The following is a 144,179-nucleotide window of genomic DNA, read 5'->3' on the forward strand; positions in this document are numbered from 1 at the left end:
AGACTCGATTATTTACAGACCGCCGCCATAGCTGGAAAATTGCTGAGTGCGGCGTTAAACAAACAAAAATCAAAATAAACAGCGGCATGGTATCTCAGTGGACGAGCGCTGTAAAATATTGTTCGGACAAAAAGCTACACAGACCTGCATGCGCGTGGGTAGAAAGTTCAATAATCTTGGAAGCAGTTCAACGCCATTTTATTCACCAGCATGAAAGAGAACAACAGTTCTTCGTACAAATAATGAACATAATTCCACCGACATCCGTGACGTTGATGCTGATTGTGCTCTGTTGTATAATGGTAACGTATTATTTCGGTTCGATTAACGGCCTTTTATTCTCAACTATATTTTCCTATATCAGAATACTTCTTATCAAAACGTAGTAATTGTTTTATGAGCGTGATAGATCAAAATGTCAACTACAACCCGTACTTACAACTCCATATTTAAAAGCTGAACCGAAGAGTAGGTTTCTTCAATAATAAATGCTGCCTTAGGAAGACGGCTTTAATTATGAGCCGTTTTGAGTAGATTCTACGACACGGTACAAGCTTTCTGTAAATTATTTAACTCAAAGTATGCATCATCAGTGTGGGATGGCATAAAGATCACACGCAACTTTAATATAGAGTTTGGTCACATTCCGGTTTCATTTTCAAACATATCCGTCTTGGTTTCATGAACAATAGACGTAACTTCTGATTGAGCCAAACTGGCACGATACTCCAAAATGCCAACTGAAAGAGAGTCGTTTCAAGACGCAAAAATACAATATAAACACCACAAACAAAAGCAAACTCAACACGTTCGGGTTTTTATTAATTCTTTCAGAATAAACATATTGTACCTTTATGTTGAATATTGTCAAGGGATCTATTTTGCCACACGTTTTTCAAATTCTGTCTTTCAAAATACGAATTGGGTTTCACAGCAGCCTTGGCTTTTGACACGGTGCACATCGCACGTGTGTGGCGGAAAAACAGGATATGGTCTGGTCGTATAAAGGTATTGAACCCAGCCTTTATATTCTCACTCTCCGTTGCGCGGACCTGTCGTGTGCCAGCGTTGGCTGTCGTGTGCTTTACCAGAGCGGAACGCTCTCTCCTTTAAACACACGGGCCGCCAGTGTTGTGATTCTATGTAAATGTGCCTCCTCACTACCCTGGCTCGAGAACGGGAAAATATAGTCCCTCCATGTCACTGCAGTTAAACGACCTGGAGACAGTGGTATAAGCTAAAATCACAGTTATCAATTCACCAGACAGATTGTGCGTTCTTGCAACAAGGAATTCTGTTACTGATCCAGGTTTTGATCGAAGGTGTTCGCTCCAGGTATCCCCGCGCCGGGCGTAGTAATATGTAAGACGCTCGCCGCAAGCGGCTTGGCACGAGTAAAGTTTTATTGAAAGGAATAGGGAGAAGTAAAGTTGGATTACTAGTGAGAGGGACCAATACAAACGGATTTACACTCCTCGGACGCTATGCGGATTTATTCTATATGGAATTAGGATATGTGCAATTCGTGAGGAATTGGATTACAAATTCTGTGCGCAATGTTACGGACAGCGAAGGGGATAGTCGCGGCGCTGTTTTTAGTGTTAGCGGTGATAAGTGGACCCCTTGTAAAAGGTGAGATGCATTCCTTTAGAAAAATGGGCCATCGTGATTTCGGCTAGCGGACTTTTAATTGGGGTGTCTGGGTTGCCTATTTTGTCATTTTTAATTTTTGTACGGCCTGAGATTGAATCTTGTTCATCTTTAGTAACTTTTAACATGAATTTGACGTATTTACAGGCTTTTCCCACGGTCAGAATAACTTCTGATGGGGGACTGTCTTTGTTTAAACCGTCCATTTTGAAACACTAAAGGGTACTGATATCGCAGAGGGTCGAATTAAGTATAATTTTTGATAGATGCTCTTTGTTTTCTTTCATTTAAATTAAGAGGTCATGTGAAAGTTACAATGTTTGGCAAGTAATAGAACTAAGAATTCATGAGTCATATTGGAGCTCGCATGTTTACCTTTCAAAAATAGACTCGTGCACTTGTTACGCGCAGTCGGTAACACTGCACGTGTTTTTCATGATATTTATGCGTTCTCGGATGTTTTATCGAGCAGTGATAAAAATAGACACGCAGACGTCTTATGTAATAAGGGTTTTTACAACGGTTTGTGCTCAATTGAAAATAAATGCCCAGAGCAGACGATGCAATATACTTTTTATCACCTGTCAGAAATAAACATTGTTTAACACTGTTAGCCAACATCTTGTGGTTAAGGTTTTGAAGATATCGAAACAATGTTGAACTGAATATTCTTTCCCCTTACAACACGTGTATAACGTCTCATTGATGATTTGTAGAAGGTATGAGTGAGTTTATTGGCTTTAACCACTGCACTTGTTATTAGTATTTTAGTTGGGATTATTACGCTTGAGTAACACCGAATTGTGCTTGTTTTGTAAATGTTTGCATAATTACATATTCACCCTTTTTGAGATGAGAAGCAGCTTAAATTGTTGTTTCTGTGTCAATGGATGGTAGTGATTGATTGTTCAGTATACTCTGTGAATTGTGATAGTTGATCAAACTGCTGACTGGTACCATTAGTAATTAATTGCAAATTGCAACCAAATAAGCTTAACTGGCTATCGATGTCATTTGTTATCATTGGTTACAACACTCTTTGCCACTATATAACTAAGCACATTTTGAATTCATTCTTCTTATATTAAACATTTTATCTTTAAGTCTTAGGCATGGTATGAATATATTACATTGTTTTGTTGTAATGTAATAATAAAAGTAATAGCCTCTCTCTACTTGAGATTGAACTATCTCACTTCTTCTGATGCTTGTTTTATATCCCTCCCCAGCTCTTTGGATTGATAAAAAGCAATTAAGCCCTCAAGATCGATGAAGCACTAAAATATGTTAAACATCAAGTAGAATAGAAATGCTGCTAAAGGTAAATGAACAGGTTGGGATCGTGGTTGATGGTTCATAATGACAGATAAGCCCCATATTTTAGTACAGTTTGTGAAACAATGTCTTCATTTATCTACAAGGCAAATACTAATGGAATATAAGTGTAGCAGTGTTAAACTCCATACTCACTATTTGTAGATACAACTGCTGTGAGTGGGTGAAACTAGGCTTCCAAAACGGGAGTATTAATGTTTATTATGATAAAACCTATTACAAATCCAACTTCAATTTAAATGCACACATAAGGTCACTTTGCCCAAAAGGTGTGTAAGTTAGCCTAATGGCCCTCATTTTGTGAGTATTGTAATAGTTTGTCTTTATATGTTAGTGTGTTACAGCTTTACAAATATTTAACATATTCATATGAATGAGTGCGTGAGGGAGTTTGGTTTTACCCCACTTGTGGAACTGTATTCCATTTAATATGAGAGGAAACCCACATGGATGCTGGCCTTGGACATGACCACATCTTTTGAGGAAGTACCAGCTCATGCTGTCAGTCAGTGGTATACCTCCCACAGATAACAGAATTTCCAGGATGTTGAGAGAAACCTGGAATGTTGGCTTCCTACGTAAACCAATGTCACTCACATAAGCTTAAAAATGTGTATTTTTAAGACCAGTCCAAGGGATGAGCGTAAAGCCAATTTCACTAGACCCGAGAATTTACAACTTGTCCTGGTTGAATGAAACAAAAACGTTTGTTGCGTTTATATATCAGCTTTATTCAGTTTCCTTTTATATCAAAATGAAGCATTGATAACTGGCTGTAGTTATAACATTCAAATGCAATGGTCAACATGGACTACGAATATTGGACTGGCCCCTAGGACATGTTGATAGTTATGGACTGGCGCGAATTAGGAAGGCTGCTGGTTCCCTCAGTGAGGCTGAGACTTATGAGTATACATGCACTTGAGTGCTACATTGAGGCATCAGTGTTGTGGGATCATGGATGTCTGGAGGTTTTACACTGATGACCCCTTCAAACCAGTGTTAGAAATGAAGGGGTCCTTGAGGTTGTCTGGTAATAGTGGTATTCTGCCATCGAAATTCTATTTATTTGTACTACATAAGTAGGAATCCAATGATAGGTCCTCTTTAAATGGTAGCATATGAGGGCTGTAATTATCAATGCTTTAGTTTTTGTTAAAACTGATGAAAATGTATACATAGTGCCACTTGAATCAATGTAATAAATCTATGTAGGCATAAACTTAGGGTTTTAATCTTGCCAACTCATTAAAGGAGATCAAATTTCAAGCTTTAAAAATGATTTCAGTATTTTATGGTGATGCCGCTTCATGGGTTATCATTAATGAATGAATGAATTGTTCTAATACTTAGCACAGCTTGGAATGTTATGCTGTAGAATAATGTCTTCATCTGTTGATTAAGGGTGAATTCCATTGAACAACTGGGGTATGATTTTAATGGGGGTTATTTAGCACAGGAATTTCTAGCAAAATGTTTCACTGTTAAAGATGATGTATGTCAATTTTTACATCTTTCACCAAGAACTTTCGCCTCAAAATGATGCTACAACATGTGTGATAACATCGCATATCACCCTGAGATACACATCAGTCGCTATATATATTTGTTACCGAATTCCACATCCAGGCCATTTTGTCTAAAAATACATCTCATGCAAGAGATCTGTGAGCTTCCCTCCCAGTATGGTGGATCCTGGAGGCAGAACAGGCACTCTGGCTTATCTACATGTTCAGTCAACTAAAACTAGAATCGATTGCCAGGATAATGGCCTCTGCTTTTAGTCGGTACCAAACAATACCTACATTTAGACATTATGGCCATCATCCTCCAGTATGTAATACCTGGCAGATCAATAGTGCTGTTAAGTTCACTTCATTGATTTGGCGTTGTCCCTACAGAAACCAGGCATCGGGACATGGCTTTCAAAAGGGGAATTCCTAGCTCTTCAGTGCTGTTGCTTTGTGTTCTTTCGGGTTAAAAAGTCCTCATTGTGGCTTAAACAATATATCTGAACCATGTTTTGATATCATATTCTAGGCTTAATTGTGACAAAAGGTTCTTTCCTTAATCATTATTTTAAAATTCCTTATTTTGCTTAAAAGTCACATGCAACGTAAAACACAACTTTGCAGATTCTGATACCTTTCGGTATGGACTTACCGAAACAAATCATAAAAATGCAAATTCAACTTATAAAGTTGAAAAATAACGCAATGAAAAAAACCCGCGCGAAATCGGAGTTCAAACGATTCACTAATTTTCCCCAGCACTTGGGGGAAAAAGTGGTTTCAAAAGCTTGGCTGCGCTCATAGCACATGTGCAGTGAAATAGGTTCGTGCAGCTTGGAAGCGGGTTGTCCGGTGAATACTCTGTGAAGGCTTTGGTGTGAGCTATTTTTCTAATGTTTTGTTGATATTTCACAGGCCCGAGCATTTTATATGTTATGACAGTAGATTACCGATTTAACTGTTTATATAATTTCATTTGTCTATTTCACCACACGTTCTTCTTACCGAGTCACTTTCTCAGTTCGATACTTAAAAGCAATGTCATTATTTAGCGTTGACAGAATTTCTAACTGTACGTGTGATATAGATATGTCGTTGTCACAGACAAAACTCAATGTCTGTTTTCTTGACATCTATGTGTCTGCTAATGACAATATTCAATACACAACTTCGATGACTGACCACATCTACTTAACACCTATCAAGCTATACACCATAAACAAAACGCATTGATTTATGGCCCAAGTTCGGTCTCTGTCACATTATGTAATTACACAGACAGGCAGGTGTGATACTTGTACACATGCCATGTTATGATGTCTATTGATTGCAAAATGTTATACACAAAAACCCAACATCTCTATATATATCACATCTGGGCATCGGCAAATGAACCAGCCGTTACACTTGAGTGCACACCCACCCGCTCTGACTGGGTTCGGTATCCCGGCTGCTTCGTTTCTTGGGAAGTAAACCCAAGTACAAAATATTGCACTTTTGATTTGCGATTGTACGCTTATAATTTTTTTTTATGTTTTTCTATAATCAGCAATGTATATTATATGTCATGAATAAGTGATAATTGTGTTTTAATTATGTTTGATTTTTTGGTTGCATGTGACCTTTAAAGGCAGAGGTATTTTAGCATGGTGTTGTATTCAGTTATATAAGACTTAGTATTAAAGCCCTCAATTTCTTTGTTATTCCTATTAGCACAGACAGCAGTGAAACCCAATCACTTATGTACAGGTAAATGATGTAGGTATGATTATAGTTATAATACCTGGATTAATTCTTGAATTCAATTAATATACAGAAAAACTTGAAAATCAAATATTCAAAAAATCCATAAAATCAAGGTCTGTTGTCAGTGGTTGTGTACCAGTGGTTCTCGTCCTTGGGGGCAAAAAACCCATTGGTTTCTGAAATGTAATTATGTTTTGGCCCTGAAATGACACTTTCAGACAGGTGCAGCAAAGTAAAAGCAAAAAGATATGTCGGTAGCCTAGTTGTTAAAGTGCTTGCTCCATGTGCCAAATACCCATGTTTAATTCCCCACATGGTTTCAATGTGTGACCCCTATTTCTGGTGCCATGTTGTTATTGGAATGCTTCTGAGATTGGCTGAAAAGCATGTCCCATTGCGCACTTTCTATTGAAACAAAAATAAAAGACTATTTTTGTTTTAGTACATAAAAATAATAATGGACCAATTTGCTGGATATATGAAATATCAAAACAGTAATGGACAGCTATAAATATATATGAAAATTACTGATTAATGTACTGTCATTTTGACAATATTTATTTCATTGTTGTTGCAGGACTAAATAATAGTTATTTTCAAATGTTGATGTGGCATTAGAAATCTTCATTTGCCTTTTATGATGTTTTTGACCTGCTCCGGCTACCTTGGGAAGTAGCTCTGTCAAATATTTTCCTCCCAAATTCTTTTCACAAAATGGCCATTTTACATTTTGTGGGTCAAATTGGGGACTAAGAGTAATTAGTCTGAGCATCTGAAAATCTCAATTTGGCAGCTGCTGAGATTTCATCTTGTAGGATCTTAAATCTTAGCCCAAGTCACATAGTCTCGTGGAATGGTATTTAATTTTTTTAAATCAGACAATTAGTTTTTGATAATTAACCTATCCTCTACAAGATGTTGCAAATCTTAGTTAACAAAGTCAATGGTAAACTAATTATAAATCCTCAAATAAATTAGACCCATTATTAATTCACCAGTCTTGACTCCCCGGAGCCAGTCGTGCATGAACTGTTTTCAGGAACTATTTTTTTCCACTTCACCATCCTTCTTGGAGCAGCAGATGGCTTGTCACCACCAGGGGTCCTCAGTAGTTCACAGCTGTCTCAGGTTCCCACGCTTTAGCGGGGACTTGTTGCCCCCCATTGAACCCCCCTCACCTGCACATCCCCCCTCCAATCTTTATCATTAGAAGCATCGGTATTCAGGGTGTCTGGATGGGTAAACAGTATTATTAAGCATCCCTGTGTATTGAAGTCGCGCTGTAACTTTTCAACTAAGATAAAGCACATTGTGCTTTATACAGTACATCTGTTTGATAGCGAGTTAATCTTGCGTATTTGTTATCATTTATGGAATTTTCGTGACTAATTCAAATGAAATGCCATGGATGAGGACTTCCTGTAATGATGAAAAGAAAAGTTCAGAATTTTATTGGAGGTAATTTTCTAAAGAGAAACGTCTCACTGGTAATTTTTTTTAAAAACTGTAATTATATACAAGACATGGGATGTCATTTTGATTTAAGTTTGAACTCGTGACACAAAGGGTGTAGTCTTTACATTGTGTGGGATACATATGAAAGATGAGGAACGAATGGTTGTCAACATAATAACATACCGCATACTGAAGTAGTCACATTTATGTTAAAAGCATTTCTTCCATGTTTGGTAGCTGTCTTTCCACTTTGTTGCATCCTTCTTAACCACCATGGTAATTATGTTGAAGATGAGTCACAGAGCTGTGCTATAAGGTTTACTCGCTGAAGTGATTACCGAGTAATTGATTAGGAATGTATGTTCAGAGATTGCTTTATGACAAAGAGATAGTGTTTATGGCCAAATGTTCCCATGTTGTGTACTTGTTATCGGTTAGCACATGTTCTCTATATTTATGCTCATGGTGGCGTGGTCTAGTTAAAATTTCAAAGTATACAAGGTGAGTTTAATCACATGTACATACCCAGAACTTGGAGGGGGTGGTTGGGTAGTCTAGCGGTTAAGGCGTATGATTGTCATGTATGTATAATGCGTTTAAACACATGTAAAATGTGTACAGGTAATCGTTGGTGCCCCCAGCTATTATGTTGCTGAAATGTTGCTGAAGCCTCACTCACTCACTCACAGAAACTAAAAATAAAAAATCCTTTGCTAGTCCGTAATAGTACTGCTATTATGTACAATTATAATTTTATAGCAAGTCTAGATTTGAATAAATTCTTTCGGTCCTCTCTTTGTTACATATCAGACAATTAAAAGAATTAAAATCTCAACAAATTAAAGTACTAATATAAGTTTAAAATAAGGTTTCTGAATGAAGATTTGTGCTGCTGAAGCTCAAATGGGCTGAATGCAAGGCCAAATGTAGACACTATTGAAAGACAAGGTCCTAACATACTGGTGAGTATTTGAAAACAATGCAGTAGTTCCCATAATTTAACCCTGTTGTTTTGACAAGTATGGACTTAAATAACCCATGTTGTCGTAAAATGTTTACACACCTGCATCAATACAATCCAGTTAGTCACACCAATCAGTGGGGCACTGTTGCTATGCTGCTGCAATAAATGGCCAACAAAGTATTGTAAATTGGGTATGATTTAGGTGGCATCCTTTGGTACCCATCCTTTACAGTTATACTCAGGTATTAATGGAGTGCCATAACCGTCCATGTTATGTAACTGTCATTGGATGTACAGTTGGTTCACACCTTGCTTGACTACCCCATGGTCCAGTGGATAGAGTGTCTGCCAAGAGTGTGGAAGGTCTGTGGTTCGAGCCCTATTGTCATAGCAGAAGATCATACAAGATAGTACTTTATAGAACAAACTTTATGGATAACAACTTATTTTTATTCGTAAGTGCGACGTTTTGATACAGATTCTTGTACCATTGTCAGGATAACAACTTCTTTTTATTCGTGAGTGCGACGTTTCGATACAGATTCTTGTACCGTTGTCAAATGCTTGACAACGGTACGAAATCTGTATCAAACGTCGCAGACTCACGAATAAAAAGAAGTTGTTATCCATAAAGTTTGTTCTATATTGTACTTCCCAACTTCTAAAATGCCACTCAAAGAAGATAATACTTGTTGTTACTGTGTCTCACACTCAGCATGGAAGGAATTAAGTGTCGACTGGTAAGCTCTATGGCAATCCACTTCAATAATCTGGAAAATGATGTGATACCTTATTTCACCAAACTCAAACTTTTCTTTATTGTTCTTTTTGTAGATTTTATGATTTATTGAACAGAATCATAATCACTATCTCTAAATAAGATATAAAAAGGATATTTTTGGCCTAAAACTTAATGGAGGTGGCAGAACATTTAATTTTCAAACTTCTGTTTCTAAATGCTATTACTCCACAAAATGAATTTTCCACAAAACCAGAAATATAATGTGTTGGTTCACTTCCAGACCACTGTCGACTGTTCTGGGATCTGTATGCTCTCATTGTTTAGGGCTGACATACCACTCAAGCTTATCATAAGTCCTAGCAATCAAAATACATCAATAATTGCTAAATCAATACATGAAATATTTACTCTAGTGCTCATATTTGTAATATTCATAAATGCAATGCTGTATTATCTGTACTTGGCCAATATTTTCCAGTCAGTTGTATATATTATTGTTCCATGCAGGCATTGTGTGTTAGGTAAATATACAACTCAAATGAAGACAACACCTGATATTTTCATGGGACTATAATCAGTCCTGACAGATCACCTTTTGTCATGTACAAAACTCGGGTGTTCCTAACTGCTTGTGAGTATATATGATTGGTGTAGAAAATGATTGTGTACAGGTAATGATTCATTCTACGTGCCATTGTGGGTGTTTCTGAACAATAAAATAGGCTTGACTCTTGAAACAGTAGGGTGGAATAAATTTGACACATAATCGTCCAACTGTTAATGATGTGTCATCTAAAACATTGTATGTTGGTGTTACGTATTTTTCGAGATGATGTAGTGTGTAAGAATCCTTTTTATAACCCACAGGAAATGGCAAATCTTATATCACATTTTTGTGAGGTATATTATGATAAGTTTTTATCATTTCACCATATTGTTTTGTGACAAGACAGTAGGTGTTAAAATTGTGTGAAACGGTCTTCTTTGACTCGACATTAATGTGAGCGAGTATGTTCCATTAGTTTGTTGTGTCCTTATATACATCTTCAAAGGATGTCAGGTTTCAGTCAAAATCTTTGATCTGCATCCATGAATGAAAGCCTTATTGTAATAGCTTGAATTATTATAGGTAGAATAAAATAAAGAAGTGATATAGAAGTATTGTGCATTTCTAAATACACATCTCTTTTGTGCCTAAAGTGGTACTTAGTATAATCCAACATTTTGAATGCAGGTGTTTGCATTTAATAAAGCTAATTACATGATGACTATTCTGAAAAATATTGTTAATGCATTATTTTGAAAATGAAGAGAGCTGTCTGTCAATAGTTTGAACACAGATACTTATATATTTTTTCTTTCAAATTTGAGCTCATAGTAGGCAATTAATTAATATTTCACTTAAGGCAAGGAACACTTGCAAGCACTGCATCTAAAGCAGCCGAGTACAAGACATGACAGAATGACTGACGGCCAACTCTGTTAATATTTACTGCTTATACTTGTTTCATTCAAAACAATTAGACAACAAAATGTCAAGAATGACAAAATAAAGTGAATGTTTCAAACTTGGAGCAAGTTCGTGGCCTTTCGCGCTTGGGGTCATGTGACTTTTCAGAGATTTGTGTGGGATGGCCAGGTATTATCATTTGTTATGCTAGGCGTGCCCAGTACAAGGGAATGCTATTTCTAGCAGTAACTTGCTAAATATGTTTTCAAACCTCATTGCGAAAAGACTTTGTGAAGTTTTTTGCTATTTCTCTTCAGGCATATGTCATGTAATTTATATCGATAGGTGCACTTTCTGGTGCAAGACAAGTGAATGAATCATTCTGATGCAAGGCTAGTGCATTGAATTTGAATAAATTGGTTTATTTTGTGTTGAGAATAAAATGTTTTATAGAATCTTTTGTTGATTTTAAGGCTAACCCAAAACTGTTTGCTGTCAGTAGAGAATGGGAAGTTTGCATTTTTGCGTGTAACACGTCCATATCCAATGTTAACTCGGATATATTTGTTTGCAGTAGAAAATGTGATTTTTGCTTTAACTGGTATGACAGATTTAAATGTCATTTTCAAGGCTGACACTAATACATTAACTCTCCCTTGGCCAGTCCATGGAGAATGTGTACACCAATGTGTACATTTCTTTTTAAATAGTTCTGTTTGAAATGTCACATAAACTCTCAACAATGGTACAGACTTGATTATTGACAGACCGCTGGAATATATAGCTGGAATGTTGCTGAGTGCGGTGTAAAACTAAACTCACTCTCTCACTCACTCACTCACTCACTCACTCATTCACTCTCAACAATGGTATGTAATTCTAATTACCCATAACCAAGACCTAGATGAAATTTTATGAATTATTCACTGCAGTGGAGTTGATGAATGTGTGATGCTGTTCGTGATCAGTCAGTACAGATCTGTAAGAAAATGCATGTCTGCAAATTGAAAAGGATATCTTGAGTAATTTGAATACCCAATTCTTCCGGACCTTAGAGAATAAAATGAAATTGAGTTCAATTCAAGTCTAGATTGCTTCAAACTATTAAGCATAGTTCTGAGCTCCATTATGTTGTGATATTTATGTTGTAGATATATATTTTTGAATGACTATGTTTTGGGGACTAAGGATTCTAGTAATACGCAGTTTTGTTATCCATCTACTATTTCAAAACTGGTGTTTCTTGGGGCCATAACAGGGTTAGTTTGAATACAATTACTACATGTTGAGTGAATTTGGGGGCATGGGGTAGCCACGTGGTTACAGCACTTGCTGGTCATGCTTCGGTTCGACTCCCTATGTGAGTACAGTAAAAGAAGGCAGTTGGTGGTTTCCATCACTGATATTGCAGGGGTGGAAATGACCCATTGCCCGACGTCCGAGTCCAGTGTTTTTTTCTGTTGGGCAAGCAAATTTGTATCTCACACTGTACCAGTGTCCAGTTGACTTTCCAACGCAATTATGTTTATTTAAAAAATCAACAAGAAAACGGCCGGTATAGTGGAAAAATTATCAGGGCAAGTGATTTTACATGTGCCACTGTACCGGAGTACACTAGCAAGTTTAAAGTTATTTCCATCCCTGTATTGCCTGAATGATGTTAAATGCATTGTTCAACCACACTCACTAACTCATAGATTTCAAACTCCTTCAGTCAAATGTGAATCTGTCAGCTGTTGTCATGATGGTTATCACCAATCACATTTAATGTTCAAGCTTGAAAGAAATCTTACTCCACTTTTTCTTTGGACAAGTGACATTCTGCTGGTTTGATCTCTTTCTTATCCAGAAACAATCCCATTAAGTAGTATATTGGCATCACATTGTTACAGTCCCCGCAAACAAGTGACAGTGATCACCAGCCTTGGAGATACACGGTTATGTTGTCGGTGAACACATCTGGCTGTGTGTCATCTAACAAGGCAGGTATTTCCGGGGACTGGTCAGCGGTAATGTATTGTCTGTAAAACAACAGACAGGCGATCACCCAGCTAATACTGCAGCCGGAGGAAGATCTTTACTCACGACTCTATTTGCAACTATGCTTGTCGTAAGAGGCGACTAACGGGATCGGGTGGTCAGGCTCGCCGACTTGGTTGACACGTCATTGGTTCCCAATTGCGTAGATCGATGCTCAATCTTTTGATCACTGGATTGTCTGGTCCAGACTTGATTATTTACAGACTGCCGCCATATAGCTGGAATATTACTGAGTGCGTGTAGAACTCACTCACTCACTCACTCACGACTCTATTTACTGTCTGTATTTTTGAGTTTCTAGTTGTGTTAGCAGCGGCGGTGGGGTAGCCTAGCGGTTAAAGCATTTGGTCGTCACACTGAAGGCCCGGGTTTGATTCCCCATATGTGTACAATGTGTGAAGCCCATTTCTGGTGTCCCTTGTAGTGATATTGCATAAAAGAGGCATAAAACTAAACTCTCTTTCTCTCACTCATGCTTGATTCTCTCAGGGCAGTGGGGTAGTCTGGTAATTAAAGCGTTTGCTCCTCTCGCTGAAGACCTGGGTTTGATTTCCCACATGGGTACAATCTGTGAAGCCCATATCTGGTGTTCCCTGCCATGATATAGCGGGAATATTGCTAAAAGCGGCGTAAAATTAAACTCACTCACTCACTTGATTCTCTCATATGACCATAGTCGCGGTCAGATTATGACAGCTGAACAATGTTCATGTTCTTTAACATCTTTTGAGTGGTTTAGATTGTGTTATGACATCAAGAAAATATTTCCAAAATTGCATTGATATAAACAAACTGCGACTTTCTTTCCTGCTACATGTCAGAATGGAGGAATGTCAATAGTAACTGTGTTTGATTTCTCTGTAGCAACATCTTATCCAAGCACATATTGGTGTTTGTGATATTGATCTTACCACTGATAATGTAGCTAGATTTCATTGTGTTGTAAGCACTTGCTAATATGCAATCAATATGACTACACACGTTATATACACCCGTCAATCAGTGATCAATTGCATCATTAGGCCTCGTTATTGGGTGCAAATAATCATGCCTTCTAGTCTATGTACATAGATCCCAGCAGGTTGTTATGCCAAGGCATGTCATACAAACCTCTCCGCTACAGAAACATCATCACATTTGTACAATGCAATCATAAGAATTTTTTGGTAACCTGAGACAAGACATGATATTCTTTATTAATTTGAGTTAATGTCTTGAATTTGTTTCTTTAAATGCACTTGTTATGCCAACTACTTGAGTTGGGATGTAAAGATCTATTGAAATTGTTTAATTGGTCTGTTTTGATAAGAATGTATAGAATCGCAAATGGTATTTTTCAAGGTATGCATAATGATCTATTGTCTCATTGGTTGCAATTAGTTATTAATAAATGTATTAGAAAACTAGGCTTTTAAGGTCAAATTCTAACCTGATGCGAATTGATTAGCAACGATTATGACTGCAGCATGAACTAATCATAAACTACAATTAGTAGTCCCTTGAGTTTGTTATAATCACAGTTTACTGTATATACTTGTCCGGTGACTGGACATATATACCTGTGCAGGTGTTGTGGGTAGTAATTATTTATGAAGAAATTCCATTCCATGAATTAAATTTCTTTTCAATTTCAAATCATGTTGTTTTATGTAGGTTTTCAGCGGATGCATTATATGTGCCAAGAGTCAATATTTTGTCCAAGGTCTGCAGCAAGTGACAATGGAAATTGAAAATTGAAAAATTAATTGTGATTTCTATGAATGCATGAAATCAAGAACATTAAAACAAATAAATTTTTTTTAACAATATCATGATTCCTTTTCCCAATGTGCTTAGTTGAAATGCCTGTTTTATATATGTGATTAATTTAAATGCATTTACTTCATTCACATTTACTGTTATGTATCGTATGTAGAATCCAACAGGTTTCCTTGGCTCATTGCTTGTGTTGGAGGTGACTAAAGTAAAGACGGAATGGTCAGGGGCCCATTGTATAAAGTGATCGTAGCGCTATGACTGTCATGAGTCTGTGTGGGAGTTATGATCACCTTAGCGCTACAATTGCTTTGTGAAATGGGGAACGGGCTCTTTGACTGTGGATCTGACATCTATGTTTTTCAGTTGGCCCATGTATAAACCAGGTGTCACAAAAAGTCTGCCCATAGCATGTTTGTATTTTTGTGAATGGTTTTGTGTTAACTCTTATTGCTCGTTTCAGGCTTCCCATCCTGCCACCCCAATCCATGCAAGAACCATGCACAGTGCCTCGGGGGATATCTTCTGACCACAGCGTGTGCAAGTGAGTAGCCTCCCCTTTTCATGGTAGATAATACAGTTCAGGCTGTTGAGATAAAGAAGGCTGCAACAAATAACACGAGTGGATATAACAGCAATATCTTCCTGATGTTGCAATGAATTTTGGTGAAAGCATTCACTAGTGATTAAAGTGACTCGTCATGCTGAAGGCGGGGGTTTGATTCACCACATGGGTACCATGTTTGATGCCTATATCTGGTGTCCCTTGTTGTGATGTTTCTGGAATATTGCTAGAAGCAGCATAAAACCCAACTTAGTAACTGTAATGAGTTTGTCACAGGTCTGTTTGAAATAGGCACAGACTGCTCCATTGTGTGATGAATGATATCCCCTTTACACACTAATACCCATTTCTGGTGTCCCCTGCCGTGATATTGCTGGAATATTGCTAAAAGCGGCGTAAAACCAAACTCAGTCAGTCAGTTTACACACTAATAGGTGTCAGAACTTTGTAACTTCAGTGTATTTACTGTATAGAATAGGGTTCGGGGGGGAGGGGAGGGGGTCTAGGACGTGTGTGTACATGGATAGTCCAGTTGTCTAAGGCATAGTCTGTTTCACAGTCCCTGAACGACATTATTATCCCAACTGTCTTGCCCTCCCTACAATGCTAAAGCCCAAACTGAAGCAAGTCCAGATTTCCTCAGGTTCAGTGTATATCTCCCTGGGGCTCCTTTTCAATTTAAATGGGTTTATTTGTTACTATCAAGATTACATATATTCAGAGGCTAAGCGTTAGTCTATATGAGGCACTGCAATTAGTAATGCACTGTAGCATGTTTTGGCCAGGCCACAAACCTGTGATCATGGGTTTCTATGGGTGCTATGTGTGAAGCTCATTTCTGGTGTCACCTGCCATGATATTGCTGTAATATTATGACATAAAACCTACTCACTTACTCTGATTACCTCTGCAAATGGCTTGCATCTTGTTTCATCTGTGTATTACAGATTGATGGTGTCTTGATTTACTTACGTTATCTTCATTGTTGAAACAAATTGGGTTTGGGTATATCGTCTATAGTACAAGTGAAACAAGTGTTAGCATAGCTTCTTTGTGTACCTGTCCAGCATTTAGACAATCAGCAAACAGTGTTCGTTATTAATGAGTACAGTTACAGTCAGTAAGTGAGTCCAATCAAGAATTTATGACTAGGTTCTATCCCAATGTCATTCAGGTACTTATCTTGACTTCTGCTGGAGGTATCGATTTCTCTCATTGAAATCTTCAACAAGTTCATCATTACAGGTCTATATTAACAGGGTTTCATGTTTCTGGGAGAGGGAGTTTGAAGAATAGTTAATTCTACCCAACAGTAGTTACATTTTCATAATTGATGTTAACATTTTTGTGGTGAGATCAAGTGTCTCTGCATCTCTTTGTGTACAGATTGTGTTGTGTAAGTTTTGATGTAATTGAGCTCTGTATTGCTATTAGCTGTCCTCTGACTGTCCTCAGACTGTTAGCCCCCACCCTCAACTCTATTCTAAACTCCACCCTCAACCCATCATTCCCACTTCCCTACCCTCAACTCCATCCTTTTCACTACTTCCCATTCTCAATTGCACTCTCAACTCCACCCTCTTCCTGCTCTCCCAACCTCAACTCCACCCTCAACTCCATCATTTTTTCACCTTCCCATTCTCAATTCCACCCTCAACTCCACCCTCAACTCCACCCTCAACTCCACCTTCAACTCCACCCTCTTCCCACCTTCCCACTCTCCCACCCTCAACTCCACCCTCCTCCCACTCTCCCACCCTCAAATCCACCCTCTTCCCACCTTCCCACTCTCCCACCTTCAACTCCACCCTCCTCCCACTTTCCCACCCTCAACTCCATCCTCTCCCCACCAGAAATAAGAAACAGGTTCCAGTTTTCTGCCAAGTTGTTTCAAGAATAAAGCTCAAACAGAGACAGTTTAGCTGAGCATGTGACCATATTCCCTGGTGGAGTCAGAAAAACCGTTAGATATAACAACTGTACATGAAATACATCACAGAGATTTACAGTATTACAATATCACAAAATGGACATTTTGTATTCCAGTATATCACGATACAGTCACAGTATAATTATGGTTTATCATGATACAGACACAATATATCACTATGCAGCCACATTGTATAACAGTATATCACAACACAGCCTCAGCATATTACAATATGTTACAATACAGTCACAGTATATCACAATATATCACTACAGCAACAGTATATTACAATATATCAGAATACAACCACAGTATATCACAATATATCACAATACAGTCACAGTATATTACAGTATATCACAATACAGTCACAGTATATTAAGTATATCACAATACAGTCACAGTATATCACAATACAGCAACAGTATATTACACTATATCACAATACGGCCACAGTATATTACAATATATCACAATACAGCAACAGTATATTACAGTATATCACAATACAGCCATCGTTAGGATGAGAAAGCCACAATAACTCGGTGTGCCTAGTGGCTGCAAGAGTTGTATACTCCCCAGGGAGTTGAGATTGATAATGCGATGTGCTGTTCAGATTGACATCCAATGATCGAGGGAAAAATACCAGCGCCTTGAGCATGCACCAGTGCGTGGATATGTGCGCTATATAAATATCCTGTAATAATATAATAATAATAAATAATAATACAGTCACAGTATATCACAATATAACACAATACAGCAACAGTATATTACAGTATATCACAATACAGCCACAGTATATTACAATATATCAGAATACAGCCACAGTATTGTACAGTATATCACAATACAGTCACAATGTATTACATTTAAAGTTTAAATAAAAACACTGTTTACTTTGTGATACCTTGAAGCTGTTTGTGCTTGTTCATCCTGCACTATAAGACAGTGAACTAAATGACAGGTCACTTTTTATCATTCCTGACAGAACAGCTGAATTAGTTACCTTGCAGTGTTAATTAACTCTAGTTTTCTGTGTAGTTAGCAATACCTATACAGGTTAAGCATGCCCAGAATCTGCCTCACGGAACACTACATCAGCTGTCTGTCTTTGTGCGGCTGGATCAATAGCATGGTTGCACTCTCAAGGGGTTTTGCTCGATGACAACAAAAGAAATGTTTCAGAGTCTGATCAACAAAACCACATTAATATTTCACTAGCTTTCTTTTTTCCTGCAATTCCGAACCATATTTTCTCAAAGATTCGCTGGTTAATTATTTAATCCCAATCAGAAATGGTTTGCTTCGACAGTTTGGGAAGGTAAAGAAGGTGGACTAGCTCAGTTGGCCACACGACATTGCGTTAAGCGTGTTTATAATGTTAATTACACTCTGAACCATTGATTGGTTGATTTCATGTGTCATGATCTATGAAAGACGCATTGATCCTCATTTCGTGCAATGTCTACTTTCACACCTCCCATTAGATTAAAGGAAAGTAGTTGAGTACCTTATGTTAAGTTCTTTTTTGATGAATAGCGCATGCTCATTAATCTGAAAATGGCATAAAAAGAGAGTCTGATAGGATGGTTTAACTGGGCTGTTTTAACTGAAATAAAATATTTGAAATCGAAAATGTTAGAGCAATATGAGTCAGAATTTTCAAAACCAGTTATAGTGGACAATAGTTATAATCAAACAATATTTTGAATATTTACTTTTTGTTTTGTTTAACACAACTCACAATTTTATTTCAGATCTGTAAATAATCAGGTCTAGACCAGACAATCTAGTGACTGACATCATGAGCATTGATATGTGCAGTTGGGATAAGTGATTATATTTTAGGGGGCTTTCAGCAATATTACAGAAATATCTCAGTGGAGAAATGTACCATGTTGGGAATTGAAGCCAGGCCTTTGGGGAGCTGAGCTGAGCTGAGCTGAGGCTTTATAACCTCCAGGCTATTCCATCGTCCGAAATGTCTTGCTGACTTTGTTGAATGTGTGTTGTGTATCTATTGACAACAGCATATATTGTTGGGCACAAGTTTCTGTTCCAAATCAATATTGCTTGTTTGTATGACATAATGCAAACATTGGCTGTATGTCATAAGAAAAGAGGACATGTTTCTACTTAACAAAGGAAAATCCAGGTATCATTGGATCAAACAGTGATTTTGTTTAAATTTAGTTTAATATAGACAAACTTTATGGATAACAACTTCTTTATTTCATGAGTGCGATGCTTCAATATAGATTCTTGTACTGTGTTGTCCTTGATTGACAACAGTACAAGAATCTGTATCGAAATGTTTCACTCATGAAATAAAGAAGTTGTTATCCATTAGTTTTGCCCACAATGTACTTTCCAATTTCAATTTTTTTTTGAAAAACCAAAAATTACCAACCCCTCCCTTCAAATAAAGTTGCTGGTGCAGGAATGTGTCTGTTTTTTCATATGCAGAATCGCCAACCATTTCCATCCAATCAACAGGTGGAAGTGTTATATTCTTGCAGTGCTAATACTAGTGGACAAGGTTTCAGGTTCTCCCAATGGACAGATGCATCATACAGGCTTGACTTGCATGGTCAATACTAACATGACAGTGATCCAGCAGGGCTTGTGGCACCTATGAAGCAGGTGTCCCTTGGGGGCCCTAGATTAGACTGGATCCAAGGACCCTATTGCTGGCAAACAAGACTGGATGTTGTGGTCCGGCTCTGTGACTTGGTTGGTGGTGTGTCGTTGTGTCCTCCCTCATAGGGTGGCTCAGTGCTCATGTTTCTTGTCAGTGGTGGGCCTGGTTCGGGCTTCATTATTTATGGGTTGCTGGTGTTAATATTCTTGTTTGTGGTGTTAAGCAACATTTACTTATTGTGTGTTGAGAGTATTTAACTGTTGCAGTTAGTCACTGTTTGTTACAGAATCCTGCTGTAGAATCTAGTCTTACAGTTAATGAATGCTGTCTTTGTTGAAGTATCTTGACCATTATAAGGTGAAAACATGTTGATATGACAGATACTGGTAGATATGATCATTTTGATGGTTCTTGTAAACAATGTGTATGAAAGCCATATGGAGACTTGGAGGTGTTTCCTCACTAACTTGTTTTGTCTTTTGAGCTGAAGTGAAAATGTTCACTCATGAAAATGGTTAAAATATTAATACATGTTCTTGGGGTGTTTCTTTTAGTGGAGATCCCTAACTTGTCTGTTCATTATGGTCATAATTGGCTTGTTAAAAGGTGAAGTCTGGGAATGGGGTTGTATGCAACATCAGTTGAAACTCCAAGATGAAGGATCGATGGGGTAGAAGTGTTTGACTGTCACTCTGAGTGCCCAGTTTGGATGCTCTTCATGGCTACAATGTTTGATGCTCATTTCTGGTGTCCCCATCACAATACTGATAGAATGTTGCTTAATGGTGTAAAATCAGGCTTACTCTGAGGTGCATGGGGCAGTCTTGACTCCAAGATTCAGGGTTGAATCCAATATGGTTATCTATAAAGCCCAACATTAATGGCCCCTACTATCATACTGCTGAAATAATGCTGAAAGTGACATGATACTCACAACAACGTATGGTATGGATTTACAACTTCTTTGTTATTTACAACATGACGTTTCTGTTCTACTTATTGCCCCTTCATCATTTCATCTGTTGTAAATAATAAAGAAGTTAGAAGTAAATCCATACCATACGTTGTTGTATTACCATCCAACTTCTGAATGCCCATCAACCATCTGACATGATACTCATTGGTGAATGGACAACAACATATCAGTTGAACACATGGATATATTCTTTGGTGAATTTGCAAGGTGTGTTTACTTTGCAGAATTGATGGTTTGTGTGAGTGACTCACTCACACTGAATAGATCATACTTGCAAAAGGTCAGAACACGGACCAGTTTCCTCTAATAGAAGGAGGCAAATGAATGTGATGATTGTTTTTGTTACAAAGCTCTGTCAGTTTTGAATTTTTATGGTGAAAAACAATGGTTTTTCATTTCATTAGAAATTCAGTGTTCATGCTTGGCATGACACAGCTGTTCTTTTTGTGATTCGGCCAAGGTGTCAAAGATGAAAGTTGTATTGGTTATTTTAGGTGTCATAAAATTGATAAGGAAATTTATTGTTCTGGACAAAGGCCAAAGCTTGTTCACAGCAAGAAAGAAACATAATCTTTGAGAAAGCTGGAGTTGGGTGGCATTGTCTTGCAAACAATTGCAGGAGCGTGGTAGCATTGTGACATAAACAATGACTGTTGGTATGCATTATTAAATGAATTTGTGTTCTGGTGCACCTGTACAGTGTTATGGGCAATTGCGGAGAGATCTGACTGATACCTGTTGATAGCATCTCACAGGAAGGCAATAGAGATTCCTTTGTAGAAAATGATGGGAGTCTGGCATGAAAGTTCAGTTCTGGATAGGGTTATAGTTTGATATTGGATCCTATTTTGCTTTTGGCTTTGTTGTGCTTCGGAGTGTGTGAGTGAGTGAGTGGATATTTGTTCAGTTTTCGCTTTGTCATACTGCTGTTGCTTGTGAGTGAGTGAGGGGATATTTTTCATCTTTGGTATTATTGTGCTGCTGTTCTTGGAGATTTTGTGATTTTTTTGCCTGCTTTTAATTATACTCATGCTGTATCATAGATGAGTCAAACCACTTTGTTTGATGTGATGAGAAAATGCTTTAACCCACTGTGAACTTATGGGGGGTGTTCTTTTTGTGATTTGGCCATGGTGTCAAAAGTAAAAGTCATATTGGTAAACTGAGGTGTCATAAGATTGATAAGGGAAATTATTGTTCCTGGACAAAGGCCAAAGCTTGTTCACAACAAATCAGAAAGAAACACAATCTTTGAGAAAGTTGGAATTGGATGGCATTCTCAAACCTAGGTCTTTGATGTGATGAACAAATGCTTTAACGCACTGGCCACCCATCTCACCCCCTACTCGCCTACCCCTAACACTGTGACTCTGTTGGACTGGTAACATTATGTAACAAATCTCTGTTACATGTGTTAGTCCAAGCAATAGTGAGTGAGTTTAGTGTTATGCTACTTTTAGCAATATTCCAGCAATATCACGGCAGGGGACACCTGAAATGGGCTTTCACACATTTTACCCATGTGGAGAATGGAACCTGGGTCCTTAGCATAATGAGAGTGAAGGCTTTAACAACGAACCTACCCCACCACCTCCAAGCAATAGTCATGTAACAAGTCTTCGTTACACATGTGAGTTCCTCTAGTAGTCATGTGAAGCAAGTATTTGCAGAGCAGTGTTTTCGTATGTGGTGTGTTTAATAGCTAAGTATCTTTAAACTGTTTAAAAGTGTTTACATTTTTAACATTATCACAAAAGAAGTTAGAAACTTTCTGGAGCTGTTCTATAAAATATCCCGTTAGTACCTACTTCAGTTCCTGGCAACATTGTGCCATATGTTATTTCTACTGTGGGAGTCATCATCAGCCTTGGGTAAACACTCAGCCCAACACTGAGCACATCACAAAGGATGGTTTCCTAGTGTTAGAAGGCACTTATCTGGGTTTGTTAGGGCTTAAACAAATGCAGCTGAACATGCGTGACCATTGTCTGTCTGCTGAAATAAACTGGAACCATTCAGATTCCACACTGTTGACAACTTCTTACTTGCTTGATGATTGTATCAAATTCAGGGGAAAAAAGAGGGTTTCAAGTTGCTTGTAAAGAAACTCTGTCTTATGATGATTATGAAACGGAGCATGCTACATTTATATAAGAAAATGCATTCTGTCAAGGAATTGGTAAGAAACGTCTTGAGATGATCTTTGATGGTATTGTGATCTGTTTGTTGAACACGGAGTAACTGTTGAGCTGAAGGATCTAATGTTTTGTCAGTATCGGGCACATTTAAGAATAGGTTCTCAAATACACTAAAAGCCTTTATAACGAGTGTCATACTAAGGGCTTACATCCGCAGGGTTATGGATTTCCTGAAAACCGCACGTGCGGTTAGTCTGCGATTAACAATAGCTGGGAAAGATAAGGGTTTTGGTATTGATTAAAAGAGAGCTTTTAATATTGATAAAGAGTTTCTTCAGAGATGATGGACCATAGATAGTTTTGGTCGCATCCGACACCTTATCTTGGACTTCAGGATGGACAACTCAGCCAATCAAACACACCTTACATGATAGCGGTATGTCAACACTGAAGTCACAAAAATACATGGAATTTGAATGCCTGAAAGATACGCGATTGATACGATGATTGTTTTCATGACGGCCTTGCCCTTTGTCTGGCTCTCCTTTCGTAAGCCCAGAGCTTCTGATGTCCATGTTCAAATTAAAAATAATACTTGCAATTGATTCGGCACGCGAGCGACAGGATATGACGTAAATAGCTAGCGTTAAAACATTGACACTCTCAAAGAAGGAAGTTTTCAGGCAGGAACAGAAAACCATTTGAAAAAATGTCTTTGAAAACCATTTGACATGTTAACGGAGATTTGAGTGGAGATGACTTGTTGCAGAATAACACTGTCGACACTTTGGGGTTGAAAAGCGCTTTTCCACAACCTTGACCTCTTTGTACTTGAATTAGCTTCATTTGGGCTGAAGGGACATCTTTCCATTCTGACACAGTGTGAGACCATGACACATTCAAATCAACTTCACGTTATTGATTTTTTGGCTATTGAAACTTTTGGGTGAAAAAGAGAAGAAAAAAAACTATCGCCAGTATAAAACTCAGAATGAGGATGCTTCCAGAAGTCAGGATCGGAATGAATTTTCTCAGCATGCTTTCATGATGTGATGGCAGCCTTGGAACTTGTTATTTTTCGTAACAGATCTCATCTGTGTTATCCAATAGACATGGTCAGCTTTTATCCAGCTCCTCGGTGGTCAGTGTCATCAGTGGTATAACATGTTATATTCAAGGTAGAACAACAAAGGCATTTGTCCCAGGAAAGACATATCATTACCCAGAAGCAGATAAATTCTATTAACCAGGTTGTCATTAAAATTTCATATCTAAGACATTATGTGAATGTCAACTATTTCAATATTTTAATGAAATCAGGAATGACCCACCAAATTATAAGTAATCTTATAAATCAAGATGTGTTTTAAGAGTGATACCATTAGTTGAATATAACTGGTATCCAACATGTGGTTTCAGAGTGAGTGAGTTGGCTTTTACGCCGCTTTTAGCAGTATTCCAGCAATATCACGGCAGAGGACACCAGAAATGGGCTTCACACAATGTACCCATGTGGTGAATCGAACCCGGACCTTCGGCTTGAGGAGCGAACGCTTTAACTGCTAGGCTACCCCACTGCCCCTGTGGTTTCAGAAAAGTAACTCAAGTTTTGTGGAAAACAAGTCATTCTTCCTTTGCCACATCTTCAAGCTCAGGAGCCCAGCTTTTATACCTGTTTTGTCTGTGTGACACTGTTAACAATTGAGTATAAATACAATTGAGAGGTTGGGATTTTTTCAAATTATTTTATCAAAAACAGATTAAAAAACTGATGTAGTACAGAAACAGTTGGGAGGTTGGGAGTTTTTCATATTTTTGGATTAAAAAAAAAATTAGATTATTAAAAGTATGTAATTGTCACACTAAAGGACCACCACCACAGCAAGACACAGAAACTCCTCCCTCCTATTACAGCTTTTCTATAAGTTCTCCAACACCCTAGTGGCTGAGCTCCCCCTCAAATACCCCTGTGTCTGAGCTCCCCTATATTGTAAATTACAAGGAACAGATACATTGTAGAGTTGCTGGAATGCAATCGCGATTTGTTTCCATCTTAGTACAAGTTACTCGGCAATTAAGGAATTTGGGCAATAAAACCTTTTTTTACTATTTTATTTTAATGCATATTTCCTTTGTGTTGAAATATATTCCCTGTTCCATGATTAATCAGCTTGTCTTGGTAAACAGGTCGTAGCCCAGAACAGCTTTGTTATTGGTGCTGTGATCATATGAGTGTGCTTTTAACTTAGGCAACTATCATCTGAGGCTTTGCATTTGATTCTGGCTTTTAAGAGATTGACCTGCCTTTGTGGTCTAGTGGGTAGTGCACCTGCCTTGAAAGCAGAAGGTTGGGGGTTAGTTCCCTGGCTGTGTCACCCCAAAGAGGTTAAACAATTTTACTTCTTGTTTCTCTCAGCATTTTGGTTATAAAACAAAGACTGGTCTGCTCAGAGCAGGTATACTTTGCCTGAGTGGGGTATCCATTTTAAGTGAGGGAGTGAGTTTAGCTTTAAGCCCTTATCAGCAATATTCCAGAAATATCACAGTAGGGGACCTGACAAATGGGCTTCACACTTGTACCCATGTGGGGAATCAATCAGTCTTTATTTGCACTAAGGAGGCCACAGGCCTATAGTACATGTATACAGACACCATTATTAATAAGCAGTAGAGAGTACATTTTTTTCTCTGTAGAAAGGCATGATACAGAAACATTGACAATTGTTCTAGATGTTTCTTGCTAGAATAGGTTAATAGAGATATAAATGTGTTAATATTATGATGTACAAAGTAATATTTCTAAATATACTAATTTTTCAAATGGGGATGTGTGCAATTGAACCCGGACCTTCAGCGTGATGAGCGAACGCTTTAAGCACTAGGCTACCCCACCACCTATATCCATTTTGAACTGTAGCATGGTATCTCAGTACACAAGCACTGGAACGCTTTCAGTTGAGTTGTACACACATATGCATGTATGTTGTTAAGTACAGGCAGTAATCTGTAACACAATTTAGTTCCCACTTCAGCTCACTATAACCAATTGCAGTGGGTGTGGTACTGTATAAACTGCTTCATGCTTCATTGTATGTTGACTATGTCAAGCTGAGATACTTTTCAACGTGGTCCCATTACTCAAGATGAGAGTGATTTCTGTTAAGATTTATTTAAATATATTTGTTGAAAGTTATTAAATATTCATATGTTTCTCAAAGAGTTAAATTTAGCAAAGTTTTATTGTTTTTTACTTGATTGATGAATAATTTAGGGATAATTTGGTGAAAGAGTGAGTGGTTTAACTTTGATTTTGACATGAGGAATGGATCCCTGATTTGGAGATATTATGTGTGCAAAAAATACCCAAGTGAACTGACCAAGGTTACATTTAATAAGTAAGGTGTCTGAAAAAAATTGTTGTGTGCTCTCTTTACACATAGACAGACAGACACATACACCAATAATCTCTCTCTTGCACGTACACACGCTCGCCATGCTCTCACTCACTCACTCACTCGCACTCACAGAGCAGAGCACCCCTCCCCTCTGGGTCTGCCAGTGGATCTCTGTTCATTTAGATCATGGTGTAATCTATTAAGAGAACTTTCTTCGTGCTATAATTTGATATACAATACAGATGATGACCATAGCATGTCTGTTCTTTAGTGAATGATGCCAGAACCTTTGAAGTGAACAGCAAGAATTTATTATATTCAGCAGCACAAGTAATCCAGAAAACTTGATTATACAGTTACGACAGAAGCCTCCTGTCACAGACAGATAATCCGAAATTGCTTTTCAAAAATTCCATGTGTAATGAATTCACAGTCATACTAATGTCAACACATTACACTGTCTGAAACCAGATGGTCTCCGGCTTGTAGCAAGGGCGGACTAAATCGACTGAGTCTGTGCCCAGAATTACACCCGACCGGATCATTCATCTATCTTCTAGAGTCACTGGCCTCAGCAGACACTTGAAGGTTAATGTGTTGTCATTGAATCACAGGCTGGCCTTCATACCCTAGTGATGAGTTTAGACTCCAATTGTAGGACTTCCATTCACTGATGTCGATATTTTGGTCTGTTGCGTCCATTACCAAAGCATCTGATTTATAAGTCCATCTTGCCTATTGATAGGCTTGAATTTAAGGAGAGTAGATTGACCACTTCATATTTCTATAATCATCTGTCATTGATGGGGAAATAGTTTTTCAAGTTTATGGCAATTCAAAGAACACTACATTGGTCAGGAATCAGAACAGTGGAGTATGTGTGTGAGGGAATATTAGACCACCATGATGCATATGAAATCTTTTACACAATAAATGTTTTTCTTAAAACAGATTTAGGAATTTAATGCAGAATATGCTTTTTGACTGGCTGTCTTGCCAGTTACGATGACACTGGAGAAGGTAGTGTTTAGGGAATTATAGTTTTTTATCTCCCTGCTTCATGTGGTACCTTTATCTCAATATAAGGGTTGACTTTCAAGGTCATTTCCTGGAATGAAGCAGCATTTAATCACTCTCATTCACAGCGGCGGTGGTGGTAGTAACCTCGTGGTTAAAGCAGTATGATTTCCTGCATGGGTACTGTGTATGTGTTTCTGGTGTCCACAGTCACAATACTGGAAGAGTGGTCTAAAACCTCACTCACTCACTGACGTTCACAGATTTGCCCTAATGATCACTGTTACCATGTTTGTGGATGAATGTCTGTAACCTGTGTCACTACGAACACAGTCGCCTTTTCTTCTACTATGATCAGCTCCGGAGTCCTCTCAAGGTCAACCAAAATTGTTTCTCAATTATCGCGTCAATGAGAAAGATGACATCATTATGACTTAAACTCACAGCATGGCATTTCATTGCAAAAAATCTTCTGATTATAACTTCGAAATTAATGTAACATTTTGAAGCTGCAAGGCCTTCATATCCTTATCACCCGGTCCAGACACTTGACGAGGTTGAGGTATGATGCTGGAGAGTTGTTGAGAGTATTTCCACATGTGTTTTTTCATATCAGCTTCCTTTATGCATTATCGGAAGAGATCAAGCAAAGGGTCAGATGTCATCTTTGCTATCTTCATCCATGGATTTAATTCATACTGAAAGGGTCATGCTGGAATCTTTTAATAAGCTGCTTGTAGAAGAGTGAATGAGTGAGGGAGAGAGGGACAGCTGATGGTGGATGTGATTTAGCTACATTGCCCTGATAGGGCTGCTTGTTAGTTTGTATCACAGTCCAGGAACCACATTATTTTCAACAACTGCAAAGCCCTAAAGGAAGCAAGTGTAGATTTCCTCTGAATTTCCCATCACACTGGGTCACCTTTTCAATTTTAATTGGATTATTTGTAAATATATAAATTATATGTATTGAAAGTCATGGCTGTAGAATGACACAGTAGTACAAGTTTCACAAATATTGAAGGGCAGATAATAAATATAAGCAACAAGACTCCTGTCATCAGGAAATCTTCTCTGAGAATTGGTGTCCATTGTAAGAATCTGATAGCCTCTTAGCACACATAGTGTATACTGCATTGATTTTCTAACCAGTCGTCCCGTATAATTACATTCCAGGTAGGTTGAGAGGATAAACAATGGGTTTTTAAAAAAACTATCTCACAGAAAGTAACACAGTGAGAGGCATGTATAAGGTTCATGTATTGAAATGTTGAAAGAATTTATGTAAAATAGATTAAAAGATTTTTAACATTGCAACGTTCCCTATCAAATTGCTATTTATCTGTCACAGTGAACAGTTTGAAAGATAGGGATGTAATGGCATGTGTTGGTAGCTATGCAGGGTTGGTATGAGGCCTAAGACCACACCAAATCTCCATCACCTGGTACCCAGCACAGAATACCTGGCTGGGCATTGACAGGGTCCTCATGCCTGTTGTGATTGGATTGTCTGGATGGGTGTGTGGTTAGGAGGGTGGGTAGAGGTCCATCACCAGGTTCCTATCACAGACTCCATGGCTGGATATTGACAGGGTCCTCATTCCAGTTGTGATTAAATTGTTTGTTGTGGGAAGGGTGGGTAGAGCTCCATCACCAGGAGCCTAGCACAGACTACCTGGCTGAACACTGGACTGGTCTTTTCTGATAGGATGATATTACAGATGAAATATATTGATATCCTGTAAAGGCTTACAAATACATTTCCACTGGTAACTGTTATAATGTGAACATACAATGGCAGAGTGGTAAATATGGATGAAAAAATGTTTCTGGCAAGTGACTGAATTTTGTCCTTGATGCTTGACTGTATCATGATGGAACACAGATGGAGACTCCCTTCCATTGATAACAGAGTGAATGAGCTCACTTTTTGTACAAGTTTGGAGGCTTGGAACATTGGTACTGGATTTATTTAAAGAAGGCCACAGTTTCATTTTGATTGGCTGGTTTGCAGTTGAATCTTTTTGGTAAATGTGAAATAAAAAAAATATTTCCCATTTAAACTGAATTAAGATGTTTCCAGGGATCTGGAGTTGGGATCTGGATGAATTTCTCCATGTTTTCAAGATTGATGGCAACCTTGGAACATATTCTTCTGGGAGTTACTACTGATATGATTTATTGGATATGGCCGACTTATAACCTGCCTGTGGAAGGGACGTTTTATTCCCTCAGTCATTCCTTTATCAATGGTATAACATGTGTAGGACAACAGTTTCCTTTATCAATGGTATAACATGTGTAGGACAACAGTTTCCTTTATCAATGGTATAACACGTGTAGGACAACAGTTTCCTTTATCAATGGTATAACATGTGTAGGACAACAGTTTCCTTTATCAATGGTATAACACGTGTAGGACAACAGTTTCCTTTATCAATGGTATAACATCAATGGTATAACATGTGTAGGACAACAGTTTCCTTTATCAATGGTATAACACGTGTAGGACAACAGTTTCCTTTATCAATGGTATAACACGTAGGACAACAGTTTCCTTTATCAATGGTATAACATGTGTAGGACAACAGTTTCCTTTATCAATGGTATAACACGTGTAGGACAACAGTTTCCTTTATCAATGGTATAACATGTGTAGGACAACAGTTTCCTTTATCAATGGTATAACACGTGTAGGACAACAGTTTTATCAATTTATCAATGGTATAACACGTGTAGGACAACAGTTTCCTTTATCAATGGTATAACACGTGTAGGACAACAGTTTCCTTTATCAATGGTATAACACGCAACAGTTTCCTTTATCAATGGTATAACAGTTTCCTTTATCAATGGTATAACACGTGTAGGACAACAGTTTCCTTTATCAATGGTATAACATGTGTAGGACAACAGTTTCCTTTATCAATGGTATAACACGTGTAGGACAACAGTTTCCTTTATCAATGGTATAACATTTCCTTTATCAATGGTATAACACGTGTAGGACAACAGTTTCCTTTATCAATGGTATAACATGTGGACAACAGTTTCCTTTATCAATGGTATAACAGTTTTCCTTTATCAATGGTATAACATGTAGGACAACAGTTTCCTTTATCAATGGTATAACACGTGTAGGACAACAGTTTCCTTTATCAATGGTATAACTGCGTTGTAGGACAACAGTTTCCTTTATCAATGGTATAACATGTGTAGGACAACAGTTTCCTTTATCAATGGTATAACATGTGTAGGACAACAGTTTCCTTTATCAATGGTATAACACGTGTAGGACAACAGTTTCCTTTATCAATGGTATAACACGTGTAGGACAACAGTATTTAAATGGTATAACATGTGTAGGACAACAGTTTCCTTTATCAATGGTATAACACGTGTAGGACAACAGTTTCCTTTATCAATGGTATAACACGTGTAGGACAACAGTTTCCTTTATCAATGGTATAACATGTGTAGGACAACAGTTTCCTTTATCAATGGTATAACATGTAGGACAACAGTTTCCTTTATCAATGGTATAACATGTGTAGGACAACAGTTTCCTTTATCAATGGTATAACACGTGTAGGACAACAGTTTCCTTTATCAATGGTATAACATGTGTAGGACAACAGTTTCCTTTATCAATGGTATAACAACACATCAATGGTATAACATGTATCAATGGTATAACATGTGTGGGACAACAGTTTCCTTTATCAATGGTATAACATGTGTAGGACAACAGTTTCTTTATCAATGGTATAACATGTAGACAACAGTTTCCTTTATCAATGGTATAACATGTGTAGGACAACAGTTTCCTTTATCAATGGTATAACATGTGTAGGACAACAGTTTCCTTTATCAATGGTATAACATGTGTAGGACAACAGTTTCCTTTATCAATGGTATAACACGTGTAGGACAACAGTTTCCTTTATCAATGGTATAACACGTGTAGGACAACAGTTTCCTTTATCAATGGTATAACAAGTGTAGGACAACAGTTTCCTTTATCAATGGTATAACACGTGTAGGACAACAGTTTCCTTTATCAATGGTATAACATGTGTAGGACAACAGTTTCCTTTATCAATGGTATAACACGTGTAGGACAACAGTTTCCTTTATCAATGGTATAACACGTGGAGGACAACAGTTTCCTTTATCAATGGTATAACACGTGTAGGACAACAGTTTCCTTTATCAATGGTTTTACAACAGTATCAATGGTATAACACGTGTAGGACAACAGTGTACGTATATAATTTTATATGAAAACATCGTAAACAGTCTGAATTATAAGTTGGCACAGGAACAGGATTTGGTTTCCCTGATAATTTGAACTCATCATAACAATTTGCAATTTGAGAAGTTGAATTAAAGTGTGAGCTAAACTGACAACTTGTCTGTGTGGTTAGCCTTGTGGTTAAGGTGTTTGCTTTTTGTGCCAGGTTTGATCCCCTAGTTTGGCAAATTGTGTTTGACTAAAACAGGACAGTTTCAGGAAGCCAACATACAAGCTAACTGGTCTCCATTTACGGGTGCAAATCACTGGCAGTGCCAACAGGTATCATAATCAGCTCCATCAAACACAAGGCATGCCAGACCAAATTTCAAAGAATAATCCTATTCAAGCTCTGGTCCTTGGTTTCTGCTTCATCAGATCCTCAGCCTAGCCACCTGAAGTTTTCTATCTGCGAGTGTTGTGTTATCTGCCCTGTGAGACCATTGTTTATATAGCTATGATACCAGCTATCTGGGCGTCTTAGTGGTATTGTTGACTGATAAATATCAAACACTAGTAAACTTGACCTGCTTACTGTGTCAGATATGCCCATGAAGATCCGCTCTTTGGGAGGAGTGGAGGAAACAAAGATTGCAACAGGATGAGTTGTTTGATCACAGTATTAGTTCTGTATAGGAATTACCAGGGAATAGAAATTGGGCTTGCTTACAAGAGCAAGCGAAAGGGGTTTTATACCATTGTTGAGCAATGTAATACATGATCTGGAACTTCATTTCTGTGGGATACAGGACAGGCTTCTTGTAACTGTGCTTACTGTCAGAGGAATCTTATGTGTGTTTACTTTTACACTGCACTCAGCAATATTCCAGCTCTATGGCGGCAGTCTGCAAAATAATCAAGTCTGGACCAGACAATCCAGTGATCAATAGCATGAGCATCGATCTAATCAATGTGGGATACGATGACATGTGAAGCAAGTCAGCGAGCCAGACCACCCAATCCCATTTGTCTCATGACAAGCATGGGTTACTGAAGATCAATTCTAACCCCGGATCTTCACGGGTAAGGAATCAAATGAGGATTGTGTGGTCACTATTATGTGATTAGATAGCGCTCATGCCGCCAACCACCTGTCTGACTGACCAAAATATGACTTGACTGTTGGTGTCCTCAGATCGATGCTTATGCTGTTGATCACTGGATTGTCTGGTCCAGACTTGATTATTTACAGACCACCGCCATATAGCTGGAATATTGCTGAGTGCGGCATAAAACTAAACTCACTCACTCACTCCAAGTTGACTTCATGTCCCGATGGTTAAGTGGTTAATCGTTTGTGTAACAGTAAAGATTTACTGCTATTCCTTACACAATACGACAGTCTGTATGAATGATCTTGGATGTTGTGGGCTTTGACTGAAACGTAATGTTACTATTAATGCAGGTTGATGAGTCACACAAGGAACATGTCCGGCTGAAAATACTTGGCTACAGATACGATCACATTATGGTATTAGATGTAAAAACAGTAACATGCTTTGTGCTGGGGGTCACATTTTGACAGGGATGAATCAACCTTGCATGTGTAGTGCTGTAGGGATTACCCACCTATCACACGTGACTGGATTCTGATAACTAGATAAGGGAACTTTTGTTTTGTAGTGATATCATTATGTCTGCTGGAATGAAATCAATGAGGAATATATTGATAGATACCGTATATGATAAGATCAGTTTCTTCAGCTTGAATGCACACCGTTTACCGTATAATATATATTTAAGTTGATGTGGTTTAAGAAACTGAAGGGGACTTACTTTAGCAAAGCAGTTTCAAACCTGACGAATGAGGACAATGAAATTAGAATCTATGTTGAAACATTGCCTATACAGAATAAAGAAATTATATATCCATAAAATTTGTCTCATTCTTCATCTCCTCAACTTCTAGAATGCTAACCAAAGAACTTCTTCGAGAGGCATTTTGAGAGGCATTTTAGAAGTTGTATAGATGAAGGAAAACCAAATTCTATGGATGGTCAACTTCTTTATTGCAATGAGTGCGACGTTTCGGTGTAGGTACTGACACCGTTATCAAGCAAGTGAATGTAGGTACTAACACCGTTATCAAGCAAGCGCAATAAAGAAGTTGACTATCCATAGAACTTGGCTTTCCTTCAGCTAATCAAAGAAGTTTCAAAACTGTCAAACAAATTGAAGAAGTGTATAGTTTTTAGACACTTTAGACAATCATTCTTGTTATTCAACATTGAAGTCACAGTAAGCTGATGCGGTCATTGTTGTCTTTCTTGACAATGTTTCCAGAGGGTGATGGGGAAGCCTCATGGCTAATGTGGTGTCTTGTCTCATCAATGACTCAGGTTCTATTCCTTAAATGGGTACAAATGAGCCCTTACTCATCCACTTCTATGGATCCAGGTAATTTTGATAACACTAACAAGCTCCAACAGTCACAGATCTGCCCCTGGACAGTAGTGGTGGTCCGATTAATTGAAAGAATCGAAGATTGGTCGCAGTCACTAAACGACCAAGCAATCGATCATGTTTTCTCATAATCGAACACAAACTATTCTGGAACACTTGTTTTCATTAACAATATTTTTCACAAGGTTGGTTTTGTCTGTTACATTTCATAAGCACTACAAGCTCGTTTCAAGTCATGATTGAATTTATCTTAAAGACTCCAGGAAATTTATGTTCCTAACATACTAGTCATCCTTTAAAGATGTGAAATTTTGCCCTAAAAACCCCCAAAGAACTACATGGTTTTTCCTTATTTTTATGTGCATTAACAAATTTCATGAATGACACTAACCAATTTTTTTCAATGATTGATCGTTTGTAATGAACCAATCATCAATTATGAGATTTTAACCAATTCCCAGCACTACTGGACAGTTTTCACAGTAAACACTAAATTCATTATTAAACTGACATGTAGAGTCAAAGTTTGATGGTTCGCTGAGTAGCAGCAGTTGTATTTTAGGGTTATTGATTAGCCATCAGAGGGTTGCTAATTATGTCAATTATGGTATGATTAATCATGTTGGATCATCAATGTACTAGGTGATGTTTGCTGGCGTGCTGTCGCCAATCAGAAGGGTGTAGCAAAGTTTATGCCAGTTCATCCATTATTGAAGTTATTGTCATGACTTCAGATATGATAGACATACATGATTGGTCTTTGGAAGGCAGATATGCAATAATCAATGATGTTGCGATTTTCTTTGTGGTGTACATTTGACCTTGGCATTTATACCATGTGACATCTTTTGTGAGTAGATTACAGGGCGTCTTTAAAGTCATGCATATGTCAGCTATAGCCCTGAGATGACTGACAGAAGTTTATATCTCAAATTTCAATTGGGAATGTTAACTTATCATGCACAGTTCGTAAAGGTGAAGAATATTTTTTTCCAATATTTTCGTATGATGCTGGCAAAAAATATTCATTACTTACGCATTTCTCTGGTCCCTGGGAAGTCTATTTTTGTCTGCAATTGCTATATATATTTCTGAATTATTGATACCTTTATATGTGATATTCATATAAAAGTCATCCGTTGTTCTACTTGGTTGATTTACTCATTGAATTGGGAGATGATAAGTAAGAAAGTGTCTCTTGATAAGTGAAATAAAGAAGTTTAGGTTCTACATGTTTTAAATGTGATAATCAACCAGCTAATGATCACTGAAGTAGCTTCTTTACGAACCAGGGTAGGTATTGATTATCATGATATGAGGTCGGGCTGGCTATTGATATAGATCATAGAAATCGATCAGCGTTGAATGAATATCGATCGATTATCGGTAAATATCGGAGAAGTGGCTTTGAGCAAAAATGACTAAAAATATGAAAGAAATCAACGTATTTCACATCATTGGTGAGTGATGACATATTTAGACTTGGATTCATCCTGAACATACTATAAGAGCTGCCCATGATAAAGACCTAACTTTGAGTAAATGTTAAAATTAGTTCATCACAATAGTTCATATACGACATTATTGATTACACAATTTTCGTATTGATAATCATTAATAATGAATCCCATTGACAGTATTTCTGATTATCAATCTTTTTAGCCATCCCTAGATGTGGGTGAAATTATTTTGGAAAGATAAACATCTCTACATAGTTGCTAGCTGAGAGTAATTGTGTGTATATTTAGAAAGGTACTTGACTAGGATTGTTGAAACTCAAATGGTTACAGTGCAGTCATTTGAATTTTTGTAACCAAATACATTGAGATGAATGATAACAATTTGAGAGCACTCTCCCTTGACATTAAACCTGTTGGCTATGCCACACCTTATGGTTGAACAAGGTGGCACTGTTCCTCGAGATATTGCTAGTTTGTGACAGGTGAAAAACTTCTGTCAAAATTCCTAACCTCAAAAGAGTGTTGTGAATATTCACGTTGTTTGAGTCTGCCGGTCTTTCTGCAGTGTGATAGCTTTTCAATGGGGGTATCTTAAAGCTGGTTTATATCATTGTGTATGGTGTACAAGGGAGAAGATAGTCGTAAAATTCTGCCCCAGGTCACTACTTTATCAACACAGAATGGGACAAGGGGCTGGAGCACCTGCCGGTTTTAATGGGTTATGGAGGGCTGTGATTGGTTGAAATGACAGGGAACGAGCTGGGCCTGTGGCCAAATTGTTGGCTTGCTACCAGCCACGAGGCTTTGACATGCTGCCGCATTTACCAGTGCTTGATTGATAGTGTTCTGCTTTTATTGAAGCTTGATACTATAACTCTCTTTCATGACAAGTGTCTAGTGACTGCTTTCCATCTGCAGGATAGCAGTGGCCACAGTAATTGAATATTTTTGCTTATCAGTCTATAGATGGTTTCAAAATATGTCTTTCAATCTTAGGATTTTGTTTGAAATTTGTTATATATCTATGTGTTTGCAGCAAACTTTTATATCAATATTTTGTATTATCAGTTAAAGTAGAAGCTGTATTTTGAATGTCAAAAGGAAATTAATTTTGTCAGGTTTGTAGAGAATTGAAAAGAAGTTGCAAGGTAGCCTGGTGGTTAAAGGTTTACTTGAAATGTGTATGAACCTGGACACAGCCCATTCTTACTGCCTTCCCCTCTACTTATGTGGTGGAATTGTGTTATGAGTGTCAAATACTATACACCGATACTGAAATTCTTTACATTATATGTATGGAAATGATGTATTATGAAGAGGGTTAAACATTTAAGTATTGATTTTAAAAATGAAGAAAAAGTTTGTTTTGAAGATGTTATACTTTTTCAAGAATGCTATCAAAGATGATTGGTTTAAAAAAATGTACCCGAATTAATGACTGACGTTTGACTCTTACTTTCTTTCTCCCTGATCCTCATTCTTGTTCTGTGAGTTGATCAGGAAGCAGATATGGCAGTCAAAGCTTTTATTCAATACTTCTGAAGAAGCGAATTTAATGCTTGTTTAAGGTTTGCTAACAGGCAGGCGTTTATTTCAATTGATTGCAAACAGACTGTACCCAGAGCACCATGTCAATGGACAAAGCCTTCTGCAACGGCTACAATAACACACGTGTAGCCAGACAATATTGTCGCTTATTGCATGTTAATTTCACCATTGATCTAGCAAAGACCAGGCCGTTATCTCTCGTATCACTATGAATAGCAGGTTACTATCCTGAATTGATTAAGACGAAAATTTCTGTCTTTTCATCATTTCTGTCTGGGAAAATGTGCTGGAAACCGTCCTCTTGGGAATGTTGCCATATGCTAGCTCTTGCTCTTCAGACCACAGTTTTTGAGTTGAAATTGCAAGGCGAGGCCAATTAAGGTGAACAGTGTGTTATTGTCCGTAGAAGTGTGTTAATGGCAGGATAAGTTGTGAGCCAGAGGGCTCAACTTGTGCACTGATCTATCAGGATGACCTTCCTTGCAGCTTTTTAATCTTGTTGCATGTTTGCTGTTGGAAATATGCATTGAAATTTTAACTTACATGTGTGCTTGAACCACATTATTTTCAGAGTCTTCTGAAATATTCTCTGTTTAGCGACTCCCACATGTAAGTCACTTGATATATGAGTGAGTGAGGTTAGTTTTATGCTGATTGTAGCAATAATCGGCGGGGTACACCAGAAATAGGCTTCACATGTTGTACCCATGTGGGGAATTGAACCCAGGTCTTCAGCGTGACAAGCGATTGCTTTAACCACAAGGCTACCCCACTGCCCCACTTGATATATGACCCCTGAGTTTTGAATGTGTGATGAGAGTGGAAGTTCAGTGATTCGATCCGGGCCTCTTCATATACAGTTATGCGATGGAACTTGTTGTCTGCCTGACCTGCAACCTTTGTTTCTAAAGCAGATTTCTGTGGGGTTAAATGTCTTGGTTTCAGAGACAGAGAGAACATGTTAATCTTACTCCCTGATCCTCATTCTGGTCATTTTACATAGAAAATGAAGTCAATCAAGTAGAAATATGACTGGATGTGCACGAAAGATTATGCTTGGATAAATCTTTAAGGCATAAGTACTCTGTGTAACTAGAACAGTTCTCTGTTAATCGTACCAGGCTTTAAGGCAGTATTCAAAATTAAGCATGAAGGTTCTGCCATAACCCAAGTGTTGAATGGTGAATGTTTTAAGCATTCCAATTCAAATACTATATCAGTAAAGGACCTTAAGAGCATTCTTGATTTTAAACAAAGCCATGCTACTCTGGGTCAGGAGTGGGGCTGGGATTTAGACCAGATACTTATTCAATGTATTTTATAAAATTGAAACCTGAAGCCTAAATGCATTCTGTGAAAAATACTTGCAACAGTACATTTTTTGTGGCAGACAATTTTTTTCTTTCCAATTGCGGACACATTACTGTTTTTTTCCAGCAATTTTGGGACTTCATTCTATTTTTCAATAATATTCCAGTTTATGATCAGAAGAGCTCAAGGATCCAATGAACTCTCTGTATTGCAAACACTACTGACATCCATAGAAACCTGCAGCATATCTGTCTGTGTCTATGTATTGTCCGACCGGATCTCCAACCTCTCTCTAATAAGATCATGATAGTGATTCTCCATCTACTGTTAAAAAGACAGCAGCTGAGATTTACCAGTGCTTTGGCTTCTGCGCCAGGTTACCACTTGAGATGGTTGCTTGGCATGGTGTTTGACCATGTCCCTCACCTACTGTAGCACATGGGCCTCTGTTTACATTTGTCATATTTATAATAAACGGAGAGCCTCCCTTATCTGCCAACCAGGTGGGCAGTAGAGGACTGGTCCAAGTGGTTGCTGGGTGAAAGGAGTGAGTGAGTATTGTTGTATGCTGCTTTTAGCAATATTCCAGCAATATCACAGCAGGGGACACCAGAAATGGGCTTCACACATAGTACCCACGTGGGGAATTGAACCTGGGTCTTTGGCATGATGAACAGACACTTTAACCACTAGGTTACCCCTGGTTGAATGGAAGTGGGAAGGGATGGAATCAAGGACTGTCGTGTGACATCAATACAATCAGTTGGGTTATTGGTAATTATTTTATCTAAAGGGGGAGGAAGGGTAGAGAGCTGTTTGTGTTGTTTCTGTTGTTTCCATCTTCATGTGAGTTCTGGTAAGATTTCGGGTAAAGAATTCTTGTAATTGCAATGTGATGAAAGGCAGGGGAGGTGGGCATCTATGGAGTAAAACACTTCTCGGTGCCATTCAGAGATTTAAATTGAAATGTGCATCATATGTTTGTTTTATTTCTTTGTCGTTTAACGTCACAGTTGGCAGTTTTTGAGCTATGTGGTTGTGAAGTAGTCAAGTTTGGAACTGACAGTCATGTGATTGTCATCACAAGCATCCAGCTTAGGAATAGGGATGTGACAGTCAGATGTGACGGTCTGATGTGACAAGCATCCAGCTTAGGAATAGAGATGTGACGGTCTGATGTGACAAGCATCCAGCTTAGGAATAGAGATGTGACGGTCCGATGTGACAAGCATCCAGCTTAGGAATAGAGATGTGACGTTCCGATGTGACTTTCTGATGTGACTAGCATCCAGCTTAGGAATAGAGATGTGACGGTCCGATGTGACAAGCATCAGCCAAGACAAGCTTGACCACTGATATTGTTAGTTGTCTATCACAAACGTGACTTTCAATGATCCATTCATATGATTTTGACCACTTGTTTCCGCTTGGCCAATCAGAATCACAATCGGCAGATACTCAAGGGAGTGATTAGTGTTTCCCCAAGACATTTTAGCAGGGTGCAGCACCCGGCCCTTTTGATTTTGCTCCCTGCCCTTTTTCTAAGGTACCCTGCCCTTCTAACAAAGTTCTGGCAAAATTCCTGTCCAGGAAGAACATAAGAATATGAGGATGAGCTCTTTTAGTGTGTTCTGCAAAACATTTCTGTACAAAGAATAAAATAATTGATATCAACACTTGTTTGTTTTTAGTGTTTATTTTCTGTTGAAGTTGAGTGAAATAACTGTGCTCTTTGTGCCTTAAAGAATCATACACATTGATAACCTGATACTTGGAAATCTGTCATTGCATGCCCATTTTGAAATTCCATTGCCCTGCCTCTTTTGTTTCCTGGGAGAAGCACCAGTGACTTTGTATTATGTTATATGTTTCTGTCCACTATGCAGAGCTTATGATAACCCTAGTATGTCAACAACTAAGTCAACTAAAATTGATGAGAAAAGTAACGAGTGTTGACTTTAATGGACAAACTGGAATAGGGGACATCCCAAACAAAAGTTATGGATGATGTTAATACCATTATTCCAGAAGAAAAAAATTATACTGTGTAATGCTACAGACAATGAAGAAGTTGTCCGTAAAAAGTTGCATGTCTTCATGTTCTGTTCACTTCTTAATGTCTCAGCTTTGTTGCTAAATCAGAGGCTTGATTATTCTAGTAGTTTGTTAAGCATCAATGCCATTGCTGCGACCAGACCATTATGTAATATTCCCATGCTTCCAGTGCTGAAAGGTTTAATATCATGAAGTTACATATGAAAATTGGCATGGTTCAACCTTGGGCTTTGTGAATAATTGAATGGTTTTATTTTTAGTACTCCTTGCTATAGGCTGAGATGCCCATACTTCTGTGATAAGTGACTCACAGGTTAATAATGCTGCCGCTGCTTCTGGCTGTCAAGGTTCCCGAGTGTGGGAAATTTGGGGGGAATGCTGTGAGAGATAAGAGTTTTCACAGTACAGAATCTACCTGAGCTTTATGGTCATGTAATAGTTCTGGAAACCAGGGCACATGTGATCTTTGTGTTTTGAGGATCGTAAATGTATGTTCAAGAATGGAAATTGGGATTGTCTGAGGACTCAAGTTAAGGTGCAGAATAGGGAACATCAGGACCCCGAGTTAGGGCACTGTAGTCTCTTAGCAAAGTTGTAGTACCCTTGTGGGTATGTTTGGGAGGCCACTTCTTCATGTTCTCCATTTTGCCTGTAGTTCTGGGCGCAGGTTGCCCAGTTGTCTATTGCACCACAATTTTCTCTACAGAGTTGCTTCTCTTAGCCGTGCCTGAAATCCACAACTGTTTAAGTCCCAGTAGCAGGTTAGGTTTCTGGGTTTGTCAACAAAAAACCCATGCTTGTGGATTTCAGTTTTATGATAAATGTGTAATACCTTCATATCTTTAGTCTTCCCACATCAAGCTTTCATAACACATCATGCAATTAATCAGTTTTCCAGAAAATTAGATGAACATTATGAAGTTTTTACTCTGGTGGGGCAGTGGGGTAGCCTAGTGGTTAAAGCTTTCGCTCATCATGCTGACGACCGGGTTCGATTCCCCACATAGGTACTCTGTGTGAAGCCAACTTGTGGTGTCCCCTGCCATGATATTGCTGGAATATTGCTAAAAGCGGCGTACAACTAAACTCACTCACTCACTCTTACTCTGGTATTGACTTTACAGATTTGGTGAAATATTGTCTCACTGAATATATATTTCTGTTTATAGTTTAGTGTAATTAAGTGCAGAATACATGTTTGAGAGCTTTATTTGACACACTCATGTATGATAGAATCACATTGTAATGATTGTCACTATTTGTTGAGGGTAAATCTGAAGTGTTAAGTCATGAAAGTCACAGTTTGGTTTTATCACAGCATATTTATCTGTGGTTTAGATAGGAACTGTAAATTAAAATCATGGTAGAGATGCTGCAGAGGAATGTAAGATGGCTTGCTTGATGGTGGCACATGTGGCTTGCAGAGACATGTGGACAAAGGAAGTTTGCCATTCAGGGTTCAGGACGTGGTGTAAGATATCAGATTTCACCTTTCCAAACATATTTAAGACCAGACTAGGACTAAAAGTTTCTGTCCTCGATTTTTCTTGGTTTCCATGGCAGCGGTTCTGTCTCTGATTAATTCGAGCTGTGCTAACGCCAGTGGGTGTTTCCAATCCAGATTGAAAAAATAATGTCTGTGTTAATCTGCTTATGGTCAGAAACACTCCTCACTCTTTGTGTTCTGTGGCAAATTGGACAGTCTGAATCTCGATTGTCGTTTACTCAAATCAATTTACAGGGAATTATGTGAATGTTAAGCTACACCCACTCTTTCTTTATCATTGGAGACATACCAAAGGGCATGTTGTGTGTCAGGGGATGTCTTATATAGGAACCACTTGTACAAAGTCAGACATGCTCTGGGCATTTTGTGTTGGGCATTGGGAGGTTGTGTGTGTTTGTAGGGCAGGGTGTAGGAGAGGGTATGTGTGTTTTGGATGGACGGGGTATGTGTGTATGTTTGTAGGGCAGGGTGTAGGAGAGGGTATGTGTGTTTTGGATGGACGGGGTATGTGTGTATGTTTGTATGGCCGGGTGTAGGAGAGGGTATGTGTGTTTAGGATGGACAGGGTATGTGTGTATGTTTGTAGGGCAGGGTGTAGGAGAGGGTATGTGTGTTTTGGATGGACAGGGTATGTGTGTATGTTTGTAGGGAAGGGTGTAGGAGAGGTTATGTCTGTGTGTTGGATGGACAAGGTTCACACATGCGTGCTCAGAAGGGGAAGCCGGAAGGCTATGCATGTGGGTGCCTGATGGGAGTGGGGTAGATGTCATGGACAGAATTCGCTGGTACAGAGACACATTTAGTGTATGTGCTTTTTAATATATATCACAGAATATACAGGTACGAAGTCTTACATATGTTATATAGGTGTCTTGCACAATTTCCAAAGGTACAAAAGACATTTCAAACTGTTCTTTGTTGATTTTTCTTGAGTGCCATTCAGATCCCACAATGCAATATATTTTGTACCATGGTAACTCCTCAAAACTTGTAGTGAATTTTGATACTGATCAGTTGTTACCAACTTTGTGTAAGCACAAACTGAGAAACATTTTACCCAAGTGGACTTATGTTTGAATAGAACCTTACAAAGCTTTCTGTTTATTGCATTTCTTATGAGGCTGTGAGATAATGTCAATTGTCAGGCTTGGTGAATTGGCTGATTGCATGTCCCAGACAGTGTTGGGCAACAGACTGAATGTCCTCAGTATGGTCATGGGTTACCTCCCCTTGATCAATCTCTCTGAATGTAGTATTAAAATTTGCAGCTGTTTGCAAATTCATGAACTTCTAAAGCATATTTCAAAGTATTTTTTGAGTGGCAGCAATATTCTCCTGTCACTTTAGATTTAGTTTCTGGAGGGAATGCAACAAAATGAAACAGGGATTAATTGTGTGGTCATTTATTATACATTCACATTCATATTTGGGGAGTTATTTCAGTTTTTTCATGTGAATATTACAGTTTTTCATGTCACATTTGCCAGTCTTCCTTATTCACACACTCAATCAACATTTATGTTTTAGTGTAATAATGTAATATTTTTAATTCTCCTTTTGGAAATCATGCCCCTCATCTAGGAATGTTTTCCTGTTCCTCTTGCACACATGTAATATTTATTTGTTACACACACTGAATCCACATTTATCTTAAACATATGCAAGAAAGTATTACAGACCTTATTTCTTGTGTTTAAAAATCATGCCCCACCTGATCATTATACATTTTCTCCCCCACCCTCTTCTTTTGCTACGCATTTGTTCACTCCCCCCAATCCCAGCCCCAACCCTCCTATAATAAATAACCAGTTCCTTATGTAACAGTTAATTGGGTGATAAGAGGTTACAAAGTACAACTCTTTGTTTGAAAAGGGGTGGTGGGGTAGCCTATTGGTTAAAGCATTTGTTTGTCATGCAGAAGACCCAGGTTTGTTTCTCACATGGATACAATGTGTGAAGCCCATTTGTGGTGTCCACCGTGATATTGCTGGAATATTACCCTCCACACACACACACACTCACTCACACACTCTGAAAAATGTCTGAAAGTGATCAGCAGATCTGTAAACTGAACAATTAAGTTGCTTGGCCTTATAAGCCCTCACATAACTCCTATGCAATAGCGCCATGTATTCAAAGAATTCGAGGGAACATGTAATGTCGTATTAAACTGAGTCGGCGCCTTGTGTGGTCGGACTGAAATAATCTATATTGAGCTGGAGGTGGTGAACTAGTCTCGTGTCCCTTGTTAGAGGGATTACGAGAAGATCATTGTGAACCTGTATCATGACTTTGGGTCATGTCAGTGGAAATTGCTCTATCATTCTCTTGAAGAATATCATGAATATTCTCAATAACATTTCTCTCTTTGGGTTTCCCCATCATGAATTAATTGGTGTTGCACTGGAGATTGCACGAATATTACAGGTTTGGCAAAGGTAGTCTTTCAGAATTTAGGGGGCGGTGGTGTAGCCCAGTGGTTAAAGCGTTTGCTCATCATGCCAAATGCCTGGGTTCGATTCCCCACATGATAACAATGTGGTAAGCCCATTTTTGGTGTCTGCGGACGTTGTTGAAATATTGCTAAAAGCGTTGTAAAAACCAAACTCACTCACTTTCAAGATTTCTTATTGCCTATTATCGAAAGTTAATATGTCAGTGTATAAATATATTTATGTTGCTGTGATCATCTCAGGAGTCCAATATTTTTGGTGCCTATCTGGACTGTTAAGCATGACACTATTTCTTTCCCTAGTCAAAAAGTAATGAATGATTTTCAAAAATAATGTTTGTTTAATGCTGCACTCAGCAGTAATATAACTATGTGATGATCTGTAAATAATAATATCTGCACCAGACAATCCAGTGACTGACATCATGAGCATCATTATACGCAGTAGGGGTATGATGACATGAAACTAAGTCAGCGAGCCTGACCAAACTATCATGTTAGTTCAATGCTGTTGGCATAGATTGCTGAAGACACAAGACACATTCTAATCTGAATGGATCTTCATGGTTATAAGAAGGGATCTGTGAGTTAATGATATTATTTTAGTATATTCTCAAGCATGATCCTTTTGTCTGATACTGATATATAACACCACATTTTGATCATGGGTTAGCACAATGGATAAGGATAAGGGATTGCCTGCCATGCCCAAAGTCTAGGTTTGAATCTACACAAGTCTGAAGCCTATTCTTCTATGATCAGGAAAGTGCTAACAAAATGTACCCACAAATTTGTAAATCTTTTGGGATTCTGGAGTAAAAAATGCGTTTCATCAAATCCAAGTTGCTCACAAAATATTTCTTAAATCATAAACTCACACAACAATGGTGACATCACAGTGTGTTTCAAGGTTGATATTGATCTGTATAAAGTCACCATCATATTTGACAAATATCCAGGTTTTTGTGTCTACTTATGTGTGGTATTTGGTTAAGCTTGGCATCATATGGAGAGTTTGGATACATGCCAGTTGTCTAATATGTAGCATTTTGATACTGCACAGATTCAGGTGTACAAAATGAGGGTCATTATTGACTTAATATTTTGCTTGTGTAAGAGAAATATTTGAGATGTGTATGGCATTAGGAGAATGTGTTAATTGACTGTGAGAAAGGTATTGTTCCTTAGAACATTAGGACTAAAATACAGAATGAAGGTCAATCAGTGCTTAGTCTTGCATCATAATCAAGTTCAGTGAGGATGTTACATAGCAGGGTTTTACCTCAACTCACAAACCTGCATGTCCCAGGGACCCCCAGTTATTAGTTTTAAGGGTCCTTGCAGGCAATATGAGGGTTCTGTGAAGTAACAGTTTAGAGAACTGTATGTTTTGATAATTTCTTTGGAGCCAGGAATGAATCATTGATCATGTGGACTGATGGATGAAATGATGCATGTAACTGCTCTGAAAGAAACAACCAAACACTTAGCAAAGTCATAGATGTGTTGTGGGTACATGGAATAATATTGTGCGTCCCTCTGGATGCAGTGAATTTTTTTTCAGCGTCCATTCTCTACATTTGTGAGTACTGGATGCACATTTGTGTGTTGCGTAAAACCTGGTCAGTATTTTGAAAAAAAGGGGCTGCACATTTCAAGATAATATCTTTTCTTGAGATAACCTTGTGTAACAGGCACAAGGAGGACATTTTATGTTTGTATTTACATCTGACAAACTTCAGCTAAAAGCATTATATTGATCCAGCAATACTTAAAAAACGTATTTCCTTTTTTTTAAGTAAAATGATACTCACACCACTTTTTACTAACAGCATCTTTACATAAAACTGCTTTACAGATTTTACCATGTTGACAATGGTTATGGCTCTTAATCTTCAGCTGTCTGATATAAGCATGATATAGCAACCATGTTGATTGACAGGCCATGTGTACCAGCTACAGTGATAGATGTGTATCGCTTGTTATCTCTCGGTGTTGTGTGCTTGCCTGATGATTGGCTAATTATGAGCAACTTACTGAATTATCCTTTCAGTTTGTCTCAAACTTGACATCTTTATTATTTTTGTTATCTTTGACAAATGTGAGAATTTTGATTTTGTTGTAATTTCTTTAGATAATGGGACTTATTTTGTGATAAGGAGTTCCATGATGTTTTATTGATTCTGAAGTTGGTTGATGATGTGGGAAATGAAATTGAAAACTTTCGGCAGAGTTAAAAATTATGTCATAGTTCCAAATGTCAAACTCATCTTTTTTCATTTTCTATTGATCAGAATGACAGGCTTATTAATTTTGGGTTTTTAGGATAAAGTATTAATTGCAATATCTCAGTTCCCAAGTTAATTTTTAAGTGAATAAGGACCATAGCTAAGAAATACCCAAAGCCAAACACTTAACTCAAATCAACCCCTATATGTTCCTGTTTAATGTAGAGACTAGCTTGAACAACCCATGCTTGTTTGAGGCAATTGACTTAGTCGGAAACTCATATTCTGATATTTGTGGATGAATTTATATTCCAATTTGGTACTTTCATGATGTCAATCACTGGATTGTCTGATTTAGATATTTACATGCTGCCGTCTTTGTGACATTAATATTGCTGTGTGCAGTTGTTAGCACCACTCAACTAACAATGAGTATTTCAAGCATACACATTTTTCGAGCGACCTTGACCTTGTTTTTTATGTATTTGTCATTCCTCAAAAATGAAGATAAACTGGACAATCACAAAATCAATGTGTGTTTTTGCCCAACATTATTTCTTTGATCTATCGGCATATGAACGGAATGTGATCTGATACAAGATGTGACACATAATGCTCAGGGGCTCCTTCACGAAGCAACCTTTGCTAAGGTTAACCTTAACTCCCATTCTTTAACTTTGCACTAAGGTTATCTTAGTGACTTATGATCACCTTGGTGCTTTATGAAAGAAGGCCCTGGTCTGGACAAATGAGAGAAAAAAATGGGTGTTTGTTTACTCATAAACCAACTTTACAACACAATACATAAGCATGTCTGTTGGTGCTCTCAATAGTGGAGGCTGAAAACCTCAATATCCACAACAGAGATACAAAGTTGGAAGATTACTAACCAAGCATATAGACACCTGCTAGTATTTGTAGTGCCTGCTACTAATGTTGTCAAGCTCTTGAATGAAAAACTATTACCATTTTGGTATTAATCCAACAAATTCCCTGGCACAAAAAATGCGTTCGTTCTCACAAATGTTCATTTGTCGGTGTATGTCTTTTCAGATGTCCGGATGATTATGTTGGCGAGTTCTGCCAAGACTTGAACCCCTGCAGACAAAAGCTCTGCAAGCACAACAGCACATGTACAGTCATGCAGCAAGCAGACGAGGCACCCAGAGGGTTCTGCAACTGTACAATAGGTAAGACTTTCCGAACATTACATAAAGTGAATTTAACTGTTCCGTTTCACGGAAGTCATACAGAATTTTGTCTTTGATGGATGAGATGATTTCTGGCAGGAGACAAGTATTCCTTCTGTCAGCACTTTTGGCAGAGCTACTAAGAAGTCTACTTTTGGCAAAGGTTCTAAGGAACTGATCATTTGATGATCTTAGGGGGCCAGGGATATTGTATTTAGACTAGATGCTTTTTCATCTAAAGCTGCAAAACCAGATACTTTTTTAATCCAAATTGTAAAATTACTAAAAATTTATGACAGAAAATGTTTTATATCATTGTTATTTTTGTGGATTTTCAGGAACAATTTATATTTTCTTAAACATTCGCCTGTTAAAGAATCTCTCATTATTCAGTGAGCAAATGAATAATTTAAAGCTCCAGTCAGCCATATTACACCAAGTCTTGCCTGTCTCTTTTTTGGCAGATTTTGTTCTTTTGTTGTCATAGGGGAGGTGGGGTAGCCTAATGGTTAAAGCGTTGGCTCGTCACGCCGAAGACCCGGGTTCGAATCCCCACATGGGTACAATGTGTGAAGCCCATTTCTGGTGTCCCCAGCCGTGATATTGCTGGAATATTGCTAAAAGCGGCTTAAAACCAAACTCAATCAGTCAGTCAGTTGTTGTCATAGTGGTAAAAGGTTCATTATGTTCTGACCAAAATCATCAGTGATCTCATATTGAACTGTATATATATGAGACTTGAATCAATCAGACATGTGGGGATTACAAGATAGAACAGGCGCCAAATACCCAACACTTTTATCACTTGATGATTCCGGACAGAATAGACCCATGAAGATCTGCGTTGGAATTGATCTTCAGTAACCCATGCTTGTCCTAAGAGGCGACTAACAGGATCGGATGGTCAGGCTCACTGACTTGGTTGACACATGTCATCATATCCCAATTGCATAGATGGATGCCCATGCTGTTGATCACTGTATTGTCTGGTCCAGACTCAATTATTTATAGATCGCTGCCGTATAGCTGAAATATTGCTGAGTGCTGCATAAAACAACAAACCAACCATATTGAACTGTGTATGAGACTTTAATCAATCAGATGTGTGGGGATTACAGTATATGACAGATCCCAAGTGCCAAACACTTTTATCATTTGGTGATTCCAGGACAGAATAAGTCCCCAGTAGCTGATACCTGTACCCATTGGGGATCCCAGAAATCAGAGCTGTCACCCATTCATATTCAAGGACAGAACAGGTCCTTAGGGCCCAAGACAGAATAGGGCCCCAGATCTCAAAGCTTATATCTTTTAAGATTCCAGAGCAGAATTGGTCCCAAGCACCAAATGCTTGTACACCTTGGGAAATATGATGGGAGAATATTGTCCCAGTACCCAGTGGTGATTTAGGAAGAATGTGTAGATTGAATGTGTAGACTCATATTATCAATAGTTGATTTCTTGGCTTAACTATGATTATTTACATGCTAATATTATGTAGGTAATCATTGCTGATTGCATGGTAATGCAACACAGTCCCTTCAAATAGAGGAGCCTCAGCTTAAAAATTGGTCATTTGTAATAGATATTGTCACTAGAGATACCTGTGGCCGAGGAATTTGTTTCTTACACAGAGAATTGAAATGACTTGCTGTAAAAAGACACTGAAAAAGAGAAAGGTTTATATTCTTAAATCAAACAGCAGATTCATTTGTCAGCTGTCCCTGAAACATGATTCTTCCATTGAAGTGGTTGTCAAAGAGGGAAGAGTTACCTCCCTTTGTTTAGTGCAGGAGTTTTACCAGACTGTTTGAAACAGCTGTTTCCCATTAGCACTGATAAGTCATTAGTACCTTATTGTTTTCAATACGTATACAAGCTTTCAGTATCAACAGAAGTATTACATTTTTGTGTTTTTGAAAAGAAACTCCTCCGTTTGCTTGTAACTCAAAGTCATTGAAGTGTTTATTAACATAAAATGTCTACATTGAGTCAAGGGGAAGTCAGTTGTGTCTGAAACAAACTATTGGGAATTAGACAATGTTGTTTACTTCATAGTCAACACTATCACAGTTGTATTCAGGACTAAGAGAGACAATGTTAACTCTGTTGTTGTTTTACCATTTTCAGAAGGTTTTTCAGAAGAATGAGTTGATATTGCCCTGTTAAAAGTTATAGTCATCAGGTGTGATTAAAATTTAACATCACATCCTTTTGCCCTGCCATATTGAGTTATTGTCTTTAAATGAACACTTTCTCCACTGGTGTGAACAATAATCCCTTTCATCCACATAGGAGTTTTACGCCAGTTTTATGTTGGTCTTATGCAGTCAATAAGATCATATTCAATGGCCAATTTGACCTATCACGAATTCAACAGCCATTGAAGCCAAAGGACAATATTACACTCAAATTCTTATAGTTGTTTATTGGATGCTGTGTGTGTAAATGTATGGAAGAAAACAAATGTTTTCATATGTTTCAGGCTACCAGGGGACAAATTGTGACATGCTTGACAGCAACAGTGCCTGTGTCAGCTACCCCTGTCAGAATGGAGGGTCCTGTTCCAACATCCACAGCCTCTCGGACTTCACCTGCCACTGTATGCCAGGATATAGGGGTATGTGTGGCACCAGGCCATGGTGGCTCTATTCCAGGTAGCACCCGTGGAGATCAGTGTTAGAATTGGTCTTCAGCAACCCATCCTTGTCCTTAGGGGCGACTGACGGGATCGGGTGGTCAGGCTCGCTGACTTAATTGAGACGTCATTGTATCTCAATCGCGTAGATCAATGCTCATGCTCTTGATCACTGGACTGTCTGGTCGAGACTCAATTATTTATGGGCCACTGCCATATAGCTGGAATATTGCTGAGTGTGACATTAAACAACAATTGTTGCTCATTTGTGCCCTAACAGCGGCAATTGAGTTAAATCAACTTCCTGAAACCGAGCCGTGTTTTGTGTAATGTGTACTGTGTATGTGTTATTTCATATTTCAGGCCGATATTGTGAGTTAGATGATCATTGTGCATCTATGCCGTGTCGGAATGACGGAAGATGTACGTCCTCAAGCTATGGATTTACCTGTGAATGTACGCGAGGATTCCGTGGAAAGACTTGTATGGATGATGTTGACGAGTGCAACGAGAATTCAAACCTATGCTTAAATGGCGGCTGGTGTCAGAATACCTATGGAGATTTCGAGTATGTATTGGGTCTCAAGCATATAGTACATATTCTTTATTCCAAAATTATTTTATCACCTGATGATTAACTTATCTTTTTTGTTAACACCTGGCATCTTCACTGATTGTCAGGGATTCATACAAATAATCTGCTTTGCTGTCTTGCCTGGTCCAGATTTACATAACGGGAATAGCTAGAAATTTGCTGACTTGCATAAAGTAAAGTGTCAAGGAACCTGTTAAATTAACTAAGTGAAGTTGTCAAATAGCATTTTGGTTTGTTCAGTTCCAAGTCAGTAAGGTCACAATATGGCATACCATATTGTCCTAGTTACCGCATGAAGCCAGGAAGTCACATGCTATAATAACGACCCTTTACCAATCAAATCTGTAAGATAACCGCCATGACACATTGTTTGGACAAAAGCAAGAAAACCAGGGGTCAGTGTCATTACCCTGATCTGAACAATTGATGAATCCAGAAGTCAAATGCTACTGCTTCTGCCTTGATGACCGTCAAATATCAATACAACAGACTTGTCCCATAAACTATACATCTTTGATGGGATAAATATGTAAATTAGATCAATGTATGCAGTTGAATACAGTGTTTAAAGTTGCTTCTCAATGACATATTGACTGACATTACCAAAATGTTTTGGTTCGGCTTTTCCAAAGACTTATTCTTTCGACAAACATGTCAGCAAATTATCTGGCACTCTATGATAAATGAGCTGGTTCACTCGTACATTGGGTACACAATTCATACACAATTAATTATCCAAATGACATCTCAAAGTAAAAGCTTGGTCCTTTCTTATTGTTGTTTTAGTCATCATTTTGCATTTTTGTCTAAAGGTTTTTGAGTATGTCCCAACTTTGACACAGCACTGTTTACTGTGGATGAAGTTGTGTTGATTAATTAAGAATGATGTAATATGGTAAAGAGATGATTACTCCTATGTGTTTCTCTATTGTGATTAGGGCTGGCGGGGTAGCCTTATGGTTAAAGCATTCGTTCGTCACACCGAAGACCCAGGTTCAATTCCCTACATTGTGTGAAGCCTTTATCTGGTGTCCCACCGCCGTGATATTGCTAGAATATTCCTAAAACTGGCATAAAACTAAACTCACTCACTCACCCTATTGTGATTGTCTTATGTTTTTATGAACAATTTACACCGAATAATGATGCTAATTTGTGGCATGAAGGTGTGAGTGCCCAGAGCGGTATACTGGACGCCACTGTGCGGAGAGGTACATCCCATGTAACCCAAGTCCCTGCCAGCATGGAGGCAGCTGTACCAGGACCGATGAGCTGCAGTACCAGTGTACCTGCCTTGCTGGTAAGTCCTTTGAAGCCCTTCTTTTAGAAATATTACACATCCCATGGTGATTTTTGTACATAATGTTGGTTGAAGCCCTCCATTTAGAGGTATTACATACCTCATGGTGTTTTTCATATGTCATGTCACTTAGAGCCAGCCATTTAGAGAGATTGCATTACCCATGTAGTCTTTGGTACATCATGTTGTTTAAAACCCTCCTTTTTGAGGGATTACATGTTGTATTTCATGTGTTCTCCACCTTTAACTCTTCGAATTGAAATGTGACCCTGCACACTTTGTTCAGCAGAGGTGAGAGTTGTCAGCACTTTGATGGTACATGAGTGACTGAATGAACACATTGCAGGACCATTATCACATTTTAATCCAGTTTTATTTTGCCATCCTGTTGACCATGTGCTGTGTGACAATTATGACCAGTACATGTGAAATAATTGCGACAATAATGAATGACTAGATCATAGCGCAGTTAATATTTAATCCTGCATTGTGGCCCCAGTGTCACGATCTTCCTGCTGCCCTGTGGATCTGCCTTGACCAATGGTGGTAATGGCCGTGCTATAATTGCGAAGGTGATATATTGGGGCTGTCAGATATGACAGCCTGTCACATCAGGGTGTTTGTGACCAACATAGATTGACTGGTTCAGAGGGAAGATGACATTTAACTGACTCTAACATCCCTGGCCCGCAGTGACCACTGGCTTGTGTCAACAAAGGTTTACATTAGTATGGGACTGATGTTTTTGTGATTTGGCTCACAAAATAATCAAATGTCATCAAAGGCTGTGAATGTAGATCAGAAGTGTTCCCATACGCAAAAATAGCACACAGACCTCATGCCTGACTAGTCTTCTTGTGCGCATTTTGGCCTTGAAAAGATGTAAACATATGTTGTACTGATCACAATGTGGAGATTCCTGGCAGAATAGTCCCCATGTACCTCATGTTGGTCTTCCTGTAGGGACTAGGTAGAATGTATCTGTGGTATCTCCTGCTGATCTTCCTGTATGGACTCCAGGCTGAATAGGCCCCATGTACCTCATGTTGGTCTTCCTGTAGGGACTAGGTAGAATATATCTGTGTTATCTCCTGCTGATCTTCCTGTATGGACTCCAGGCTGAATAGGCCCCATGTACCTCATGTTGGTCTTCCTGTAGGGACTAGGTAGAATATATCTGTGTTATCTCCTGCTGATGTTCCTGTATGGACTCCAGGCATAATAGCTCTGTACTGTCTCCTGCTGATGTTCCTGTAGGGATTCTAGGCATAATAGCTCTGTACTATCTCCTGCTGATCTTCCTGTATGGACTCCAGGCATAATAGCTCTGTACTGTCTCCTGCTGATGTTCCTGTAGGGATTCTAGGCATAATAGCTCTGTACTATCTCCTACTGATGTTCCTGTGGTGATTCTTTGCAGAAAAGGCCCCTTGTATTTCATGTTGGTCTCCCTATAGGGACTGGGTAGAATATCTCTGTGGTATCTCCTGCTGATGTTCCTGTGGGGATTCTGGGCAGCTTGTACCTCCTGCATGGATCCCAATGAAATTCTGGGACAGAACAGTTCCCTGTTATATCTTGCTGGAGGGACTCTAGGCAGAATATATCCCAGGTTCTTCACGCTTGTCTAATTGAAAGGATTTGGGACAGCACGTCATGGTTTTCTACCAATGAAATTGTTGGTGACAGTGTAAAACTTAGCATGTCATTGTTCCATCCACTGCTGAGTTTCAATATGTCAGTCCTTGTAATATGTACTTCTACAAATAAATTATTGTTTGCCATATATAAAGATTAAAGATATTTCGTCCATACAAAGAATTATAAATATTACAGTCAATGTACAAAGGATGATAGATACAGATTTTACCATACACGAGACTGTGTAAAATCTGCAAACATGATATACATTACAATACTTACACACACACACAGGCTGTGATGATTCACTTGTGTATTTGGCAAATCGAACCATATTCCTTCATGAATTCAATTCAGTATCTGTGATTGCTAAAATTGAATATTAATGAATTTTTATGTAAAGAGTGTTGTGAATTTGGTTGTTAATTATCAAACCAAATTGGCCAAATGGAATATATCCAAAACCGTCACTACAATAGTCAACACTTTTAAATTTCTTTTGACAGTAATGTGGTCACTGGTCATTGGTATGACAAATTATCACTGTCAGCATGGCGAAAACATGTCAAATAATCTATTTTGTTATTTCTCACTGAATATAATGAATAATACATCAACTGGGGACATGGTATGGAATCTGTGAAAAGTAGTAGCATTTGTTACCCTATATTTGTGATATGTACCATACTTGTCTTATTGTGGATTCATTGCAACCCCATAACATACATGTACGCACGCACGCATGCATGTACACACACACACACATTCATACAGCACTCTTAAATGGGTGGTAGTAGAAGGATATCTCTATAGTATTAACGAATGAAAAATCGGAAATATTTTGTTTGCATATCAGAGTGTGAGAATGCTTTTGTTCTGAAGGAAAGGCTATAGCTGTAATGGGGAAGGGGTTTGTTGAGGATAGTGATGGAAGAGGGGGTGATTTAGCAATATCGTTACAGTCGAAAATGACCAACACTATGTAATTGTTTAAGCGGTATTCTAGAAGTTGGTGAGTCAATAATGAAGCATAAGGCTTCATGGATAACAACTTTTTGTTTATCTTTTCCTTGTTTATTGCATGGAGACATTTCGGTGTAAATTCTCACACCGTTATCAAGCTAAGCGGAGAATGCCTATAAAACAATTAAGAAGTTGTTATCAATGATAACACCAAAACGTTGCTCTCTGCAGTAAACAAGAGGCTGTTATCCATAATTTGAATGCTTCATTATTGGCCTACACTAAGTAGTATATACGTTATACGCACTGTTCCCAGTTTTGAGTTATTTTGCAATTCATCATTCTCAATTGGAGACAAAGTGACTGTACATGCATACACAATAGACGAATGATCTTCAGCATTTTTACAAAGCAGTCATTTTCATCATTTCATGATTGATAGACTCACATCACTTCTTACAGAATTGTGATAAAATATGAGGTCTTTTTAAAAGCAAAAAATGAAGAACACTATCTTATCGTTTAGCGTGAACAAAAGAAGTTCATGTCTTGGTGTATGGTTACAAGTCTGTGATAGATTTGAATAGAGGAATTTCCCATATATGGTTTGATGCAATCAGCCATGCAGCTAATGAACAAACTTAACATTTAGCTCAAATGCTCATTTTTCATTGGTTAGGACAGGCAATTACTCTTTCGTCCTGCCATCGGAACAAAAGGCCTGTCATTCTCCCACCAAACACTCTCGCCAAAGAAGTTTATTAAATATGAGGCCCCTGGTTGTGAACATTCATAAGCAATTGTTTTCTTGACATGCTTATAAAACTACATCTGTCGACAAATTCTTTAATAGAATTATTTCATGTGATGTCCCGTTATTCAATCTTTGTTTTCAGGGAAGTAGTTTTATACAATATTTGCTTGCTCAGGATGAATTTATTTGTCCAACTTCTGGCAAGTGCGTATTGCTCACATGTCGATGAAGTCATTTTCTAATTAAACAGTCTTGCCACAAAATGATCACTCGGTTTGATTGCATATTTTTCTTTCTGTGTTTGTTTTGATTAAGAGCTTTTTGGGGTGGCTGTCTGATTTCTTTGTTTACTGACTTCCTATAAATCTTACAACTCATTCGCAGGGTTTTACATAATAATGGACATTTTTTCATTTTTTGGTCAGATTCCTTTTAAATCTTAATCTGTTAAATGTTAGAGGCCAAATATCTTTATGTACTTGAAGCTGTTTAATGGGAGAGGTAACTGACTCTTACTGTAAAACACTTCACAACATTGCTTGAAGAATGACAGACACCTACAAATAAAAGAACCCAAATTCTTTGAAAACTTGTTTATTCACTGAAAGTGTTTTTAGTAATTATAAAACCTCTTTGAAACTTTGGTAGTGAAAAGTTGGTCAGCAAATTCTGGTATTGACTTTTACATATAATAGTTTATACAGCAACTTGATGTGTTCCCTTACTTGATATGATGCACTGGTCTCAGTTTTCAGTGTAATAGTGTGAGGTTTATGATCTTGCTGCAAACAGGTACTGAAAACAATTAGGCAGTTACTGTTTTTCTGACACGATTGTTTTGCTCCTAAAGTATAGTTGTTAGATTCAGTGGGTGATTCAGAATCATTAATGACTTGTCCTATTGAGAACAGCTCCCAACTTAAACTTGAATGGCTTCCATTGCGCCATTATTTTCAGAATATTAGTTCTGCGGCAACTAATTATAAATAGTGCCTTCAGATAGCTGTTATTGCATTTATTCCCCATTATATGTGAGGGTTTCTACACTTCAGCTAATGGGTCAACTATGCTGCCCAAAATGTGGCGTTTTTCTTGAGCTAACGATCAGGTTTGTTGATTCTGATGCAAAAACCTACTCAGAATCTGGAATAAGCCTCCTATTCAAGGACAGGTAACTCTCAGGCAAACACACTGACGAAGTGCTTGCGATCAGCCCCTATAGGCAGTGGTGTGGGCTGCGATCGACAATCCATCCTGCGGAACTTCTAGGGGCTAGTTATTCACAAAGACAACACAAATGCGGAGCCCGAGTCCACAAAGGATTTGTTTGTTTCGAGAACAACGCATACTTTTTCCATAAGACAAACACATGGTTTAGAATGCACCCATTTCTCCCAGTGATATCATCCTTTGAACTTGTCCCAGGCCAGGCAGAGTCTGGATGTGGAGCAAGAAGCAACTGGAACGCTGAAACACAGCAGATCTAGATGTAATTGAATGGACATGAACTTGAACCATCCAGCCAAGATTGGGGGTGTTTCAGCAAGGGTGTTGATTTGAGTCTCAACTGGGAAAACCTCTTCAACATTTGCATCCAGATTCTGTGACTGACAAGAATCAGCAGCTTATCTTGTGACTTATATCAATTGGCTACCTGAGGAAGCATGAAGATTTGTCAGTATGAATTGGATATTTATAAGAAGTTAGATTGACCTTATGTGTGTTTTGGAGGTCTTGATAGTATTTTGTTGATGATGAGGGCTGGGTTGATAATTTTGAACAAGTTATGATTCAACTCTTCAAATTTCTTTTTATCTTATTCCTGATACGGATCAAGTTAGTAACAGAATTTGTGTTCTGAGTTACAGTTTCACTCTCTGTATAGAAACGCCAGTGTCTTGGACTTTCCAACTTGACTGATTTCTCAGTAATGAATATTTCTGGTGGAAATAATATATATTACTAATGTTTAAGTTTATTTTCTGTGGAAATCTGTTGTCACTATAACAAGTCTGTTTTGTTTACATGAGTTCAGTGGTAGGCAAATATTTGTATTGTAACAAACTTCCTGTTAATGTTTATGATTAATTTCGTAATTGGAAATATTAAAACTTGTCGCAGCATTTGTATAAAACATTTCATCATGATATTGTAGATGTTGTTGATGTGAAGTAATTTGTATGTCAGTAACAGTGGAGTAACAATTACTCCGTCCAGTTGTGTTGACATTCAGTCATTAATAGAATTAGTTAATGAATTCTGCTTGTCAGGTGAGAAGTGTCAGGCCAGGTATTGTCTTCAGGCATAGCTCGTTAACTCAGGTGGAACACCAACTGGAGCGAGACCGAAGCTACACCGTTATACATCAACACTGAGTACTGTTTCATGTGCATATCCGGGAAACTGACAGCCTAAATGAGGAATTTGACAATTTGAGTACAGATTGTTCTTGTGTTGTGTTGTGGTTGACAGGAAATCTGCATGATGTCGTCAGGTCATGCTTGACTGGAAGTGTAGACTATTGATGTTCTGTTTGAACAATGGCTGTGATGTTGTGTTGCACCTGAATGACTTGGCTAAAGATAGTTATTACATACTGTGATGGTGCCAGCTCCGTATGGATTTTCAAGAGCTGTTCGGGTGTACAGCAATTCTGTGATGAGTTGATGCTTAGGGACATGTGTATGTGTATTTAAGAGAAGTTGTTTCTTGTTTTGTTGGATGGACTGTGTCGCTATGTGAAGTCTTAAGCATTACAGGATATAAGTAATATGGTATATCCGTGAGATACCTCTCAATATCGCCCAGTTAGACAATAGCGTGTGGGAGATAACTTCCAGTGGGATTTTCCGGATGATTCAAGATGATGTCAGAGAATGACATTGTTTTGATACTGCTGGAATGACATAGTATTCTGAAGTTCTTATCACTGTCCTCCGTGATATCACAAGTCACAACCATCTTTCAGTGAAATATGAAAAATCAGAGTTTTGAAATTGATCTCTTCATGATGTGAAAATGGATGTCATCACCAAAGACAAGTAATGTTATTTTAATGGAATGAATATTTATTCCTTTTGCCTGAGGAAAGGAAGAGGAAAACAGTTTAAAGATGAAATAACATGTAATATAAACATAGCCTTAAGAATCTTTTGTGCAAGAGTTTGTCTGCCATCACAAAAGTTTAGAAATCGGAGACAGTTTGCGTACAAATCAAGATCTTTCAAAACTCTCATTTCCACAAGGACAGTAATAGCCGGTCCACCAGTGACCCAGGGTCTCACTGTCATCAACAGGTAGAAATACCTGCTACTAGTGTCCATTGAACACAACTGATTTGTTTGTGTGGGGAGAAAAGGTTCCCCCTGCAACAGCTGTGAGCCTAAGCTGGCTGGTCCCCGAATTCTATTGTGTGAGAGAGGGGAGCCTTATTACAGGCAGCCCCAGTGCTGTGATTACCATTTGAATAGGCCACTTCCCTTCTCCCAGCCATGTGACCGGGCCATAATTGTCGCTTGCGATGTGAAACTCTTGTGCTCGCTCAAGCGAGGACTAGGAGAGACAGCGGAGCTTTGCCCTATGTGCTGTGTGACTGGGCTGTGTAGGCATTCAATGGTTGAAGTCCACGGACACAGATTTGTTGTGGGATAAACTTATGTACAGCAGGGATTGTTTGGTGTACTAGCCCACTCTTTGGATATTTTACTGGAATATGTCTTAACTAACAATGCCTGGGACATTACTCGGCTCTTTTTGGATACTTGGAGTGGTTGTCTTCATTGGAAGTAAGTATTTCATGTGCTGGTTGTTGAAGTTTGAGAAAGTTGATCCACATGCACACATCTGTTGATTGTGGTTGTCCTAGTTCACCCTCCAACTTCCACCAACACTCAACAGATTTAACAATCTATACTACAGCTATGAAGTTTATTACAATCTTAATGCTTCAATTTCCGTGCAGACAGGTTGACTTTGTAAACCCAAAGTATAGAAGCTGAAAGTTTGTTGGCATTTTCCCAGGCCTCGGCATCCACATGGGTTCTCACAGTGCTGGCAGCCTAGAAGTAGGGCTGAGAAACTCAAGCTGGGAGCTGCCACTCTGTGATGCAATGTGTACTTATAAACACTTGTAGATATAACAGATTACTTACTAGTTGATATCAGTCCCCTTGTATAATAATTAGTCCACCCAACACTGTGTACTGTTTATGAAATAAGTTCATGAGGAGGGTTACTTGGGCCTGAAGTGTGTACAGGCTATGTCTTCCATGTTTGTAAACAGGTGCTTGTTGATTTTGATGTACTAAGTATGCTTATAACTTTATGGGAGGTAGGTTAGGTACACTGGGAGTATTATGTGGTGTCTGTTATCTTGTGTCTGTATTAAATCAGGGCTGTTGATTCATACTTAGGACCAGAAATCACAACAGCTCATACCACAGAGTTAAAGATAACCATTCTGTTGTTTAGATCCTTCACATAATCATTTGATATCAGGTGTGTTAAGTCTTCCTGATGTCAGTGATTTACATTTAAACAGGACACTTGGAAGTTAAAATGTTAGAACCGACAGTATTTTTTTTGCTATTGAAACAGTTTAATAAAAGAATTTGACATGTTTTGATTAACAGACTAATATTAACAATAGTTGAATTGTATTTTGACACATGATATATGTGGATTTCAGTCTGTTCACCTGAATACACAATGCCATTTAGAAAGTGTTATATGTGGGATGACACTTTCTCAGTAAAGTACAGATACTAGTACTTTTGTTGGGTTGACTCCCATCTGGGATCCGAATCCACACTCAGGCACCTATCATCAGCACACGCCTGGGATATTTTTCGTCATATTAATTTATATCATGAATGGGGCAAAAAGTAGTCTCAAATATTGTGTGTTAGCAATGTGGATGTTGAGTACAGATGTGTTGCTAATGTATGAACAGCCTATCAGAGATCTGAGGTGTATATTTATCATTGCATAAATGTTGTTCACTTGTAACTGTCCTGGAGAGACGACCTGACCACCACCACTCAGTTGTTGTCTCCTGTCATGGACCTGGTGTTGGTGGGGAAGTTGACTGACAGTATGTTGCAACGTAGACCAACAAGTAGGATGTACAATACAGTATTCACAATGTAGACCGTCAATGTGTAGGGAAATATATATAGAATCTCCCCCAAGTGTCTACTGATATCAATTATATCAACGAGTGTTAATATAAGTGATATCAGTAGACACGAGGGTGAGATTGTATTTATCATCAAAAATCATTCTTCATTAGTTTTCAATGAAAAATGTACATCTCTCAACACTGTAGTAGCATTAGACTTGCAGTGCAGTGATGTCATAGCATTGTCAGGGCATTGTATATAATCAACTGTCAAAACGATATCTCCTAGGAGATATCATATGATCTCACACAAGCGATATCTCCTGTGGAACACAGTTTTGGATGATACATGTAGAATGTGTATATGAGAATGTAACCAAAGACAGTGAGTGAGTGTATAGTGAGTGAGTTTAGTTTTATGCCACACCCGGCAATATTTCAGTTATCAGGAGGTGTTTTGTAAATAACCCGAGTCTGGACCAGACAATCCAATGATCAACAGCATAAGCATCGATCTACGCAATTGGGATACGATGACAAGTGTCAACCAAGTCAGCAAGCCTGACCACTCTATCCTGTTAGACAATTCTGGGGAAGATGACCGAAAGATGTTATGATGTTAATCAACAACATACACCGAGGTACAGGGACAACACGTTGTGATGTAGACCGACAGCAATGTATGGGAAGGGAAGTCTGAATACCTCTTGCAACATTGTTGTACTATGTAACACTCACTCACACCCTTCTGGAAGTAAGCAGCCGAAGTCATCCGTTCACAAGGATGAGATCATGTAGGCCAATCCATAAAGTTTATGAACCAGGATGACTGCAGTAGTATTCTGACCCTTAACATTATGTTCATAATAACCTTGTATTTATATACACATGCATTTTCGTGACTCAGTTGTTGTGTCATTTTTCAGTCAAAATATAGATTGTTAGTCGAATAATAGATGATTTTGTTTTTGTTCTATTAACTTTTATCTTGACAAGTAGTTGATATATTCTGTCTGCCTGAAAGTTGTTTGATCTGTATTCCAGAAGTTGATGAATTAACAACAATAAAGCATACAACTTTATGGATAACAACTTCTTGTTTATTGCATAGACAGTTGTTATCTATAAAGTCGTATACTTTATTACTGAAAACAGTTATTCTATGTATTTATCATAGTTGCTTGTGTAGTCCTTGGTAGGCATTTCAAATTTGAAAGTCTGACCAAACAGTAACTCTGAAATGTCGTAACACAGACTGTTTCAAAGTTTCATACCAACATGTTGCCAGTATGTGTAATGAAGGAAGTTGTCCTAGAATTATTTATGGTCTTACCAAGACCATGATGTTCCTGATCTTCTCTCAGTCATTGTTTACAGTCATTTTACATAGCAATCTCTGAATGACACAGTTTCACATCCAGGTTAAAGAATTGTAAACAGAACAGTTACAGTGTCATACAAATCAATCCGAAAAGCTTCTGAAGATAACTTTTGTTACATAGGTAAAAAACCCATTAGTTTCTCACCCAGTTCATGGGGCTTAGCCTTGCTAAAGAACAGTTAGTTTCTGATTCGGGTCATGAAACAAATGGTTTCTTACCCAGGTCACATAACAAAGCCTTACACAAGGTTTCAAGATAGTTGGTTATTGACTCAGGTTAGAAAACAACTAATTTCTCACCTATTCATAGAGCAATAGTTTTCCCACCCAGGTCACAGGACAATTAGTTTCTCACCCATGTCACAGAACAATTAGTTTCTCACCCAGGTAACAGATTAGTTAGTTTCTCACCCAGGTAACAGATCAGTTAGTTTCTCACCCAGGTCACAGAACAGTTAGTTTCTCGCGGAGATCTCCTGTATACAGGGATGTAGCACTAGAAGTGCTTGTAGATTGTTTATTAAAGTGTTACACACTTTTAGCAGAAAATATACACAGAAAATATACATACGAATGAGATGTGTCATGTCTTGAGATATTTTAAACCAATTTGTCCTAGATAGATGCACAAAAAATGTGGCTTCTATTCAAATCTCACGACATTTAAACTGAGCCATAAACCGGAATATATACTACGACAGATGAAACATTTTAAATGATCTTATCTTGGTGACACAAACTGACTGCAAGTCAAGGAACATTGGTGACAGAAGGCTCAGTAAGAGATACACGATACATGCAGCTGAAAAACTGACTCAAGTTTTCCATAACAGTGCACTTATGTGTATATATTGTATTGTGGTTGCTGTGAGTTGATTGTGTAGCATCAACTGGGAGTTTAATGCTGTTAATGTACAAACAAGGCTAAACTTTGTGGTAACAGATACAAGTGAGCAGAGGAGGCATTTTTGGAAAAACAGAACTGCAGGCAAGTTATAAGCTCTGAAAAAAGACGACATAGGGCTTGATAGGATCATTTTCCCACACTCTGCGTCCAGGCTGAAACTGGGTCAGGATATACGAGAAGATGTTTTGAACTTGGAGTTTGCAGGGCTACTAAGTAGCTAAATGTCTCTCTGAAATTGCTAATGACAAGTTGCAATAAAGAATTCTTGAAATCTGCTTGCCCCTTTCCAAGAGCTCTTGAGATGACAGAGTTTGTTGTAATTAATTTATTTGAGTAAATTTCGATGAAATCTGTTGAACATATGGCTGCTTCCTTCTCTGAACTGTAAAAATTGACACGCCAGACAATCAAGTTTGCTATGTCAGCAGTAGATGCTTGTTTCTCCAATACATGTAAGTCTTGGTATCTGAATGACTTAAGTAGTAAATCTTTCTCACTGATTGAAAACCATGCTGATGATAGGATACTCTTGTTCGTATAATATGCAAAATCGTGTCATTTGAGCGGCTTGATCTGCCATTTAAGCAAGATTATGAATCATAAAGACCTTGTATTGAATGTAATTGGTTTGACATATACTCAGCCTACAATTACATGGGTATTGCATTAAATATTTATACAATACATTGAATCGGAATGGTTGTTAGGCATGGGTTTGACGACTACACCACGATTTCATTGGAATAGTTTGATTATGTGTTAAGCTGTTTCTGAAGAATCTTTTACAATTGATTGAGTATACGTAATCAGCAGTAGCAGGCTGTGCAGACATTTTATGGTAATTGCTGTTGATAGTGGAGAAAACATGTCTTGATGTCTGGTCTGGTTGATTTATGATTCAGCCTCATCTGAATATATTTCTGTTTTTCTTGATTAGATCTTGTTTCAGGTTATATACGTATTTATGTGCTTTTTTATTAGTCTTGTAACAGCTGTCTTCCTGAAAAATGGTTAACAATGAGGAAGCATTTATTTTTTTTTTTTTTTGTTTTAACGTCACACTCAGCATTATTTGGGCCGTGATGGCCGGAATCTGGAGTGACAATACAGGGAATGAACATGTTAGTAATGATCCACAGGGTTTGATGACGTGCAGCCAAGCAAGTCACCAAGCCTGACCATCCGTCCATTTGGTACCCTGTGACCAGCAGAGGTTGCTGAGCATGTACTCCAACCTGGAATCCTTAGGGTGTCAGTCGTGGGGTAGCCTGCTTGTCACTCCGAAGACCCAGGTTCATTTCTCCATATGGGTACAATATGTGAAGCCCATTTCTGGCATCCCCATTGTGATATTGATGGAATATTGCTAAAAGTGTGTAAAACTAAACTAACTCACTCACTCACTCTTAAGGGTGTCAGTGCCCAGTAGTCACTTCGGAAGTCTCTTAGTATAATGGAATCACATAATGAAATAATGAAAGAACTGATTAAATCTCTTTTTCTTTTTCATGATGATAGTTAATCTGTACCGATTTACATTTGGTCACTGGAAGTATACATGCTTGAGAGCATTGCGCCAAGCCCTATCTCCCCCCGGAAGGAAATAGGTTGGTTCAAGTCAAGAATATCCTTTTGTTAATGAATTGCTTATTGATTAGATATACTTGGCATAACAGAGTTGTCACCTTACAAGCGAAGGCTTGAGAAATTTCAAGTATATTTTCCGGCATGTAATAACTTGTAATTTTCCCAGCGAGTTACGTGCTTGTCATCAAATTAGCCAGTTTGCCAATAGCTGAATATGTTTGAGGTTAGTGTATGCTGAGAATAGCATTCTCATAAGTGTTTGACACACAAGCAGGATATTTTTTTGAGGGTTAATAATCTTTATTGTCACATTGCTGGCAAAGCTAAGAATAATCAGAACCACATTAAAAGTTGTAGAGGTAGACAAAATGAGATTTTAACCATGCAAGTCAATTTGGCTGAATTTAAACTTCTTTATACCAAAGAAACCACAGGTGATAGGAGTCCAATATAATAGCAATATTCCTGGTATAGTGAGGTTTCATTTATATACAGTTTGGACCTGTCAACAGGTAGTTAAGTTGTAGAAGTAGTTTGAGACGTAGTAGAAGTGGTTGTAGTTGCAGTTGCAGTTGTAGAAATAGTGGTTGCAGTAGAAGTAGTTGTAGTAGCAGTATCTGTGCAAGTATTTGGTGAAGTAGTAGTAGCAGTTATTGTTGAGGGGCAGCAGAAGTAGTTGGTGGAGTAGAAGCAGTAGTAGTGCAGTTGTTACTGATGACTGGGTATCTATGTGGTTGTACCAGATGACTGACTGGTCAGTTCATGAGGTGTACAGTGACACCTGCAGCTGTGCTAACAATAGTAAAACAATAGTAAAACAATAGTAAAACAATTAAAACTGTGTCTTTATCTTCTTTGATTATTCTTGCATGTTTACATCCATTTAAGGTTTGGAAGAAATTCTGACTGGAAAAAGAACAGATCACATAGGCCAGAGTTTCTGTGATAGATATTAACTATTTCAAAACAGGTTGTTTTTAAGTACACTGTTTTGTCACATTTTAGTTTGATTTGTGGAGACAGTTGACAAGAGGAATACTAGAATTGGTCATTGACAGACTGGTAATGGATATAGGTCTTTTGGTTAATGTTGTTCAAACGTTTGAATCGGTGCTCATGTAGTAGAGAGGTGAGAACAGTGTAATGATATGTTTGATATATCCGATAAAAAATATTTATGTTAAAAAATATCAACATGTGTCACCTTGATTGTTTTATCCACATATTCTAAATGTAATATCTAGGTAGCTCACTCCAACCAGCACAAGGAGCTGAGAGTATTACACTAATGAGAACCCTATCTTCATACTTCACCAACTCAATCTGTTTACTTGTCAAAATAGGAAAAACAAATTGATAGCCATGCCTTTTATAGACGTGGGAAATTTGGGAATGGTAGAAACCAGGTCATTGAGGAACTGGTGATTGTCGCAGGAGCATCCTGTCCATGCACAGGCAAAGCCCAATTACTGCAGCAGCTAGTGTAGCCATAATAGTGGGGCAAATTGCCTGCAGTTTATCATAGGGAGACCAGCATAATTGAGGCAATTCTGCTCCCTGTGTTGTGGAAAGACATGCAGAATAGTTGCCACTGTATGAGTTATTGTAATAGTAGGTAGTTTCTTGTTTGCTGTCCAGGCTGGGCTTTTCGTGTGTGAAACACGAAGCTCATGGAATTTCTTAAGAATTTTTAAAGTACAGGTGAACAAAAGGCTTAGGTAAATTACCTGTTCACATGCTAAGATTAACGGGAAATGCCAGCCTTGATTAGCATTTCGATGATGTTATCGGTTTTTGAGCCAAAGTCATTAAGTTCAGTAGATTTTAAAAATGGATTTCCCAAGGTTTGGGTTATATCCTGTACAGATACTGGCACTGAATTCACTACTAATTGCATGTTTAGGTACTTTAATATCTGTAAGTGTACTGCCTTTCATTGTAAGCAAATCTATTTCTGAGATGTATTTGGTTTTAAATGTTGTTAGGTAAGCAGTAGGAAACAACAGAAATGAATTAGAGATTTTATGGCAACTCTCATATCAATTTGGACTCTGATTCACCTTTCAAGGCCATAAAAACAAAGGTCAATATTTAATGTGCTCAGCTTTGAATTCCATGGAAGCCATATTCACAACAAAAAACTAAATATTGACATATCATGGTGAATCCACCTGAGTCTGAGAGGAATGCCTCCTAAGCTCATCGCTGTTTACCAGCTGCCTGAATTCCAACAAGTTTCTTCCAACTTTTTGCCATAATTTTTAGCCGAGGTGTATTTGTAACTTTGCATCGAAATATTAAACCCCGTTCTTGGAAAAATCCTTGAAAGTCTCATTTATCGATACTATTTCTGTTTTTAAAAAGGGTTTACGGGTTGTTGCCAAGATGGCCTTATCCTGCTCCAAGGGCGGAGCTTGACTGTGCCTTTGTTTTAAGGCCACTTGTCAACAATTGAAGAGTCTGTTAAATTCTGCCTTTTGCCTTTAGCCAAAATCTCCTCGGCAATCACCTGTAAGTTTTTGCCGCTATTGACAAGTGTAAATCATTTTGGGAAATTGACAGTTTTTGTGGATCAAGCTGTGAAATGTGTTGAACAGTCATTACAGGTCTATCATTCAGTTAAACAGCTTCAGGGAATCAGTATAATTAATGAACTGTTTGCCTGGTAGGCATCAATCCTGCGTCAATTAAAAAACCTGATGTATCTTCAATTTCATTTTTGTTCATGTAGACTATTGATAAGATATTTATGAAATTAACATTTTTTCTTTTAGTTTCATCTGTAATTATTGTATTATTCTTAATCCTCCATTTTCATTTCCAAATGAATGTACACAAACTAAGGTATAATTGTAAATTAAATTATTGTTTGTTATTTATCTGTGATGATATGAGTAAAAATGATGTATTAAACTTTTGATATACCGGCATTAAACTAAATATGTTATCCAGTAAATTAATTTTTGTTGCCTTTGCCCCATTCAAGTTTGAATGTGACAGTTGCACAAATGTACAGGAAGTCACTTGAGTAGGAAGTGATAAAAAGAGCATGGAACTTCTTTGTCCACAGAATTCAAAACTGAAAACAGATGTGCCGTGGTTCTGTCTTTCTTAAATTCAGATGTATTTTTTTACAAAGATAAGTGAAGATAACCAAATGTGCAGCCTTACCAGAGTCTGTTGCCATGTGGTGGGATCAGTTACATTAACATGAGGAATTTTCTTGTTTTCAAGTTGACATTGCTACCCTGGCCCAAACATTATGGCCTCAGTTGAATGTCACATGTTATCAACATCATTTGATCCACATCTTCTAGGATGTATTTTGTCCTAAATTTTGGGTTCTTCCTTTTGTGGTTTCAGATAACATACAAAAAACCCACCAGTTTGTTAATGGGTATGGGAAATGTGAAATGTGAAATGTTATGGTATGTCTATGGAGTGCTGAAGTGAAAGCAAATATATTTAAATCATGCACCCAATATATTTTGTGGATTTTAATTTTTAGTGATGATTAATACTGAGTCTAATGTTGATGAAACAAGTAAAGCTGATATGAAAAAGTTCTTCCTCTCCCACCACAAACAGGTCACCAATAAATATCACCAGATCTTCCTTTAAAAAAGTGTCAGTGCGTGGAGGTATGGGAGACAGGCTGACAGCCATTGTTGTGTGGGCCTGGTCAAGTGGTCATTTCCATTGTTCCCTGGCCAGGCTGCTCGTTAAGGGATTTACTATTCACCTGTTGGCAGGTGCAGTTTGAGGTTTCTGGGGCCCCGGACAAGCCTAATGGTCTCAAATTACTACCTGTTTTGATTTACTGTTAGTGGCTGCGTGATGGAATTCTGGGATACAGAGGAAATAAGCAGCCATCTTTTATATTTTCACACTGTGACCTCAAGTTTTTACCTTGCATTTTCCCATCAACTCATTTTAAAAGAAAAGTAAACATTTGGATATTGGAATTAAGAAAATATTTAATGTCCTTTTAGAGCTATTATATTTAATATCTGCTTACAATTACTGTTTAAAGTATGATACTTGACATATCTTAGAAAGGGAAGTGAAATTTGTTAAATCTTGTCAAACTATATTTAATTTAATTGATGGAATATTGGTAACAAGTGTAAGCTTTTATTCTGTCTTTAACAGACACAGAAATATCCTTTGTCAAGGGGAGAACTGCCAACACACAGCATTAATGCATCAGTATTGTTCTGGGGCCTAATGGTAGCATAGGTGTTTAGGGTTATGGTGGTGCCGTAAACAACCCCAGGCCATGCTGACCTCCCCCCTCCCACAACAAACACCACCTGCTTAAAGCAGTTATGATGTAACAGTAAATAAAATTGTGTAAGTGTTTCACTGCCTGTTAAAGGACAGATAACCCAGTCAGTAATGACTTTAATTATCCCCTGTAGCATTAGCACTTGTTCAAGGAAGCTGATTACAGTTGTGATTTGTTTTGATCTAGGCTGTAAAAGTGTCACCAAGTGGTTAGCAGTAGTCCTGTATTAATAGAGATCTGTTATGTAACTATTAAGATTATTTTTCATGTGTTATGATTTGAAAGTGTCTTAGTCATCAGCCTGTCTTGAGTCTTTGTTATCTTATATCATTTGGAAATTCCTTTGACTCGAAATCAGGTTTTGAGGGAACTTGTTATTGCATCAAAGGTTGGAGACTTTAAAAATACTGTTTCTAGTTGTGTAGGCAGGACAACAATGAAGTGCCTATAGTTATTTTTCTAGAATTCAGTTCATTGGAGTGTTTTTGCTTAATATGGCTGTCACATAATTCATTGTGACTTGTTCAACTTGTCTTATATTAGCACTGATACTGTCTTGTTTGTAAAATGACCTTGTGTTGTGTTCTGTGCTGATAGGCGACATAAAATGGAATATACACAGCATGGTTCTGTGGCCAGTACTGGAGTCACTGGATACTCGCTGTTGATGAAGGTGGCCAAAATTGTCTGTATCATGTAATTCAGATTATTTGAAGGAAGGCCTTTAACCTTGTAGTGATAAGTTATGATTGTATTAGTGTTGGAGTTGGTTGTCTTTTGCCATCAGCTCCAATTAACTGAAATCAGAGTTCAGTTCATCATTATCAGGACGTATGTTGCCATGACTATGTTTCTTGAGCAGACATTCATACTCTTAGCTGTGAAACCCATTTCTGGTGTCCCCCGCCGTGATAAAGCTGGAATATTGCTAAAAGTGGCGTAAAATTTAACTCACTCACTCATACTCTTAGCATTTCAAGATAATAAATGATTTCAATTATTGCCATTTATTCAAAGTCCGTTGCTGAGAAGCTCAGTTTAACTAAGCATTGCAACAATTGCAATGCTTGAAGTCCATTCTTGTGTTCTTGTGATAACGCCCTAATGTTGATAGAGATTTACCTAAACTTGTATCAGACTTACTCACCATCAACAGCTGAATGAATGTAAGATAATGGTTAAAACACAAGCACATCTATCAATATGTTGCAGTCATGATGTATCAGTACCTTTTTGTATGTACTCTGTAAGCATAAGCCATAAGCAGTTTCAAAATCAGGGTGACCAATTATATTTCTACTTTCGACATGCACAGTCCTTTGAACTATACGCTTTCACAATAACACAATATTGCTATCACATTGATCGTGACTGTTCAGCTCCACAGCTTTTCACGGCAGCTTTTCATAATTTGGAGCTTGGGAAATAATAGAGGGCAGAGACGCACTTAGTCACCTGAATTATTAGACTCTGATGTAGAAGGACAACTTGCCCATGTTACCCAGTGTAGTGTGTAGGAGAGCATGTGTCATGCTAAGTTTACATAGACTGTGTGTAGGGTGGGGATAGGGCTTTTTGGGTGGAGCTAGGGTTGTTTGGGTGGGACATGGTTGTGTGGGTGGGGACTGGGTTGTGTGGGTGGGAATGGGGTATGTAGGGTGGGGACAGGCTGTTTTTGTGGAGATGGGGTTGTTTTGGTGGAAATGGGGTAGTTTGGGTGGGGATAGGGTGTGTGGGGTGGGGATGGGGTATTTAAGGTCGGTATAGGGCTGTTTGGTTGGGTTTGACAATGGATAAAGCACCAATCTGTTTTAATGTTTTATGACACTGTACATATTTAACATTTGTTGTTTAAATGTTGCTTAAACAATATTGCAGCTATGATGTCAATCTGTAAATTGTCAAGTCTGGACTAGGTAACCCAGTTGCCCAGTGACAAAGCTACTCACCCTGGCTGCCGGATCGTATCCATTTACAAATGATTAGGGGCGGTAGGGTAGCCCAGTGGTTAAAGTATTTGATTGTCTCATCTGAGTCACAGGTTTGATGCCTCACAGGGGGGCAGTATGTGAAGCCCATTTCTTGTGTCCCTGGCAGTGGTATTACTGGAATATTGGTGAAAGTGGCGTAAAACCCTACTCACTCATTCATTCTGAAAATGATTAACTTACAGGAAAGACAAGCGACAGAGGTGACAGTCAAGGACATGTTACACAGTGGACCTTCTTACTGCATTAAGTTGACATCTCACTGTCTGACTCTTGACCAGACATATTTCTGTGAAATGTGGTAGCAGATACACTTTGTAGTGGCCTAAAGAGTGTGTAGAATGTCGTGTTAGTGAATGTATCTGTTGGTTTTATTGGATTAATGAGGGTCTGCTGGCACTGACAAGACAAATTGAAGTTTGGCTGATCGTGCCACTTCAAAACCTTCTCCATTTACATATTGACGTTGTGACTGACAACAAGAAATTTCGCAGCGGTCTCTGACAACATTAAAGAAAACACCTGGGGAATTGCACGATTTGTTGCTTAACTCTACCAAAGAACTCGGTGTTTAAAGCAATCGTCTCTCGTCATGTTCACCTTGACTGGTGGAATGTTTAATCAGGGCAAACATGTCGTTTGTGTCTTCTTCTCTTCTTGCTGGCTGTACTATAGTGACTCATGATTGCCTGTATGGCTTCTGAGATGTGCTCAGCATAAGTTCTTATAATGAGATGAGAATGTTTGAATAAGAAAATAGCTACATTACAGTCCTAGCTTGGGAAAATGTGGATTTCCAAGAAGGTGGTAAACATACTCCAGTGTTTGGACCATATCATATAGATCTGTCCCCAGGATGTCCTGACAGATGTGTGTCACATGCACCTTGTACAGGGGTGTAATGAGCTGAATGGTATACATCTAAGATCATTGGTAGAGCTCAATAGTCTTGTACACCCTTTGACCTGTGGTAGGAACTTAGTGGTCTTGTACACACTTACACTTTGGTTGGAGCCGAATCGTCTCGTATAAACTTAAACCTTTGGTAAGAGCTAAATGATCTTGGCACCCTTAGACCTGGTTAGAGACGAATGATCTTATACTCCCTTAGACCGTAATAGAGCCAGATGTTCTTGTGCTCCCTTAGATCTTGTAAGAGCCAAATGTTGTTCTCAAAGAAACCTTTGTTAGAGCCACTTGATCTTTGGTAAGAACTTAACAGCTTTCTACATCTCTAGACCTTTGCTTCAGCCCCTGCAAGTTATACATTTATAAACTTCACTTTGGGTGTCTTTGTTGAAATACAATCTACAGATATAAAATTCTTCAACAGACCGTTAATGTTTTCAAAGTTTGAACAGACTGTTTGGATGTTGCAAGTCAATGATGTCAAATAATACATTTTCACTTCAAGAGATCTACACAAACTTCTTGTGTAGGTTTTTCCAAGACAACAACTGCCCAATCAGATAGCTTGAAATGAAATTAAGTAATGATAAATGGCCATATAACTGTAGTCTTCTTTATCCTGAGCATAAATATTTATGTTTGTATCTTTCCCTTTCTGTCATTGATCAGACCTGAATGTCTTTCCGACAAGTCGAACGGTTGTATTTGAGAAACAATGTTTAATGATCTGAGTTAATCATAGCAGTAATGATCAATTATGTATCATTTTCAAGGTCTGATTTAGATTCTTCATTCAGCTAGTTGTTACTGAGTAGTACATTGGCACATTTCGACAGGAAGTCAGTGTTTAACTTCACTACACACTGTAGATTTTCTTCAGGGAACAAAGAATTCCCTATGCAAACAAAAGGAGTTTGTTTAGTAAACAACCAAATAGCCGTGGGTTTTGTAATCCAACAAAATTTGTGTTGCGGTGCCCAGAACACAAAGCTGTAAGTCTTGGGCAAAACTGTCAAATCAAATCTAGGCAAAAGTTCAAATTTAGATATCAGGAAAAATGTCTCAATAAGGAAACTTATCCTCTTGATGAGTTGTTGTAAGGAAAACAGTACATGTGTGCTGCGGACAAAAGGCACATTCAATTGAGAAAGATTGATTTTTAATCGAGATAAATATTTGGCATTTTTTAGCGGTATTTTGATTGACTTTAAGTCAAGGGCAAGTTCTTTCAACCAGGCTAGAAACGATGCCTTACCTCCATTACTGTGTTGTTTTGATGCAATTTGATGTAAGGCAATATCAAACTTTGTTCATAAAAATACAGGATCTCATAACAAAATCTTAGGCTATGGTAATGATAAAATACCTATTGTAGTGGTGACCAGTTAAAATACATTTGATCTTTAAAATCATGCTGAAAGGACAAATATTGTCGGGAGACAAAACAGTATTATAAAGTAAAAATCACCCCTTTATTTTCAGTTACATAATTCACTGACATCTTGGGCAAAGACATACATGCTTTTTCTGTTCATTTTTCTCAGTAGCTTGTCTTCAAAATTTCAGCTTATGGGTTTAATTGGTTGTTTCATCATCGGTGCATAGTGGAATATGAATGAATTTCAGTGACCAGCAATAGATAATATCATATCTGGTAATATCATGTCTGTGTTTTTTCTTCAGGTTTCCGAGGACGAAATTGTCAGATCAATGTAGATGACTGCGCGAACAACCTCTGTAATAATGGATCTACCTGCGTAGATGGAGTGGACAGTTACACCTGTCATTGCCCACCTACCTATAAAGGTAAGTTATTTTTTTCCTGAGGATATGGTGTGTGGGGCAGCCTCCAGTTGGAAGTTGCCTTGTTATGCTAAATTCACATGGACACTAAGAGGTAGCCTAGTTGTCAAAGTGTTCACTTGTCATGCCTAAGACACGAGTTCGATTCTCCACATGGGTACAGTGTGTAAAGCCAGTTCTGGTTTCACCTGCTGGAACATTGCTAAAAGCATTTTAAGCCAGGCTCATTCTGTCTTATGGCCAAGGTCTCGAAATACACAAATGTATAATTTCTATTTTGAGGGACCACTTTATTTGTTGATATGAGGTTTTCAAATCTAACACCTAGGAGGTCATGTTGTTGACATTTGTTGGGAAGCCATGAACTGCTTTGCTTCCTCCCGAACAGCTACTCCTAATGATCCACTCAGAACATGGGAAGAACTGTTTATCAAAAGGATGATATTGTTACACTCTGTGCCAAATGAAACATTACACATATAGCAGTTTGGGCATTGTAAATTGTATCTTGTTTACGACAGTAGCCTGTACAATCAGCGTGGAACATGCACTTTAGATAAATGTCTGACTCTGTGATTTGTTTTTACTATTAATGAAGGTATTATGTTGACAAGTTTGCCTTTTGACCGTAAATGTGAACCCACCCATATCAGAACTTGAAACCTGTTTTGTATCGAAATATTGAACTTAGGGGTGGAGAGACACGACTCCATTGATGACATATGTTTGTGTGAGATATAGAAATACGGGCTTTAGAGTTGAGAAGTCTGTTGTAAATACATGATGAATATTTGCACTACTTCTCTTTGTACCGTACCCAACTTTCTATTTGTAGAGGGTAGGACAGCTTGGCCCCAAGTCATTTTTGTGCTTTTAAGTACGTGTATGGAAACTGCTGCAAGCGTATATGACAACTGTTCAGTTCCTATCCAGGAGTAACTCAATTATGATATGTTCATTTAAATCAACGGGTGGTGGGGTAGCCTAATGGTTAAAGCATCTGCGTTTGTGTTAAAGACCCGAGTTTGATTTGCCACATGGGTACTATGTGTTAAGCCAATTTCTGATGTTCCCCACTGTGATATTGCTGGAATATTGTTAAAAACTCACTCACTCACTCACTCACTCACTCACTCACTCACTCACTCACTCACTCACTCACTCACTCACTCACTCACTCACTCACTCACTCACTCACTCACTCACTCACTCACTCACTCACTCACTCACTCAAATCAAACTGTTTGCCATCAGGGTCACAACAACATTTCTTTGCCCCATTCAGTACAAAAATAAATGGACTGAGAGCATGTTTGAAGTGTAATTCAACTTTATTTTAGCCACGCTATGCACATTTTACCCATCACACCCCATTTTAAGTTCCAAACCCCATTCATGGGAAATTCGTGTACACCCCATGTGGAACATGTCCCACCTCCTGTTCTCCTTCTCTGATGTTCTATTATGTAGACTCGTAATGCACTTCTGCTAGTAACAAGGCGCCAGGAAAAGCAACTATAAAAATTCCTGGAAACTATTGGCATCAGCTTGAACTGTAATAGATAGCTTGGCCCAGTTTTCCATGCTGCGATTCTTGGACTGTTGTTAGTGGTGGTAAGTGGCGTAAGATTTATATATACCTACTGTTCATGAAGGGATTCCGCAGATACCTGTGATATTGTGAAACGGGCGGTATTGATTGACTGTAGAACTACTCCTGCGGAACTGTAGACAAACAAAAGATTCATCAGACAGCCATACAATATTCATTTGCTAGAGTACAAGTTGTGGTATTGGAATACCTGGCATAGAGCTGATAGAAGGGAAGACAGGGTTTGTGACATATATGGGAGAAAATGCAGTGAAGGAAGTTGCACCTTGGATATGATAAGGCAAAAACAGTTTATTTGTAATGAAGAGTGCTTTGATGGTAGTTGCCAGGGAAAGTATCTGTTTTGATACTGATTGTTTTGAGGGCAGCCCAGTGGTTCAAGCATTTGCTTGTCATGTTCAAAAACCCAGGTTTTATGTGAACATTTGATCAATGAATGTGTGAAACCCCGGTGTGCTCGCTCGCTCGCTCACTCACTCACTCACTCACTCACTCACTCATCCTCACTCACTCACTCACTCACTCACTCACTCACTCACTCACTCACTCACTCACTCACTCACTCACTCACTCACTCACTCACTCACTCACTCACTCACTCTGAATTACATCACTTCTGGGCCACAAATACAAGAACTGTGAAGAATCAATAGAAGTGGTGGCATGTATGCCATGTTCCCCGTGTTACTGTGATAGTCTTTTGTTTCCCTACAGTATTGATGTCACAGACTAAATTATTAACATCCAGCTTATCTCTCTACATAAAACTGATGTCAGCTTCCACTCACAGAAATAGACACAGCTGTAACCATCCATGCAAGGGTCGTCGTTCGTGTGGATTAACTGCAGAAACATCTCTTTCAGTTCGTTTTCTGGAGTAAATAATTCAGTCCTAAATTCCATGCGCAATATCAGGGTATCAAAAAACTATATTTGCTTTGTTGAGATAGTCTGAAAGCCAGAAATGAAACGAGAATAATTAATTCGAGCTAACGATGATGAGGGAAATGTGCGTGAACCCTGACACTGGTACGCTACAGCGTAACATGAAATATGTTTCACACATGATTGATGCCGTCTATGTAATGTTGTATCGTTAAGTGCAATCAATTAACTGATCACATTGTTTCATATCTTCCCTGTCAATAAATGTCGTGTGTCGCCACTCACTGGATCAACTATCTCTGCATCACTGGTCGCTCTGCCCCACTTGTAGTGAATAGGGTGTATGCTTGTAAGTGTACAAGCTTATCAGCAGTCTGTGGAAGTAATTATAGAAAGGGTGTAATGCTGTTGTCATTCCTCACTAGATTAACAGATTAACAGATGAGAAAAATATGTAAACAGGTCAGTCTTGATTTAGTAGTTAGGGCTATTCTGTGCCTTTATGGTAAACATTAGTGATAGCTATTGATTTAACGATACGCTTTGTCACGACATGATACCTGATACAATATATGATACAGAGCATGATATGTGGACACTCGTTTTTTTAATTATCCAAGGCCAACTAAAATGTGTTCAGAAAACTTCAGTATCTCAAACTTATGATGAAGAGAGCTTTTTAGCCTTGCTCCAAGGTTGTACTAATTGCTTAGCCCAAGGATGTATAGTAACTCTATCATTTCAAGAGGCAAGTCCAGATAAGCGGACAGTGGACACAAGTCTGTTATTTATATACATTTTAGAAATTTTCATTTAATCTATTAATTATTATCTTTGGGACTTGTGCAAGTCTAGGAGCTTTTGTAAATAAGAAATAGTATTCTAAAATTTCACTTTATTCAAGTTTTATGTCCAAAGTTGTATTCCGAGATAGAATTAGTCAGGCTTGGAGACTTGGTCGAGTGTCAGTATACTCCAACAGTATAATTTTGCTCACAAGGTTAATCATTTCATTTCCTGGTTCAGACAAAATTATTTATCCTACGACTGGGTCATATCCGAGTGCTGCATTTAGGAATAAACAAATAAATTTCTTTGTATGGATAAAGATTAGATGTGTCACAATAGGATACTTATATATCATGCTGACATTATGGCAGAAACTTTGGGATTTGTATGTGGAACAGTTTATTGTGGCATGAATAAAGTTGAAGATAAATTTACAAGATGTATCTATATATATATATAGCTGAAAGTGTACATGACTTGGAGTAAATTTCAGTTTTGATGAATCTGAGAAATGAGATGGGATCGGCTTGTGAATTTATGTAAAGGTGAAGTTAGATTTTGTTCAAATGGTTGTTGAGTAAAGTTTTAGATAATTTTATGAGATATGTATAACTAAAAGTTCACATGATTTGGATTAAAATTTAGTTTTGAGAAATAAGATGCCAGACACTTGTAAATTTATGTAAAGGTGAAGCTAAGTTTTTGTCAAATTGAACAAGCTACCTGTGAGTCTGTTTTGCCAAGTCAGATGGTGTGGAAAGCGGACAGTTTCCGCCAAACTAAGGTAATGTTTGAAAGTCTCACAAGGGTGACGATGTGCCTACATCACGTTGCTGATAACTTGATCTTCATGAAGGCAGTGAACCTTGACAAACATCTAATGTTGTGGAGTTCAAATTCACCACAGTCAACCAATTATAGGGCATGAGAAAATGTTTTTATGGAGAATATGGAAATTCTCAAAACGAGACCTATAGAAAGGTATCTTCACAGTTATAACAGGTCGTGGGACCAGGTTAGAGAGTCACAGAGATAGAGAAATAAATTAGGTGTTTTGGTTACAAGCACCTGCAAAAGTAAGGGTTGTGGTCTTGACGAGTGATGAATCTTGAAGATGCTTGGGAGAGCTTGAGTCATCAGATGAAATTTAGTAGAGCGTGTTGCTACCGAGATAGTGATGAATAACCTGTAAGCTAGAGTCATTGAAATGCCTTTGTGTCCAGAGGATGTCATAAAGTATGGGTTGTACTTTGTTGTGAGGCATCTAGTTTCTTAATGTCTCCAGTTACTTGACAAAAAGAGCAAGGAGTTAATGAGCCAGATGCCCATATTGGGCTAACTTTTCACAGAGTTCCTTTTACCTTACCACAATTACAATATGTGGTCATTTTCATCGATTGTTTTAACGTGTTATTGATCTGTGAATATGGTCTCATGGGTAATCATTAGTTTTTGCCTCCTTTGTGATATTTGACTGATATTTTGATTTATCTTCGAGATCGTCCGTTTTAGTCCTGTTCTTTTTATGTACACATGTACAGTTACTAGTTCTCACCGCAATTAATTGGAAAATTGCATGATGCAGCATAAAGCTCCTTTCATTCATTCAATCACATTCCACAACTTATGTCAGAGCACATGCAAGATGGGTCATACAAGCTGTTTATATATGGCTTAAACCAAAAGCCTAATCCTCATTCTTCATAGGGATAGCTTAGTGGTTTGTCATGCTGAAGATCAGGTTCTCTTCCCAACATCAGTACAATGTGTGAAGTCCATTTCTGGTGTCCATTCCCATGATGTTGCTGGAGTATTGCTAAAATCAACTTAAAACCCAACTCACTCACTCACTCATGCTGAGGTGGGTATGATGATCATAAACATTACAGGAAATTACTTCTCATGACATTAGTTAAGCTTGGTCCACTGTATCTTTCCATAAAGGTTTAAAGATAATCTGTTTTGCAATGAATAAGGATTGAACTAAGCCTATCTACCTTAAATGCACGGCACATATTGTGATATCTCTCTAATATGCCAAGTGCATAGTGTGTATTCTACATCATATCCTGAACACATATTGTGACATCTACCTTATATCATTGTTAAATATTGTAATATCTACCTTATATCCCTGGCACCTATTGTGATATATGTGATATCTATGTTATATATGGTAACATATAGTGATACCTACCTGATGTCCTGAACACACATTGTGACATCTGTGTTATATCATGGTCACATATAGTGATACCTACCTGATGTCCTGAACACATGTTATGACATCTATATTATATATGGTAACATATAGTGATACCTACCTGATGTCCTGAACACATGTTATGACATCTATGTTATATATGGTAACATATAGTGATATCTACCTGATGTCCTGAACACATGTTATGACATCTATGTTATATATGGTAACATATAGTGATACCTACCTGATGTCCTGAACACATGTTATGACATCTATGTTATATATGGTAACATATAGTGATACCTACCTGATGTCCTGAACACATGTTATGACATCTATGTTATATATGGTAACATATAGTGATACCTACCTGATGTCCTGAGCACATATTGTTATCTCTATGTTATGTCTTGTGCACATATTGTTATCTCTACCTTATATTCCAGGCAAATACTGTGATATTGACATTGATGAGTGTCTGGAACAGCCAAGTATCTGCAAGAATGGGGCTACTTGCATGAACCAGGCAGGGGGCTACCAATGTATCTGCGTGAATGGCTGGAATGGTACAGACTGTGGGGAGAACATTGATGACTGCAAGGAGAGCCCTTGTTATAATGGGGGCACCTGCAAAGACAGAGTGGGCTATTTCTTCTGTGAATGTCCAAAAGGGAAAACAGGTAGGAATATGTCCTGTATTGTTTCTCTCATATATCTTTTCCAACATTTCCTTTACAAACTGAAAAGTGTTAGTGGTACCTGTTAAACACTCGATTCATTTTGTTTTGCTGACAATCCTGCATGAAGTGTTTCAATGGTGGACCAAACTATGGAAAGAAAATGCTTTGTATGATTGATAAAAAGTTTCATTTATAAAAAATCTCCGAAGGTTTTGCCAGTTATGTTTTCCTAACTGTCTCAACCTTGCATCATCAGTGAATCAATCAGGTTGACTAGGTTGATTCATGTTATTGTATCCCAATTGATATGTATATACATGTTGTTAATCACTGGATTGTGTGGCCCAGACTCGATAACTTACAGATCACAATCTGGAGTTGGGTGTTGAACAGCAAACAAATATAACCAGTCTTAACTAAAGGTGCAGATATATTGTTTTAACTGTTGTCTTGAGGACAAATGTTTGTTTGAAGCTATCATAAAAGAGAATGCCCCAAAGCCTGATGATATCAGTAATGTTTTACATATTGATCCCAAGGCAAACAGAGTTCCGTCCGTTTGATCCTTCTGCAGTCACTACGACAGATTCTGATCAGAAATGTATACTGGAAGGTGTGATTCACATAAGGTGTCCGTTGTATGTACTTCTGCTTCCTAATTTAGCTATTTTCCGTGCTGCAGTTGATTAAATCAGTAATGAAGATCTGAGACTTCGAGATTACTGAAGATAATCTCACTTGAAGATCTTAGCCATTGTTTTACTGAGACTGATTTCCTTGTTTGTAATTTTGTTTTGAAATTGACCTAAATGAGTCAAACATGATTGTGTCAAATGGACCTATGTAAATACCTCGATGTATGTGACATTTGACACAACCACAAAATGTTCACTTATATGGAATGTGCTGTGACCAAGCTTTTTCTTCCAACAACCCTAAGTTCAACAAATCCAAGTTTGACACAATGATGTTTGGCTGTATTCAAAACATTTCATATTTCATTATTCAAAATGAGACAATTCCACATTGGTAAGCTAGAAATTTACACATGAGGAAGCCCACTAGTTTTGTAAGGAAGTTGAAAGTCAGTAGTGCTGGGGAAGTGCTAACACTGCTGGAGTAGGGGATGGATGGGAAACAGAGAAATGCAGTTGTCTATTTCCTTGTCTATACTGTAAGCCTTCAAAATTCCAAACCTTTCTTTCACTCTTGGACGTCCAAGGTACAGTAATTCACCTGCAACAATGTATCATGAAACTTGTTCCCAAAACGTCCTCAAATTTCAGTCATTAAAATACATGTGTAAAACTAAATGTCATACAAAATTTCAAAAGACCTTAATTTTAGGAAAGATTTAGGCACAGGCAAGTATGCTTTTCCGGCAAACTTGATTCAATTTGACTTTATGTTTTTGGGTGTTTGGCCTCCAACTGGGATTATTTGGTAGATCAATCAGGCAATAGCATCTTATCCTCACCTCAGTGTTTCAGCTTCAAAATATGCATAGATAATCACCAAATCAACACCGTGACTAAAATGGTTTACATTCTCTTTAAGGGACACAGTGAAATCTTTTCACCCAGATTTATATTTCCTTCTCATCAGCTGTCAATGATTTGCATGGAGACTTGTGTTTGAGTTCTATTGGTGGCCATGACCTTCCTTTAGCAAGGTTAAAGCATAAGGATGGAGTGGTGATGTACAGGGACAGGGTCTACTTGCACAAAGCAGTATTAGTGCTACAACTCTCTTAGGTCAATGTTGGACTATGGGAGTTACGATGTTCGTGGCATGAAGGTCGCTTTGTGCATGTGGACCCAGGTTTACCATGTTCCACATGTTAAGGGTTTCAGGGTCCAGGGTACTATTTGACAGCTATCGTAGTGCTACGAATGTCATACTTCCTATACAGTAACATAGACTTACGACAGTCGTAGCTCTTCGAATGTTGTACCTTCTATACTGTAACATAGACAGCGCTAAAATAGCTTCCTGAAACAGGGCCCAGATCCACAAAAGGATCTTAGCGCTACGTTGATTGTAGGACTATGCTATGGATTAGCGTTACGATCTCCTTAGCACAAACATCGCTTTGTAAAGTGGCCTTAGCCCATAAAGAAATTCAAAGGAGGATGTTTTTGACGATAACTTGTGCTTCTGAATACTTCATTACACATGATCCAAATAATAATAACCACAAAACTAAATATTGTTTTCAAAATGTCGGATGTGTAGGAGTTAGTTATTAGGTATGTAGAACCCTGTATGTCATCACCATCCTTTGGCTGACTGTCCATTGCTGCAAACTTGAGGTTTCAGTCTGTTTCTATTCGTTACAGAACATTGCTTCCCAATCTCCCAACATGATATGCATATTCTATTCATTCTGAAACTACATATATCTTGCTTCATTTCTGTATACATCATGTTCTGAATATGATACCTTTACACCTCTTTAAATGATTACAACCTGTGAAGACATTGATAATCTCTGTCCTCTATGTATTTATACTTCCTGTTGTTTCTTGTATGTTCATCTAACTAAATGGCTCCTGTCTTGGCTGACTACTAACAATATGGCCGCCACCATCTGTCGCTTGTCCTCAGGTCTGCGCTGCCATCTGGAGGACGCATGTGAAAGTAGTCCCTGTCATGCTGGTGCAAGTTGCGAGACTTCCCCTATTGACGGCAATCATAAGTGTACATGTAAGCGAGGGTGGAAGGGCACCTTCTGTGACAAGGACATCAACGAGTGCGAAGAGAGTAAGTTCATGTCTCCCCCTGCTATGAACTGTGCAGTCCCTTGTTGCTAGATTGTACACAAAAGACTAGGATAAAAGAAGATCTTGGCTCTGGGATATTTGCACCGACTCCATGCTACAAGGGGTTCTGCATTTGTTTGGACAAATTACAAAATTGTCGTGAAGCACACTTTTTCATTTAAAAATATTGGTTTCCTTGCACCAAGTTTTCCTACTTTATTAAACATGGGCCTGCAGATGCACATGGTAGGCCAATAGCAATTGAACAAATTTATATATATATGTATGGCAATGTTGTTTCCTTGAGTTGGATTGTGAGTTTGAACCCCAAGTATGTTTCTTGGTTTGTTAGCACCACATCAATGCGTGTTTTACCAAAGTAAACTTCTGAGAAATGCAGCACTTTATACTTTCCTTCCTTATACAGCTGACATGCCATGATAAAACTTGAATACTGTTCAAAAACGGCATTAATCCCCACTCACTCACTCACTCATTGAGTTAAAGTCTTGTGTGGCATCGGTTGAATTTCAACCATGGAGCAGTTATCACCATTGGGAAGAAATTCTCACTGAGTATAATTCATGCTACAAAAAGACTGTTTTATTAATATTCAGAATGATAAAAACATATTCTCGATTTTGATTAATTCATAAATGCCATGTAAGTGACAATGAAATGAGAGTTATAAATTTGCAAGTTAAGTTGGTTGTGTTCACAAAGGCTGGAGACCGGTCACTTGGTTTGTAGACACATAACCTTGCAGAAACCTGGGTAGCTTGGGGTGAGGTTTGCCATTCTTCATTGGCAACCTATTGTTGAGCCATGTTTACAACTCAGTTCTCACGGATACCTAATACCCCGAACAACGACTCAACTGATTTCATTTCATTTTTTCCTATCATGATTACTGCTTCAGGGCTGTCACGAGCCACTGACTTTCTTAGGCATTTTTGTCTTGCTTTTGTATGCAAGACTACGTTTGAAAACTGAAGATTTTTATGGGAAATAATATGTTGACCTTACAACACTCTAGAAATAACATATTGTTCAAACAAAATGTATGCATCAGAAACCAAGCGTTTAAAATGCCATGATAATATATTTAGCGGTGAATGTTGGTAAATGGCGAGGGATTGGGATAAGTTGTATTTTCTGAAGTCTTGGTCAATAGTTTTTATTAAAATTTCACACTGGAATGAAACACGACTTATATGAAGGTGATGATAGGCATTTTGATACAGTGTGCATTGATATCAATTAACTAAAAATGTGAATAAAATATATATGCCTTATACGTATCTGGAAAGATTTTGCTTTGATTTTCCCAACTTACTTGACCATGTGTTACTACTTCCACTTAAGCCATGGAATGGTGTAAAATACCATAAGTTTTAAAGAAGATGAGATTTCATGTATGTTTAACAGTTAACTCTTTTGAAGCTGTTGTTTAATCATCAGACACAGTTGGACATTATCGCATATATATATATTATATATAAAGTATATTTCACCACTATCTTGACCTGAGAGTTGATCCTCACAACGTGTTTACTTCATAATTATTTATGTTGCTCTGACAGGTGGCTTTAGACATCAGAGATCCATGTAATGCTTACAGATTACTTGACTTCAGCTACTCAGTCACACATATTACACAGCCCTCTGTTTCCTTCTCTGGGGGCGGTGGGGTAGCCTTGTGGTTAAAGTGGGCACGGGCTCGATTCCACACATTTTTAGTGTCTCCTGCCATGATATTCCTGGAATATTGCTAAAAGTGCCGTAAACCAGACTCACGCACTCGTTTTCCCTGGGATTTAATGACACCCTTTTAAAGCTATATTGTGCCCATTTGGAATAAATTTTGTCATTTTAATGATTTCTTTTTGTTCATTTTCCTCTTCGAACTATCTTCTTGAAGTTAATTTTGTTTGTTTAAATACATTTTGAAACATAATTCTTCCTTATTCTCTGTAATTCAGTGCTTTTGTTTGATAGAGCAGTTATTTTCAATATCCAATGTCTTGAATTTAATCATCGGTCTCTTTGCTTTGTGATAAAGAGGATCGACTATAAAAATAAACATACAAAGCAGACTGTGTTTTAAGTGGATAGCAAAGAATATTTTCACCAAATTGTTTGAAACTATGCATTATGAATTGTAACATTTGGTTGGTTTCCTCAGGTTACGAGGGCCCATGCGAACATGGCAGTACCTGTGAGAATACTCCAGGTAGTTTCAAGTGTATCTGCCAGACGGGGTTCTATGGTCAGTACTGTGAGATAAACTTCGACGAATGTGCCTCCAACCCATGCCAGAACGATGGTACCTGTCTGGATATGAACGGAAAATACAAGTGTATATGTATGCCAGGTAAGAGCAGTTTACCTATAGTCACTGACCCTACACAAGTCTGAGTCTGTTGAGTAACTATTATCCCGGATCTACATTTTTAATAAACTTTTGAAAATGATTCAGAAATAGTTCTGGGTTAGAAGTTTTCAGTTTTTATTTTTTCATTTATTTTATTTTATTTACTTTGATATATTTTCTCTTTAGTAATGGTGAACCATTACATAAGGTTAGACACATGATATATGATATTTTTGTCATTCTGTGTGAAAATGTATTGTTTTCACAAACTGGTCTTCAAACTTGATAACATTTTGGCATAATATTACCTATAGTTACTTTTCCAATATTCAGTGTTATTTATTGTTTGAAGATTTAAAAACAATCCTATTTTTCCCAAGCTAAATATCAGGTTACTTTGCTAATTGTTATTGGTCAGAGAAATGAATACAATACATGACAATATGTTTCTATGTCAAATTTGGATTTGGATTTTAGTCTCTGTTAAAGGTCTCTGAGCGGGAATGTCAAATGTTCATTTCCTATCACAATTTTGGACTATCTGAAAATGTTCCTTAAAAGAAGGATTTGAAAAGACTAAGATTTCCCCATTTTATAGCGCCAGTTAGCATATCAGACTGTTGGTAGTTTTTGCATTTTATGGCATGAGAAAATGTATGCTGAATGAAATGTATGTCAAATTCCAACTTGTAATAGATGTCATAACATTACATGTCAATTCTTATCAGCCGAAGGTGACGGAATTATTTATCTTTCTAAATATTTGTCTGATTTTCCCATGGCAATATTACTCAGGACACTTCAGATTTGCTCAGTGACGGAGAACTTTTCTAAAAGTTTGTAAAAACTACTATTAACCTGTTGCATTAGCTGCCGTAAGCGGCAGTGAAACCCTATAATTCATGTGAAAAGTTAACAATGATACCGCAGCTTTCCCACTCTTGTCGGTATTACGCAGCCCCGTGCACTGACAACATAAGCACTAGTCAACTGTTAGAAAGCTACTGATGTACTCCGGGATGTTTAACAAAGGTCAGGGATGAAACTCAAGTGTGGGAAAGTTGTCTACCCTTTCTAAAATGAGGTTCCACATGGGGAGTCTTAAGATGAGAAAGTGATATTTTACCTATATACTTCCTGGTATGTTTTTGTAATTTGAGTTGTGTAAGTCAGAGCTGTATATGTTTTAAACTAACATTTATGTGATGTAAAGATTGCTGAAAGATGAACAAAACATTAAGCGGAAAAATATGAGAAATTTGTGGGGTTTTTTTCTGTATTTAAATGATATGATCAGTGTGATCTTGTAGTTTGTTTGCGGTGTAGAGTTTTAAGTGAGTAAACATGGATCACATTTAAAAAACCATATCACTAGGAGCAGATTTTCAGGTGTCAATTATTTCTTGATGGAGCAGCCGGTATGCACCGTGCAAGTGCCTCACAAGAGTTGTAAGGCTCCAGACTGTAGTTCTCATTATTTCCACTCCATTGAACAGAGCCATTGGTAGAGCAGCCATAGTTATCCATCTGGGCCAAGAGTTGTTTGGGAAAGCTTTTTATGACGATTTGAATCGTGGGAGCGAGTAGAAGGAAACTGTTAAATAAAGGAAAGTGGGGCACAAAGGTCATGCTTCATAAACACTGATGTATGATGTATATTTTAGTGTGTATGTGTACAAATAGAATACATCTTAAATCCAAGATGAGCCTTTGTTAGGCTGTATGTGTGAGAGAACGAGGAGGGGGTTGCCATAGTGGCATTTCTGTGATGAATTTGTAGCTTCTTTCAAATTGAGAGGAGGAACATTGTGGAAGCCGTCATGGGATTGTGGGAGATAGGGCCATTAGTATGTGCACTAAAGTCTACTGAAAGGTTCTTTGAATATTCAGAAGATGTTTATGGTGTTTCCCAGGGTGTAGCTACGCATTGATGGAGTTTGGTGGACTCCTAATGATGAGAATTTGGATGGGATGAAAAGAGAATATTTTGTGAATTATGTTAATTTTATATACCAATTGTTAGAGTTATGGCCATTTCTTGATGAAAATGTGGGAGATTCAGTTTGTGTATTAGAATACTGAACACCAAATCTTGAGGAAGACACAGAACAAAACCCAGCTAAACCTTCACCATTATTAGGTTCACATCTGTACCAGAACTTTTCAGTATGCGTCAGCTGTACTTTTGAACGCTCTTCCTTATGAGATGCTTTCCCTCACTTGACGTTTTTAAAGCTCATATCAAGACCTATCTCTTTGGGAGATCTTAAAATTGACTTGAACTGTTGTATACGCTTAGAGCATGCCCATGAGGCATGAGGTGTGGAGATCAGCGCTATACAAATGTCCTGATTATTATTATTATTATTATTATTATCACAGTTACATTAAATTATGTGAATTAAGGATGTTGTGACTCAGCACAACAATAAACTGTTTTGTTTACAGAGTACCTTTCTCTTATTTCTTCTTTAGTTTTGGGTTTTGGGGTAGCCTAGTGGTTAGAATTTTCACTTGTTTTGTTCCCAGGTTCGATTCCCTACATGGGTGTAATGTACAAGGGGTATTTCCAATATCCATGATGTGATATTGCTAGGATATTGGTGAAAGCTGCATTAAACCATAATTAAACCGTCCCTCATTATAATTTAGTCTCCTATCAGTATGCTTCTGATGTTCAGACTTACACAGAATCCCCACCCAATCTTATCCATGCAGGAAGAAAGTTGATGTTTTGAAATATGTCACTTGAGACAGTGGGTGTTGACATGTGAGATGTGAGATAGGATAAGTATTATAAATGTATAAATTATAGTTAAAATTTTCAATTCTATCATCATCTGGATGTAAATTGTGTTGTTGCTAGGTTACGCAGGAGACAACTGTGAGAGGGACATCGATGAGTGTGCCAGCCGGCCTTGTCATAATGAAGCCTTATGTGAAGACCGAGAAAACAGCTTCAAGTGTACTTGTCTACCTGGTGAGTCGAAAATCCTAAAACATACTTAACTTAGATTCATCTCAACATAGACTTCATACGGTTGGGGTTTTACTTAGGATGTCATCCGTGAAAATCCGGGTTAGAATTAGTCTTCAGCAACCCATGCTTGTCGTAAGAGGTGACTAACAGGATCTGTGGTCAGGCTTGCTGACTTGGTTGACACAATTGGGTAGATCAATGCTCATGTTGTTGATCACTGAATTGTCTGGTCCAGACTCCACTATTTACAGACCGCCTCCATATAGCGGGAATATTGCTGAGTGCAACGTTAAACAACAAACCAACCAACCAAACAGGATGCCCAATTACTAATTTCAAGCTTCCTTCCAGCTCAAAATAATAAAATGCACCTTGACAATTTAAAAAGGTGCCGAATTTAAGTTAGATGGTTTGATATGTTGAAAAATTCTATCAATAAATGTGCGGTGTTTACAGGTTTTCAAGGGCACACCTGTAGCATCAACATAAACGAGTGTGAAAGTGACCCCTGTCTCAATGGTGCTACCTGTAACGATGGCAGGGATTCCTACAGCTGCACCTGTCTTCCAGGTAAGACATGTACATCAAACGTCTGCCCGCAAGATGTCAAGTTTCATACACCTAACAATAATTTAGCTTTTCTCTAATTAACTATTGAAAAACTGCTTGAGAACACCCAAATTTTGGACAATAAATTGATGGTGTCAATCGGTAAGCAACATACTCAGATTTCTGGGTATTGATGCCCAAAACCAGGTTCAATTCCAGACATGGGTACAATGTGTGAAGCCCATTTCTGGTGTCCCCTGCTGTGATATTGTGGGAATAGTGCTAAAAGGTGTACCCCGCTGTGATATTGCTGGAATATTGCTTAAAGCTAAAAACCAAACTCACTCACTCCCCCCTCATTTGTTTATGAATCATAAATACATTTAGAGAAGACCATCAGTCATTTCAAATTTTTGCTGATATCCAACTAGTGGTCTTGTTTTGCGTGAAAAGTAAGGATTACTCACCAAGTACTTTCTTACAGGTTTCCGTGGAGATCATTGTGAAGAAAACATCAATGATTGTGCCAATGTGAACTGCACCTATGGTAAATGCATTGATGGCCGTGAAACCTATCACTGTCAGTGTATAGGTGGGTACACAGGCACCCACTGCGAACATGAAATCAACGAATGTGACAGCAACCCTTGCAAGTTCGGGGCGACCTGCAATGACCTGCGGAACTCCTACGAATGCCAATGTCAGATGGGGACTTCAGGTTAGCTTTATTCCCCATTAATATCATGTCGTCAGAATATTTCAATTTTGAAATTTTCCGATCATGTTCATTGTAATCTTTCAGTAGAGTTACTCCAATTCTTTAGTGGTTTGATTAATTGATAAAATACTTCCAGGTCTAAACTGTGAGAAGAACAATGACGAATGTGCCAGCAACCCTTGTCGTAATGATGCCAACTGTATTGATGGAATTAACTCGTACACCTGTCACTGCAAGCCAGGCTTTACAGGTGAGAACAGACCTATCCCTCAACCATTTAACAGGACTTTAGTAAGTCTGTGTATTAAACATTGACTTACAATAGGTGTAGGGCGGTGGGGTAGCCTAGTTGTTTATGAAGCATTGTTCGTCATGCTGAATACCCAGGTTCGATTCCCCACATGGGTACAATGTGTGAAGCCCATTTCTGGAATATTGCTAAGAGCAGCGTAAAACCAAACTCACTCAATCATTACAATAGGTGTACTGGTCCAGGATACCTAATACGATTCTGCATAAAGTTCAAATATTCTGTTTTCTCTATCAAATAAGAGTTCTCAAAGCTGTGATCATTTTAATAGTACGCATCTTAATTTTTTTAGAATGGGCCATGTTTCTGAGTCTTAGGACTAAGTGAATTATTACTCTTGCAGGTAAACACTGTGAGCGAGACATCAATGAGTGTGAGTCCAACCCTTGCTCTAATGGTGGAATATGCAAGGATGAGGAGAACGGCTTCCTGTGTGACTGTCCCCCCAGGATACTATGATGCCTTCTGCTTGTCTGATGTGAATGAATGTGCAAGTAATCCTTGTCTCCATGGTGGACAATGCATTGATGGTGTCAATCGGTAAGTAACAAACTCTGATTTCTGATAAAATTAGGGAAACATTTATTTGAACATTCTTGAAAACTTCAAAAGGGAGGGGTCACGATATGGCTGAGATATTGCCGACGTGACGTTAAATACTCACTCACTCAAAAGGGAGGCAGTTTGTAGACTAGTCACTAATATGTGATCAAAGTTGGTGAGGTTTATTTAGCTTTAATAAACCCAGCAATCTGTGTTCAAAGATATATGTACTGTAAATGAAGTTCAGTCCTCCAGAAATCACTAACTGAAATAGGTATACATGTATGTGAAGGGTCATTGGAAAAAGTTCATATCCTGTATGAAATACTATGTGGAATTTCTGATAATTAGAACCTATTTAATTCCTTGTAACTACTTACTTTGTGTTAATTATCATTATACTGAGGGAAACAAATAAGGGAACACCACTTCATGGCACTATTCCTTTATTCTCAGGTTTCTTCCCACAGCGCTATTCAAAGCAGGTGATGAAAACTGGAAAATATTAAAGGAATGCTCGAATTTTCCAGTATTCCTTTATTTGTTTCTCACAGTATATTTGACCCAATTTGCAATAGAATGACGTGATCATGTAACAGTGTTGAAAATTTATATTTTGTGTTTTCTTCTGTAAATGTCTAGAATTACTGGATGGTTATGTCAGCTGAATGTAGAGTCTTTGGCCTGTTTATTTAGTTATGATTATGATGATCTGGAATGTATTTGACAGTTCCCCAAACGTAAGGTTCATTGAATGTTTCAGTTTTGACTGCCGCTGCCCTCAAGGTTATGGCGGGTTCAACTGTGAAAGCAACATCAACGAGTGTCTGTCCAACCCCTGTCAACATGGAGGAGCTTGCCACGACTATCTCAATGGCTACACTTGTGAATGCAGGCCTGGATGGAGTGGTGAGCTTTTTGTACTGTGGCGATTTTCAAATATACCCTCGACACTTATAGATCTCATAAGGGCTGAATAAGGATTTAAAACCAGGTCCGTTTGAGGCGGAGTAAGTTATCAGTACCCTGTGTGGATTCTAAAGACAGAATCAGTTTTAAGTTGAAGATCCTTCAATAGGTGTCTGGGGAAGAGTTTTAAGTTGAAGATCCTTCAGTAGGTGTCTGGGGAAGAGTAGGCATTAGTTCACTGTATGCATAATAGTTGCTTTGATCTTGTCCCATTATAGTTTGTGATTAAAAGAAACATTGTGTTTCATGTCAAACTTGATCTTCAATCAAGCTGTGTTATTACTGTTTGTATGAGAATTGTGTCGGTACAGGTGGCTTGGAGTCATTGTGTTGTTAAGTTGCTGATGAAATGTTATCATTGTTCAGGAACGAACTGTGAGACCAACATTAATGACTGCATCAGCAACCCTTGTGTCCATGGCCGTTGTGTGGACCAAAACGACAACTACTTCTGTCACTGTGAGGTGCCTTACACAGGGAAGAACTGTGATGTTGAGATGAACCCTTGTGCCGCCATCCCCTGCCGCAATGCTGTTCAATGTGTGCCCACCGACAACTACCAAAACTTTGCGTGCACCTGTATGACAGGATACACAGGTAGGTCCAGAACCCTGCAGGCAAAGATGATGGACTCCATAGAACTGACCTTCAGCAACCCATGCTTGTCGTAAGAGGCGACTAATGGGATTGGGTGGTCCGGCTTGGTGATTTGGTTGACAGATGTCATCGTATTCCCAGTTGCGTAGATCAATATTCATGCTGTTGATCATGGGATTGTCTGGTCCAGACTTGCTTATTTATAGACCACTGCCATATATCTTGAATATTGCTGAGTGTGGCGTAAAACTAAACTCACTCACCATAGTGGTAGATATCAGACTCTGTGGTAGGTCTCTGATGTTTGGGTGATTGTTAAATTGTGACAGAGATTTGTCATAGGATGTCATGCCCTTGTATTGCCATGGATCTAGCACACTGCATAATTGTTTACTGTTGTATTAACAGGCCGTCGCTGTGACCAGGACATCAATGAATGTGCAGAACAGCCTCCTTGCCTCAATGGGGGCACCTGCCAGAACACCAACGGATCTTTCATCTGTCACTGTCCACCTGGGTATGAAGGGGAACAGTGTGATCTTAACCCTGATGACTGCAAACCTTTGAGTGAGTACAGTACCTCTTGTTCTTGAAACAAACATAGTCTTCTTTTATGTGATCTGAAGTGGAATAGAGTCCATGGTACCCAGTACTTGTTGCTGACAAATGATGATCAGGAGGCCACATCATGTGACCTTGTTCATTGTGTCATATTATACCCTGATGACTAGTATCTTTGATTATCAACCACTTGAAAACCAGTCTTACTGTGAAATATTACAGGCAACTGTGATACGGCTGTAACATTGCTAACAACAACATGAGGAAAGTGTAAAGGAGGCTTTTAGCTTTTCATGAACACCTGATGCCATCACCCCTATCTTGCCTTTTATGACTAATGCAGGGTTTTACCTCCACTCACAAACATTAGGTCTCAGGGACTGCTAATTATTAGTTTTGAGGTCCTTGCAGACAATATGAGGGTTCTGTGAAGTAACAGTGTAGAGAACTGTATGCTTTCATTTCTTTAGAGCCTGGAATGAATCATTGATCATGTGGACTGATGTATAACATGATGCATGTATTACTGCTCTGAAAGAAACAACCAAACACTTAGCAATGTGGTGATGTGGTGTGGGTAAAATGAATAATATTTTGCATCCTTTAGACGCAGTGAATTTCTTTAATGCGTCCATGCTTTACATTTGTGCGTACTGGATGTGTCGCGTAAAACCCTGCTCATGGAATCTGTTTTGGTGGATGCTTGACTGATTTTCTGGCATGGATGGTTTGTGTCACATATGTTTGTATAATTACAGATCCCTGCTACAATGGAGGAACCTGTATTGATGGCATCAACAACTACACCTGTGTGTGCGTGCAAGGCTTCGGGGGCCACCACTGCAAGGATGACATCAATGAGTGTGCTTCTCTGCCTTGTCTGAATGGAGGAACATGTACCGACTATGTCAACTCTTACACGTGCACATGTCAACCTGGCTTCAGTGGTATTCATTGTCAAAACAATGACGAATGACTGTACAGCAACGTAAGCAACTCAATCACTCTTTCACGGCAGTAAGGTAGTGTTAAATGTTCGGGTCATTTCTGGTGTCTCCCGATGTGACATTGTTGGAATATTGCTAAAAGCGGCATAAAATTTAACTCAGTCTCTTAATAAATCCTTCACAGTTGCCCCCCATGTTCAGGTTAGACATGGCCATGTCTGGTAGTTTTAAACTTTTGTTAACTTGTCTTGATATATAAATTTGATATCAAATACTCTTTTATGACATTTTCTATGTATCGTAATCATCATTTAACAGCCTATTATTGTAACAGAATATCTATTATCCCCCGGAGATTCTTTCCATGGGAACTAATATCCTGTTACATTAGAAGATATTTCGTGTGTTTCATGTTTTGTGTACGTATATGTTTGTGTTGCAGGTCGTGTCTGTATGGAGGTACCTGTGTGGACAAGGTGAACCACTATCAGTGCCTGTGTGCCCCGGGTTACATGGGATCCAACTGCCAGCAGCACATCAACCCCTGTGATTCCAATCCTTGTCTCAACGCAGCCACCTGCAACAATGTCGATGGAGACTTTGCTTGCTACTGCCCCTATGGCTTTACCGGGCCTAGGTGTGAGGTAAAGATGATTTGTTCTGACAGACTTCCTAAGGCACTTATAACTTCTTGTGTGTAAACATGTGAAAATTTAACATTACATGTGTTACTTTGGGAAAGTTTACCATGTTTAGAAGCAGAGAAGGGGGCAGTTATCCTGGTATTGATCCTGTTGTCATCCACTTGTGTGTCTGATGTAGATTTGATACGTAGTATCTCATGTTTCCAGGGTGTATGTGTGTGTTAAAACATTAGCTTGTCACGCTGAAGACCCGGGTTCAATTCACGACATGGGTACAGTGTGTGAAGCCCATTGCTGGAATATTGCGAAAAACAGTGAAAAACCCAACTGACTCACTCATTCATCTTTCCAGAGCTGCAATTTAAAACAAGCATGCCCTTTTTAAAGCTTATTTGGTGGTGTGAGTCTTTTGGTACCTTTTGTTCCATGTTTTTAATGTGAGTGCAAGGCGATATAGCTTTTAAGTGATGTTTGCTTCATAGTTGATATACTCTTTTAGGAATTCCTGGACTGGTGTAGTCAGAGCCCTTGTAAGAATAATGGCAACTGTGTACAGCAAGCCAACCAGTACAAGTGCGTCTGCCCCCTTGGCTGGAAGGGAGCCCACTGTGATTTGTCTGAAGTTTCCTGTGACACAGCAGCGCAACAAAGAGGTCAGCACACATCTGATGTATTCTGACTTCCAGCTTTTAATATGACATGTCATCAGTTTCAGCTGTAACTCATCGTGAGATTACGGGAGGAGAGGAGCTGATGGCAGTTTCTTTCAAAATATATGATCACAGCATGATGAAGATAGAACGTCGTGGTTAAAGGGAGGTAATATTCTGGAAACGGGGTTGCCTCCCTTGGAACAAATTTGCCATGGAGGCCCTCCACCAGCAATATATTGAAAAGAGACTTGTTTGCTTAACAAATCATATGTAAGGACCTGTCATCTTATGAGTGTTTTGTTTCTATTTATAGGTATTACTCGTGACAAGCTGTGTCACAATGGAGGGACATGTCATGACACTGACAACTACCATACTTGCAAATGTCAGACTGGCTACACAGGCAGTTACTGTGAGGTAGAGCTGAACGAGTGCGCCTCTCAACCCTGCCAGAATGGAGCCACCTGTGAGGACCTGGTTGGAAGGTACACCTGCCGCTGTGCCAATGGCTTCCAGGGTCAGAACTGTGAATTTAACATTGATGACTGTGCAAACAATCCATGTGTGAATCATGGCACATGCCATGATCTAGTGGCAGACTTTCACTGCTCATGTCCTCCCGGAACGCTTGGTTTACTCTGCGAATTTGATGAAGTCAATTGTTTACCCAACACCTGCCACAACGGAGGGACATGCAAAGATGAGATTGGTACCTACAAGTGTATATGTCCGCCAGGATTTGTTGGAACCAAGTGCGAAGGAGATGTCAATGAGTGTCTATCCAGTCCCTGTTTTGATGGTGGCACTCAGGATTGTGTCCAGCTGAACAACAGCTTCAGATGTGACTGCAAACACGGCTGGTCAGGTCAACTTTGTAGCCAGCCCATCACCTGTCATCAACAGCCATGTCAGAATGGGGGAAGCTGTTCCCAAGTCAGTGGCGGAACCATCCGATGTGATTGCCGAGATGTAAGTAGCCCTCGCGCACATTTACATGGTCTTTAAAGGTCACATGCAACCAAAAAATCAAACATAATTATAACACAATTATCACTTCTTCATGACATATAATATGCATTGCTGATTATGAAAAAACAAATAAACAAAATTATAAGCGTATAATCGCAAATCAAAAGTGCAATATTTTGTACTTGGGTTTACCTCCCTCGAAACGAAGCAGCCGGGATACCGAACCCAGTCAGAGCGGGTGGGTGTGCACTCAAGTGTAACGGCTGGTTCATTAGCAGATGCCGCCTTCACGGCTAATTGTGTGTGTATATATAGAAAGTTATGTTTTGTAAATACATGCTCACTTTTGTGTATAACATTTTGCAATCAACAGACATCATAACATGTCATGTGTTCAAGTATCACACCTGCCTGTCTGTGTAATTACATAATGTGACAGAGACCTAACTCGGGCCATAAATCAATGCGTTTTGTTTATGGTGTATAGCCTGATTGGTGTTAAGTTCAAATTGCATGTGGTCAGTGATCGCGAGTTGTGTATTGAATATTGCCATTAGCAGACAGGCAGGCAGACACACAGGTGTCAATAAAACAAGACATTGAGTTTTGTCTGTGACAGCGACATATCTATATCACAGTTAGAAATTGTGTCAACTCTAAATAATGGCATTGCTTTTAAGTATCGAACTGAGAAAGTGACTCGGTAAGAAGAACGGTGGTGGTGAAATAGACAAATGAAATTATATAAACAGTTTATTTACTGTCATAACATACAAAAGCTCGCCTGTGAGATATCAACAAAACATTATGAAAATAGCTCACACCAAAGCCTTTACCGAAAGTATTCACCAGACAGCCCGCTTCCAAGTTGCGCGAACCTATTTCACTGCGCACGTGCTATGAGCGCAGCCAAGCTGTTGAAACCCGTATTCCCCAGAAAAGTCTGGGGAAAATTAGTGAAACGTTTGAACTTCGATTTCGCGCGTTTTTTTTCATCGCGTTATTTTTCAACTTTATAAGTTGAATTTGCATTTTTGACGCTTTGTTTCGGTATGTCCATACCGAAAGGTATCAGAATCTGCAAAGTTGTGTTTTACGTTGCATGTGACCTTTAAATAAAAATTGCGAATTAATTAATATTTTTAAGTCTCTGGGTTCTATGTGTTCTCCATGGTTATTTTCCAGGGTTTCACAGGTAACTACTGTGAAATGACATCATCTGCCTGTGACAGTTCCCCCTGTCTGAATGGTGCCACCTGCAAACCCACGCCAACTGGCTACACTTGTACCTGCCCCCCAGGAGCAAGTGGCCCCAAATGTGAGGAAGATGTTATACTGGAGTGTCAGTCAAACCCTTGCATCAATGGTGGAATCTGTCAGGAAGATATAGGTCAGTACTGCTCTCCAATACAGTTGATTGTGCTAGGATGCATCTGAGAATATTCAGATAGCAAGCAACAGATCCAATGGTTTTAAGTCCATTTTTGTCACACTCAGCAATGTTCCTGATGTATGACCGCTGTGTGTAAAATTAACTCAGTATCATGAGCAATGATCCGAACATTTGAAATATGATTACATATCACAACCAAGCAATCAGTCCAGTAACCCGTTCCTGTGAGTAACCTCTTTTGAAAAATATGAGTTACTGTGAAGATGAATTTATTGGTGATAAGAACAGTGGTTTATAAGATTTCACTCCACTTTATGTCCCATGGTATTAACTTCTGTATGATCCATAATATAGTCAACAGCTTTGAACTTATCATTTAGCATCAGTATCAACTGATTTTGATCTGAACACATGGGTTGTTCCCTTCTTATCAAGTTTACTAGACTGCTATATCTACACAGTGCTTTTGATGGCAGCAGCACTCAGGTTAAATTCCCCACGTGGGTACAATGTGTGAAGCTCATTTCTGGTGTGCCCCGCCGTGATTTTGCTGGAATACTGCTAAAAATGACGTTAAACCCAGCTCACTGATAGCAGCCACATCCAGATCTCTTGGCTGGACATGTCATACATATTTGAACTTATTGTTTAACAGTGTATGTAAAAACTGTGATGTTGCTGTAGGTTTCTACCGATGCCAGTGTCCTCAGCACTACACTGGAAGCCGATGTGAGTTGTACTTGCCTGAAGAAACAACCCCAGCGATTGACGAACCATGGCGGCGCTGCTTGGAGCTGGGTTGTCCTGACAAGGCCAACAATGGACAGTGTGATGTAAGTTGCAAGCTGGCCATGTCATGTGTCTAAATAGCAATTGTTGTCTCCAGGAATCGCATTTTATTGATTTATTAGACAATATCAACTTTCATACCAAAGGAGTTAGCATTCAGTATTTCTGGATATCGAGGGTACTCCATCAACTTACACTGACCATATTTCACAAAGGTTTAGTCATGCTTGCAATTATGGTCTGTTTGCAGTGAAAACATACCGATGAATTTCACTCTAAACAAAAAAGGTAAATCAAATAAAGTGAAATTAAGATTACGAATCCTCATAATTTTGCCCTGCCAATTGAACATTCAAATCTCAGAATTTTATTCAACTTAGGATAAAAGTTGTTTAACAAACGATCATAGTTTCAAATCGCTATTATTAGTTTGCATTACAAAGGGGTGTGCACTTTAAATGAAACACCAAGAATAAGTAGTGTTGGCGGGGCAAAATTATGAGGATTCGTAATCTTAATTTCACTTGACTTGATTTACTTTCTTGTTTAAAGTGAATTTCATCGGTACGGTTTCACTGCAAGCAGACTATAAGAATAAATAGTATTGTTTGATGATGATGTTAGAATTTACTCATTACGACAGTCCTTAGATTTAAAAAACTTACCACCACTGAAATTTAATGTTTCTTTATCTTAGTTACGTGTGGTTTTCTTTTCAGACTGAATGTAACATGCATGCATGCGATTATGATGGCAAGGAATGTTCCTATGGGATGAAGCCGTGGGTAAATTGCACACAGGCAAGGGATGGTGTGTACTGCTGGAAGGTCTTCAAGAACGGAATCTGCAACAAACAGTGCAATAACCAAGACTGTCTCTATGATGGGTTCGACTGCCAGGACATCAAAGAATGCAACCCGTTCTATGATCAGTACTGTCGCCTCAACTACCACAATGGACACTGTGATGAGGGCTGTAACACTGCTGACTGTGAGTGGGATGGTCTTGACTGTGACAACAACCCTCCCAAGCTGGCCCAGGGAACGCTGGTTATCATTGTCTTGGTGTCACCAGGACATTTTCGCAACATTTCAACAATGGTACTGCGCAATTTGAGCCACATCTTGCGTGCAGTGCTTCGGATAAAGAAGGATTCCGCAGGCCAGGAGATGATCTTTCCATGGAAGCAGGAAGAAGAAGATGCCAATGCTCGTGTCAAGAGATACATTAAAAGTTTGTTGAAGATGCAAGTCTCCAAAAGAGAAAAACGTTCTCTGCTGACAGGGTATGTCCATTGTTTGCGAGTTGGTTATTTTTAGTTCATATTTTTGAACCTGCCAACCAAACCAGGTCCTTCATGAAACACCAACACCAGAGAGTAAACAGTCTTAATTATCTGGCCATTAAAGATAACATCAGGCTTAAGGTCAAAACTGCAGTGAAAAGGATATGAATGAATCACTGATAATCTGTCAGAAATCGTTTTGCTGTTGGTATCCAATTTGCATCAGGTTGATACCATAATTCAACTGACTTTTGCTTAAATAATGGAAGGATATTTTGTTTGTTATGTGAATGTCAAGCACATCATAAGATTGTATTTTAGCTTGTGTTTCTATTTTCTTCACAGGACAAAAGTATATTTGGAAATTGACTACCGAAAATGTTATGAGATCAGCCCCGAGAACTGCTTCAACAGTGCTAACCCTGCTGCCCAGTTTCTGGCAGCAGCTTTGAAGGAAGGAGGAGATGTTGGCGTTCCTATTGCTTCAGTCAGTGCTGAAGATGACACTGTACCTGGAAACAGCCCACCCATGACTTTCATCTACATTGTCATTGCCTGTGGCGCCATCCTGCTCTTCACTCTGGCTGTAATCATTGTAATTTCGAGACGAACAGAGAGAGCAGTGACATGGTTTCCTGAGGGTTTCTTTCGCAGGAATGAAGCCACCAAACCACGTGCCCGAAATCGAAAGTGCCCTGATGGAGAGGAGATGCAGTAAGTTACCTTCTGTCAAACTTGCAAATAACGTATTTGTTGCTGAGGCAGGGGTTACTCAGTAGTAACACATGGCTATGACAGCTCTCCTATTAAGAGGTAACATGTTTTTGTTAGACTGTAAGAAGTAAGAACAATAGATTGCTATAAGATCCTTTGTTCAAACTTGGTGATTATTGGGAATGTCTTTGGCATGAAATTTATTCTTGTGTAAAGGGTATGCACTGTACCATGACAGGTACCTGGATTTGGTTGTAGGTTCATTGGATGTGCAGCTTGGTGTCAAATGTGAACCAGCTCTATATCTGCCTTTCAGTGAAGGAGACTCACAAGACATCCTCACCGTATTCAGCTATCATGTCATGCCGGAAATACAAATTATAAAGTAGTTTCTTGACTAAGCAAATTTTTGTGCTTATTGGAAAGACCAAGTTTGATTCTATCATTTACAGCAGTTGATGTGTACACAGTAATTTGTAGGATTCATCAAGTTATTTGTCATGCCAGATGCTGAATTGGTTCCTGTATGTCTTCATATCTGTTTTTCAGTGAAGTCCAGAAGGGTTCACACCAGTCCCAGCTGGACAAGATGGATGCCAACGAGAACCACACATCGCCACCACTGAGCAGTGACTGTTGGGAGGATGAGGATGAGGAACAGCCTCAGAGGAAGCGCCAGAAGGTATGCAATGTAAGCTGTTTCAATATTTTTAGTCATTCATTGATGGCTCATTTCATTGGAAATGGGGTGGTGGGTAGCCTACTGGTTAAAGTGTTCGCTTATTACGCCTAAGACCCGGGTTCTATTCCCCACATGGATACAATGTGTGAAGCTCATTTCTAGTGTCCCCTGCCGTGATGCTACTGGAATATTGCTAAAAAGCGGCGTAAAACAATACTCAATCAATTGAAATATAGGCCCTATTTACTAAGTTAAATAGTGCCAAAATATGGCAGATATTTCTTTTTGATAGCCTTGTGGTTAATGCTATGACATTTGATTTCACACATATTGCTCACCACAGTGATGTTGCCACAGTGATATTGCTTGAATATTGTGTGGTAGAATAAAGGTGTTGATGCTCAGTCAAGTTAAAAGAAGGGGTTTTTTTTAATCTGTAATATGGAGTTATCATAATGTACTTGTCTTGCTTAAGTGCAGTGTCAGACATTGCTAACATGGTCTTGAAGCTGTGAAAGCAGGTTAGGTTATAAGAGACTGGGTAATGTAATCAAATCTGTGTCTCCAGATTGAACGGCATTGTGGGGAGAGTGACCAGGCAGCCTGCATGGACTTTGACCAGGGTGACACTCGTCAGTGGACACAACAGCATCTTGATGCAGCCAACATCCCGAAACCATCCATCCTGGCCTTGACACCACCTCAGGGTGAGGACCTAATGGACAATAAGGACGTCGATGTGAGAGGACCTGGTAAGTTGATACATTCCCTTTCTCTGACAAAAATACTTTAATATTAAAGTGTAAGTGTAGCTCCTATAGACTTAGCATCACTGTTTCCAGAAAGCAGACTTGAAGCAACAGCTCAGTACCATCTGTAAAACATGTGTTGATACGAAAGTGCAAGGTTGTTCTATCAGGCCAGAGACAACCTTGCCGAAAAATTCATTCTCAAAGAGAATCCATACGTTTGAAATGATCATAATTCTTTCATAACCAAGAACCCTCACCGTGCACTGATGTTGTGTACATTAGAGATAGCATTCATTCAGTTGTTTCTGTTTGATGTTACTCAGATGGCTTCACGCCCCTGATGCTGGCATCATTCCGTGGTGGAGGTTTGGAGACTGGGTGTGATGAGGACAGCGGCTCTGGGTCTGGTGAGAGCGGGGAGGGTGAGGAGAGGTCAGCTGACGTCATCACCAGTCTGCTGATGCAGGGGGCTGCAATCAATGCACAGACTGATCGTACAGGTGAGTTCGTGCTACTGTATTACAGTGACAGTGTTATTTTGGAGATAAGAAATGACTCACACAGGCAAATGGCAGATATACTGCCTCCATTGTAAATTTTCTGCATTGCATGTACTTCATATTCAGTAGAGAAGGCTGTGAATAGCTGCAGTATTGCAGTTATGTTTAACTGTTCAATATCAGAATTGTAGATAATTTTCCCATTTGCATCAAATGTACCAATTTCCACTGATATACATACTTTAAATTATATAATTTTGTTCTGAGATCCTTCTGACAACCAGTTGTTACCATTAGGATGACAGGTTACTATAAGCCTGATGTTTCATCAACAGGTGAGACCTCCTTACACCTGGCTGCAAGGTATGCCAGGGCTGATGCTGCAAAGACGCTGCTGGATGCTAGTGCTGATCCCAACACCCAGGACAGCACTGGGCGGACCGCTACACACTGCTGTGGCTGCTGACGCTCAGGGAGTGTTCCAGGTAAGATCATGAACATCATCAGATATACAAGGGCCCTGGTCAAACATGGATCATAACACTTAGAATGTTGTAAAACAGTTTAACCAGTGTTGAAGATTTATGACAGACGTAGGGCTGTTTTCGCTTAGATATATGACAGTATATGTTATTAAGATATGGTGTGATCCTTTTTTCAAAATATTGTATCCCATTTCTGGTGTCCCCCACCGTGATGTTGCTGGAATATTGCTAACAGCGCGGAAAAACTCAGTCAGTCAGTCAAAATATTGTGTAATGGTATGACAATAGTGTAGCTGGGTTACTAATTTCAAGGAAATTTAATACGTGTGGATGGGTTGCTCACCATTTTCGGTTGTAATTGAATAGGATAACTTAGAATAAGATAACCATCATACTGGTTCTGTGTATTGTATTGCCTGCTTGCAGATACACATCATGTTGCAGACAACCAAATATTTACACCTCCCTTTATATCACAGTTTAAGGGACAGAGCTACATTGGTTTTAATTCAAGTTTGTCATCACTTGTTTTTTTCCTTACAGATTCTGTTGAGGAACAGATCAACCAATCTCAATGCTCGAATGCATGATGGGACAACTCCACTCATACTGGCAGCTCGTCTGGCCATCGAGGGCATGGTGGAAGATCTCATCAACGCGGACGCAGACATAAACGCTGCGGACAACAACGGCAAGACAGCTTTGCACTGGGCAGCTGCAGTGAACAACAGAGATGCAACGTTGATGTTGCTGCAACATAGTGCAAACAGAGATGCCCAGGATAACAAGGTACAACTTTCGGAATGATAATGTGTTTTTATTATTAGTTGAGAAGGTACAGTCATTGTCAAACTTCCTCAATGAGAAATGTAGTATTTTATGTTATGAGTTGAGTGAGGTCTAGTCATTGTCCAGGTTTAAAAAGACTGTAAATCAGGTGCACTCCGTAAAAAATGAAATAACACTTTCTAAAGAATTTTGTTGATTGCTGTGGTGAAGTCACTCTATGAACCATATTGTTGTCCTATGAAATTTACTGTAATTGCTATCCTTTGTTTCAGGATGAAACCCCCTTGTTCCTGGCAGCTAGAGAGGGAAGCTATGAGACAGCTCAAATCCTCCTGGATCACTTTGCCAACAGGGATATCACCGATCATATGGATCGACTACCCAGCCATGTTGCTTATGAGCGCAGACACCATGACATTGTGCAACTGTTGGAGGAATATAAAGTGAACAGTCCCACTGCTGGTGTTCATTTAGCAAATGGTGGTGTGCCATCTCCATCCATTTCATTTATGCCCCACATGAGTGGAAAACCTGGCAAACAGAAAGGACGAAAGAATGCCAAATCCCATGGACCTATCTCTCCCCAGTCAGGCAAACCAAATGGCCTGGCACAGGGACAGAAGTCCAAATCTCGGAAGAAAAAGTCCACCTCCACCTCCAACGAGTCATCTTCAGTTGGGACAGTGTCACCTGGCACTTCATTGGACTCTTCTCAGTCACCACAAAGTTACGACTTGACGTCACCACGTTATGAAAACACAGTGGTGGCTATGCCTCAGCCACACATTCATTCATTAGATGACGGTCAGATGGGGACCCTGCAGCAGCCACTGAACGTCAGTGACATGACTGTAATGACTAATCATTATAGATCTAGTGCAACTATGGACCAGGATTTGGGCTGGCTGGATCCTCATCATGCGCAGCCCCATCAAATACCATCCACAAACTCCACGCCCAACACGCAGCCTGGTGGCAGCCCCATTGCTCATGGAATACCATCACCCATTAAACCTAAAAATCTTCCAACGTCTCCTCGTCACATACAAGCCATGCAGCAACATGCCCAGCAGAACAGGGTCCAATCCAATACCATGGGCCGGAATCAAGGTGGAACTGAGTACACTTTTCCGTCAAATGACGGCCATCATGCCATCTCGGCCATATACCCAGGATCAGATGTGTGTCCAAAGTACTCCAACACTCAGCAGCAGCAGCAGCAGCAGCAGCAGCAGCAGCAGCAACAGCAACAACAACAGCAGCAGCAGCAACAGCAACAACAACAACAGTATCCAGCGTACAACACAATGAACATTGAGCCATTCCCTACCCCACCTTCTCATCACAGTCAGATGAGTTCCGACTCCCCTCCCCAACATCAGATGTCCACCTTCCTGCCCGATCACTTCCCAACCCCATCTCCTGACTCCCCAGGCCAGTGGTCAAGCTCCTCACCCCACTCTGCTCACTCAGACTGGTCAGAAGGAATCTCGAGCCCAGTCCAACCCATCGTACCCAGCCGCAACAAACGAACAGCTGATGCCGTGTATATCTAAGACTTAGTGTAGCCAGGAACCCATCACTATGCATTTGATGTGCGTGCTGCTACTGTGTTCAGACTTAATGGAACACAAAATGTGTTCACAGGTCACAATAAGGCTATGATTGGATGTGTTGGCATCCGGAACTCCTGATACAGTTGCTGCTGCACCGCAAACACTTTCACCAGGGGGCACTGCATGTGACTTAAGAAAAAAGGAACACTGATGTGACCTGACTTGTGTCATGTGCATATTTTCTACCAAACGGTGAGAAACTTACAGTAAGTTCATTGTGCCATTAGGAATCTATGAAAGGGGTACACATTGCCCATGGATAAACAAGTCCCTGGAACAATGATACCGAGGTGTTTGACAGTTGGCAATTTTTTGTGCTGTGACAAAGATGACAGCATGGCCCGCATGCCAGCATGAAAAAGAGATTTTATGTTTTATAAGTTTTATGAGAAGGATCTGTTAATTTTACATGGCTGAATGTTGCCTAACGTGAACAAGGATGCTGAAGGGTAAATGTGCATACAGCTTTTGTACCAATTAAGGATGTTTTCATGATACGTTACAGGTATACATACACACTGGTTCCATAACCAGTGATCAGCTTGAATACCTAACTAATGTCCTTTGACGAGGTGGTGCCATAGAATCATTTGTGCTATGTTGATTTTATTTGCTTGGTATTGAGAAGAGAAAATCCCTACCTTTGTGACCTTGAATTTGGCTAAAGGTCGTCCACTTGCATGAAGGTGAATACTAAGGCATTGCCAGCAGTGTTAGCCGCTAGGAAGCTGATAGGCCTTCTGAAAATACACACTTTGCCTACTGTCCTGTGAATTAAGTAACATGCCAAATGTTGTTGCAGTTTTAGTCAACTATAGATAATCCCAAATTGATTACAAGACGAAGGGAACATCTCCCACAAATTAGTGGCAATAACAATGTGTCTTTTTTGCTGACTTGAATCACAGGACATTTCAAGGTTATTATTACAAGATGTACATACTGTATCAAAGGTCAACTCGCATGGATACAAATCATGTACATTCTCATATTTGTATTTTTATACACAATTCAGACAGTCACTAGAATCGTATCATTATTCAGTGTCACACAAGCCATATGATATTTTCATTTTCATTCTTTTTGTTTCTCTCATAGTGGCATTTAAATGCCATTCCACATCATTGCCTCGGTTTTAATTGTGTATCTTATGAAGACTGTGTTTGTGTTCTTCTGTATGTTGAGTGTTGTATCTACAAGTGATTGCCTACAAATAATTTTAAATAATTCACCCCTGACAGTTCTACAGTCAACATTTTTCATTATCATAACTGGTTTATTTGGTATCCTTTTAGGGATGAGATCCTGATCATTTGTTGATGTTTTAGTTAAGTTCCTTGAGAAATTGCGGAAGTAGAAATGGCAGCTATCATTGCTATGGAAACTGGCATAGATAACATACTTTGAATATTTTAGGGTGTTACTCATGGCTGTTTTGTTATTTTATTTCATTTCTTATCATCGAATCCCCATTCCTTATTTCAATGTCATTGTTACTCCCAAAATGAATACATTTGATCTCAATTTTCTTTCTAAACCAAGGGAGGTAATCACTTGTATGACCAGGATTCCTTGGGGTCATTCCGGCAGCAGTTAATAAATGGTGTTAAAACTGTCTCTTTTTTTCATTCCACTGTGTTGAAGGAAAAATAAAGAGAATTATTGGTCTAGAAATTCACAGTGACAGTAGTCATAAGGCTATAAATATTTATGCCAAAAAGCAGTCTTGTTCTAAAATGTTTTTAATATGACACAGAGCAATAGTTTTAGATGTTAGTTTCTCATATTTATTTCTGTGGTATTGTAGGACATTGTATTTATTGTCATTACATCATTTGATTTGACAAAATAGGGCATGGTAATGCATATTTGTTTTTTACATGGTTAAATCATGAATAATTTGATTATGCTAGACTGGCTAGGTTTTTATTTGTAATCGATTGTTAAGATGTCTTCACCAGTAATTCTCTTTACCTTACAGGTTTTCAGATCGTCGAGTAAAGAACACCTGTTTTTGTAAGACTAACATGTCTCACTTTGCTATTTTCTCATTTTGTGACTTTTGGGTAGAATTATACAGGAGTGTTGAGTGGTACAGAGAGATGATATTCATGGGTACCCAGTTGACAACAAACAACGTCACTTATTGTGGAAAAAAATACAATTTAAGTTCTTAAGAGGTGTTTCAACTGACCACTTTGGCCTTCTTTTTCTTTTTGAAAGAATTCATTAAAGAAAAGAAAATGAGAAAACAGTGATCCGAGTTTTATGAAGGTGTATTGTGTATATTTTGTATGTTTTCTAGTCTAACAATTGTTCATTTTGACTTGTTAAAGATTTGATGAATTGTAACACAGCTATATTATCTTAGCAAATATGAAAATATGAAGTGTCCATAAACTGTGTCACACAAGTCTGGAAAGGTAGGGTTTATTGTGATTAGATTTAAAAGGAAATTGACCGAAGACTTGACGTTTTAGAGTAAATAAAGTATGTACAATGTATCTTTGGCTGTATAAAGGCTAAGCTCATGGCTAAAATGTATGTATGTGCGTGTGAATAAGTATTTTTTCTACATTGTACAGTACTAATCTACATTAATGCATTTATCTTATTCTGTTTTTTGCATTGTTATGTTTTCTTATCATTAGTTGACAGATTGTGTGATATTATGTAATTGGTTGTTGATGCATAGAACCGTGCATGACATAGCATCACAACTTAATTGTGCTGAGGTACATAACGCATGGAGCTATTTTTCATTAGTACGTTAGCACACAATCCTTGACTGTCAACTGACTAGGAAACCATTTTGAAACAGATCACTACTGATAATGTTTGATGTTACTTCCTCTCGGCACTAATGACTATTCAACTGAGAAAGTTTCCATGGAGACGGTCTAGTGCCTGTTATGAGAATGCCATTCAAAACTTGAAATTTATTGATATGAAGCTCTGAGTATTCAGTTGTTGATGCAGTTTTATGTGATTCAACAAAAGGTTCCTTAGGGGCCAACCGACAATTTATCAGGTGGCATTTTATGACATTTCTATTGATCACCAAGATCAAAGGATGTTACCAAAGGTCATGAATATGGTAATGGTTGATATTCAGATGAACTGAATATTGACAGCTTCATTAAATATTACTACCTCTCCACTGCCAGAACAAATTATTTAAGTTTCAATATGTTTTTTTCTTTTTGGCCACAATAAAACCCGTTTTGTTTGTAATGTTTATTCAGAGTCTGTTTTGTACATGATGTAAATAAAAGTTTTGATACAGCTTTACTAGAAGTTTGAACTGTACATCATTTCAACAGTTTCGAAGCTGCCACAGAATGACAGTAGTTGGGAAATTAGTCTAATATTTTCACCTGCCTTAGGAAGCCTTCCTCATCCATTTATTTATGCATTGAATACGATATAATAAAATATGTACAAAGAATATTAATTAGTTTGTTGTCATTGAACCACGACGACCCACGAAGATCCATGTTAGAATTGATATTCAACAATCTTAGCTTGTCCAAAGTGAGTGAGTGAGTTTATACTCCAGCAATATCAGGGTGGGGGACACCAGAAATGGGCTTAACACATTTTACCCATGTTAGGAATCTACCCTGGTAATGAGTGAAGCTTTAACCACTATGCCACCCCACCGCCTTAGGAATATCAGGGTGGGGGACACCAGAAATGGGCTTTACACATTTTACCCATGTTAGGAATCGAACCTGGTAATGAGCGAAGCTTTAACCACTATGCCACCCCACCGCCCCAGGAATATCAGGGTGGGGGACACCAGAAATGGGCTTTACACATTTTACCCATGTTAGGAATCGAACCTGGTAATGAGCAAAGCTTTAACCACCATGCCACCCCGACGCCCCAGGAATATCAGAGTGGGGGACACCAGAAATGGGCTTTACACATTTTACCCATGTTAGGAATCGAACCTGGTAATGAATGAAGCTTTAACCACTATGCCACCCCACCGCCCCACTTGTCCTGATGAGATGGGGAAATCAGACTTGATGATTTGATTGACTTATCCAATCAATGCTCATGTTGTCAATCTTTGGGTTGCCTGGTTCAGACTTGTTATTTAGTGACATTAAACAAACCCAAAATGTCATTGAGCCTTGGCAAATCATAACTTTCGTAAAGGTCTTCATTGATATAGACAAATCCTATACATGTACATTGTACTATTGGGGATTTGTATCTATAAAATCTCACCCGGCAGTAGTGTTACAGGTGGATGTTCGAAAAGAGAAAGGTGATATTCTGAGAAACAGATGAAACTAAAACAGAAACAAAGGGATTGCACAGACAGACAGACAAAGAGATAGCTGCAGTTGTGGAGGCACACACAGACTTGTGAATTCAGTCAGAATGATGTTACCAATTGAAAGATTCAATTGTGTCTGACCACCCAGTCCCAAAGTGATCTATGCTTGCAATGTCGGTCACTTCACTCCCTGGTCCAGACCCAATAAGTTACATTGTTTTGACAGAAACGAAAATAGCCTGAGAGTGGTGGGAGACTCACCCGAACCCGTACAAATCTAGACTTGCTTCATTTAGGACTTTTGCATTACAGTCGGGCTGTGTGGAAGGGGGACCCCGAGGCTGACTAATTTCCTTGCTGTGATGGAGGATTGATGTAGATGTAAAGTACTCTTTGTTTCAAGTCCGTTCATCTTCCCCAGGACAATGTGGGAGGACTTATCAGGACATCACATATGCTCTGTGACCGGGTTTAATCAGAATGAACACCTGTGTAGTTCCAACTTGATTCAACCCAACTGGTACCTTAATTGCCCTTCGATATTCAATCTGATAGGTAAATAGAAAGTTAAACCTGGTCAGCCGAGGTTAATTATTCCCCGTGGAGAATGAAAATTGAGGATTTTGATATAAATACAGAGACACCAACACTGTCAGAAAATTACCCGTTTAGTTACAATGTTGTTGATATCCCTGTGTTTGGTTCTGTTTGGGATTGCTGAGACTCATGGTAAGTATTTCAACTGAATTTTCGACCACACGTTTCTAACTCAAATGATGAAGTTTTCGGTATAGCCACAACACTGTTCAATTCTGAGTAAGATGTTATATTTACGTAGAGACGATATGCGATTTCACCAACAGAGTCTTGTACTGACTGACTGACTGAGTTTGGCTTTACGCCGCTTTTAGCAATATTCCAGCAACATCACGGCGGGGGACACCAGAAATGGGCTTCACACGTTGTACCCATGTGGGGATTCGAACCCGGGTAGTTTGTCGTGACGAGCCAACGCTTTAACCACTAGACTACCCCACCGCCCCAACAGAGTCTTGTTACGCTAATATACTGTATACTGTCACTGACGGGGTCTTAGCTCTATTGTAACGCTAATGACTGGCATCAAGGTATATACTGTCACTGACGGGGTCTTAGCTCTATTGTAACGCTAACGACTGGCATCAAGGTATATATTGTCACTGACGGGGTCTTAGCTCTATTGTAACGCTAATGACTGGCATCAAGGTATATACTGTCACTGACGGGGTCTTAGCTCTATTGTAACGCTAATGGCTGGCGTCAATGTATATACTGTCACTGACGGGGTCACAGCTCTATTGTAACGCTAATGGCTGGCATCAAGGTATATACTGTCACTGACGGGGTCTTAGCTCTATTGTAACGCTAATGACTGGCATCAAGGTATATACTGTCACTGACGGGGTCACAGCTCTATTGTAACGCTAATGACTGGCATCAAGGTATATATTGTCACTGACGGGGTCTTAGCTCTATTGTAACGCTAATGACTGGCATCAAGGTATATACTGTCACTGACGGGGTCTCGGCACTATATGGAAGGCTTAACTGGCATCAAGGTATATATTGTCACTGACGGGGTCTTAGCACTATATTGTAACGCTAATGACTGGCATCAAGGTATATATTGTCACTGACGGGGTCTTAGCTCTATTGTAACGCTAATGACTGGCATCAAGGTATATATTGTCACTGACGGGGTCTTAGCTCTATTGTAACGCTAATGACTGGCATAAGGTGTCACTGGCATCAATTGTAACGTAACTGGCATCAAGGTATATATTGTCACTGACGGGGTCTCGGCACTATTGTAACGCTAATGACTGGCATCAAGGTATATACTGTCACTGACGGGTCTCGGCACTCTATTGTAACGCTAATGACTGGCATCAAGGTATATATTGTCACTGACGGGGTCTCGGCACTATTGTAACGCTAATGACTGGCATCAAGGTATATATTGTCACTGACGGGGTCTTAGCTCTATTGTAACGCTAATGACTGGCATCAAGGTATATACTGTCACTGACGGGGTCTTAGCACTATTGTAACGCTAATGACTGGCATCAAGGTATATATTGTCACTGACGACGGGTCTGACGGGGTCACAGCTCTATTGTAACGCTAATGACTGGCATCAAGGTATATACTGTCACTGACGGGGTCTTAGCACTATTGTAACGCTAATGACTGGCATCAAGGTATATACTGTCACTGACGGGGTCCTAGCACTATTGTAACGCTAATGACTGGCATCAAGGTATATACTGTCACTGACGGGGTCTTAGCTCTATTGTAACGCTAAGTTTTAAGCCCTGTTATTTTCCAACTACCGTATCTTACCAGTCGTGCTTCTGGACCCAAAACATAAGACAACGACAGTCTATACACAGCAGATACTATTGCGAGACGAAAACGAGGCGCTTTCCAGCGTGAAAATTTGGGCATTTTTTGTTCTTGTATAAGGGTTAGTGTTGACTCAAGAAGAAACAAGCATCGTTATCATCAAATGTCGACTAAAGGACCCGTGAAGATCCGAGTTAGAATTGATCTTCAGTAAGCCATGCCTGTCGTAACTAGCGACTAACGGAATCGGGTGGTCAGTCTCGCTGACTTGGTTGACACATGTTGTTGATCACTGGATTGTCTGGTCGAGACTCGATCTTTTACGGACCGCCGCCATGTAGCTGGAATATTGCTAAATGTGGCGTAAAACAACTCACTCACTCACTCATTGTAACATAAAGACATGTTCATTCCTCTGTTTTACTGGATTCCAAAGCTCAGAGCCAGTTTACAAGGTCCAGCGCATGTAACACCAAACGTCTGTCTCAAAGCTAAACCCGTTTTACATTCAAGGAAGGACTTCCCTCTTCAGATCCACAGAAAGTATTTGAGATGTGCATAGTCTCAAAATCTCAAAGGATTTGCTTAAATATTTACAGTATTGATTGAGTCAACTATTTCGAAACATTTGAGTTTTCAACGCAACAGCACATCAACTCTTGAGGATGCCATTTCTTGGAAAATTTCAAAGAGTGTGTTTCAAAATTCTTACTCTAAAGTTAGCTTGATCAAGGTGAGGACTTGTAGACATTGTTTGACGCATCAGTGATAAAAACGATGTCCGATGTCCGATACCAACGGTGGGGCAGGACACGCTCACCTTGTCACAACTGCCTGGTGTCATCACTAGTTGGTGGTGATTCACAAACCATTCATGTAATGTAGCCGGACGATAGACAAAGGGCGATGCTAGGATGTTCTCATTAGGATGGCAATGGTATTATTCGTAACTTCTATTTTTAAAAATGAGAACAAATGAATGCGATATTTCTTAACGGCACGTCATGATCTTTGAAGCAATTCACGGCAAACACACTGTAGTTGAAATACTGTAAGGGACTACACGGACAACCAAAACGTCCTAGAATGTCTAGAGCAGTTTTTATCAGTGCTCTAGTCTGTCTCAGGCCCCGGGCCACATTATACAGCCTAGCCCTCTTTGCAATACTAAAACCCCTAATGAAGCAAGTCTAGACTTCCCCAGGAATCTCCCAACTCAATGGGGCTTCTTTTGATTTGGGTTTATTTGCTTCTATCAAAACTATATATATTGAGAGACTATGCGTTAGTTTATCAGTGCTACTGTTGGGTAACCTGTTCAGTGTGTCTGTCCGTTAGCAACGTTAATATGTCTCTTTGTAAACCAAACTAAATGTTTTTCGTAAAGATATTTATACAAGGTGCGATTTTGAAATATGGTTGTTTTCTATCTATCTACAAAAATACTTGCCGAGCGCTAGGATCTGGTGGAACGACTCAAAAGCGCTGTACTGAGCTTGGGACTGGCAGTTGAACACTTGTATAGTGTGTTGTTATTGAGGAAACATCGTATGCCTTTCTGAAGGAACAGCTCGTTAGAGTTGCTTTGAACGCTGACAGTTCATGATGTGACCTCAGACTGAATGGCAGATTGTTCCCCAGAGTTGGTCCGGATGTGTCGAAACATCTGTCTCCAAATGTTCTGGTTTTGTTGGAGGGGACACAGAGAAGCAGTTGATCTTGTGACCGCAAATGTCGCGTTGTCTGGTAGAGTTGAATGAGGTCTGCGAGATGTGCCGGAGCGAGTCTATGTAGACATTTAAATATTATCACTAGTAGCTTGAAATCAGTCCTGTATCTCATTTCTATGGAATTATGTAGAAAGGTTTTTGTTCAAGCAGTATAATTGCCCGTCAGTCACAAATTCTTGCAGCATGCACGTTCAGAAACACAAGACAATACACTGCTTTGATTTTCAATATGTGACAAAAGAACGCATCGACACTATGCTTTCCTGTTTTTTTTAAATACATAAACATACTGCTCCTTTCCCTTATGATTCCTGTTTGATTGATAATGAAAGAAAGCGTACAAGTGAAAACTACTGATGAAATGTGTGTCTCTTTGAGTGAGATTGTATAAAACCGGCTAAATTTATAAAAAGATAAATATTCTGCACTTTTCTGTACAAAATGGTAATTCCGAACACAAGGGAGGGTTTTCCATGTATTATGGAGTTTTATCCCAAAAGTATTGACTATATATTACATATAAACCTGATGCAAGACTGCATCAGATTAAAGCGGCCTGTCTCACAACAAGAATTGCGAGGGGCGGTGGGGTAGCCCAGTGGTTAAAGCGCTCGCTCGTTACGCCGAAGACTTAGGTTCTATTCCCCACATGGACACAACGTTGGCTTGATCAAGGTGAGGACCACATGGACACAATGTGTGAAGCCCAGTTCTGGTGTTCCCCGCCCTTAAATTGCTGGAATATTGCTAAATGCGGGGTAAAAGCCAACTCATTAACTCACTATGCTCGGTGCGGAGCTTTAACCATTGATGCTACCCTTGCTCCGAGTTTGAGTGAGTGAGTTTAGTTTTACGCCGTTTTTAGCAATATTCCAGCAATGTCACGGCGGGTGATCCGAGTTTGAAGACATAGAGGTAGATATATCTTTTTATTTGATTTATCTGCTGCTGTGATTGTTTGTCCCCAGGTGCCGTGATCCCCATCCTCGGATCACAGGTCTCTTCGTCATCAGCCTTCACCTTCGGCCCCGTTGTCTATGGTCCAGAGTTTGCCGTAGATGGCGGTTTTGGCACCGACTTCATCGCAGACAACACTACGTTTGCATCGGACATCGGAGACAGTACGCCCTACATGGACATCGACCTGGGCGGCATCTACTCCCTCCTCTCCGTCACCATCACCAACAGAGCAGACTGCTGTTGTAAGTAGAGTGAGCGGTTGGGTTGTGTTAAGGCTGATTTGACCAGTGTGCGAAATAGCCACTACCCCGCTAGCCCGTGGCTAGTAAAAATCCAATCGGGCCAGTAAATCTCCACAGTTACAGGCCCGACTGGCTAGTGAATTTTCATGGGGTCATTTTTGTAAATATATCACTCTCTCCGACTTGTTAAGTTATAATACACTTTTAAATCATGCAAGATTATGGCCTGATAAAAATGTTCATCATATTAGCAGCTTAATGATGGAACCCGTGCCATGCCGACAATATCTTATTCTCGTCTATTCTAAAGCGAAAATACTGTCTCAGAAGACTTCAACAATAGCAGAAACACATAAGGAAATTGAATAATTACTTACTTTTATGTCAGCAAGGGAACCAACATACTGTATGTACTACATTTACCATACGGAAATACACGTGTAAAAATGGTTTTATTATTATATGATGTCGGGCTGAAAATATCAACATTTTGGAGGCAAATTTATTAAAAAATGTGTAATATGAATACAATGTTTGAGTGAGTTAACATGTTTTTCGACGTTTTTAGCAATATTCCTGCAATATCACTGCGGGGGAACATCACAAATGGGCTTCACAAATTGTATGAGGGGGAATGGAACCCCAGTTTTTGTCGTAAGAAGCGTACGCTCTAACCACCGGGCTACCCCACCCCTCACAATCTTTGATTGAAGCGTGCAATGTTCCATAGTACCGAATCGTCCACATGTCACGATAGCGTGAGTGCGTGAGTGAGTTTAGTTTTACGCCGCACTCTGCAACAGTCCAGCTGTCTGTCAATAATCGAGTCTGTACACACGTCACGAATGCTCTGAATGTTACCTATTGGGCATTACATGACGTATAGAGATTGAAAGTACATTTTGCCTGATGACATTTGCATAATCATTGTGTCCTCACAAGTTTGGATTGGATTTCTTTAACGAACAGATAACAATATCCATTATATGATGAAATAGTTAAGAAATTGAAATTTAAGAATAAAGTCAGTACGTTTCAACATAAGTTGTTATGCAAAATGGACGCAGTATATACGCTCGATTTGGTACATTATCCCTTTTTAATCATTAAATTAAGCGAATAGATTATTAACAAACGGACTTCCTTTCAAAATGTCAATCTCATGAAGCGCTCGTAAAATTTGGTGAAGTCTCCTCACCGCCCCCGGTCACGTCTTTCAACCAGAAAACCAGGCCGATACAATAATTTAACAGCTCAATACGATTTTCTTAGAGGACCATGATGAGGAGAGAGGAGGTGTCGAACTGTTTTATATTATATGGCCGGTATCCATGGTGTGAAGGCAGTTATAGAGGACACTTATTCCCTCTTTCTAAAACATATTGACGGATTTCGTGTCATTATTGAACAGAATATTGATGCTAGCCAGGACAACCCAATGCTGTAACTTGTTCATCACCGAAATAGGTCGACCTAAAAAATTTGCTTGTATCCATACATTTGCGTAACCGTAAGTATAATAAAACAATTGCCTCTTCTTCAAATATCTCCCAGGGTCCCCATAGGCGGATCCAGCAATTTAAAAAAAAGTGTGTGTGTGTTTGGTGTACTGTGTGTACTGTGTGTACTGAGTGTGTACTGTGTGTGTTTTGTGTACCGTGTGTACTCTATGTGTGTACTCTATATACTCTGTGTGTGTTTGTGTACCGTGTGTACTCTGTGTGTACTCTATGTTCTCTGTGTGTTTGTGTACCGTGTGTACTCTGTGTGTGTACTCTATGTACTCTGTGTGTTTGTGTACCGTGTGTACTCTGTGTGTGTACTCTATGTACTCAGTGTGTACTCTGTGTGTGTTTGTGTACCGTGTGTACTCTGTGTGTGTACTCTATGTACTCAGTGTGTACTCTGTGTATATTTGTGTACCGTGTGTACTCTATGTACTCTGTGTGTTTGTGTACCGTGTGTACTCTGTGTGTACTCTATGTACTCAGTGTGTACTCTGTGTGTATTTGTGTAAGGTGTGTACTCTGTGTGTGTACTCTATGTACTCTGTGTGTTTGTGTACCGTGTGTACTCTGTGTGTGTACTCTATGTACTCTGTGTGTTTGTGTATCGTGTGTGCTCTGTGTGTGTACTCGATGTACTCTGTGTGTACTCTGTGTGTGTACTCTATGTACTCTGTGTGTTTGTGTACCGTGTGTACTCTGTGTGTGTACTCTATGTACACTGTGTGTTTGTGCACCGTGTGTACTCTGTGTATGTACTCAGTGTGTACTCTGTGTGTATTTGTGTACCGTGTGTACTCTGTGTGTGTACTCTATGTACTCTGTGTGTTTGTGTACCGTGTGCACTCTGTGCGTCCTCTATGTACTCTGTGTGTTTGTGTACCGTGTGTACTCTTTGTGTGTACTATATGTACTCTGTGTGATTGTGTACCGTGTGTACTCTGTGTGTGTACTGTATGTACTCAGTGTGTACTCTGTGTGTGTTTGTGTACCGTGTGTACTCTGTGTGTGTACTCTATGTACTCAGTGTGTACTCTGTGTGTATTTGTGTACCGTGTGTACTCTGTGTGTGTACTCTATGTACTCAGTGTGTACTCTGTGTGTTTTTTGTACCGTGTGTACTCTGTGTACTGTGTGTGTGTTTTGTGTACTGTGTGCACTCTGTGTGTTTTGTGTACCGTGTGTACAGTGTGTGTTTTGTGTACTCTGTGTGTACTGTATGTGTTTTGTGTACCGTGTGTACTCTGTGTGTTTTGTGTACTGTGTGTAATCTGTGCGTTTTGTGTACCGTGTGTACTCTGTGTTTTGTGTTCCGTGTGTACTCTGTGTGTTTTGTGTACTGTGTGTTTTGTGTACTGTGTGTAATCTGTGTGTTTTGTGTATCGTGTGTTCTCTGTGTGTTTTGTGTACAGTGTGTACTCTGTATAGTGTGTGTGTGTTTCGTGTACCGTGTGTGTTTTGTGTACTGTGTAATCTGTGTGTTTTGTGTACCGTGTGTACTCTGTGTAATGTGTGTGTTTTGTGTACCATGTGTACTCTGTGTGTTTTTTGTACCGTGTGTACTCTTTGTACTGTGTGTGTGTTTTGTGTACTGTGTGCACTCTGTGTGTTTTGTGTACCGTGTGTACCTGTGTAATGTGTGTATTTTGTGTACCGTGTGTACTGTGTGTGTGTTTTGTGTACTGTGTGTACTCTGTGTGTGTACTCTGTATGTGTTTTGTGTACTCTGTGTGTGTACTCTATGTACTGTGTGTGTACTGCGTGTTTGTGTACTGTGTGTGTGTTTTTTGTGTACTGTGTGTACTGTGTCTGAACTATGTGTGTGTTTTGTGTACTGTGTGTGTGTACTCTATGTACTCTGTGTGTTTTGTGTTCTGTGTGTACTCTGTGTGTGTGTGTGTGTGTGTGTGTGTGTGTATTTGTTTCAGGGGCTTCTCTCTTCGCTTTGTAACATGGGGCCCGGTCTTTCTCACTCAGTACCTCTGCTTCACGGTGACCCAATGGTCGCACATTTAGTTCCAAGCAATAAACATCGTTTAAACTGAAGATGGCTGGGTTTTTTGTACTATCTATCACAAATTACCTTAATAAATAGAATAATTCGTCAGACGCCATGATGAACTTTCTCTGTTGGCCTTGAAACTGTCGTCTGATTACACCAAGGGAGGCTACTCCGAGTAAACCGTGCATATAGACTAGTTCAGTTGTGTGCACGGTCCCGTATGTGTACGCTATTACCTATGCGCTTAAATAGTTGGATAAAGTTAATCCGAGAAGGTCCGAGTTAGAATTGGTCTTCAGCAACCCATGCTTGTAGGAGGCGACTAACGGGATGGGGTGGTCAGACTCGCTGACTTGACACGTGATCGTATCCCAGTAGGTCGATGCTGATGCTGTTGATCACTGGATTGTCTGGTCCAGATCCGATTATTTTCAGACCACCGCCATATAGCTGGAATATTTCTGAGTGCGGCGTTAAACAACAAACCAACCAACAATCTTGGATGTGTGTCCGTGTTTGTGTGAATCATTGTTTTTATCATTGACACAAAGGTTAATTTTAAATGGATACAGTGGATAGTATAAATCTATAATACTAAAAAACTAGAATCCTGCACTCTACTTCTGAAGTACCCGTGAAGGTCCGGGTTGGAATGAACCTTCAGTAACCCATGCTTGTTGTAAGAGGCGACTAACGGGATCGGGTGGTCAGGCTCGCTGACTGGGTTGACACATGTCATCGGTTCCCAGTTGCGCAGATCGATGTTCATGCTGTTGATCACTGGATTGTCTGGTCCAGACTCGATTATTTACAGACCGCCGCCATATAGCTGGAATATTGCTGAGTGCGGCGTAAAACTAAACTCACTCACTCACTACTTCTGAAGTCAGGATTACTTCCCAAGAACCCCTATTACACTGAATGACCTCGCTCACTGTATGTCATCATGACCCGAATGCGTAGTTAGTTGCTCATGCAGTCGGCCACTGTTTCCTTCTGCCCAGACTATTTAAGTCTACCTCGGTATTGTCGTACAGGACGTCATGACTCACTGTTTCCACCTTTGCAGCCGAGCGTCTTCGCAACATCATCATCGAGGTGTACGATGAGGACCCAACTCTCGGAGGGACATCTCAGATCTGCGCCACCGTCGGCAGCACTTCTCCCGCCGCCGGCTCCAACACCACGTACGCCTGTTCGGGTACATCAATCGGAAGGTATATCCGTTTTAACAAGTTCACCACCGTCGACACAACAGATCTCCTTCAGCTGGTAGAGGTGGTCCTAGATGGTGTCTTGCTAGGTGTGTGTACACATGTAATCGTAGGTATAATTTGTTTGTTGCTTAACCCCCTGGATGTCGGTTTGTTGATTAACGCCGTCCTCAGCAATACATACTGGGCGGTGGGGTAGCCTAGCGGTTAAAGCGTTCGCTCGTCACGCCGAAGGCACGGGTTCGATTCCCCACATGGGTACAATGTGTGAAGCCATATCTGGTGTCCCCCGTCGTGATATTGCTGGGATATTGCTAAAAGCGGCGTAAAACCACACTCACTCACTCACTTAGCAATATTCTAGCTACATGTCAGTCACTTGATTGTCTGGTCCAGACTCGATTATTTACAGACCGTTCTCATGGCAAAGTGCTGAGTGTGGCGTTATAAACGTTAAAAGCGTCTCCTGTGGCACTGAAACGTGATACAAACCGTCCCTTAGTTGGGTGATGATCATGAGAATTGCTTGGTCTGCATTCTGAGGTTTTCTTCGAGTATGATCTGTGGTTTAACCAGGCCATGCCTGCATTCCAGGAGTTTTCATCGAGTGCGATCTGAGTTGGTTACACCAAGGTGTACGTACCTCATAAAGAACGCCAGTCTGGGCTTTTCTTCCACATTTAGCGGGCGAAACGCAACGCTTGTGAAGTCAGAATTAAACCCAACTCCCTCACTCCCCCACAGAATGTCCCTGCAACCACTTCCAGCTGGAGGACAACTGCTTCTACTTCTCCGGATTCCAAACAACCTATGCCCAAGCCAAGGTAAACAACACCCACGTGGGACGATTGACAACATGTTATTTATATTCCAGAGTTTAGTATTGAAATAACAATTTTATGTTTTACTTAGAAAGTACATTCTTTAACAGAACGTTACATTGATACAAGTATGTTGGTTACTGTATCATACACTGCTGTGTGTTAAGGGTGTCCCGGGGGCATGGGTGGCCCAGTGGGTAAGGGTCCAACATTCAAATATATAACATATGTTATATTTGGGATTGCAATTTCTTTGTAAAGTGCACTTATCAGAGGGGTACATAAAATCTACCAGTTGTCGGACTGTTTAGCTGGAAGATTGCTAAATGCGGCGTAAAACCATACTCACGTATACCCCAGCTTTCCCCCCATTATTTGAAATGCGACGTTACACGACTACATGATGAAACCTTCCTGGTTGAAGTCTAAATGAAGACTAACATTCACAGATCATTGTTGCAGGAATACTGTAACATTATAGGGGGTGACCTTGCCATGATCAGAACCCAAGAACAGAGCGACTTCGTCAACGGTATTCTTACTGCCAACGCTCTAAAAGGTAACTGAAAACCCATTTATACTGTTTCACTAAACTTCACACACTCACTCACTCACTAGATGCAAGGATGAATGTCCACTAAAGTATTTTTGTCGAATTGGTCAAGTTCAATTTTTGCAGGGGCGATGAGATAGCCTAGTGTTTATCGCGGAAGGCCCAGGTTTGAATCCCCAATGTGTGAAACCCATTCCTGGTATTCCCCACCGAGATGTTGCTGAAATATTGCTAAAAGCGGAGTGAAATCATGCTCACTCACTTGTTACAGTTAACACACAGAGCAGACTAAAACTAGACCTAGGCAGGCCACGGGCCGTGATCGTCAATAAGGTCTCCTGTTTAATCTAAGCTATTCTAACTGAATCGTTTCCTCTTGCCTCCTCAGCGACGATAAATAGAATCAAGGTTTACATCGTCGTACCAATAGATGGACATTGCTCATAACATTGACCACTGGTTTGTTACCTATGGCTACATTATAAACAATAAACAAACAAGTAGTAATTTATGCATGTGTTTGAATATAAACTTGATATTTTCCCTCACACAAGGTCAAAACTATTGGATTGGGGTGTCCAATCTCTTGGACCGTGTCCTGTGGCGTTATCTTGCGGGCGACGTCGTCCCCACAAACGACTTCAGTTCACCACTCGTGAACGGCACCGGCACCTGCAGCAGCTCAACCTCTTCAGCCCACCCAGAAAACTGCGCTTCCCTGGGAATGAGCGATGCTGGCCAATGGGAATGGGAGGATGGACGGTGTAATAAGGAGGAGTACTTCCTCTGCTTGGAAACCCTGGCCACAACATAAAGCTAGCCTCTTTACAGACATCCCCTTGGCGCCTTTACTTTACGGTTATCATGTGTCGGTTATCTAGTGATAACAGGCTATAACGAATTCACCAACTAAGGATACTTTAAACGTGAATACGCGGTACAGTGTACCTTTAAAAACAATCGTTGCGTTACACGTACCTGTAAGGGTGAATCTTAAAGGGATGTCGTCGTAAATAAAAATGTTAGCCATACCACTGTGTTATGTTATTGGCTTAAAGGATGTTGGGTTATGGTATATGTTTGTGAAATAACAAATTGATACTAAAAACCCAAACAAAACAAAAACAACACGGCGTGGCAGATTAACATGAACGAATCGTGTGTTCCTTGAATTCGATTGAGTGGTATATATACTGAACCGCAAAAGAAACAGAGGTTTCTTAAACGCCTTGAGCAAGCACTAGTTGCGAGGATATGTGCGCTATATAAATATCCTATAATAAACCACACACTTTAATTCGCTCTAATTAACAATCAAAACGGAGGATTGCGTTTAAACTTGACAGTTGTGGTTAACACATGTTTGGGAATCACATTTAGAGTTCACACAAACAAAATCACCAAAAAATGGTCCCACTAAAATACCTCAAACTCAGTATCGCGTTGGCCTCCATGGACATCGATGACAGCGTTGCGTGTTCTGTACATGGAATGAATTAGCCGGTTGATGTCCAGCCGGAGTTGCTGGCCTTGGTTCAAGGTCATTCAGTCTTCTTTGAATCTCGTCTCAAAGCTGTGGACTTTAATCCGGATTGAGTGCAGGACATTGAAGGGATTGGATGCCATGTTGTCTTAGGAAGTCCAGTGTGGGCACGAGCGTTGTCTTGCAGGAAGATGTGATTTCTGCGACGTTCAAAATGTGGTACAACGTGGGGTCTTATGACTTGGTCAGTATAGCGAGCAGCTGTCACGCCATTTCTTCGTCCTTGACCGTGATTCTGGAACACCACGGGGCCAACTCTCTGGTTCAGATCGATTACACCCCACACCATGATGCTTGGACTACAATACACGCATTGGAAAACTGTTCTCCATCGGTTGTCGAAACACAATATAGGCTTTCATCAGAAAAAGCACAGTTCTCCATTCTCGATAATGTCAATTTCGATGCTGAGTTGCCCATTGCAGTCGGTTTGGGCGGCAACGAGCGGTGAGGACTGGACCACGACATGATCTGTGACAGCAGAGGTTTCTTTCGCGCAAACGTCGACGCAATGTATCGGCACTAATGGGTCTCTTGTGAGTCCCAGTGGTCTGGCGAGCTGTTTCCGTCGCTCTGGTGAAGCGATCCTGCAGATGATTGCGCACAATCTGTCGGTCTTGACGCTGTGATGTTAATGCAGGTCGTCCACTGCATGGACGGTCTGGGATGCTGTTAGTGGTCTGATACCGTTCCTGCTGTCGGTAGATTGTCCGAACATGAACATTAAAATGATTGGCTACCCTCCGTGCAGCCTGGCAAGCTTGCAGTCGTCCCAAGGCCTGGTTCCTCGCATCTCTCGTAAATCGTGGTATGGAGATTGTGTCAGCACAAGAATGATTTCAGGCAAGTTTGAGACTCGCTTTAATTGGTAGGGTTGTCACGATCTGCACGTGCATTTTCATTTTCACAAATGTCATACGGAACCTTTTACCACATCTGTCCTTTTAGGCACGTTTGGTCGATATGCTTTTTCATCGGAAAACACACTGATGTTGGTAATAACTGTCAATTTGGATTGAAAAACATGTTAACAAAACGGTACAATCACAATAAAAACATCACCTTGTAAGAACAAAATTTTGCATTTGGTTTTGAAAATCGCGTTTCTTTTGCGGTTCAGTATAGTAAATATACAACACACACATTTCGTTAGAAGATTGGTATGATAAGGTTGATGACTTCAATCTTCCATTGGTGTCGAGTAATATTTCAACCTTTTGTATATACCTTTCACATCTTTTACAATCGAGTTTTCTCTTTCCTCCAAGATTTCAAATAGCATCATACAACACTTGCCCAACATGTGTTGTATCATGGCTACAACAACTGATTAACACATACATTTCATAACGCGGCAACTCTTTGAGCCAATAGCGTATGTCGATGCTCATGATGTTGATCTCTGGATTGTCCGGTCAAAAGTTGGAATATTGCTGAGTGCGGCTTTAAACAACAACGAACAAACAGACTTTAAGTGTAAAGACCAAAGCGGAAACTCACGAAAGTGCTGACAAACAAAATTTTAATGATCATAATCCGGGTACTTAGGGAATTCGAACCCACGATAGGATCAAGTCCAAGGGACGCAACTCCAAAGAGCGACTTGGTTTATCTTTTAACTTGATAATGATGTAAAGCAACTGAAATCAGTAGCGTGCCAAAAGTTAAACTACACTCCTTAAAACCTTTAACTCAGTTCCCTTTGTTTTCTACATCTCTCGTCTAACTGCGTTGGCTGGTCAAGACTCGATTATTTTCAGACCGCTGCCATATAGCTGGAATATTGCTGAATGCGGCGTTAACACAGACAGACAGACTGACACACACACGCACGCGCGCGCGCACACACACACACACACACACACCATTGAGGTGGTGTTACGCTTCATCTCACCTTCAGTGTTAAGATTAAGACAGCAACAACCTCACGCCAATAGCGATTGCCAGACTGTTTCATTGCCACATCCGGATGTTTTATGTGTGCTTCAGCGAGTAGGGCGAATTGTGCGCTGGTGCAGTCAATCACATCTGCTTCCATTCACAGAGTCTCAAGTTAAAGCGCACTTTAAGGTCATGCAGGCGAATACACGCGCTGAAATACTATAGTATTCCGGTTCAAAAGTTCATTTTAGTGTTTATGAATAGATGCTGCGCTGGCTTAGTGGGTTAGATTGCTGACTTCGTGTGTTGGCGATAGAAAACCTGATTCTAAGTGTAACAAAGTGATCTTTTTCAGACAAACAAACACTTTCACCACTTGCATCACAGAAAAATATATTTCCCCATCGCCGAATCTTTCAAACTTGTGATATTAATATCTCTGAAAGAATCGGTGAAATAATCATGTGCACCTGCTCGAGGTATATGAAGCGCACCTAAAATATTCTTAAGAGCACCGCTTGTGTATATTCCTCAGGGCAACTTCGCGTTAGTAAATGGAAGGATGACAAGAAAGAGTGAAAACTTGCATAGTTACAATTAGAAAACGCAATGTATTTTGAAATTTCAGATTATTTTATTATTTATTTTTGAAACCATATAAAATTGGGTTTCACTGCTTTCTTAATACATTTATACAACATATATTTGATTATTATTATCACCACCACATAAGAGGATTATTATGTTTACATTTAAATCCAAATAATATATGTTCTTTACTTAAATGAATTTTACTTTCTGTGTATCCTTCAATCCATTCGGTAAATGTTGTCCAAATATCTATGGCATATTGACAATTACAAAGCACGTGTGCAATAGTTTCAGTTGGATCGTTACACAATGAACATGCTGGTGACTTAACATAGCCAGTATTATATAAATAACAATTAGTGCTAAGAATATTATGTAAAATCTTAAACTGAAACCATCTTAAGTCACTGCTTTGGGAAACCCATTTATACGGTGCTTCGTTTGGCAGTAAAAAGGCTTAAACCATTAAAAGTTACTCACTCACTCAGGCAATCAAAAGACGGTGTCTGGAAGTAGAAACTCAAGCATTAAAGTGTTTTTTTGTTTTCTTTGATTATAATTTTAGATTGAGACTATGTCAAAAAGTTTCATTCAGGATCCAAGTCTAAAACAACAAAACCTTATCTCGTTGCGCTCTGTGCTCCACGCATCTCTTTGCCACAGCTATAAGGACACTTTGCGGTCAGTAAGTACCCGTTATCGACTCTGCGCGGCGGGGTAGCCTAGTGGATAAAGCGTTCGCTCGTCACGCCTAAGACCCGGGTTCGATTCCCCACATGGGTACAGTGTGTGAAACCCATTTCTGGTGTCCCCCGCCGTGATATTGCTGAAATATTGCTAAAAGCGGCGTAAAACTAAACTCTCTCACTCACCCTTATCGACTCAATGGGTAGTTTTCACTTCATATGTAGCAGTACATAGATCATTGATAAATGTACAGAACATCCTGTTGTTCAGATCGATGGGACTGATGACGAAATGCCAATTGTCGTGTTCCATCATTATTGATGCGTGCGTCCGCATATCTCCGAGTAGGCAGACGAAGAAGAAACAGAAAAAAGAAGGCTTAGAATGTGAAGGAAAATAAAAAAATAAAAAACATATTCCGAGATAGAGGAAAAAAGTATTCTTGTTTGACTGACTGACTGAGTTTAGTTTTACGCCGCTTTTAGCAATATTCCAGCAATATCAAGGCGGGGGACACCAGAAATGGGCTTAACACAGTGTGCCCATGTGGGGAATCGAACCCGGGTCTTCGGCGTGACGAGCCAACGCTTTAACCACTAGGCTACCCACCGCCCTATTCTTGTTTGAGCTATGATGCATGCTATTCGTCACGTCCGTCACGCCGAAGACCCGGGTTCGATTCCCCACATGGTAACATTGTGTGAAGCCCATTTCTTGTGTCCCCTGCTGTGATATTGCTGGAATATTGCTAAAAGCGGCGAAAAACCTAACTCAGTCACTTTTGATAATTATACTAGAACAGTTATGCATGAGAGGAATGATTCTGATAGGAAGGGACAGCACACGTGTCCAACAAAACACCTTCTACGGTTGTCAACGCTTAATCCAAGCACAGTTTCAAAATAAATTCTTGTTCAAAATAGCCTGTAGGTGATTATCCGACGACGAATGACTAATGCAGGGATGTCACACAAAGCTGTTGATTGTCAACCCGGCTACAACCGCTTGGTTACATTTGTAAGCAGATTGGTGCAAAAACGTGGGCTAAGGTTGGAATAAAAAGACTGTCCAAGATCTTGACGGCCTGGTGTGACGTCACCACGGAATATGGCGACGGTTTAGGTGACAGCCCTGTCCCGCAAGTACTTATCTGAAGGAGATCTGCCCCCACAGACCATTGTCATCACGGACGTTGACAAATCGACTTCAAGTCGAGGAGGAGGATCAAGCATCCTTTGGTGCCAGATTGTCATTGCAGGAACCGTTTAGGGTTGTGTTTGGCGAGTCGTTGGTTCCTGAAGAAATGCAGGAATATCCACTTATGGGAAGAGATTCGTAAGCCCATGATAAAGTATAGCGTTACGACAGGTCGTTACAATCAGTCGTAGCCACGCTACGAACACGTTGTGGATCGGGGCTCAGGTTTGCGAGTCACTCTGGGGTGTTATCGAGTCTGGTAGCAAGGAATATGGTAGACAAGCCGTGTTACATATAACTTACATTCGTCACATGGTCCTTTGTGGAGGAGGATCTGTCTTGAAGTGAGAATGCTAGTGAGTGAGTGAGTGAGTTTAATTTTACGCCGCAATATCAAAGCAGGGGACCCCAGAAATGGTCTTCACACTTTGTACCCATGTGGGAATGGAGCCCGGGTCTTCGGCGTGACGAGCGAACGCTTTAACCACTAGGCTACCTTACCGCCCCGGGAATGTCTGGACATGGCCACTGTCTAGTGGATCCCGACATGTGACAGGTACATGCGTGGAATCCTGGATCCGAACCTAGTGTCATATTTAGAAATAATCATCCTCTGGCTACTAGGCATGCGTTGAAGACTACATATTGAAGACAACGCGAAACATCCTTCTGGACAGGAACCAGAATTCGTCCACCACAAGGCTGCCATAATCCAGATCCCATTCCACTGGCACACATCTTGGACACCCAATTCGCAACTTAATCATTATTATGATTTATTAATAACCATGAACTATAATGATATACGCGCCAAACACTGGATTCAACTCATGACACTTCCCAAAGTATCTTGGCTCAGACCAACGATTTCCCGATAAGGTTTAGTGGAATGGAAATCGATCTCTTTGAGATCAGATATCAGAACTCGTTAAATCTTTGGAAAAGCACAATTCATTAAATAAATGTCACATCTGACAACGTTCTAAAGGGCGCTGTGTATTCATAGTTTGAATGAGAGCAGTGCTAATTACAGCTGTCATTTGGGTACACAAACTACGTGATGTAGACTACCAGTTGTCAGAATTTCATTGTTTTTCTGGACGCTGCGGTGGCTGAGTGAGTTAAATCGCTGCGCTGTCGATTTGGTGCCTCACCCCGAGAGTGTGGGTTCGAGTCCTTAAAATACTCAACCAAAACAAGAAATAAAATTTGTACTTTACTGAAAAAGTATAATCCCCAATACAACATATATTACATTCGGTATTGAGTGAGGAAATGCTAAGATCTGATTTCAATGAGCCTGAAATGAGATTTGCGAGGCATAGTATCACAAGCTACAGCTTGTTCAGCTTGACCTGAGCTACTCTACATATGCATGTCCCGGGAGGTCAAATAGCACATACGGCAGATAGGGTTATCTTCATTAAATAGGGGTGCAGAGGATGTTATTAATGTTGCGTTCGTGCGAAGCATGCATACATAGATTCGTTACAGAACTTGTCCCGGAAAACAACACTTCTGAAACCCCCCCAATAATTTCATGTTTTAATTGAATTGTTTATACAGTCATATGCTATCTAGTTTGGTTTGCTAACTTTACAACTTACAGACGTCAGTTACTTTCACAATCCGATTCACTCTCGCTATCACTCTCTACACCCAGTTCAATTATCACTTTTTCTATTTCATGTTCAACTGCAATATTTCTGTCCCAGTAGCCGCTTTCCAAATTTTCAACATGGGCACAACAATCAGTCCACTCGTTTACACCAATCATCTGACAAAGGTGCGCCCCTCCACAATAATAGACCCAACCAGTTGTGACACGGTCACGCAATTCATTAGTATTCACTTGATCAGGTCAAGCTGAACAAGCTGTACTCACAGCGGTACAGCTTTCGGGGAGCTGTCATCACAGTCGCGGCAAACAGTCACAGCTCCTCTCAGTACTTGTGGAGTTTACCTCCCGACTGACTGTGACGAAATGTATTCCTCAAACTAAATTATTTTTTAGTTTGCTGCTTGGAATTTCTGATTCTTTTCAAGCACCACGTAACAGCTTTAGTGATAATATAAGGGGGTTCATTTTTTTCGGTATGCTGAAATCTCGAACCGTATAACTACATCTTGGCGATAGTGTATCAGTTATAAGGGACCGTTCATAATTTATGGACAGGGGGGTGATGATGATTTTTATGGAAAAGCATGTACAATGTGAATGACACCCCAACAATTTATGTACAAAGTAAGTGACCCCCCTGCATGTCATGTACAAAATCAATGACCCCCCATCCCCCTTCCAATATTTTTTAAGCATAATTTTAAAATATTTTTATGCACAAAAGTGCTGACCCCCCTAGAAACATGCGTACAAAATTGATGACCCCCATACCTCCCCAGAACAAAATGGGTGACCCCCCTTAAAATCATCATCACCCCCCTAGCCATAAATTATCAACGGTCCCTAAATCCTTCCCCAGTTCTGTTAAACGACAAATATACATTAAAAATATCGGTGTCAATACATTTTTGTAAGAAGGAATTTGTTTCAAGATTATTGTATTGGCAGCGATGCTACAAGGAGGGTTGAAGGGAAACAGGAGCAGAGTGTTTTCAATGAAGACCTGCAAACAGAATACGTGATCGATGTTATAGTGCAGACCTATTATCATAACAGTACGCATGAACAGTGGTGATAATGTATGTGACGTAATACTGAACCTATCTGTCTACCTATATGGTCAGGCTCGTTGACTTGGTTGAGGCTGATAATGTATGTGACGTAATACTGAACCTATCTGTCTACCTATATGGTCAGGCTCGTTGACTTGGTTGAGGCAAGTCATCGTTTGAGCTCGATGCTCTTGTATTGATAGTACTTGACAGTATTAGCGTGAAACTACATGTTTGTGTCAAAATGATAGCGATGAATATCAGTCTAAGTCCCAATCGGTTCATGATCAAACATTCAGTTCAACGCAGAATGTAATGAAAACAACAGACAAACTACGGAGAAAGGATTCATAAGGTTTGTCTCCAAAATAAAAAAAGTTACTTTACAATCTATTATCATTTTGTTTTGATTTTCCGTGTGAGGTTTACGAGGGTATAGTAACAGTTGCGGAACAGTCTCAAGGGCGGAGAGCATGTGCAGTTTAGAATGTCAACATTTAGGGGTTGTATCAAAACTCTTCCGGACTTGAATCTGAGGAAATTCCCGATTCACTTTCACTGCTCTCAGATTGTACACTTAAGATGACTGCTTGAATGGTGGCTGAATCTAAACCACTTTTATCCAGTACTGATTCTATATTTCATTTTCAACTTTCTATACACCTTTTTGACAGATTGCTGGTGTTATTTTACTTACGGCTTTGAGTACTTCATTTTGAAGGCCCGAATGTTTGAACGTGGTAATGTTGCAACCCACGTCAGACTTTATGATACCCCAGATAAGTTCTATTGGATTGAGATCACAATGGTAAAGCGGTAAACGTAAAATTTCATGGCCATGAGCTTTGAGATATTGATGTACTCTATATATTGTTTTGTTGCGCTTTATTATGTCATACAAAACAGGATTAGTTTTGTCTTGGACAAAATATTCTTGTTTTACTAGCCATATGACTTTTCTTGCTGTTGGATGTTGGGGCTTTTGCATCTGGATCCTGCATGCTATGACATGGTTCGTTGTCCATAACAATTAAACATTTCTGAGGAAGAATGAGGACTATTTGTATGGATATACAACTTCTTTATTCTATATAAGCGACGTTTCGACATAGATTCTAATGTCGTTGTCTTGATGGTTGTGACTGCCACGTCTCCATGTAGACGACGTATGACTTCTTTGATTGGCATTCTAGAAGTTGGGTAGATGAAGAATGAGGACTATGTTTTATGGATATACAACTTCTTTATTCTGTACATGCTGTGCGTGCAGTGCGTTTAACAAATTTACCCAGTATATATTTAAGGCGACCCTTTAAAAACTCATAAACTTGGAAAATAAAGGACTTGATGTCAAAGGTGAATTTCATTATCTCATTTACCGGTCAATAAATCGATTGGCTATGCTTGATGTGACGTCACAATTGCACGTGCATTCCGCCCTTTTCCTGCCGTTTCTCACACGGAATTTTAAAAACAAAATGATGATAGTTTGTTAAGTAACTTTATTATTTTGCAGACAACATTATGAATCCTTTTTCCAGGGTTGGTCTGATGTTTTCTGCGTTGAACTGAATGTTTGATAATGAACCGATTTGGAGTTAGACTGAGGTTCATCGGTATCAGTTTGACACAAACAGACAAGCTGATTTAGTATTTTATATTATGGTTTTAAAGCACAAATACTGTTTATAGTTTATATACTTTATTGAAAATTTTACATTATTTACTACCCAGATTATTACAATTACTTCAATTGATAAAAATGTCTTGCGAAATTTATACAAAATGTTTTGTGAAACTTTAGAACAATCTTGCTACTTTAAAGAGAGTTTTGACTTGTCTGGTGTGTCATAGTTCTACCTCGTGCGACTCGTGAGGTCCGTGCTTATTCGTATCACGTGCAGTGTTTTTGGTGAGAAACTCGCGGATGGCGAAATGGCGTCGGCAATCAATGCAACTGGAATACTTCAATCGAAGTGGAATACGCAATCGTGGTAAAATCAATTGTCATTGTTTTTCAGCAGCAAAGAGAATAATATTTGAAAATGGACGTGCCTTGCGTGTCGAGTATTTAGTAATATTTAACCTACAGTAGTTCAGTCGATTTAGGCGTTGAGTCCCTTTGCAGCGTCAAGAGCAAGCGCTTGTAGGTTAAAATCCAAGAATCGGCAGACCATGTTTCTTGGTTTGTGAATTTCATCAAAATGGTAAATATCATCTACGTCATTCCGGTCTCTCCTTATTAGCAGGTTACGGTAGGGTAGCCCGGTGGTTAAAGCGTTCGCTCGTCACGCCGAAGACCCGGGTTCGATTACATGAGTACAAAGTGTGAAGCCTATTTTCTGGTGTCCCCGCCTTGATATTGCTGGAATATTGTTAAAAGCGCCGTGAAACTAAACTAACTCACTAGAAGCCTGGTATTGACGTCATTATCGAGTTGTTAATGCGTACCGAAGCTTTGTTATCACACATCTGTGTTTTGTGACAAATGACGGTTATAACCTAGATATACCTGAATGCTGTTTGTTAATTCTTCCAAAGTACCATGAAAGTGTCTTTTGTGGTACCATGAATAACAGAACTTCAAAATAGGCTACCTTTGAAAGGACATTTTAAGTACTTCATGTTGCGGGCAAAGTCGATTCTGATTTCGCTTGGTCAGTAGTTTCAGTCAAGTTGACATCTGCTTAAGGTAAAAGTCAATATTTATAGCATGCAAGACATTTGTCATTGAAGGTAATATTTTCAGGTTGAGCAGAAAGGTCACAACATCACGCCGAGATTGACGCCCGAGCTTCCGCTAAGAGATTTGTCACAATGTATTATTCAACAGATTCGCGTATTGAGCGGAGGTTGTCCGCCACCAAGGTGTGCTCTGTCACCATTTCACAGCCTTACATTAGGTTCACGCTTCTTAACGCTGGTTTACTTTTTCAGGTTCCAAATAGGTGATCACAAAAACAGGGGCACTCCAGTTGTGATCTGACTGTTTGGTCAGCTCTGCGACCTACTCGCGGATGACACTGATGAAGTACCAATAAACGTGTTGACACACACCACCATCCCTGTAGGGAAACGATCACGTTGTCGACACCGTAGCTTCTAGGGCACACTGTTAGCTGACACTTCCAAGGAAAATGGATAATGATAAGGTTGAAATGTACGTGATTTACGACAGAGTGAGTGAGTGAGAAAGATTCGTTTTAGCGCTTTTAAAACATCTAAGAAAGAGCATGTATTTTATCATTCTAGTTTTAGATATAGCTTGAACATTTATTCACTCGTGTTGATATTTTGATGCTGAATGTGAGATTATTTATTTCCCCCTGGCTGAGAAGTAAAATCTGTCTCATTAAAACGTACGTACAGTCAAGAGCAACTTGTTTCGGTTTCAACTTGTGGACTGGCCTTCAGGAAAGGGCTTATCCTCCGCCACCGGTTAAAAGAATATCATTCTGTGACTAAAACAGATTTTGCCTTTTCACTGTTTTCGCGTACAGGGCCTGATTTCTAGAAACAAACAAGTTTTTACAAAATTTCAAACAGAGTCTGAGGATTTGAAACAGCTGAGTTTTTTTAAAATTCAATTGCATTTCTAAAACAAAAAAGCCAAACAAAACCTGACGAAACCCATTTACTAAACTTTAATAGTCTACTATATTTCAGATAAACATTGATTTCAGTTTATTCCGGAAAGTGCATTTTCCTACGATTTCTCAAATTTGAGTAAAACGTTACCTTAAATACAGAAGACAGTCATATCTGTACATACTCACTTGACATGCTTTGCGCCAACCACTGAGAAAGAGATCAGTGTATTAGTTGCAAAAAAGTTAAACTACATGATGTTCTCTCGATCCTTGTCCAACATGGCTTATTAAAACAGCCCACAGGCCGTCATACCAACTATTACATCCATAGTGAACCAGTAACTAAGTCAATGCCAGGTATTATCGTCACTGAAGGAAGCACTAATAACACCTCTTTTAAAGAAGCCAACATTGGAACCAAGTGTCTTTAAGAACTATCGTCCAGTTTCAAATTGGCCATTCATTTCCAAACTGATAGAGCGTGTTGTAGCAAACCAACTGAAACAACACCTCCTGGACAACAATCTTGGTGATATAATGCAGTCAGCATACAAAATAGGTCACAGCACAGAAACAGCTTTGCTGCATGTGCAGAATGACCTGCATGCTGTTGATTCCAAGGGAGCGGCAATTCTTGTCCTCTTGGATCTATCAGCGGCTTTTGACACAATAGACCATTCCACTCTCTTGGAAACTCTACAGTTACGTGGGGCGTTGGGGTAACCTGGTGGTTAAAGCGTCCGCTCGTCACGCCGAAGACCCGGGTTCGATTACCCACATGGGCACAATGTGTGAAGCCCCTTTCTGGTGTCCCCCGCTGTGATATATGCTGGAATATTGTTAAAAGCTAAAACCATACTCACTCACTCTACAGTTACGTCTTGGAGTCACTGGCGATGCGTTATCATGGTTTCAATCTATCTCACAGGACGCAAGCAATCAGTTATCATCGATGTGGTAATGTCTGAGAGCAGAGAATTAAGGTTTGGAGTGCCACAAGGCTCAGTCCTAGGCCCAATCCTGTTCACTGTATATACCACACTCGTTGGTGATATAGCCCGAGCCCACAATCTCAGTTATCATCTCTATGCTGAGAACACTCAGCTATATCTCGGATTCAAGCCACTAACTGCATCTTCTGTACAGAATACCCTGCAGAAAATAACAAATTGCTTAGCTGAGATCAAATGTTGGATGAACAGTAATTTTCTGAAATTGAACGATGAGAAAACTGAGATTCTCATCATATGCTCCAAACAGACAAAATCAAAGTTCAAGGTCCCTGGAGTTCAAATTGGAGACACGTTTGTTCAAACAGAAAGCCATGCTCTAAATCTAGGTGTCATCATTGACTCAACGTTAAGCATGGAAAATCACGTCAGTTACATCTGCAAATCTGCATATTTCCACCTAAGGAACATCAGACAGATTAGCAGGTACATGAACACACCATCAGTAAAATGCCTAACCCATTCAATTGTGACATCACGTCTGGACTACTGCAACAGTCAACTCTATGGAATACAGCAGAAGTACATGGACAAGGTACAGCGTGTTCAAAACACAGCTGCCAGGCTTATAACACGCATACATATGTATGTGCACATAACACCAGTCCTATAGGACTTACACTGGCTCCTGTAAAGACAGAGTTGTATTCAAACTTCTAGTGTTTGTTTACAAGTCCATTAATGGGCTTGCTCCATTCTTTCTCCAGGAACTAGTCAAGCCTGGAAGGTCACTCAGATCTGCTAGTCAGCAAAGCTTAGATGTTCCATTTGTCTGAACCACAACTGAGGGGACAGAACATTTAGCAGAGCCGGTGCTGTACTCTGGAATGGATTACCTGAAAATTGACCCGATCTTGTCTCAAAACCATCCTCTTCAAACGAGCATTCGACTAAGCTCTGGATATGTAGCGTTATACAAATGTCTAATTTGATTTGATTTGATTAACTTAAGAAATCGGGACCAGATCGCCCTTATATTGCACTTGAAAGATGTCACTATTCTTCACGGACACATGGCAATTGTTCCAGATTCTAGATTGCCGTTGTTCTTCACGTATTATACATAGGGTCATTATTCCTGTGTATATGTTGCCATATTATACACCTCCAGATTGCCATTGTTCTGCCCGTACAGATGGCCATTGTTTTGCACATACAAGCTGCCATTGTTCTCCCCATACGGGTAACTCTGCTCGTACAAGTCGCCACTGGTCTGCCCGGCCAATTTGCCATTGGTCTGCACGGACAGTTTACCATTGGTCTGCACGGACAATTTGCCATTGGTCAGCACGGACAACTTGCCATTGGTCAGCACGGACAATTTGTCTTTAATCGGCACGGACAACTTGCCATTGGTCAGCACGGACAATTTGTCTTTGGTCGGCACGGACAACTTGCCATTGGTCAGCACGGACAATTTGTCTTTGGTCAGCACGGACAATTTGCCATTGGTCAGCACGGACAACTTGCCATTGGTCAGCACGGACAACTTGCCATTGGTCAGCACGGACAATTTGCCATTGGTCAGCACGGACAATTTGCCATTGGTCGGCACGGACAACTTGCCATTGGTCAGCACGGACAACTTGCCATTGGTCAGCACGGACAATTTGCCATTGGTCAGCACGGACAATTTGCCATTGGTCAGCACGGACAATTTGCCATTGGTCAGCACGGACAACTTGCCATTGGTCAGCACGGACAACTTGCCATTGGTCGGCACGGACAACTTGCCATTGGTCAGCACGGACAACTTGCCATTGGTCAGCACGGACAATTTGCCTTTGGTCAGCACGGACAACTTGCCATTGGTCAGCACGGACAATTTGCCATTGGTCTGCACGGACAACTTGCCATTGGTCAGCACGGACAACTTGCCATTGGTCAGCACGGACAACTTGCCATTGGTCAGCACGGACAATTTGCCATTGGTCTGCACGTACATTTTTCTTGTGACAATCAATCAACTTTATTCAGAACTGAACGCCATAGGCCCATGGTAAAATTATATACGAAGTTCAATAGCAGAGTGGATTTCTCTTCATAATAGCATGATAAACAACCAAAGTAATATTTTCAACTAATATACGGTTAGCAGTTGACAATAGCTGGAGAAATATTTTTTTTGACGGTTGTTTCGTAAAATAAATGGGAATATATTTGCTTCTAATGTAACAATAATGATCACAAATTAGCAGAGCCTGGTATTCGTCTTCCAGGACATTTACTGCACAGTATTTGCACACAATAGATTTGTCATGTCCGCACAAACAAACTGGCAGTGATCTACAAGTCTCCATTGGTCAACACGTCCACTTGTCTGCACCTTACCATTAATACATCACTGTCATTGGCGTCCACGTTCCAGTAGTCTACACCTCCGGACGTTGCTCTGGTCTACACGTCCAAGTAATATGTTGTACAACCACTGACCATCAGTGGGCGTGATGACGCCGACGTGTTAATAACAGGCAGGATGTCTGTGTGTAAGTTAAACGTTTCTCGACTGCCAGCCCGAATCATTCTTAATAAGAGTATGTGAGTACTTACGTCTCTTTTAATACACTTGTCAGATGACCCCAACGCCAAGCTGTCTGACCTCCGGTGTGGACTGTCCGAGATGCTCAAATAACGGAAACGATCGTCAAGGACTTCTCAATATACGACAGAACAGTTCCTGGATCATTATAGCTTTTTCCGGAAAGGTGAGGTGTTATAACGTTGCAATCGACATGTTTCAATCACATGATATTTTGGGGTCAAAGATATGTCATGGTAGAATTTCAGCGGTGTTTTCACTTAAGTTCAGAAACATGAGTTTTATACAAATAACGAGACTTGATACCCCTCATAATAGAAAGAAATATGTACTAAAATTGATAAGTGAGTAATTATGGTTTACGCCGCTTTTGGCAATACTCAAGCAACATCACGGTGGGGGATGCCAGAAATGGGCTTCACACATTGTACGCAGAAGGCCTGGGTTCGGTTCCCCACATCTGTCCCCCGCGGTGATATTGCTGTAAGTTTGCTTAAAGCGATGTAAAACTAAACTCACTCACTCATCAGGTAAACAAGTAGTGTCAACCAACGTCTTTTGCTTTCAACCATGACAATTTTACCAATACATGTTAATATGTTCAGAATACTGTCTGGACCCGGCAAACCAGCCATCTGCATCAACATCAGACATCGGAGCAACAAGCCACACAACCATACATTATAACCATACATCCGAATTGTCAGCGGTTCACACGCCCAGCACGTGGCCAATGGGAGGTTTCTGACAAAGCGTCCCCACGAACATGCTCTATCAGGAAAACATGGACACTTTTAGTTCAGAAACGAGAAGCGTGTTCTTGGACTGATATTTGAGGAGGAAATGCCTGGTTTATCTTCCAAGAACTACAAACGCTACGATCCCTGAATATGAGATTCTCCTTACAAATGTTCCCCATTTGGGCTTAACTGAAACTACGTGAAACATATAATGCCGTGTCTTTAGACCCGGGACTAAGTGTACTGGACTTTCATCATCTGGTAACATAAGTTAACGATGACTGTTTTCAATCTCACAATACCGCCGCCATTAAACCCAAACCGCATCTTCAAAACGCCTCACCTCGCATTTCAAAGACCATTGCACAATTTACTATATCCCGAACTTAAAGAACACAGTAACCCCGATCCCGTGTCGAGGCCAAGGATTGGGGGCACAGTCCATCGCCACAGTCACCCCCACGCTCATCCCATCTCATCTACCACTGCGTAATTGGCCACAGCCCTGCAAGAAACCATAGGACGTGTCATAATGGCGTTTCAATGCCTCTGATGACAGCGGAATCTTTGGGGATAATCCATACAAAGCCGGATCGATTTCCTTAAGGAAATTGGCCAAGGCAAGGGCGACCTGAAATTGATGTCTTTTCTTTCGTTCGATTCCAAGTGATTACAAAGCATGATCCTGGACCGATTCCGAATCTCCGTGAATGGGTGATCAGCACGTGCAGAACGTGACGGGTTGTTGACCAGACAGCTAATTGGTTGGAAAAGGTTGCATCGTCGCGGTGACGTAATTGCATTATGGGTGAATATGGAGAGTTTTCACGGTAAAAAGTGATCTCGCCCATTCAGCCTGAGACGTCTTCGGCCGGGCCATTGTTGTGGGGCACGACGTCTTTCCGGCAACTGATAGGAGTTCGATTATCAATATTAACATGGAAAGTGTCGCTCAATGCAAAGAGTGAGTGAGTAAATGTTGCTTAAAGCCGCATCAACAATTTTGCAGCAATTCGCGGTTAGCAATGTAAAGAAAAGATGATGATGATGATGATGATGATGATGATGATGATGATGCAATTCAGAATATTGATACTCTCACGAAGCATCGTATCAAATAGTAGATAGTAGATCCCAGCAGACTCGCTCGTGCATCAAATGCCTATATTTACCCGTAATAATAATTGTAAACTAGCAAGGCCAGTAGCAAGGCTACATTTTGATATAGCGTCTACTTTGGCTGCACACATCCTTTCCATATAAATAATAACATTGTAGGCTAACTCCCTTGCCAGAAAATGAACAATATGCCCATGCTTCCCTAATATGTTAAATTAATTAAAATCTGCAACATTAAAAAATTGACTCGTGTCGAGATGGTGTCTTGCTGAACTGAATCGCTCTACGAGACACGTGTTAAATAGAAGCGGTATTGAGTTCACGCCACGGTCAGCATGTATTGCACGTGCTTAATCGCCAATCTACCTGTAGTAACCAAGTGTATTCGTCTAGATTCCCGGCTTGCTTCGACCACACCCCCGTTTTGTGCGGACATATCGTCATCTATTTGTGTCAAGATCGTTTAGTTGAGAGTCAAAATCGGGTTTTAATCGACTTGCAGAAATAACAATAAAGAATTGGTAGGTTTCATGATTGGTGCTCGATAGGCCAATCATCCATGATTATGTTCACATTAAGTTTTAATCGATTACATGCGATGGTAGCGTAGCGATCGGCAAAGCAAGCGAGTGGGGTATACCGAAGTGTCCGGCCTTGTCATAATGTATTGTACTGCGTAGCATTTCGAGTTGGGGTCATCTCAATAAAATATTATTTTTTAAAAATCTTTAATCTTCGCAAAGACACGAGGGCCTGTGATGTCATCGTATCCCAATTGTGTAGATCGATACTCATGCTGTTGATCACTGGATTGTCTAGTCCGTCCAGACCGCCCCCATATAGCTGGAAGATTGCTTAGTGCGGCGTAGAAAACCTTCACTCACTCACTTTTCGCCATGCTTGTGGATTTCACTCTGTGGTCAACCGTACGAATTTGTAGAGGGGGTCATGGAAAATGTTCATTTAATTCTTAGAAATAGGCCTGTATACACCCTTAGACGTATCCAGGCCAGCAAAACTAAATCCATGAAAACATTGTTGTCATTAGAAATGTCTGTTCCTTGTGATGCTCATGTGATTGACAAGGTTACAGAAAAAATGACATGGCAAATAAGTATGGTGACTGAGTGGGGACATCGCTTCAACGCCTTCAATTACGGCCGCGAGAAAGCGATCGAGCGAGAAAGATAAGAAAGCGATGAAGCGGGAGAGCGAGAAAGGCATATATCAAGGCGAGAAAGACCTAGTGTGAGAAAGCGATAGAGCGGGAAAGCAATATAACAAGGCGAGAAAACAATGTTTGACATAATGCTGTACGTGAGAAAGGGTTTCGCTGGTCGTCAGTGTTCAATTCTTGCAATATTCAACGCTCTTTGCCTTTCATGCTTGCAAATGTTTGACATTTTGTAGTAGATAAATTTGTTAGAGATTAGTACAGAATTCCATTTCGTTTTTGTACATGAACGTGATAACTTTGAACATTAACCATTGTCCGTCATCTTGCAGATTTGACCCGCGAAGATCCGGGTTAGAACTGGTCTTCAGCACCCCATGCTTGTCGTAAGAGGTGACTAACGGGATCGGGTGGTCAGGCTCGCTGACTTGGTTGACACATCTCTTCGGTTCCCAATTGCATAATCAATGCTCGTGATGTTGATCACTGGATTGTCTGGTTCAGGCTCGATTATCTACAGACCACGCAGTGAATCTGGTATATTACTGAGTGAAGCGTTAAACAACAAACAACACAAACACGCAAGTGTTGTCCCTGAAGTTAGGTAACTCATAATATCTACAGTACCCGGGTTTGCTGCCAGCAACACAGCCTTTCTTACCTCCGGGTAATACAGAAGTCTGCAGTGTTTTCGAGTCTGCACATTCTCCCAAACGTTCCCCTAAGGTTTCGACAAGTTCATTCGCTGTCTGGTCTGCGTCATTCTCTTCCCACAGAGGTTACTTGTCATATCTTCCTACGTAGGAAGATATGACAGGAGTAACCTCTGTGGGAAGAGAATGGGTCTGCGTGTATATGGGGCAAGGGTCCAGAGCTGATGATGAGCTTTCACTTGAGCCTTTTGTCTCCTTAAAATCGATTCACACAACTGCTACATGATGACATACAGTATACCAGGTCGCCAAGCCTGACACCCATTCCACTCAGAAACTCTTTACGCCAAGCATATATTACTGAGGATCAAACTTCCACTTTAATCAAAACGTATCAACTCAAAACCTCCTCAAGCCTCATGCAGGAGTGAGTGAGTTTTACGCCTCTATTAGCAATGTTCCAGTAATATCACAGCGAGGGACACTAGAAATGGGCATCACACTTTGTACCCATGTTGGGAATCAAACCTGGGTCTTCGAGCGAGCGCTAACCATTAGGCTACCCCACCAACCCGTCTTGCAGGAAAATACACTTTCCTACTCCGCTTTTAGTAAATGAGTCTGGATTTTCGCCGCTTTAGTAATATTCAATCATTGTCACGGACCGGGCAGCAAAAACGTCCTTCACACATTCTACCAGTGTGAGTGAGTAAATATAGTTTTACGCCGCTTTTAGCAATATTCCAGCAACATCACGTCGGTGGACACCAGAAATGGGCTTCACACATTTTACCCATGCTGGGAATCGAACCCGGGCCTTCGGCGTGACGAGTGAACGCTTTAACCACTAGGCCACCCTACCGCCCCTCTACCAGTGTGCGGAGTCGAACCAGGTATAAGGCGTGACGAGCGAACACTTCAACCTCTAGTCCACCCCCACAGCCCGCCTTTCTGCGTTTATCCATTAGGGAGTAATGAGACAAGAGGAGAGTATTACTCTGATAGTTACAGTGTTTCGTTGTTTTATACCCTCTTTCAATGGCCATGACGCGACTAAGGACCTGTACAAAACAACGTTTACGTAAGTTGACGTGTGCTTGGGCTCGCACTTAATGGCACAGTGAAATAACGTCGGCGCCAGTTACGGCAATAATGACCCTGGTAATATCACAGGGCACAGGATGAACCGCATCGTCGAGTCGTGTTAGAACTGCGTGTAGCTCGTAAAGATTCCTTGGATCAGTTGTAGGAAGCCAGTACTGGACATATAACTGTATACAGTAGGAAGACTTGCTGCTAACAGAGAGCTGGGTTAGATTTGTATGTTTTTAGGCATCTCTATTTTGTGTCGGATCACTCGGGCATTCTTTCCTAGGTTAGATTTGCATTTGATGTTTTCAGGCATATTATATTTACCAACCAACCCAAATAATTGTTTCGTGTATTAGACGGCGTAAAGATTAATGCGGTCTAATCATAGTTCTGCGCGGAGTTACGTCCTTTGAGCACACATTCAACCTGTGATCAATGTCATGAATCCCAGTTCGCCCAGAGTATTTGTTTTTTAAACAAATCATACTACTGTTGGCTGGCCTGAGAACCGTGTCTCCTGGAGCGTTTCTCCCACATAACACTAACATTCCGGGATACAAACTGAATACCGATCAAAGTGGCTTTCAAACACACACTAACATAATCTTATTCATACAGGTTAAGGTTATTCAAACATAACTTTCTTTTTGTTTGGCATTTTAGAAGTTGGGACGTACAATAAGGACAGTTGTTAACCAGGAATACCTGCTTGACAACAGTACAAGAAGCTTTATAGAAACATCGCACTTTGGGATGAAAGAAGTTCTTATCCATAAATATGCGGACCTCGCCTTTGAAATGTCTCGCTTGCATCCCAAGTACACTGTCGCCAGGCTCCCCATTGTTCTCGGTGCCCTTGGTTTGGTACCTCCTGATCTCTTGGCGCAGATCAGGAGAGTGCCCGGGTTCCACAGGGGCATGTCACGCTTAGAAACAGCGTTAGAAAGACATATAGGTACATAGACCCTACCCTAGTACTAAATAAAAGGAAAGGGATGTAACGACGGAACCACCCCCTCTTCAATCAAAGTTAGATTTCACCACGTAAAGTATTTTAAGGCCCTGTCGAGGCCTACGGATCGAAAGCGAGATGGTTTCCCTACAAAATGAGCTATAAATGGTCACAATCGGATCATTATTTCAAAAGTTATACGCCACGACTCACCGAAAACAGCTACCTCCGCAATTCCAAGCCAAAATCATGGATCACCCAAGACGGCGAAAACTCACCTTTTAAATTCGTTGATTAATTCCAGCCACGTTGACAGCACCTATTTAGGGCTAGATTCGATCGGCAGCGGCATTCCACGGGTCTAAAAACTTATTGCAACATCTACAAATCATTTCCTCGACAGTAAGCAGGCACTTTCTCCAAAGCCATCGGCAATCATACTCACTTGTCGGCCATAGATGGCCTTGACATTTCAGTGACCTGAGCAGTAAATTGGTAAAAATAATTTTAGAGGTTAAATATTTATAAATAAAATTTCCTAAAAATGAATCAATATCGAATATATTTTTACAACCTCTAAAATTATTCTTAACAATTTACTGTTCCGTACATGATCCAAAATAGAAGGAATATTGCAAAGTTCATATTTCGCGCCCATTAGCAAACAGTCAAAATCTTACAGTATATTACATTTTCCACCAATCGGATGGCCTAATTCAGTTTCTGCGGATCTTCTCAGATCACTTGAATGTCAAGTCCATCTATGGCCGACAAGTGAGTATGATTACCGATGGTTTTGGAGAAAGTGCCTGCTTACTGTCGAGGAAATGATTTGTAGATGTTGCAATAAGTTTTTAGACCCGTGGAATGCCGCTGCCGATCGAATCTAGCCCTACATAGGTGCTGTCAACGTGGCTGGAATTAATCAACGAATTTAAAAGGTGAGTTTTCGCCGTCTTGGGTGATCCATGATTTTGGCTTGGAATTGCGGAGGTAGCTGTTTTCGGTGAGTCGTGGCGTATAACTTTTGAAATAATGATCCGATTGTGACCATTTATAGCTCATTTTGTAGGGAAACCATCTCGCTTTCGATCCGTAGGCCTCGACAGGGCCTTAAAATACTTTACGTGGTGAAATCTAACTTTGATTGAAGAGGGATGGTTCCGTCGTTACATCCCTTTCCTTTTATTTAGTACTAGGGTAGGGTCTATGTACCTATATGTCTTTCTAACGCTGTTTCTAAGCGTGACATGCCCCTGTGATTGCGATCGCTTGGTCAGGCTCGCTCACTTGATGTACACATGTCATCGTATCCCAATTGCATAGATCAATGCTCATGCTGTTAATCACTGGATTGTCTGGTTTAGATTCGATTATTTACAGACCGCCGACATATAGCTGGAATATTGCTGAGTGAAACAAACAAACAAACTCTACATTGCAGCAAACATCCGATGAAGGTGTAAACATATGCTCCGAAACCCTCTGTTAATAAAGATGTAATAATATAGAGGTTGACATCTATACGTTCTCGCTGTTAGACACAGTGTATACGTCCTCAACCTGTGGGCAAGCACTGTGACGTCATGAAGTTAGCTGTTGACATTTGCAGGCTCTCATTCAGCCGGTGAAGCCATTGTTATCAGCACTGCAGTAATTAGTCGACCACTTTTGAACCGCGACATGTCGTGTCACAGAGACACTTAAGAACGTAGCCTGAAGAACTAAACGTGAAGAAAATAAATACACACATGGAATCTGCTGTACAAGGAAATTGACCTTAGGGTATACGGTTCCTATTTTGGACTCGAGAAAGATATGGACCAGGTCAAGTTTTACCGGACATTGGACTGGAAAGGTCGACATTTCAGTGCAGACATTCTGACTGCAATAACAAAACGTATTGTTGTTAATTTGACAGTGTGTTTATTCAGTATTAATCATTACATTCTTATTTCACATTAAACGGCAGGTCAGGGGAGTTCTTCTTGTCCTGGAACACTGCAGTGAAGGACTCTCTTCTTAAACGCTTTTTGAATTACCGTAGATTAAAAGAAATGAAACAAATATGTCTAGGTGAAATGCTTTTAAAAGTCTATTGGGATAAAAATATGAATAATTAAAACTATTTGGAAAATCGTGAAGCTTAGCTGTAGGAGTGAGTGAGTGGTGAATATGCTTTTACCGGTTTTAGCGATATTCCAGCATGATCACGGCGAGGACACCAGAAATGGGCTTCGCAAATTGTACCCATGTGGAGAAACGAACCCGGATCGACAGCGTGACCAGAGGGCGCGCTTTAACCACTAGGCTACCCCGCCAGTCCTTGACTGAAGGAGGCGAATGGGTCTTACACTACTAAGACCCGTGTTATGACTATCTCACGGAATGGGCTTCCAACGTTATGCCATGTTGAGAATCGAACCCGGACGCCAGTTTGACAAGGCAATTCCCGGATCCCCCGATACTGCTGCTTGACAGGCTACGTAACCACTACACTACACCTATCCCTTAAAGATCCGGGTTAGATTTGATCTTCATCAACCCATGCATGTCGTAAGAGGCGACAAACGGGATCGGGTTCAGGGTGGCTACCAGGGGACAATTTATGAGATGACTGACAGCAACATTGCCTGTGTCAGCTACCC

General features: G+C 39.6%; 2 protein-coding genes and 1 long non-coding RNA gene across 3 annotated transcripts in view; all 3 read left to right on the plus strand.

Annotated features, from left to right (window-relative positions):
- The first annotated feature begins 1,366 nt into the window (after window positions 1–1,366).
- LOC124270259 (neurogenic locus notch homolog protein 1-like) lies at window positions 1,367–107,835 on the plus strand. The gene is given in 35 exon segments (XM_046705295.1): window positions 1,367–1,632; window positions 15,112–15,192; window positions 47,625–47,761; window positions 50,247–50,381; window positions 50,763–50,967; window positions 52,161–52,294; window positions 73,515–73,637; window positions 79,573–79,806; window positions 82,414–82,569; window positions 84,754–84,942; window positions 87,809–87,922; window positions 88,379–88,492; window positions 88,956–89,189; window positions 89,326–89,439; window positions 89,843–89,940; window positions 89,942–90,039; window positions 90,806–90,951; window positions 91,378–91,608; window positions 92,017–92,175; window positions 92,928–93,139; window positions 93,141–93,157; window positions 93,559–93,760; window positions 94,260–94,413; window positions 94,727–95,382; window positions 96,568–96,772; window positions 97,460–97,608; window positions 98,284–98,849; window positions 99,195–99,563; window positions 100,113–100,245; window positions 100,814–100,997; window positions 101,321–101,497; window positions 101,833–101,935; window positions 101,937–101,982; window positions 102,526–102,771; window positions 103,044–107,835. Coding segments are annotated over 35 exon segments (7,536 nt in total). The 5' UTR covers window positions 1,367–1,501; the 3' UTR covers window positions 104,328–107,835.
- A 5,916-nt stretch (window positions 107,836–113,751) lies between these two features.
- On the plus strand, window positions 113,752–121,108 carry LOC124270233 (the record flags this gene model as incomplete). The annotated part of the gene is made up of 5 exons (XM_046705271.1): window positions 113,752–113,995; window positions 118,572–118,805; window positions 119,461–119,540; window positions 120,000–120,096; window positions 120,645–121,108. Coding segments are annotated over 5 exons (915 nt in total), but the record flags the coding sequence as incomplete, so codon positions are not given.
- A 23,056-nt stretch (window positions 121,109–144,164) lies between these two features.
- LOC124270263 overlaps window positions 144,165–144,179 on the plus strand; it is a 12,773-nt gene continuing 12,758 nt past the window's right edge. Inside the window, exon 1 of the long non-coding RNA XR_006896709.1 lies at window positions 144,165–144,179. This exon is cut by the window's right edge and continues 77 nt beyond it. This is a non-coding gene — a long non-coding RNA (uncharacterized LOC124270263).

Source organism: Haliotis rubra, unplaced genomic scaffold (genome assembly GCF_003918875.1).
Source record: "Haliotis rubra isolate DU_JTF1 unplaced genomic scaffold, ASM391887v1 Scf150, whole genome shotgun sequence".
In the NCBI taxonomy this organism is placed as follows: Eukaryota; Metazoa; Mollusca; class Gastropoda; order Lepetellida; family Haliotidae; genus Haliotis; species Haliotis rubra.